At 36.0% G+C, this 113,689-nt stretch overlaps 1 protein-coding gene and 2 pseudogenes across 4 annotated transcripts; 1 reads left to right on the forward strand and 2 right to left on the reverse strand.

Moving 5' to 3' along the window:
- Nucleotides 1–359: 359 nt before the first annotated feature.
- On the reverse strand, nucleotides 360–94,584 carry ATR (ATR serine/threonine kinase). 4 transcript variants are annotated; one of them, XM_041734393.1, is made up of 47 exons: nucleotides 94,448–94,584; nucleotides 86,711–86,802; nucleotides 86,100–86,249; nucleotides 83,335–84,212; nucleotides 82,135–82,313; nucleotides 81,503–81,694; nucleotides 79,912–80,090; nucleotides 79,251–79,403; nucleotides 78,457–78,649; nucleotides 77,962–78,224; nucleotides 76,280–76,470; nucleotides 76,092–76,192; nucleotides 75,749–75,920; nucleotides 74,697–74,867; nucleotides 72,226–72,420; nucleotides 70,029–70,214; nucleotides 62,634–62,726; nucleotides 60,374–60,504; nucleotides 57,486–57,629; nucleotides 54,029–54,122; nucleotides 52,716–52,841; nucleotides 48,376–48,582; nucleotides 47,326–47,439; nucleotides 42,629–42,744; nucleotides 40,391–40,511; nucleotides 38,694–38,831; nucleotides 37,322–37,532; nucleotides 34,527–34,705; nucleotides 31,729–31,893; nucleotides 30,806–30,897; nucleotides 28,640–28,731; nucleotides 28,209–28,386; nucleotides 26,769–26,948; nucleotides 26,183–26,342; nucleotides 23,252–23,431; nucleotides 18,926–19,068; nucleotides 18,028–18,125; nucleotides 17,259–17,491; nucleotides 16,014–16,148; nucleotides 14,281–14,481; nucleotides 12,460–12,603; nucleotides 11,025–11,175; nucleotides 7,997–8,153; nucleotides 7,730–7,883; nucleotides 6,802–6,953; nucleotides 1,787–1,892; nucleotides 360–707 (listed from the first exon to the last, which is right to left on the reverse strand). In XM_041734393.1, the coding sequence occupies exons 1-47, from the start codon at nucleotides 94,504–94,506 to the stop codon at nucleotides 534–536; spliced, it is 7,923 nt and encodes a 2,640-aa protein (XP_041590327.1). In that variant the 5' UTR covers nucleotides 94,507–94,584; the 3' UTR covers nucleotides 360–533. The 4 variants fall into 4 exon arrangements, 2 of the variants coding, with proteins under 2 accessions (XP_041590327.1, XP_041590328.1); XM_041734394.1 differs by lacking the exons at nucleotides 83,335–84,212; nucleotides 86,100–86,249; nucleotides 86,711–86,802; nucleotides 94,448–94,584 and having other exon boundaries at nucleotides 82,119–82,254; XR_005984614.1 differs by lacking the exons at nucleotides 360–707; nucleotides 1,787–1,892; nucleotides 6,802–6,953; nucleotides 7,730–7,883 and having other exon boundaries at nucleotides 8,018–8,153; nucleotides 12,525–12,603.
- LOC121478919 lies at nucleotides 63,759–64,074 on the forward strand (annotated as a pseudogene).
- A 5,924-nt stretch (nucleotides 94,585–100,508) lies between the features above and the next one.
- LOC121479000 lies at nucleotides 100,509–101,262 on the reverse strand (annotated as a pseudogene).
- Between the last annotated feature and the right edge of the window lie 12,427 nt (nucleotides 101,263–113,689).

Here is a 113,689-nt window from a genome sequence, read left to right on the forward strand (position 1 = left end):
GAAAATTAATAAAAGTTATAAAATGAAATTAGGCTTGTTTCTTGCAAATACATCTTTTTAGAGCATAAAAACATAAGATGTTCCATTTCCCCAGTTATAATAAACAATATATATATTTAAGAAAGTAGTTTAGAAAAAAGAAAAAAAAAGAAAGAAAGCAGTTTAGGGGGCCTGAGGGACTCAGTTAAATGTCTGCCTTGGCCTTAAATCATGATCCGGAGATCCTGGGATGGAGCCCCAAGTAGAGCTACCTCCCCGCTCAGTGGCGAGTCTGCTTCTCCGTCTCCCTTTGCCCCTTTCCCCGACTTGTGCGCTCTCACTCTCTCTCCTCAAATAAATAAATAATTTTTTTTAAAAAAGAAAGTTTATTTCTTAACAACATATATTATTTTAAATATTATTAACAATAAGGGAGTTAATACCAGTTGCTCTGAGAACATAAATTTATACTGTACTTTGGAATTGAATATACACAGTTAATACCAAATGCACTAATTTTAGATTATTAGCATATCCTTTGATGTAATTTCATTTCACATATATGGAGTCCAACCAAGGTACATTTGACACAGTAAGTTTTCATCAGTAGCTTCTTGTATAAGGTAATGTACATGTCCTTCAATAGATAATGGCAGCCCTGTCACTCTATTTCGGGTCTTGATTACACCTTGCAGTCGCTGCTCGATGTCAAGAACATGGGTCTTGGCCTAGTAAGAAGAAATTGAAAATCATAAGTGCTAAGAACCCAATAACCCCTGCATGTTGATAATTTGAAATTACTACTTTTTCTGGTATTTGACCAATGTTTATGTCATTTTATAAATCATTACCCCCTTTTAGGAGCAAATACAGACAAAACAGGAGAAATGAAACAAAACTGAGATACTGATTTTGAAGCTTGCAATGTTGATTTAACATCAACTGCAAGGACATTTTTTCTGGACTATGTGAAATACCAGGGAATCTCTTCCACATTACAATTCTAGAAAAAATTTACCCAGAAAATGTTAGGACTTCAACATTTGAATGAATATTCTAATAATAGCAACAATACTCTGAATGCCTAATATCAAGCTTATGTTACTATGTGCAAACGGAGTTCTAAGCTACTTGGAATGGTACACATTTCTCTCAATAGAAAGCTTATCAAAATGCAAAGTGAGATTGATGTTATTAGAATAACAATCTTCAATATATTCTCAATAAAAACGATTATCTGCAAACTTTGAGACTTCAACTAATATTAGTAAGGAGTGAATTGCTACATATTAAAGTTGAGACTGCTACTTTGTAAGTTCAGGCAATCTGTGTTCAACTTTTTCCCACTATTATCTCAAAATTGTAAACTGGCTACAGTTAAACAAGTATGTCTTGAACTTCATTACACAAATTATAATAATGTTAACATTAGTAATGACAATAAAGAAAACTCACTGGCATTTTTATACTAAACAACTAGATTTTAGGGACAACTGGGTAGCTCCACCAGTTAAGTGTCCTGATTATTGATTTTGGCTCAAGTCATGATCTCAGGGTTGTGAAATCAAGCTCCACATGAGGCTCAGTGCTGGGTGTGGAGCTTGCTTAAGATTCTCTGTCTCCCTCTCCCTCTGCCGCTTCCCCCCCTCTCTAAAAAAATAAAGAACTAGATTTCAGAGGATTCAATAGCCAGTCACTGGCAGTATTTAGAATCAATTCTCACTGATAGAGACACGCGACGTCGGCTCATATCAAGCTACATTTCTACTAACCTTTTTTTTTTTTTTTTTTTTAAAGAATTACTAACCTTTTCATTGACAACCTCCCCAGTTTCATTCAGTGGTGCTTTGGAGTGTCCTTTCACTGGTTTACTCCATTCCACAAGAGGATCATGTAGAAAAGTTTTTAAGACACTAAAATGTAAACAAATATAATAATATGACATCTCTAAAAAGAAGTGTCACTATAGTCAACACTTAGGTGAAAAATAAGTGAAGGATGAGAAACTAATGGCAATATTCTTATAACATGCATTAGTACTCTGTCAGTAAGATATGTGAACTTACTGTTTTGGAGGGGGTTGAAAGAAAAGAGAGTAGAGGGAAGATGGGGGGGCGGTCTGAGGTGTTCTTGGAGAGTAGAGTAAGGTGACTTCTGCGTGCCATTTCTAAATGCATACTGTGAACTTCAAATACAGCTACCTATGGAAAAACCCATTCAGATTTCTTGCAGGCACCTCAAATTCAGTATTTCCAAAATTCATGACCTGAACTATAAGAACATCATTCACTCCTTTGCCCTAAACAAAAGTCTAGGTGTCATCGTTGCCTCTCCTTCCTTTTAACACTCAATTCTACCTCCTAAAGCCCTTTAAAAATCTACTTACTTTCATCTCTACTGTCACTACCTCATCCAATGCAACATCATGTTTTCTTGAGTTACTCCAACAGTATTCTAACTAGTTTTCTGGCCTCTAGTCTAGTATGCAACTGTAATTTTTCTACAGTGCAAAATCTAATGATTTCATTTCTTCTTTTTAAATTTTCTTCTTGGGATGCCTGGGTGGCTCAGCGGTTTAGCACCCGCCTTTGGCCCAGGGCGTGATCCTGGAGACCCGGGATCGAGTCCACGTCGGGCTACCTGTGTGGAGCCTGCTTCTCCTTCTGCCTGTATCTCTGCCTCTGTCTCTCTCATGAATAAATAAATAAAATCTTTAAAAAATTAAATTAAAAAATAAATTTCTTCTTACTCCAACCCGCAATGAGTTCTGGTTGTCTTCAGGGCAAGGTTTAAATATGTAAACCAGCCTTATGTGGACTTTTCATAATCTAGCCCTGCTCATCTGTGCACTATCATCACAGCACCATCTATTTGAAGTGTACTCTCCAGAAAACAGAATTACATTTTTTAGGCAGTCAATGCCTTCACTTGCCTTAATATATCTATTATTCAGAACACTCTCTTCCCCTTTGCATGGCCAATTCCATTTATCGTTAAGATTTCTGCTACTTCCTCCAGAAATTATTTCCTGACTTCCCCAGATTGGGATAGGGGCTCTTAGTATTTCACAAGATGCTATACTTCCCCTTTTAGAGAATTTGCCTTTGCCTATGTCTAACCAGTATGTTCTACCAAAATATCAGGTAGAGAGCTTTAAAGAAAGAAGGTGAATAAATAAGCTTTAAAAGTCCTTTAAAAAAACTACATCCTGCTGATAACATATTTAATAGTGAAAGACTGACTTCTATACCCCTAAGATCAGGCATAAGAGAAAGATGTAGACTTCTCACTTTGCCTATCTGACACTCATTTAGCTACGGTAATTGGCCAAGCAGGGGTGGTGGGTGGGGGGAAGCATGAGACTGGAAAGGAAAAAAAGCAAAACTATTTGCAGATAATGTACTGTTGGAGAGAGAAAAATCTTAAGGTAAAAATATGTATTAGAACTAATAAGTTCAGCAAAGTTTTGCAAGATGCAAGATAAATATACAAATATCAGTTGTATTTCTAACATTAATAATGAACAGTGCAAAAAATGAATTAAAAAATTCCATTTGGAATAACATTTTAAAAATTACATTTTAAAAAATACAAGACTTGAAAACTAAAAATTACAAAACATTATAGAAGGAAGTTAAAGAAGAATTAAATAAATGAGAAGACATCTCATGTTTATAGTTCAGAAACATAATATTTTTAAAATAACAGTACTCCACAAACTGATTAACAGATTCAATGCCATTCCTACCAAAATCTAGACTGGCTTTTTGCAGAAGTTAATAATATAATCTTAAAATTCCTATGGAAATGAAAAGAACCCATAATAGTCAAACAATCTTGAAAAAGAAAAAAAAGATGGAGCACACATACTTCCTGATTTCAAAATTTACTATAAAGCTACAGTAATCAAGACAATGTGTTGAAGGAATACGGTTAGACATAGAGATCAATGGAATAAAACTGAGAGTCCAGAAATAAACTCTTGCATATATAGGTCAAGACAATTAAGTGGAGGAGGATAGTATTTTCAAAAAACAGTGCTAGGAAAACTGGATATGCACATTCAAAAGAATTAATATGATCCCCCACCTCACACTAGATACACAAAATAACTGAAAATGATCAAAGATCTAACAAATGTAAAAGCTAAAACTATAAACACTTAGAAGAAAACAGAAGTGTAATGTAACTGTTCATGATTTGGGTTATGCAATACTTTCTTAAATGACACCAAAACCATAAATAACAACAACTAAAACAGATAAATTGGACTTCATCAGAAGTAAAAACTTGTAAGTGAAGAAGGACATCATCAAAAAAGTCGAAAGACGGTACGCTTGGGTGGCTCAGTGGTTGAGCATCTGTCTTTGGCTCAGGGCATGACCCTGGGGTCCTGAGATCAATTCCTGCATCGAGCTCCCCACCGGGAGCCTGCTTCTCCTTCTGCCTATGTCTCTGCCTCTCCCTGTGTCTCTCATGAATAAATAAATAAAATCTTAAAAAAAAAAAAAAAAGAAGAAGAAAGTAAAGACAACCCATATATGGAAGAAAAATATTTGCAAATTGTGTATCTATTAAAGATCTAGTATCCAGAATATGTAAAGAACTCTCAGAACTCAAAAATGAAAAATAATCCAATTTAAAAATGGGAAAAGAATTGGAATAGATATTTGTCCAAAGAAGATATACAACTGACCAATAAGCACATGAAAAGATGCTCAACATAACTGGTCTGGTCTTTGGGAAAATTTAAGTTAAAACCACAATGAGATACCATGTGATACTAGGATGGATAAAGTAGGACAGACAGATAAGTAACAAGTGTTGGTATGAATGTGGAGAAATTGGAAACTTCAACCACTGCCATTGGAATTGTAAAGTATTATGACTGCTTTGGAAAACAATATGAAAGTTCCTCAAAATGTTAAGCTTAGAGTTCACATATGATCCAGCAATTCAACACCCAGGTTTACCCAAGAAAAGTGAAAATCTATATTTACATAAAACTTGTACACAAATGTTCACAGCCAGACTTTTCACAATAGCAAAAAGGTATAAACAATCCAAATGTCCATTCATTGACAAACAAAATGTGGTGTATGGTGGAATATTTTATAATAAAAAATGAATGAATTACTGATACATACTCCAAAAGGGATAAACCCTGAAAATATCAAGGGAAAGAAGACAGACATAAAATGCCATATTGTACAATTTCATTTATATATGCATGCCCAGAAACACAAATCCAGTGAGACAGAAAATACATTTAGCAGTTCCTAGAAGATGGCAGAGGAGTAGGGATGGAGAGTGACTATTAATTTATTTTAGGGGTGATGAAAATGTTTTATAATTAGATAGTAGTGATGGATGCACAATCGAGAATATGCTAAAAACCACTGTAATGCATACTCTTACAGAGTGAATTTTATCGTATATAAATTATATCTTTTAAAAAATTGAGATATAATGGACATATAACATTATATTACTTCTAGGTGTACATGGCTTGATATTTGTATGTATTGCAGAATAATCACAATAAATCTAGTTAATATCCATCACCATACAGTTATAAATTTTTTCTTATGATGAAAACTTTTAATATCTACTCTCAGCAACTTTTAAATATATAATATAGTATTATTAACTATAGTCACCATGATGTACATAATATTCCAATGACTTTATTTCATAGCTAAAAGTTTGTGCCTTCATTCATTTTGTCCACCCTCACCTCCAACCTCTAGCCACCATTAATCTGTTTTCTGTATCTATGAGCTCAGTTTTTCTTTTCCTTTTTTTAAAATTTATTTTCATTCTAGTTACTTAACATACAGTGTTTTATTAGTTTCAGGTGTACAATATAGTGATTCAGTAGTTCCACACATCACCCTGTGCACATCATGACAAGTGCACTCTTTAATCCCCATCACCTTTTAACCTATCTCCCCACCCATCTTTGGTAACCATCAGCTTGCTCTCTATAATAAGAGTCTCTTTCTTGCTGTGCCCCTTTTTTTACCCTTTGCTTATTTGTTTCTTAAATTCCACATATGAGTGAAATCATATAGTATTTGTCTTTCTCTGACTTATTTCACTTAGCATTATACTCTCTAGCTCCATCCATGTCATTGCAAATGGCAACATTTCATTTTCATAGCTAAGTGATATTTCATTGTGTATATATATCACATCTTTTTTATCTATTCATCTATTGGTGAACACTTGGGCTGCTTCCATATCTTGGCTATTGCAAATAATGCTGCTATAAACATCAGGGTCCATGTATTCCTTTGGATTAGTGTTCTTGTATTCTCTCAGTAAATACCCAGTAGTGTGATTATCCGATCATAAGGTAGTTCTACTTTTTTTAAGACTCCACATATAAATGATCTTACATGGTCTTTGTCTTTATCTGCCTGACTTATTTCACTTAAACATAAATGTCCTCAAGGTCTATCTATGTTGTTGCAAATGGCAAGATTTCCTTCTTTTTTATGGCTGAATAGTATTTCTGTGTGTGTGTGTGTGTGTGTGTGTGTGTGTGTGTGTGTGTAATACGTATGTACATACACACACCATTATTTTTTTACCCAATTATCCATCAGTGGACACTCAGGTTATTTCCATATCTTGGCCATTATAAATAATGCTGCAATGAACTATAATGAACTATAATTTATACCTTAATAGCTATTATTTAAAAAAAAAACTACTTCAACCAATGCAAATCAGCTTCTATTATTAAAAAATATATTTAGAAATCAATAATTACATTCAAAATTACTGTTAATTGTTTACAAAACATAAGTTAATTACCTCATTAAAGGCTCTCTTTGATCTCGCATCAGCCTCATTGTAACTTCACAAGCTCTTCGAAAAAGACCTTCTGTTCCCATAGGACCCATTCCATTAACCATATTATGAGTCAGTCGAAATGGAACAATTTCTGGAACTTCAAAGGTTTCTCCCTTAAAACAATGGATTTTATTAAAAGATAACTATGTTAAAATTTTAAATCTTATTTTCTGCCATTCTCAACCTGCATTCCATAGGGCCTTTTCATCCCTAAACTTACTGAGTTCCCTAAATTCCTTTCTGGTATGTACCAGTGGTTTATCTTTGATTTCATCTCATTTGTATCTGTGACCTTTCTTGGTTTCCTGTGACAGCAGAAGGCAATCCATAGAGAATGGGAATGAAGAAAATAGGGGGTTAATTTACCAGCCTGCCTTCCAGGATCATAACATTGGAAAATTAGAGGGGTATCAGGGAGAGTCCAACTACCTTAATTTATTCCTAGACCCCACTCTGGACCTATAGAATCTCTTGGGATGTCTGCTTAGATATTTGTGTATTTTGTTTAAATTTTTGGATGATTCTGATATGCTGCAGGTTTGGAAACTCACACATTAAAGTCTTCTGTCTCTCTAAAAAAACTGAGTCTCAGTAAAATGAACTGATCTGTCCATCTTTACATTAACTAAGAACTAACTGAGTCAGAACTTGAACCTTTGGATTTCAAGTTCAGTGCTGGTTTTACTCTATCACTCTTCTGAGTTCTCTTCATCCTACGTTGTTTTACTGACCACTCAGGGATTCACTGATCAAAACCAGTCAATAAACTCTCAATGTGACTCAACTGTGACTGTAACATTACCAATGGGTAGGTCTAGGAAAAACAGTTCTTGAGGAAAGGAAATTGGGAGAAAACATACAATTAACTAGAGTAAGTTATATCACTTACCTTATTGAAAAGACAGTTGAAATCCACATGTACACATTCACCAGTTAAAGAATCAAAGAGAATGTTTTCACCATGACGGTCTCCAAGCCCCAGGATATAACCAACCATTGACATCACTGCAGTAGAACGGCAGTATGCTGATCTGCTACTGTACCTTAAGAAAACACAATGCCTATCAAATATCCTTATGCCACATGAGGCAATGCAAACCTAAAATATTTTTTAAAACATTAACTATTACAATGTATTATCTTCTTGGTAACTTACCATGATGTAGGATCAGGGAATGTCCTCAGAAACCATTCATGAAAAACGGGAGGATGTCTGGGTAGGAGAAATTCTCGGAATACTTTGAGTTTTTCAGACAAAGCTGCAGCTTTTGGTAGCATACACTGCCGAAGTTCTTTTCCTGTCATATAAACTCCTGCAAAGTAAAGTGGTTTCCACTAATCACATAAACCAAATAAGAAAAGGGGCGATTTTCTTAAAAACAAAACAAAACAAAACTTTTTTTTTTCAAATTATTCTTCAAAATCAAGAACAAGTAGAAAAATTGCCACTATGCGTAGGTAAATTTATCTTATTATGATAAAATAACAGAACACATTATGTTTCACTATACTTATCCAAAGTGAAGCCTCTTGATGAAAATTAATGTCAACTAAAACTGATGTTGTGGGATAAACTAATTCCAGAAAATGTCACTCAGAATAAATCTAATGTGAAGAGTACACTTAGAATTGTAAAAATGCTGCAGCCTTCACTAAAATTATAGTGATTTCTCTGTTCCTCAGCATGTAGTATAAACCCACACAGAATCATTATTAAAAAACCTAAAATGGTACTTTGAGATAATTTACTGTGTGAAGATTAGCCTATCAGATTCATTGTATACCTGGTTCTTGAGCTAATCTTGTACAATGCAAATCATCTAGAGAAACAGAAGAACTCTTCCTTCTAACACATTGATGAGCCTGTATTAGATGGGTGATATGATTCCAGTCTATTAAGTGCCTTTTAGGTCACCATGGTTTGGTGCTTTTTACAGCAAGGCACAGCCAAAAGTTTTATGGAAAAGTTTGAGATTTAAGGTGTTTAGACTCAAATGTTACATAGTTCCTATGTGTTCATGATACTAAAAATTTTTTTAAAATATTTTTAAAAAACCAAAGCAGTAACTAAAACACATACAATATTTTATCTTTCCAATAAGATAGTCAATAGCAAGTTCCTTGGAATGAGACTCCAGTCTTTGAGTTTCCACTCTACAACTTATCAGCTTTGTGAACTTGGATAAATCACTTATCCAAGTGTATAGTGCCAGTTAACTTCTGGCACTATACATAAAATAGGGATAATCAGACTTGTTAACAATAAAAAATAAGGTATATAATTAGCACAATAATAATTTATTAATATCACTTATTGTTACGGGTTAAATTATAGCCTTAAAAAATGTGCTTAGCTCCTAACCCCTGGTACCTGTGAATGTGACCTTAAAAAAGATAGGGTTGTTGCCCATGTAATCAGGTAAAGATAAGGTCATTAGGCTGGGCCCTTAATATAATATAACTGGTATATAAAGTATCATATAAGAAGAAAACAGAGACATATAGACTTAGGGAGAACACTATGTGGTGACAGAGAGGAAAGAGAGTGAAGTGAACCATCTATAAACTAAGGCATGTCAGAGATTGCTGGAGCCAGCAGTAGCTGACAGAAAAGGATGGAAGCGGTTCTCCCCTAGAACTATCAGTGATCTGGCCCTACTGACACAGGATTTCAGATTCATAAGCTCCCAAACTATGAAAAAACACATTTCTGTTGTTAGTAGTACTTTGTTATAGCAGCCCTAGAGAAACAAATATACTTAGTTTCTACCTTATTCTAATAATTTGATCTATTTATTTTTAATATACTGTATCATATGCATTTAATAAATTATTTTGAAATAGTTCTGGACTTATAAAAAAAACTGTATAAATGATACAAAGCATTCTCCTACATTCTTCACTCAGCTATTAATGTTCATGTCTTTCATAACAATAGTACAATTACCTAAATCAGGAAATTGATATTGTTATAATATTATTAACTAAACTTTAGACCTTACTAAAATTTCATCAACTGTCCCACTATATCACTGTCTTTTTTTCTGGGGTAGGATTCAATCCAGGATCCCATATTACCTTCAGTTGTCATGTATCCTTAATGTCCTCAAATCTGGGAAATTTCTATCTTTGACTTTTATTACCTTGACCATTTTTTAAGAGTTCAAACCAGTAATATTTTTGTTTCTGCACTGTAAAGTTCCTATTTTTTCCCCTTTATAATTCATAAGTATGTTGTGGGGAGATACTTTGAGACCGAACAAATAACCTGTTTCTCATCATACTTTTGCCCATGCATTCCACCACCCACTGATATTCTTTACCTGTAACAATTATTACTGTGGTACTTGCTAATTGATGATTTTCTTTTTTTTTTTTTTTAATTTTTTTTTTTTAATTTATTTATGATAGTCACAGAGAGATAGAGAGAAAGGCAGAGACACAGGCAGAGGGAGAAGCAGGCTCCATGCACCGGGAGCCCGATGTGGGATTCGATCCCGGGTCTCCAGGATTGCGCCCTGGGCCAAAGGCAGGCGCCAAACTGCTGCGCCACCCAGGGATCCCTGATTTTCTATTTCCATCAATTTCTCTACATTTATTCACTGCAATTCTATTATAAGGAAGAACTGTTCCTGCTTTCCTACTTATTATTTATTTATATCAGTGCAGATTCATGTCTATTTATTTTATTTCATGAGTTATAATCTAATACTATATCATTACTTATTTTGCTCCCCAAATTATCTCAGGTTTGGCCAGGTGGAGACTCTAATTCCAATCTAATACTTTCAGTTCTATGTTAGCCTTCCCTTTCCTTTTCTTTCTCTCACAGTGAAAAAACTAGCTCTCATTATCCACAATATATTTATATTTTGCTGAAGTTGAGTATACACATAAAGTAGTTTCAGAATTGCTAACCAATACTTCTGTGAAAAACAAATTTGAATATACATCCTTGTAAGCTACATCACATTCTCTTGGAATATCTCTTGGGATAAAGATGAAATTAGAACCCTAGGAAGAAAAACACATAAGTACTTCTGTATATAGAATCTCATTTAGCCTAGAAATTCTACTATTGCTTATACAAATAAAAGGTATAATGGCATATGTTAATAATAATTACACACATATTAGCAGGTTTTATACTCATATGTTTATATTTTAAGAATTAATTTTAGTACCCTTTTCCTTATAAAGTTTGGTCAAAATAGGTCTCAAGCCAGCAGTGTTGTTAACCCATTCAATAATTCCACATTCATCATTCAGGGGAATAACTGCATATGTTCGGATATGAAGTTCTCTTCTACGAGATTCTGCATCTTTTCTTAAACACTATTAAAAAAACACACACACATAAACTTAAAAATTCAAAATTTCTAAATATGTCAAATATACATCTAAAGATTGTTCATTTCATAGCAAAAGAAAGTCAGTGAAAGTTTACTATGTGGTACAGCTGAATAATCCCTCAGAATGGTAGGAAAGGAAGCTACTGGGATAGTATCCATAGTCTTTTTCCAAATCATTAAAAATGCCTTGGGCAAGTCCCCCTTTTTAATTATTTACTATTAATGTGACAACAATACTGTGTTCAAAATATTATAGTTCTATATTTAACAATGATAAAATGTTTATTGCTTTATAGATATTATTGAAATAATAAGTCCTTAGGCACAAAGACTGCTGCTTAATTTTGATTATCTAAACAAGAAACTATGAGTTTTATAATATCCTCAAAATGCAATTTTATTCTTACAGTTTAATATTATGGGCTTCATTTGAAAAACTGCCTCCTAGCAGAAGAAAGCTTTTTACATTTCATCTGATTAATCCTGAATTATTCTAGGTAAAGATAAATGATGTTTTGTTTAATTCTGAAACTGTATGAAATAAACTAAGCACACAACTATAATTGCAAACTGTCCAATTCAAAAGCACAATCACTAACCAAAAACATGTTTTAAACTTTAGGAATAAATAGGCAACATAAATGTCAAACAGTACAGCATTAGAATGACATGTAAAGATCAGTTTGTGGTCTCCTAGACCAACACAGACTGTAGTTTTTCACAATCAGGCCATTGTATTTTATATGTGGGGGAAGAGTAATGAAATAAATCAGTTACAAAGCTGAATAAGATAAATTTATAAACTAAACCCAGGCCACTTGATACTCCTAACCAGAAAAATACTCAAGGGAGCTTGGGATAAACATACTAATGGTGTTAAAGTCAGTGAATTAGGTTACCAATTTACTGAACATTTTAAATAAAAAACAATCCTTTACTTCACAGTGCCTTTGAAATGGGTTTTTAACGTGATATTAATTTTTAAATTATTTTGGTTACACAAAGTAAAGACCATAGTTGTTCTTTTTTAAAAATGAAATTATCTGTTACTGTATCTTTTCTACGTTAAAAGTCTGTAACTTTTCCTGCTAATAAAAGAGGTACTAGTGATACACGGGGAGAAGATAGAGAGGGACAAAAAGCGTATAAAAAATAATTAAATTTCATCTTTCAATTGTATGGTTTAGAAATGATCTATGTGCATAATGAAAAGATTGTATCACATTGACAGTAGTTATGGAAACTCTAAAGTAAACTATCTCCAAACCTTATTAATCAAGGAATTGAATTCCATTAGCCTACAATCCTTTCTCAGGTCATCTTTTGGCTTACACATCATGATGTAGAACTTTCCATCTGATCCTTTCAAAGAGATCTTCTTTGGTTTCTGAAGAGAAGCAAGAATTTCCACCTAAAATATAGTAAGTTACATATAAGTTGAGGTCAAGATTCTTTGTTTAAATTTTTATATATATATATATATATATATATATATATATACACACATATATATATATATATATGATGCTACCTAACAAAAAAGAATATAATTACCTATGTCATGTAATAAGTTTATTATCTTAACATTTCTTTTATCATAATCACTGATGACCCATGACCCATGAAAAAATAGTTGCCATGCATAGAGAGTCATTGTCACCCATTAGGAATGACTATAAAGTAAAAGGATTACTTCATCAGCAATATAAGTACTTACACATTCAAACTGAGGGACCCTCTTCAGGACAGCCATGTTTAAAAGATTTTGTTTTTAAATATTTTACTTATTTGAGAGAGTGAGTGAGAGAGAAAAAGAGATAATGTGCAAGTGAGCACACAGGAGCGAGGGGCAGGAGGTGGGGGTAGGGTGGGAGGAAGAGGCAAACTCTCCACTGAGCAGGGAGCTCAATGTGGGGCTCAATCCCCAGGACTTCGGGATTGTGACCTGAGCAGAAGGTAGACACTCAACTACCTTCTAGAAGCCTTGCTGGCCCTTCTAAAAGACTTTTGAAATATTTTTTAGAACCTGTCTTTACAGCCAGAGACACTGTTTTAAAATGTCTTTAATGGTAAGAAGTGATTATCAATTTAATGTTACTTGACTTTTGAAACAAGAAACTCTTCCAAAACCAAGTCTACCTAATGAGGTGAGCAAATAACCTGAATACTATTAAGTTAAAAACAAAGCATGACTATAAGTAAGAAAGAATGATTTCATTATGTGGTTTAATATCTGTCTCTGGAACAGTTAAACAAATGTTTTGATACACAGATTTACTGGAACAAATAGTTTTCAGAAATATTTACTTAGAAATGCTCTTGTACCATTTCTTTAAAATAGTCACATATTTATAGTCACATACTTAAAAATCAAGCTCTTCTTAGCTAAATTTTGCTTCCTCCTAAACTATAAGCAAAAACTGTATTTTGTTCTCTGTTTTTAGGATGAAAGAAAGTATGGAAAAATCAAATTGTGAAAAATAAAAATGATACTCATACTAAAATAATACAAGCATCTAAAAAAATCAAAATGAACATGGGTTTTTGCTTTAAGGACACTGTCTTAGGGATTGTAGAAGATTAAAAGGAGAATAAGCATGAACACTATGTGTGTATATCTTATAATAGGGGAAGATAAATGCATATGGTTGAAAAGTTGACAATACAATACAAAGGTAGTAATTGATTGGAAATAGACCTGTAACATTAGCAATATGTACTAAGAAGTTTAGGAGAGTAAACATGTTCACTGGAATACATAAAAAGCTAAAAATTGAGAAGGAACCATCTCCCTATCATGCTATTTAAGATGCATGACTCGTTCATCATAATATACATTAGAAAAGTATCAGTCTTCTCCATATGGGTATTTTTATAGGTCACAGATATTAGGAACATAGGATTTTTAACATTTAATTTTATCCCATCAGTATTAAAAGTTTTATTTTTCTGTATTTCTAATCATTATTTCTTTGCAAATAAAATTCACTTAGTTTGAGAAAAACATTTTTTAAAAAACTTAATTTGAAATTTTTAATTTAACTAAATTTTAAAATCACAGTTACAGTTATATAATATTGAAGTTTACCATATCATCAAAGCTTGCAATATAGGCCCAATGCCCAGGAAATGGCTCATGGTTGGCATGAGCACCCGGAATTGATGGAAGAGTAGGTATCATGACTGATTGTAAAGGAATGAGAATTTCACTAAATGTTGGTTCTTCCACCAGCTTTTTAAGCATTTTAAAATGAGTGCTCATGCTTAATGTGGAACTACTTCCATCCACCTGGGGAAAAAAAAAAATAGCACACTTTAATTTTTCTAGGTTTACACTGTATTATAGAACACTTAATTTCAACCAAAAGTTTCACTTCCACAATATTTTAATTACAATGGTTAAGCAGTCAGCAGTTTTCCAAGAATTCTTTATACTTATCATTTTACTTGCTCCATACTCTTTTACTTTACCAATAATAATACCACAGGGCTGTTTCAAGACTCATGGGGATAATAAAGGCCTACGATCTATTAACAAGACACTACAAAATCCAAAGAGCTATGCAAATCAAACTGGTTTTTTTTGTACCAAATCTTATTGAAGAGCAAAATGATACCTGAATTTCTCACCCAGTGCAGATTAGTATGTCTCACTATAGAAACAGTTATGAAACTGATTATGGGATAGTCTATCAGAATACTCTCAGCAGGGATATTCAATATTGAGTATGTACACTATATTACCTTTAAAAAATCTGAAAAATTCTAAATTCCTAAATGCAGCCTAGCTGGCCACAAAAATTTCAGATAAATAACTGAAAACTTGTATATGTAAAGCATTTAGAAAAGTGCCAGTGCTTAGTAAATGTTGGCCATTATCATTGTCTTTGATAATGCCAAGTACATTAGAAGTCAATAGGGCTCAAGTAAATAGCTAAAACAGATTACTCTTTCAAGGTGTTTAGTAATACAGAGAAGGTAAGAAATAGCCTATATTTTCTCACCTATAAATAGCTAACAGATTGAATATTTGTAAAGTGAAATCTAGCTATTTACCTGTCAACAGTCTCTCTCTTCTTCCTCATAACTATCCTCACTCACTTTTACCTTTCCTATATATATATATTTCAGGGATTTCCCCCCCTCCATTTTCTTAGGCAAAAGAATGTGCTACCTCTATAAGCATATTTATACTCTAGATACAAGTATACTGAAAAAAGTAGTTATAGCCATTGGCTTATTTTCCTACAACACTATCAGCACCTCAATGCAGGAGAATATATCTTCTTGATTTGGGTTTCACTTAGCATAGTGCCTGTCAACAGGCAAGGAAATAAACACATCCTGAAAGAATGAAATAAAATGAAAACCAAACTCAAATCTTCTTTTCCTCTCATATGTGTAGGTTAATGTATATAAGTTTTGAAAGTTTAAAGATACAACACAAAATAATACTAGAGATGATTTTGAGTATTTTGTATACTTAGAGTCTTACAGCTTATTTCATATTCCTCTACTTAAATTATTTCTAATTAATATGGACAATTTACTCTCAGAATAATCTACACTAACAAGAGCTTTTAGAAATTTCAGAGTATAAATTTGAGAGAGGGACATGTTAGAAATTTAAAAAACTGCTTTATTAAGGTAAACTGCATATATTTAAAGTATATAATTTGATGAATTTTTACATATGTGTATACCTACTTACGTTAGAATTTTAACTTAATTAATCAAATGAAAGAAAACCAGCTAAAATCATATAGAAGTTTTATATAAGTGATCCAATACTGGTCTCTATGTAGGAAGATTTGGTCATACCGGTTTATTGCACAATTCCAAAAGCTTATCTGTTAGGCGAGTTGCATCTCCAATAAATTTTTCTAAGGATTTTTTCATATGAATAGCTTTATTTAGGATTTCCTTGCATCTGTTCACACGCATGGGATAAGAAGACTGTCATAAAAGAAATTAAATGCAGTTTTATACAAGGTGTTAAAAACAGAATTTTGATCGACATAAATCAATTCTAGATGAGAATTCATACTGATTCAAATTTCCTGGAAATCAATGTGGCAATATTCTCAACAGCCATGAAAATGCTTTTATCCTATGACCTTATGAATTCCCTTCTTAGAATCTATCCTGGTGGAATAATCAGAATTAAGAATAAATATAGATGTGTCTAGATGTATTCATTATAAGAACAAAACAATGGAAACACAACAGTTAAATAAATAATAGAAAATAATTATAAGCTAACTACTATAGAGTTTTACATAATTATTAAAATTGTGTCTTCAAAGAATATTTAATTCATAGGAAAATGCTATGGTAATAATCTTAGATGAAAAATATCAAATTATGTATCTATATAATCCAAATTTGGCATTAAAATATACACAGAAACTACATATACAAAAATACAGAAAAATATCAATGGTAGAATTAGTGAATTTTAGTTTTTTTAATATTTGTCTATTTTTCAAATTCTCTAAAATATTTATGATTAAATATATTTACCACCTTATAAATGCCCATTAATAATGCAATAGTTTTTCTACTATTAATAGTTTAGATACTTTGGATTAAACACTTTGAAAAAACAGGCTACCATTTCATAACAAGCACTAACAGTTTACTAGACTTCAGAGAGAAAACACATGCTGAATTTTTTATCTTAACATATTAGTCCTTTCATTTGATACGGTAAATATTTCTGAATTTAAAAATGATACATAATGCTTTAATATCTTTTTTTTAAAAAAGATTTTATTTACTTATTCATGAGAGACACAGAGAGAAGCAGAGACATAGGGAGGGGGAGAAGCAGGCTCCCCCTGCAGGACATGATCCCAGGACTCCGGGATCACAACCTGATCAAAGGTAGTTGCTCCAGCATTGAGCCACCCAGTTGCCCCAATTTCTTTTTTTCAAGTATTTAAAATTTATGTTTTGCTACTAATTTACTAAGAAAGAAATACTGGAACTTGCATCTTCATATTAGCATTAAATAATCAATGCCATATAAAATGGAAAAAGACACTGCTGTGATTACTATATTACCTTTGACACAGCTGTCATCATCCACATTGCTTGTTGAGGATAGGCCAGAAACACTTTGGCTATAATTTCCATCAAGACAACAAAAACTTCATCATGAGAATGACAAATTCGAGAGATCAACTGTGAAAAAGCAGTCAAAAACTGATATGGTGCTAAGTGATTTGTGTGCTCTGTGATAACCTTGTTTATTTTGGCTAAATCGTTTCTCATTTGTACACGATCAGAACGGCCAGCTGAGAAAAAGATCAAAGTTTAAAAAAACAGAGAAGAAAAAAAACAGTCTATCAGTCATTTCATAAAAGAAAAATTGTGTGTTAAAAACAACTTTACAATACATGTTATTCTCACATCCAAAGCTAGATCACTTGCCAATAGATGAAGATAGCTATCTTTGACCAAACAGAAAAACATATTTAAAAGGGTCACTGAAGGTCACTGAAAAACTCAAGGGCTATTAATTTTCACTATAAACACAGAACAAGCCACACTCCACTATAATTTTTAGGGTAAATTATTTGGCTTAAACTAGTATCTCTCAATATGTGTTAGGTTCAGGAAGGAATGAACAGATATTCATTTGCAGCCCTGAACTGCAACTTCTATGTGTTTAGTGTTTCTCCTCATTGTTAACATTCATGCTCACACTTATATTCAATCTTAAGTATTAAAATCATTCCTCACTTTTTATAAGTTGACTCTTGAGCCAAATGTGACTTTATATCAAAATCACAATTTCTCTTATCTGTTAAAATTTTTACATAAATTATACCTTTTTCCCATTCGTATGCCTTAGCACCAAAATCAAGCCATAGTGATAACATTCGTGGCATTGACTGATATATGAATTGATTTCCATATTGTAGAGATCTGCAATTATATAGAAAAGATATTATTAACATAGTGCTCTTTTTTACAATTATATGGATTAAAATGTAAAGACAAACTATTACTTGAGTTTTACACAGCCTTCTGACAAAAATTATGGTATCCATATTTCTTCTTAGTAGAGGTTACTTTGATTCCCTTCTCCTTTTTTTAAAAGTTATTTATTTATTTATTTATTTGAGAGGAGGAGCGTATATATGAGAAGGAGCAAGAGGGAGCAGGGAAGGGTAGAGGAAGAGGAGGCTTCGTGCTAAGAAAAGAGCCCAAAGGGGCTTGATCCCAGGGCTGCAGAACCAGGACTTGAGCTGATGGGAGATGCTCAACTTAATTTTCATGGTATAATACTGGTACTACTGAATTAAAAATATATGTGCACATTAATTTTTCCATTAATAAATTTTTTTAAAAGATTTTATTTATTTATTGATGAGAGACACAGAGAGAGAGAGAGAGAGAGAGAGAGAGAGGCAGAGACACAGGCAGAGGGAGAAGCAGGCTCCGTGCAGGGAGCCTGACATGGAACTGGATCCCAGGTCTCCAGGATCACACTCTGGGCTGAAGGTGGCACTAAACTGCTGAGCCACCCTGGCTGCCCAATAAAGTAATTTTTTAAAAGGAAGAAAAAAATGATAGAAAAATTTTTTATCTCATCTAAGGTTAAGGACTGAGTCATTGGTAAAGCAGAAAGTATCCTGAATATGCTAAGATCCGTGATAACAGTTCAAGATCAACAGAGTCACTCTGACATATTTAATAAGTACACATGCAGTTCTCATACTTACCTGCCAAAATGAAGAACTATATACCGAATGAGATCACCTTGCTTTTCCATTTTGTTGTCTGTGACCATGGGCATCAATTTGTCATAGTACTTGGCAAGGTAAAAATGTCCATCCTCCCATTCTGGCAAGAACAAGGTCACATCCTGTAAAACACAACACCAGAAACTTACCTAAGCAAACCCCATACTATACTGGGAAATAAACTATGAAAGGATGATCAGGGATCAAAAGGTGTAATACCCACATATAGGCAGAGCAAAGTCAAAGGCAGAGTGACTCTTTAATTAGAATAAAGAATAGATATTTTCTTGGAAAGGTTTTCTCACGATGGCTGGTTGGTTCTGGTGAGTTGTCCACTGGCCAACAAGAAATAGTGTTCAGATAATTAGCTATTTAGGGAAAGGAAACTCCATTTACATTGCCACTTTATATGTCATCAAAATAATTTCCAGATGGACTAATGTATTTTATGAAAAGTGTTTATATGTCTATTTTTACTATAAAAAAATCTCAGGAAAGGAAAATATCAAACCTCTAAGGAGGATAGGACTTTAAAAGCATAAAAATGTGGTTAAAAAAAAACAAAACAAAAAAACCACATCTTATTTTTCTCCAAGATCTTTCACAGGTTACTGCATTCCCTCTCAACTCCTTTATAATTGGGTTTCTAAGAATTTACCTCTCATTCACTCCTCGAACTATTTCTTCATGGTTTGTCTTCAGTATTCCACAAAAGCAACTCCTTAAATCTAAAAGATCCTTTCCAATTCTGATCTCATTTGAACTCTCTTCAGCACCTGTTTCTGTTGTCCACAGCAGTTCCTCTTTGAAACACTTTCTTTCCTTGGCTTCCGTGAGGCCACAATCTTCCAAGTTTTCTCTTATCCTGTCCCCTGTATCATTTCCTTTCTATTCCCCTGCCTTTTAAGTATTTGTGTATTTATTTTAAAACAATACTATTTGAAATGTGATGGAAAACATATAGAATGGCTGACAACAAAATAAATTTTTTTAATGAAGTTCCACTCTTTATTCAAGCAAGTACGAGAACACAGTTTGAACTAGGAACTGTAAATGAGATCTTCAGTTTCCCCTGAACCTAATCCTGCCAATTTACAGACACCTATCTGCCTGTGGATAGAGGAGAGAATGGCATGACTAGACATATAAAACAGATGCTGGATTCATGTACTCAACCAGCCAGAGATAAGGCTGCCAGTGTCCCTCCCTTATCTAGTCATAAAAGCAAAGGGAATAAGGAAACAGTATAATTTCTTTTAAAAAAGATATATTTCAGTCTGGTTTTACCATCATTTTACTCTCTGCTTACTCTTATCTGTCTCCCTCCTTCCTTCTTTTCTGGTTTAAGTTTTTAAAATTTATTTTGTAAAGTAAAATTTAGAAACAGGAAAATACAGAAATTTTATGTGTATAGCTTGGTCAATTATCACAAAGTGATCACATATAAGAAGACCTCTGGAAACACAAGCTCCCCCATTCACCCTCCCAATCACTACCTCCTTTCTTTTCCCTGAAAATAACCACTGCTATAAAGTGAATGTTTGTTATCTCCCCACCCCTGAAATTCATGTTGAAGCCTAATCCCCAAAGTGATAATATCTGGAGGTGGGGCCTTTGGGATGTGATTAGATCATGATAATGGAACCCTCATGGGTAAGATTAGTGCCCTTATAACCCAGACCCCTAAGAGCTCTCTCACTCCTTCTGCCTTGTAATAAGATGGCAGTCTATGAAGCAGGCCCTCATCAGATACCAAATCTATTAGTACTGTGATCTTGCTTCCCAGCCTCCAGAACTGTGAGAAATGTCTCCAGAACTGTGAGAAAAGTCACCCAGTTTATATGTTTATTATAGTATATTGTTCTTAGAGCAGCCCAAACAGACTGACAACCACTTTTGGAATTTCTAATACAGTAATTTTGTTTTGCCCATTTTTGAACTTTATATAAATGGAAACATACTACATGTATTATTTTCTATCCAGTTTTTTTTCATTCAACATCATGCTTGTGAAATCTGCCAAACTGTTTTCCAAAATGATCATACCACTTTATACTTTCAGCAACAATGTGAGTCTAAATGCTCTACAGTCTGACTTTGAGTTGTCAATCTTTAAATTTTAGTCTTTTATTTTTATTTTTTTTAAAGATTTTTACTTATTCATGAGAGACAGAGAGAGAGGGAGAGAGAAAGAGAGAGAGAGACGCAGAGACACAGGCAGAGGGAGAAGCAGGCTCCATGCAGGGAGCCCGAAGTGGGACTCGATCCCAGGTCTCCAGGATCAGGCCCTGGGCTGAAGGCAGTGCTAAACGGCTTCTATCTAGCCAGGCTGCCCAAATTTTAGTCTTTTAATAGATATATAGTGTTGCCTTGTAATGTTTTTAATTTGCATCTATGCTTGGCTACTACAATTGCATACATATCCTTTATTTGTTTTTGGTCATTTATATATTTACTTTTGAAAGTCTTCTACACAGTTCTTGCCTCAGGTTTGCTAATTAACTTTTAAGAGTTCTTACTGTATTCTGGATAAGAGCCTCTTATCATTTATGTGTTGCAAGTATCTTCTAATCTATGGCTTGCCTCCACATTCATAATGATATCTTTTCATGAGGAAATTCATAATTTTAACGTAGTCAAATTTATCAATCATTTCTTTTACAGTTGGTCTTTTTAATCTGTTTAAGAAGTCCTGACCTACTTCCAGGTTTGAAGATACTCTCCTATATAAGCTTTGGAAGCTTTATTATTTTGACTTTCATGTTTATATCTACCACCTGCCTCAAATTTACCTTTGTTAATGGTGTGAAGAAAAGATCAAGTTTGACTTTTTTTCCTGTAAGATAACCAAATGATACAACATTTATTAAAAAGACTATCTTTCTGGGGGCGCCTGTGTGGCTCAGTGGGTTAAGTAAGTGTCTAACTCTTGATTTCGGCTCAGGTGATAATCTCAGGGTTGTGGGATTAAGCCCTGTGCTGTGCTCTGCACTGGACATGGAGCCTGCTTGGGATTCTCTCTCTCTGCCCCTTTCACGCCCCCAACCACAAGTGTACTCTCTCTCTCTCAAAAAAAAAAAAAAAAAAGACTATTCCTCATGGTACTTAGGCCATCATGACAGAGACTTAGTGATGCAGCTAGTTTAGTCAGATTCTAACTTTGGTATAATGAGGGCCTCTCTCCCTTCTCCTCCACCCCAGGCTTCAGTGCAAGAGATGAAAGACCTGGAATATCTGCTATAAATTTTGTTGTGAAGAATTAGTGAGTTTTGTGTGCCTCACAAATTAGAAGAAATTCAGATCTCTCCAATAGGGAGAGTGAAACATAATAATGACTTTAGGATTTACCTTGTGACTATTGCTCTTTAGTATAGTGTGTGTGTGTGTGTCTGTATATATATATTTTTTTCTTTTTAAGATTTATTTATTTGAGAGAGAGTGCATGTGAGGGGAATCAAGCAGACTCCCCACTGAGTGTGGTGCCCAATGTGGGGCTCCATTCCACCACCCAGGAAATCATGACCTGAGGCAGAATTATGAGTCAGACACTTAACCGCCCAAGCCACCCAGGCATCCCTGCATGGCACCTTCTTGTAAACAGGGGAACAGGGGCTAGGCTCCCACTATGTATCTTGCTCAGAATTCAACACTGCCAGGATCTAAACATTAACATTTGTTTCATCTGCTTTATTAGCTCTTGGTCCCATTTAGGTCTTTTCTTTTTATATCTTCCATTTCTCTCCTTATCATCATCATGTTTTCCTCTAGGCTTAAGTATATTTATAGTAGCAATTTTAAAGTTCTTATCTGAAGCATGTTTATGATAGCTGTTTTAAAGTCCTTATCTCCTCATTTTATCATCTTTACCATATTTGTGTCTCTTTCTATTGACTGATATTTCTTCTGTTTCTACATATCTAGAGTAATTTTTTACTGGATGCCAGACATAGGTCATTTTATGTTGCTGAGTTTTAGATTTTGTTATATTCCTTTAGAGAGTGGTAGACTTTGATCAGGCAGGCAGTAATTTTACTCGTAAATCAGCTTAATCCTTTTAATGTTTCGATGCTTTTGTAGGGTGGATGTAGAGTAGCCTTTAGTCTAGGGCGAATTAAACCCATTTTTAAGGTGTGGCCCTTTGAGAGTCTCTATATATCATGTATGCAATGAGGCCTCTTGCCTGGTGATAGAATTCTGGATGATTTCCAATTCTATGTAAGCTCTGGAAATTGTTCTTTTTATAGCACTCCCCCAAATCCCTGCCCCCCCAACTGATATGTATAACAGCATTATACATATACTTGCCTTGTATTTTTTCATAACTGCATTGCTTTCAAAGTTAGCTGTTTCTTCCATAAATCGGCCCACTAGTAGCATAGCTCGACCATGGATTAACATGTTCTTACTCTCGGTTGGGGTTTTATTTTCAGGAAAACATAATTCAACACCCTTCTGAAGAACAATTAGTGCCTGGTGAACATCACCCTAAAAGGAAAATGGCAACAACAAGCTTTTTAATTTAAGATATTTCTGTTTTCTGAAAAACATTATTATTAGTACTTAAAGTCCATTAAATATGTTTTATGTATAACTCTTTGTAACTTCATGTTCATCTCTCATTTCCCTCCTACAAAAGTAAAATCCAAAAAGGAAGCATTGCTTCATTTCATGTAGAACTCATATTAATTCATTCATTTGCTCATTTTTACAGTCAATCAAAGTATAAGGAACTGAGAGATATATGTAGATGACTGGGGATAAACAAACATGAATAAATCAAAATTTCTAGCTTAAAAAAGTTCACAGTCAAGTGAAGAAATAGAGTATGTAAAATAGCAACAAAATGGTAAATGCTATTAACAGAGAAATTTATATGGATATTAAGGACAGAGAAGGGAATCTCCCACATCTACATGAAGATATAAGAAAATGGGGGATCCCTGGGTGGCACAGCGGTTTGGCGCCTGCCTTTGGCCCAGGGCGCGATCCTGGAGACCTGGGATTGAATCCCACGTTGGGCTCCCGGTGCATGGAGCCTGCTTCTCTCTCTGCCTGTGTCTCTGCCTCTCTCTCTCTCTCTCTCTCTCTCTCTCTCTCTCTGTGACTATCATAAATAAATAATAATTTTTTAAAAATTATAAAAAAAAATAAGAAAATGGAGAAGAGCAGTGTTCAGCAAAGATTACTGGATGAGGAAAATTTGAATTAAGTTTTGAAGAATGAGTAGCAATATTCCTGGAAGTGAATTCAGTGAAGGACATTCTTGGTAAAAGGAGTAATAATTTGGGGCTCCTGGGTGGCTCAGTTGGTTAAGTGTCTGACTCCTGATCTCAGCTCAGGTTTTGATCTCAAGGTTGTAAAAATTAAAAAAAGGAATAACATGTGGAAAAGGCAAGTAGTATGGTTTTAGCTATAGTCTAAACGGCTTATGAAATAGTGAGTGATAAGTGAAGTTGAAGAGGTAGACTGGAACTCAATCAGAAAAAGCCTTGTATACTTTCTAGAGGTCAGACTTAATCATAAAGGCATGAAGAATACTTCAAAAGATTTTAATCAAAGCAGCTACATGATTTAATGTGCATTTTAGAAAGATTACAAACTGCAATCATGTGTACACAGAAACAGAAAGACTAAAAAAAAAAGGCTATTAATATTATTAGAGACTACAAATGCTAAGGGCATGAATGAAAGCAGCAGAGTTAAATAAGAGAGGATTAAAAGGTGTTTCTTTTTCAACTTCCAAATATGCAATAAGGTATTATTAAGTATAGTCACTATGCTATACATTATACCACGACTTATTTATTTATAACTAGAAGTTTGTATCAAAATGTTAAGAGAGGGCGCCTAGGTGGTTCAGCTGGTAGAGCATGTAACTCTTTTTAGGTTTTTTGGTTTTTTTTTTTTTTTTTAGAGGGAGAGAATGTGTGAGAGGCTTTATCTCACAATCCTGAGATCATGACTGAGATCATGACCTGAGCTGAAATCAAGAGTCAGACACTTAACCAACTGAGCCACCAGGTGCCCCAAGCATGCAACTCTTGATCTCAAGGTCACGAGTTTGAACCTCAGGTTGCAGGTAGTTTACTTAACAAAAACAACAAAAATCAAAAGATTTTTCTAAGGAAAATTTGGTCTCCACTTGGACATGGAAAATGAGGGAAACGAAGAAGTTCAAAATGATGCCAAGATGTCTATCTTAGATGAGAGGATACGAAGGAGTCCGATTTAAAAAACAGAATATATAGGGGAAGCAGTTATTGAATAGTAAATGATGAACTTGATTTTGAACATGTTGAATTTAAGGTATTATAATACACAGACCAGCACTAGCTCAGAAAATGACCAGGTACTGGCAAATATAGGCTGAATCATTACTTTTGCCTCTACAATCACAGATGGCTCCAGCTATAGTTGCTAAATGTCAATTTCAGAATATGCTATGCTCACTACTAATTCTAGACTGGTGGCAAGCATAATGAGATATGTAAGTAATAACCATTTAAATCTGGGGAATAAACTTTGCAAGTAATTCAGATAATCAAAAAGCCTCTTGCTCATTACTATTGCTTCAATCTGGGGATAGCTGGGGACTTTTGTTCTTATGCAAAGCCTTTTGTGATAGGTTAGATTAGAAACTAATCCTGACAATAAAACTGGCAAATCCTCCCAAAACTAATTGTCTGCTAAGAATATAAGTAGGGAACAGTGTTATTTTCATTTCACAAGAATCTTTTTTTTTTTAAACATTTTATTTATTTATTCATGAGAGACAGAGAGAGAGAGAGGCAGAGACATAGGCAGAGGGAGAAGTAGGCTCCACACAGGGAGCCCGATGTGGGACTCGATCCTGGATCCTGGGATCATGCCCTGAGTCAAAGGCAGACGCTCAACCGCTGAGCCACTCAGGTGTCCCTCATAAGTGTCTTGAGAGCCTACTACGTGCACCCTGTATATATACAGGAGGTAAAGACAAAGTAAAAATTGGCTGTTTCTCTAAAGAACAACAAAGGAAGACAGATGAAAACTGAAAGAATTGCACTTTCATCTTGAAATGGAAAGACAAATGTTTAGGGACATCAGGAAAGAAGGAATGGTTTCCTCTAAATTATGGCAGAATGATAAAGATGACAGAGAGAGACTCTGAATTTGGATTAGGGATCATCTCTTAGTCAGGCCTTGGTAGGAAGTATATAATATACAACAATATATCTATGATGTTCTCTTGGCCGTTACCTTAGACCATAGCCACTTTGCCCTCTCCACATATAGTTCAGCAAGTCTTGATTCTCCAGCATTAAGGAGAGCATTGTAGGCTGTCTGGTGGTGACCAGCCTTTCTAGCTACTCTGGCACTCTGTAGCCAACATTCTCCAACCATTTCATTGTAATCTGGTCTAAATGAAGACGAGAAAAAGCATTTTAAATTATATTCAACAATTTTACTAGAAAGCTCTCTTCCTAACATGGAACCTTCTCAATATACAAGTCAAAGAAATCAAAGAAGATTAATTTATTAAAAAACTCATTTTAATTTTCTTACAGTGGTCAATTTTTGTCAATTACAAGTCTATGAAAACTCTAATACTGACTTCTATCTGCACCTCTCCCAGATATATTAACAATAAAAAAAGATACATTGCATTTAAAAGTAATTCTCAAGTTCTAAGTTCATTTCAACTTATATAGTATTGCTCTGACAACTGATAACAGAAAAATATAGATTCAAAGAGAAAATTAAGGAAGATAAATACTTCCAAATAATACACAAATGTAATAGTAAATTCATGATCACTGACATTAAAAAAAAAAGTGTGAAAAACCTTTTGTTGAGGCTTAATAAAGCTCTCCGGAGAGCCAGGATGGGCTCCTTAGCTCTGTAGGAATTTTGTGTCATTTCTAGTCGAGCTGCCCAGTTGAGAGAATCTTCTTGAGAACTGTCACCTGGCGACTGGTGAAAGAGTGGTTTGATGCTATGCTCCAACTCACACAACATGTGCAATCTGAAGATAGATAGATAAAATGTTATCTCATATACAAAGCACATACTCAAATTAGCTATTAAGAATGTGAATTGTGAAGTTTTCTTTAGAAGAACTTTAACCAATATATATCCTTAGTATATAAACTATAACATTTTTATCTTTTTAAATTGGATATAAAACACCACTTATGTTGATTTAAAGGTTTAGTCCAAATTCCTATTGATTAAATTGGAGAAGGATATATAAAACTAAATTCAAGTGTATACAAATCAAGTTTCACCTATATAAAGATAAGAGAAAATATGGATCCATTATAAATCAACAGAAATATCTGCATATTTTGCTGGTGCTTCTATAATAGGCCTGACATAGGTATATGCCAGCAAAAAAGTGAAATGATGCAATTTTATTTTTTCTAAGAATGATGGAAACACTCATGACACATTCACACTAGCTTTTTTTCCATTTTTAATACTTAGTGTCTATGACTCAGTGTTCAAGGAAGGATACAGTTGAGTATCTACAGAACAGAATTAATCTCAGTAGTCCAATCTATGGTTTCATTCAACTGTTACTAAAGGGGCTGATACAAATTATAGTAAATTCTTCTAAATTAAACAAAAATGTTCTTACTTATTTTTTAAATTATAACATCTATTGTTTTCCTCAGGTGAACTCACAGATCTGAAATGTTTTCATTTCATTTTCCTCCTTATTTCTGAAAGCTAATTTTCCATTCTACTGGTGTAATGTCTACATTTTTTGGGGAGGGAAATGTCAAATGCATTTCCAAATGAGAGGGAAAAGAAACTAACAAGTACTGAGCATGAAAAATGCCAGGCACAGTAAATGTCTACACTATTTAGGTTAGTTATATAGCAAGTACAATATGACATTACAACAGGATGAATATGATATTTTCTTAGTTTTTAGAAGTTTCACAATTGCCTTTTCAATGAAAAGGATATACATTAGAACATTCTTTAAAAACTAAAAGGTGAGGAGCACCTGGCTGGCTCAGTTGGTAAAGCATGTGACTCTTAATCTCAGGGTTGTGAGTTTGAGCCCCACATTGGGCATAGAGACTATTTAAAAAACAAAAACAAAACAAACAAACAAACCCTCTAAGGTGATTTTGAGATAAAGGAATAAAATAGCCCACTGTGAGTAGATACACATGAAACCAAATATACTATCACTTTACTAACCAAAGCATTCCAAGTCTGTCAGAAGACAGTTATAGACCAGGAACACAAAAATGGAAACCACCCCCCATACCTTACAATATATTCATATCCTCGTTGATAAGAGCCTCTTTCAAAGCTTGCAGCTGAAAGAGGTACAATTTGTTCTGCTCTCACTAGTTTCAGAGTGTCATAAAAAGCTGTGGTATCTCTTTTCTTGGCTGATAATAGTAACTGTCCCAGTCTGACACTCCATGTTGTAGATTTCCCATCTGAAAAATAAATGTAGAGTCAAGGAGTGCCATAGGGCCCCAAAATTAGCTTTATTATCATTTGGTAAAATGGTCAGCAGAAATACTGGAGCAAATGGTTTCATTCTACTTTGGACAACTAAACTAGGAGATTATAAAACAAGCTAAAAGATTAATTATAGATGTTACTTAGCTACTTAAGTCTGAATATTTATAGCATATTAAAACTGCATACATTTAAAAAAATTGCATATATTTTAGGAAGTAATTTTACCTGCTGCCAAATAGTTTTCCACCAAATCCCACTGTGACAATTTCCAGGCTGCTTCCACTCTATATGTGTTTAATTCATCTGTCCATTCAGATCTATTAAGAGACGCCAGTTATCAACGAAACCTTATTTTTTTAAGTGGCATTTAGAGTTTTTTTTTTATTGTTTTAGATGTTCTATTTATTTATTGCTCTATTTGTATTATATTGTATTTTGTACTTAGATATGAAATAATTATCTTTATCCAAAATAACCCAATTTTTAATCTTTCCACTCCCCTAAAACATTTTTTCAATAATGACTTCTAAAAGGTTCATTTATAAATGCCATTCAAAAAATGCCATTCCTTAACAAATTGTGCCATATAACAGAATCAATACCTGCATAATTACAAAGTGCAGTTGTAAGATTAGCTGCATGTTTAACTTAAACAAAGGTGGGAGAAAAAAGAGCCAACTGAACAAATACACATTCAGAGGTAAGCAATTCTAAGAACTTGGAATTTTTGAAATTAAATTTAAGGCAAAAATATAGGAACTGATGAGTAGATCAGGGGCAGTTGGGGGTGCACATGGGGTACATATTTATAAATAAAATCTTTAAAAAAGTAATAAATGAGTAAATTTTTTACTTAAAAAATCTAATAATAGCAGCATAAATACTGAATACCTTACAATATCTAAATACAATTTCACCAAAAATAATCTAAAATAGGTTAAAAGAAATACATTGGAAATGCAGTTTCCTGAAGTCCAGTACTGAATAACTTTACAAGCTTATCACCAGATGCCAAAATATCAAAATTAAGATAAAAATCTGAGGAGAATTATCACGATTTGCTATCTAGAGGGGATGTGCCATACAGCCAAGAAGTACAAAATGCCATACTATGCCAAGAAGTACAAAAGGCAATAAGGATAAGGCTGTGAGAACTTATCCATAAAAATAGGTGCATTAAACATAGTAATACAGTCAATGATTTTAGAGTAGTATTTGTTTAAATGCAAATATTCTCCCCAAAGAAAACACATCCCCTTAATGACCATTTTATCCAATATGATAGAGCAATCTTGGCTGAATATGAAAACTTGACTTTTCACAGTTCAAAGATCAGGAGGCTCTGTGTATCCCAAATCCAAAGAAGCCAAGAAGAGTCTAACTGTCCAGTGTGCATAATAAGGAAACTTGACACCTAGGCTTGAGCCATGACAAATCTTCCCAAATTACTTTATTTATAAGGTCTCGTTGAGAGGTTAGTTGATAACCTAGAGAACCATCTAAAACATATGACCATTCTATCTCTGGTTCTGCAAAGCTACCTCCCTCATTTAATAAATTCCATTAATGTGAAGCCATCTGATCAACAGTGAGCTTCTCTGCTCTCAAACATTATAGAATTGTGCTCTTTACAAATCATAGTTTGGAATTTACAGAAACTCTATTAGAAGAACTCTTTTTGAGAGTCCTAACTAAAAACGGTGGCCAGTGTACTCTTTGGTTAGCTGAGATACAATGCCTTTTGATCAGATCTCACTGCCCAGAATAGTCAATTGGCATCTGGTAAATTTCTCAAGAAATATGTCTTTTAGCTCTCAGAATACAGCAGCTTTAAAAGCAAAACCAACCTCCAAGGTTACTCCTCAGACCAGAAGAACTGCAGCCTTAATTTTCGTACTACTTTTTTGCATCATTTGATTTGCTGTAACAAACCCATTTTTTTTTTTTTTTTTTAGGAAAAAGGCAGCTTTCATTTTTATCAATCCTTTAGGGAAAAATCAACTCACACAGTCTTGAGTGATGGTGTATAAATCAGTCACAAAGTTTCCCTCTCCCCAACACAGAAAATAACTGGTGTTGATAATATAGACAGAACTTAGATAATTTTTGGATGTGTTCACATGAGCCTTACCAATAGTAGATGAGCTCTGGAAGTTTCTGTCTTAAGCAACTATAATTCAAGGATGACTCTTGGGACAGAAGATAAGCTATTAAGTGCTAATTCAACTTATAGCAAAGTAGAAAAAAATATTCTTTTTTGCATATCTCTAATATCATGAAAACAAAAAAGATTTCATTTCTTTAGTAAATGGTTATGTCAACCCAATTCACCAATTAAAATTTTCCCAGATACAGTAACAAAAGAAAATTATTCTTTAAAGAATATATTACCTGTTAGCATGCACTCCATTCACCTGAGTGATTACAGTAGACAACTGACCAAGACCTAACATGGACTTCACTACACCATGATAATGAATGATCTAGAAATTTAAAAATATTTAAAATAGCAATTATCATTTCAAATATACCTTGGGAAACAAGACAGTTTTTTATTCATAAAAAAGTACTATTTGGGGGTGCCTGGGTGGCTCAGTCAGTTCAGTAGCTACCTTTGGCTCAGGTCATGATCTCAGGGTCCTAGGATTGAGCCCTGCATCGAGCTCCCTGGTCAGAAGGGAGTTTATCCCTCTCCCTCTGTCTCATGACTTTATTTAGTCTCATGACTAAATAAATAAAATCTTTTTTAAAAAAATTGATGTATTATACTTTGGGGGGTATGCATTATACTTTTAATTGCAAATTAAAATTATATAAATTTGAAAAAAATAAAAATAAAAATAAAATTATATAATTTGAGTAACTGAATACACAGCTTAATATAAATATACTCAACAAACCTCATTCATTTGTGGATTCCTTTTTTTAAAGATTTTATTTACTTATTCTTGAAAGACATAGAGAGGCAAGAGACACAGGCAGAGGGAGAAGCAGGCTCCCCTTGGGGAGCCTGATGCAGGACTCCATCCCAGGACCCCGGAATCTCCACTTGAGCCAAAGGCAGCCGCCTAACCACCGAGACACCCAGGCACCCCCATTTGGGGGGTTTCTAAGATCACAGAAATTTGGTATTGGAAGGGATTTTTGAGATCATCTAGACACCTCTAATTTTATCAATCAAGAAACTCAAACTCAGAGATGATTAAATATTTTCTAGACACACTGTGACACTACTAGGGACACTATTGAAACTAAGATTTCCAGAGTTCCTACTTGAGTCTTTTCATTTTGTTGTCTCTCATTTAATGTCTTACCTGGTCTGGTTCTAGCTGAATAGCCCTGTCATAACAAGCAGTAGCATCCCTCAGTAAGCCAATACTTTCATGTTCAAGGATCTGTTCTTTCAAAGATGGTTCTGCCTTTCGAATTGCACTTACTCCAGCCACTCCATCCGGTTCATGCATAGCAGCATACAATTTCTTTGTTCAAACATAACAAAACAATCAAATAAAAGAAAAAAACACAATAGAAATAAAACTACACAACCACCAGTTTATGTGGAAAGACCATATGAGAATTCTTCTCAAAGCAATAGTATTTGCTTCAAGGCAGATTTCATAGTAAAATTATAAACTTATTTCCAGGCCTTCTATTATCTTAATACCCTTGTTCCACTTAAATACAAATCTACATTAGTAGCTGTTACTTAAGATAAATTCTGCTGAATACAGTTTATAAGTGTCACAAAATTTTTAAGTAAATATTTTAATATGTTGATATTGAGATGTCTCAAATCTGAGTTTGAAGGATATATTTAGGTTGAAGACAAAAATTTGGTAGCAATTAGCACAAAGATGTTCTTTAAAGGTAGGGAAAAGGGCATGATTTAGGAAAATAGAGAAAAGGAAGAAAACAGGGCCTGGGAAGAAGACTGGAGTATTTCTATATCAAAAGAGAAAGAACTAAAAAATGAAACTGAGAAGAGAAACCAAAATAGTTTATTTATTTATATATTTTAAGATTTATTTATTCATGAGAGACACAGAGAGAGAGAGAGAGAGAGAGAGAGAGGCAGAGATAGAGGCAGAGGGAGAAGCAGGCTCCCCACAGAGAGCCCGATGTGGGACTCAATTCCAGAACTCCAGGATCATGCCCTGAGCTGAAGGCAGACACTCAGTGGCTGAGCCACCCAGGTGTCCCGATAAACAGTTCTTTTAAAACTGACTATAATGGGGATCCCTGGGTGGCGCAGCAGTTTGGCGCCTGCCTTTGGCCCGGGGCGTGATCCTGGAGACCCGGGATCGAATCCCACATCGGGCTCCCAGTGCACGGAGCCTGCTTCTCCCTCCGCCTGTGTCTCTGCCTCTCTCTCTCTCTCTCTGTGACTATCATAAATAAAAATTTAAAAAAAAATTAAAAAAAAAACTGACTATAATGGGAAACAGAGAGATGGGTAGTATCTGAAGGAGACTATAAGACCAAGGGAATTATGAAAAATTAAGATGGAAGATACCTGAGCATGTCGGTATACTCTGGATGAAGAAGACAAAGTATTGATACTAAAAAAAGCAGGAATATTGAAGGATTAAAATCAAGAACACAGGAGGATTGAATTTTGACAGAAAGCGATCCTTAGGAATAAAGGAAGAAAAGAAAAAAGGATATGGTGCAGAAGTCAGTGTATTTTTAAATTTGGTGGACATCTGGATTCCATTTTCTCAATGATGATGAAGGAAGATTACTAGTTGAGAGTAAGTGAAGAAGAAGCTGAGAAATGAGAAGAAACAGTCATATTGAAGAGCAGAAGATAGGCTTATTAGAGAAACACAGATGGCCTGAAGGCAGTGTTAAAGAGTACTGCTGAGGTCTTAGATGATAAATTTAAAGTAAAAGCAGTTAAAAACCCACCAATGTGATTTTTCTCTAGCAATGTTCAACTGCTTAAATGCAGACACTGGCAAGGCAGATGGGTGAGTTTATCCACGGATGGTGTTTTACGAAGTGAGTATCGCATAAGGGAGAAAGTCAAGGAAACTGAACATCTTTGTAAAGGAATGATTTTAATAATGAACAACAGACTCACAGCTAGCCAGGGAGAAAACTAAAGACAGGGGAAGGCTAATATTCATCCAAAGACTACAAACTTTCGGGGTAACCGGCTGGCTCAGTAGAAAGATCATGAGACTCTTGATCTCAAGATTGTGAGTTTGAGCCCCATGCTGGGTGAAGAAATTACTTATATGAGTAATAAAAACTTAAAAGAAAAAAAAAAAGGACTATAAGCTATGAATTTCTCAGTTTCTCACTACCTTTTGCTTTTGACTTGAAAAAAGTTACCAATTTTGACCTCTTATTTAATCCCTCTGTATTAGCCCTACCTTTCCTTTTTTAACCTTCCCTATACAATTAAAATATTATCACCTAAACCATTATTTCATTAGCACTGTCATACCTGATTCCTGTTACAACCAGCACATCCTCCTTCCCACTCACCTCAAATCCAGGCCCATATTTCTCATGAGAGTAACAATGGCCTGCTTCCCTTGCATCATAGCTTTCAAACCCTCCCTCCATGACTGCTATAGTCATTTAGTTAAAATACCATTCTGACCATGCACTTCCGTGGTTCAAATCCTCTAAGAATTTTGGACAAGTTGTGTCTTTCCTCTGCCCAAATCTTTCTCTTTCCTCTGCCATTCCCAAACTGACACTTTACTCTTGAGCACATACCATATTCTTTCCCAACTCCATATAGATGCCTCTGTTTGAAATATCTTACCTCCTTTTATTACCTATCTACTGTCCATTCTTTAAGAACCAACTTACTCATTGTCTCCATGAAGCCAGTACTGACCCTTTGCTTACTCTCATCTCCCACATTACCCCACACAGAGGATAATTTAAGGGTCTTTACTCATGGCACATATATATCACTTTACACCAAATCGGTGTTTATCTCTCCCCACTAATCTGTAAGCTTCTAAAGTGCTAATAACCACCTAGTAGCTAGCAGAACACCTAAAAAACTCAATAAAATGGTCAACAAAATGAATATAAACATAAAAGACTGGCAATATTAAACATCATTAAATTTACTGTATTAATTTCAAACCTGTAAAAATCCAAGATGCTCTTGAATATTTTGTTTCTTTTCTGTAATAAATGATTCAAAGTGCATTACAGCTCGTGTGTATGCTTTGGAGCGAAAGGAAGCTACTGCGAGGGTATCCTGAGGTATAAGGTCTAGAAAACGAGTTACACTCTGATAGTCTTCATAATCCGCCGTAGATGCTAGAATACAAAAAGATAATTCAGTGATTAAAGATGTATAATGTGAAATTTTAAAAGTATCAATTTAAATTCCAATTTATTTATTTTAAATTCAATTTAGTGAACTAAATAAATTAATCTAAATGTATTAGAGAATCACACTAAGAATGTAACTACCAGAGGATTGCTCAGAGGATTCTTGCTCCAATTCCACCATTATTACTTACCTTACTTGGAGATATTTAACTTATTTGAGCTTCTGTTTCCTCATATATAATAGGGAAATGTTAATATTGTCCTTCCTTACAATGTTGTTGTGAGGATTAAATGTAAATCTGTATTATATTGTATCATTTCACTCAAATGTGGAATTTAAGAAACAAAAATGAGCAAACAGGGAATAAAAGAGGGAGGGGCAAACCAAGAAGCGGGCTCATAACTAGAGAGAACAAACTGATGGTTACCAGAGGGGAAGTAGGTGAGAGGATGACTGAAATAGGTGATGGGGATAAACAAGTACACTTGTAATGAGCTCTGAGTGTTGTATGAAGTACTGAATCAGTATATAGTACACTTGAAACTAATATTACACTGTGCATTAAGTAACTGAAATTTAAATAAAAACTAAAACAAAAGAATAAATCTGTATTAAATGTTGGAAAGATATAAAGGTGATACAAAAGATACAAAGATGAGTTATTTATTAACAGTAACTATAAAAACAAAAACAAAAACAAAAACAAAACAGTAACTATAAAAACACTGCTAGAGTACAACAGCAGGGAAAAAGCAGAATTTATAGAAACGTTTTTAAAGTTTAGATTTTAACATTCTATTTTTTTTCCTCTGTTGCCATACAAACAATATCAACCGTTTTAATGAAAATTCAAAGTAAAAGTGCTTTTGAAGTGAAATCACAAATACTTCAGAGTAATTTTTTTCAAGAATCTAAGAAAAAACATAAATTGGGAACTTCAAAATAAAGATAGTCTAGTTTAACAATTCTTATTTAAAACTTATAAATTTTAGTAGCAATTCATAACAGTATATAGAAAATAAGAAATAGAAATGTTTCTTCAAAATTTAAATAATCAAGATGATAAATCCAAGATATATTTAAAATAAGTCCCTGATTCCATTAAAATTTGTAGATCATTCAAATTATGAGAAATGTTAAAAATATTGTATCTTTGAGGATGCCTGAGTGGTTTAGTTGGTTAAGCAGCTGCCTTTGGATCAGGTCATGATCCCAGGGTCCTAGGATTGAGCCCCACATCAAGCTTCCTGCTCAGTGAGGAGTCTACTTCTCCCTCTCTTTCTGTGCTCTCTCTCCCTCTCTCATTCTTTCCCAAATAAATAAATAAAATCTTTAAAAAAAAAAATTGTACCTTTGAACCAATGCAAATATTATTCTTAAAAGCTAGTATTTCCTTTGCAATGTTAATGTTAGTAGGAATGGTGATAGAGGTTGAAGAGAGACTGTATTTTTTACGTATTTTGTTTTATACAACCATTTACACATGCAGAAACAGGAACAAACATTAAATTGTTAAATCAATGGAAAATATATTAACAATTAGCCATAATGTTCAGAAAAACAATCCCCCAGATATTTGCTTTCAAGTCCAAAAACTTTTAGAAAAGTAAATTATTGCGCTTAATAACAGGAATGTATGTGCTTTACTCATGTATATGAACAAGAGAGAGAGGCTCACAAACTGAGAACTGCAAAAGTGAAGGTCTCTTTAAGGATTGTTAAACAGTGAATTTTTTCAATTAGCCTCAAAGTCTAGGGGGAAAAATTTCCATTAAAATAGCTGCGATATACAGAAGCAGAATAAATATAAATCTTCTCACCAAATGCTTCTATCCTGAAGGACATTTTTAACTAACAAGATTCCCTTTTCCATCACTTTAATGGTAATTGTACTATCACAGGAAAAAAAAAAACTACACATATTTGGTATAGCAGGGTGTAATGTAGTAACGTATATTAAGCATATTTAGAAAGACTGCTGGATGCCAAACACTACCAGAGACAGGAAAAACAAAAAAATAAAATTTATGAATGAAATGAATAGAAAGTAGAAAAAAAAATAGGACATGAAAGGAAATTTAACATCTCTTTTGAAATTTAAAACTTACATGGGATAAAGATTACAAAGAGTATTCATAAGTGAAAAAGGATAAAAAACACTTAACTAGATACATGTATACATACATGTATGTGTATATACACATATTGCACTGAGAGGGCACACAATAAATACACACAATACACTGAAAAGACATGGAGTAAATGGTTTAGCAGCGAGGGATCAGCCACTTATTTCATACTTTATAATGTATATATTCATCATTTCATTTAATCCTCAGTCCTCTAAGGGAGATAATAATAATCCCATATTATACAAAGAAAAATTAGGCATTATCTTGCCTAAGGTAGTAGGAGTAGAATTTAAAGAGAGGTTTTCGGACTATAAATTCTCTGCTTTTTCTCAGTGAAAAGGGGGAAAAAAAGATATGCAAGAAAACACAGGTCTTTAAAAAGCTAATGCTTAAATTACAGAATTGGTACAGGAAGTAGCTAACTGGTTAATAATTAAGAGAAGAAAATAAACACAAGTTATGACTCACCTACTGAGTCTATCTTATCTCTGTTTGATTTGCTTTGTGGAAATTTCTCTGCATTCAGTGCCTGAAATTTGTGCCTTGCCCATTGTGTTAGATGGTCAAGCATGGAGAACACAGTCTGTGTACTGAGTTGACACAGATCAGATGCACTGTCTTGGGTACTTATGGTATGCTGATCATCATGCTTTAGAACTGCCATAATTTCTGCATAAACCTAAGAAGAACTCATTTTATGGTTAATAATGTGTCATGTAATATCATTTTGCTATTATCTGACATATAATATTAAGCATTCTAAGGCAACTCTAAGTCAGAATAGATGATTTCATAGTGTCTAATAAAATTTTAAATGTACATATCATATAACCCAATAGCTCTATTTTTTGGAGTACATCCTAGACACACATACACAAATGCTTTCACAAATAAGAATCTCCATAATGCTTACCATAGCATTGTAAAAACAAAAACCATGGAAACAATAATTATTATGACAAGAGTTAAATAATGGTACAACTATAAAAAGGATATTATACAGCAATAATAAAAAAAGGGTGGCTCAAAAAATATATATTGGTAAATAAAATAACAGGGAAGCTGCAGAACAATACCTACATTGTACCATTAAAAACAAAAACAAAAACAAAAAAACCCTAAACAGAACCAATGGCATTAAAAAAGGTCTGAAAAAAAATTAAAAAAATAAAAAAATAAAAAAAAAGGTCTGAAAACATACACATCAAATTAATATCAGTGATGACCTCTGGGAATGTGGGATCAGGAACAGTAGTCATAGGATACACTTTTACTTGTACAATTTGAATATTTACATTAAGAACATAGTGATATGTTATTTATGCTATTAAAAAAATAAACATTTTGGGGGGTGCCTGAGTGGTGGTGAAGAATCAATATCTTGATTTTTGCTCAGGTCATGATCTCAGGATTGTGTGATCAAGCCCTGAGTTGGCTCTGCATTCAGCCCTGTGTCAGGCAGGCATCCTCTCCCTCTGCGCTTCCTCCTAACACATTTCCTCTCTTTTAAAACAAAAAGTAAAATATTCTCCTTCCCCTATCCTAATCCATAGTACTACTCAGCAGGAAAAACCACTATCAGTAATTTTTTATACACTCTATTTCAAAAAGTTCTATGTATATTGGGGCATATATAATATATACTTTCTAATTTTCTACACTAAGCATTGGATAATTCTTTGATGAATAAAGGGTTAAAAAGATTTTTAAGAGTTAGACATGTATATACATAGCCAGCCATACACTGATCTACATTCCCTAACATGTAGCTTTTCTAATACTAATTACTAGTGGACAAATGTTTGGACAAACAGAAACTTAATAATATGGTATCTCTCACCTCTTGCTGATCTTCTTGATTACAACCCAACAAGACATATACTAGAATATGTGGAAGAAGATAGATGGTCACCTTGAAATCATGTTTCATCATAATGCTACAGCAAGTGAAGATTTTACTGGCAAGATCATGCCGAACCTGTAAACCCAAATGGTTTAGGGACAGTAAGTAATTTTATACATTATACTCTACTGATTAATGTCAAAAAACCACACAGGAGATAATTTATCATTGCAGAATGGGTATTCTTGTATGGAGAGGGGCACATACACTCAGGAAAAAGGATTTCAGATAACCACCTCTCTGGTCACTCTGAATATCTTAAAATGCCTGAACTGCTGTGACCCCTAAAGGCAATATCAACCACCTCAACATAAAAGGCCTTCCCCCTTTACTTTTTGGATGCATCATGTTTTGTTACAGATCAGCATCCCTAAGTACAGTATATTTTACTTAGCTAACATTAAATTCAGTGTATTAACCTCCAGAGCACAAGGATAAGTAAAGTAAACAAAATGTATGCTCTGGGCCAGTACACTAAGTAAAAGACTCACATATTTAATAAGTAATAAATAGTAATTAACTATAGAAAAATGAAAAAAGTAGGAAACTAAATTACTTGGGATTAGAGTCAAATTTTATGTTATGAAAAAAAATTTATATTATGATCTAACCTTAGATTTTCCAACATTACTGTTCTCTTAATAAAATTAAAAAAAATTTTTTCCTTCTCAAATATAAACACTTCACTTTAAAAAACAACAATAAAACTAAACTAAAGATTCCAGATTTGGAAGTAATTAACTTAATGATATTCTTCTACATTTCACATAATATATTTTCAGTATAATCATAAAAACACAAGAAACTTGGAAGGCCTGTGTGACTCAGTTGGTTAAACATCTGATTTTTGATTTTGGCTCAGGTCATGGTCTCATGGTTGATGAGATCTAGCCCCACAGGGCACCTCGGCACAGAGCCTGCTTAAGATTCTTTCTCTCCCTCTCTTTCTGCCTGCCCCCTCTAAAAATCCAGCAAAAAAACAAACAAACAAACAAACAAACCATGAGAAACTTTCTCGAAATTATCAGATAAAAATTATTGTAATAATATTTTTAAACACTAACAGAAATATGAATTAAAAACAAAAGCTATAAATTTCAAATATGCCTTAAAGATTTCTTGGAACACAGAATATTTTTGACTGTCAGGCACGTAAAAATCTCCTATTGGAAAAACATCAGAAATATACCTCTATTTCTTCATGAAGTTTCATTTCATAAAAATCTTTATTTTTATTTTGGGGGAAGTTCAGATACTGTATTCTCTTTTAGAAGAAGCCACAAAGCAATAGTATTATCTTTTTATTTCATAAAAAATCTTTAAAAAAAATCTTTTTATTATGTAAAAAAAACTTGAAACAGCATTGTTATTTTTTAAAACAGTATCATTTCACAATGAAAATGTAACAGACATTTTGCAAAGACCATAGTAACTTGCTTGATAAAACAATTACCCTCTCACCCAGAAACTAGAAACAGTAGGAAAGTTATTAGCAAATACTTTCTACAAAATTTTCTATCACTATCAGCACAAATATTTCAATACCTGCTATTTATGTTATACATTCAGATAGATGTTCTGGTTTCCTTTAGAATTTCTGTTCATTTAACTAATTCTGAACAGAGTTCTCTTACCTTTGTTATAAGATAACCTGCCCAAGATGCTGACCATTCTGCAAAGTTATTACCTAATTTACTTAAGTAAATTGGCTTCTTTACTCCAGACCAATCTGTTGACTTCTGAGAGCTCTTATATCTGTAATTTTGAAAATTCATTTATTAAGAAATATATTTAAAAAACATTAAAAAAAGAAATACATAAATATATATCCATCTTTTAAGACCTTTAGAATAAAACATATAAAAAATTTATCAACTCCTTCAGTGACTACCCTACTACTGCCTTGCCTTTACTGAAATATGGTTAAAGGCACTACCTTTCCTATATCCTTGTGGGGTGGAAAGTCATTCTTGCATACCCCAAGTATTTTAAAGGATTTGAGTCTGCCTCCTCCTCTTCCTTAGTGCTCTTTTCTAATCCTTCCAACTCCATCTGTGTAAGAAAGACTTGTTCCTTTGAGGTTCAAGCCACTCAGGCATACCATTCTCTAGTTCTCATTATGGGCACCTATTAAACTCACTGGTAACTTTAATACATCTCTGTGTTTTCTTTATTCCCTATTTCTTACCATCATGAGTAACTTCAATGGACTCAAATCTTCTCAACAACTTTCTCTTTTACTTCTATCAGGACTCCCTTGCCACTACAAAAAAACTTCACTTCCAAAATGAACTACTTAAATATCTTACTCTATAGTCATAGCTTCCTAAATTTCTAGTTCTTTCATCCAGTTATGCTAACACATTAGCTCTCTACCACTGAGATCTGTCCCTTAACCCTGTTAAACTCTCCTGATCTGTAATACCTTCCTTTCATTACCTCTTTCCTTAACCAGCGTGATCTTCATGTCCTTCATTTCAAGAACTCTTGTTAATTATTCTCTACCCACTCCATTGACCAATTCAGCTCTATCCATCTGTATTTACACATAAAAGATTTTAAATTTAAAAGGTTTTTTTTCTTTTTTAAAAAAGATTTTATTTATTTATTCATGAGAGATACAGAGAGAGAGAGAGAGAGGCAGAGACACAGGCAGGAGAAGTAGGCTCCATGCAGGGAGCCCGACGTGGGATTCGATCCTGGGACTCCAGGATTACAGCCTGGGCTGAAGGCGGTCCTAAACGGCTGCACCACCTAAAACTTGCCCGATTTAAAAGGTTTTTAAATATAAAGAGGTATCTAGCAAATATGTATGCATACTTAAGGGCTTATATAAAGAATCTGCTACAAGGCTAGACACTGTACCAAGGCTCAAAGAAGTAATGTATCCATCATCACATATCTAATAAGCATGAAATCTAGGGTACTTTATTTATTATTTTTTTTTTATAGGTATTTTTTATTTTATGATACAGAGAGAGAGAGAGGCAGAGACATAGGCAGAGGGAGAAGCAGGCTCCATGCACCGGGAGCCCGATGTGGGATTCGATCCCGGGTCTCCAAGATCGCGCCCTGGGCCAAAGGCAGGCGCCAAACCGCTGCGCCACCCAGGGATCCCGGGTACTTTAAGTTCTAGTTTCTAACTAAAAATAATTTATAGTTTTTTAGATTTCAATAAGCCTTAACAAAATTATTAAAATTGAACAAAAGGTTAGAATACACTTTAAAAAAAAAAGAGGAAGAAAATATCTTCATGAGAAGTCAGAGGGTTGAAAATCTCTAATCTCTAAATGAGGTCGCTAATGGCTTTGAAACTAGCTTTAAACTCTTAAATTTCTATATTAATTATACCTATCAAAAGCTTAAACTCATATTCAATTTAAAGTGGATTCTTTCAAAGTATTACTGACAACTGAATTAAAAAAATCAATCCTTTTAGCTTCAATAAATTCATATAAATACTTAAAATTATGCAATGTAATCAATGAGCAGACTGTACTTTTCTCATTTTGACAAGATTATAGGCAAAATCACAGTGGAAAATACATATTAGGCATACTGAAAATATGTGTAATACTAAAAAATTATATAAAAAATAACATTAATTTTATGGGGTGCCTGGGTGGCTCAGTTGGTTAAGTGTCTGACTCTCGGTTTTGGCTCTGGTCATGGTCTCATGGGTTGTAGGACTGGGACCCAGGTCGGGCTCCATGCTGAGTGGGGAACTAGCTTGAAGATTCTCTCTTCCTCTGCCCCTTTACCCCACTCCTGTGCGCATGCTCTCTAATATAAATAGATCTTTAAAAAAATAACATTAATTTTATAAAGTTAAAAACAATTTTATAAAAATGGTTTTTAATAAGTTTACAGACCTAGTATTTAGATGAGGTTCCAGGATTTCCCGAACATGCTCAGGAAATCTCCTCCACAATTGGTGACCTGGACCATCGGTCTGCATCTCTCTGCAGTCATAAATAGAAAGTAACTCCTACAAATACATATTTCACATTTGTAAATCTATAGTGAAGCAGATAAATCTTTATGCTTAACAGCATAATAGTATAACTATACATAATAGTTACAAAAATAATATTAAAACAGAATTATAAAATTTTGGAGCTGCAAACCTGCTTTAGACATCTATTTCAATGCTTAAAATCATTTAGGTTACTTAATTAAGGTCACAAAGCTGTGGCAGTACTTGAAGCAGTTTGTGTTCTACACATATAATATGTACTGGAATATAAGTTTAAGAGCTATTTAGAGGAAAAAGTGGAATTCCCTGTATTGGTACAGTATAATTCTTTAAATTTGATCTTTTCTAGATTTTAATGAATGCAACTACAAATCCAACAGTTTTAAAAATTCAAGATATCTCAAATTCTAGGTATAAAATACTGAGCTTAAATTTGTGAAAAGAATGGGCACCTGGCTAGCTCAGTGGGTAGAACATAGCAACTCTTGATCTCAGAGTTGTGAGTTTGAGCCCCACATTAGGAGTAGAGTTTACTCTAAAAAAAAATTGTCAAAAGAAAATGCAAATGTTAAAGACCATTTTACTACGCAAGCCTCGAAATAAAATGGATATATTTTACTTTACTGAAATAAAACAACTGAGATTTTATAAATGAAGAAAAAAATCTTTGTTATTAATATCAATATCTAAAACAAGACAAATATGTTAGGATATTCTATTTTCTACCACCTATTACTTTCCAATTCCATGAAAAATGACCATATGCAATAGATGTACTCCTAGTATTTATAAATATAAGCACTGTCTAGGAAAATATGTATTTTATACTTATTTTTAGTATTTTTTAGTAAAAGTAAGGAAGTATATGAAAAGTTCAGAAACAAAACAAAAAAGTTCAAATACAAATATTCAGAACTCATTTTCATTTAAACTTAAAATATTAATAAAATTTTGAAGTCAGCTTTTTTTTTGCTGTTTGGCAAAATCACTCTAGCTAACAAAAATCCTCTTAATCAAGTAAATCAACAATTCTCTATTTTTTGGGGGGACTATTTATACTCTTAAAAAGACTAATACACTTACAAGTGTAGGCCTTCCTTCATATTTCATTTAAAAAAACAGAAGCAATCCAAAGAGACTTCCATAATTCCCATGCACATATCTACTTACTCTGGCATTATCAGTTATAAGTGCCCCATAGCTTTCTCTTGTCTTACTACAGATGAATTGCTTCTATTTTTAATTAGGGCTACCTCTTTACTTGCACACTATATTCCACATCTTTTTGCTTATTGAAAGTATTACAACAATTCTTTCCTACATTATCACATTCTCCCCTCTGCTGAATTGTTCTCAAGCAAAATATAAGCATACTGTCATTTCTCCAACCTCACTCCTCATTTCTTCCCAGCTACTATTTTATTCTTCCACTCTTTTTTTTTTTTTCCTCATTAAACTTTTGTTTTAATGGGTCTCAAAATTGTGTGACAGATTTTTGGTCAAGGTGTTTCCAATAAAAAGTGCTGATTTTAAAAATTAATAACTTAAAACTGCCACGCTCGCACACACAAGAAAAAAAAAAACAAATGGTCTACAAAACATTCTCCTTTCCTTCTGAAGGTTTTACTTATTAACCAGTCTTTTACTATTAAACTTAAATGGCCAATTGACACAAACTGTTCTGAGACCGTTCTTCCACCACTGATTAAGACTGGGGTGGCAGATATTGAGGATAATATTCATTTAGCCTTCTGAGCTTTCTGGGTAGACTTGTGACTTTGCCAGCTCCAGCTGCCTTCTTGTCCACTGCGTGATGACACCCACATCAACCATCTGTCTCATGTCATGAACAGCAAACGGCCCAGAGGAGAATAGTCAGAGAAGCTCTCAACACACATAGGTTTGCCAGGAACCATATCAACAATGGCAGCATCCCTAGATTTCGAGAACTTGGGACCATCTTCCAGCTTTTTCCCGAACGACGATCTATCTTCTCCTTCAGCTCAGCAAACTTGCAAGCAATGTGAGCTGTGTGACAATTAAGCACAGGTGCATATCCAGCACTGATTTGGTCTGGATGGTTCAGAATAATCACATGAACCATGAAGCCAACTGCTTTCATTGGTGGGTCTTTTTTTATTTATATTTTATTTATTTATTCATGCCAGACACAGAGAGAGGCAGAGACAGAGACAGAGGGAGAAGCAGGCTCCACGCAGGGAGCCCAACACGGGACTCGATCCTGCGTCCCCAGGATCACATCCTGGGCTGCAGGTGGCACTAAACTGCTGGGCCATCGGGGCTGCCCGATTGGTGGGTCATTTTTGCTGTCACCAGCGACAATGCCACGGCAAACATCTTTGACAGATACATTCCTGACATTGAAGCCCACATTGTCCCCAGGAAGAGCCTCACTCAAAGCTTCATAGTGCATTTCAACAGACTTTACTTCAGTTGTAACATTGACTGGAGCAAAGGTGACCACCATGCCAGGCTTAAGAATATCAGTCTCCACTCCACTCACTAGGACAGTACCAATACCACCAATTTTGTAGACGTCCTGGAGAGGCAGACGCAAGGGCTTATCAGTTGGATGAGTTGGTGGCAGAATGCGATCCAGAGCTTCAAGCAGTGTGGTTCCACTGGCATTCCCATCTTTACGGGTGACTTTCCATCCCTTGAACCAAGGCTATTAGCACTTGGCTCCAGCATGTTGTCACCAATCCAACCAGAAATTGGCACAAATGCTACTGTGTCGGGGTTGTAGCCAATTTTCTTAATGTAGGTGCTGACTCCCTTAATGATTTCCTCCTATCTCTTCTGGCTGTAGGGTGGTTCAGTGGAATCCATTTTGTTAACACCAACAATTAGTTGTTTTACACCCACTGTGTAAGCCAGTGGGGCATGCTCACAGGTCTGCCCATTCCTGGAGATACCTGCTTCAAATTCACCAACACCAGCAGCAACAATCAGGACAGCACAGTCAGCCTGAGATGTGCCTGTAATCATGTTTTGATAAAATCTCTGTGTCTTGGGGCATCAATGATGGTCACATAATACTTACTGGTCTCGAATTCCCACAGGGAGATATCAATGGTGATACCACATTCACATTCAGCTTTCAGTTTATCCAAGACCCAGGCATACTTGAAGGAGCCTTTTCCCATCTCAGCAGCCTCCTTCTCAAATTTTTCAATAGTTCTTTTGTCGATCCCACCACATTTGTAGGCCAGATGGCCAATACTGGTAGACTTGCCCGAATCTACATGTCCAATGATGACAATGTTGATGTGAGTCTTGTCCTTTCCCATATTGGTTTAGGTTTAACGGTGGTTTTCACGACACCTGTGTTCTGGTGGCAAACCCACTGCAAAAAAGATCTTCCACTCTCTTAAAGACTCTTCCTTGTCTTCCAGGACACCACATTCTCCTACCTTACTGGCAGCTCCTTTTTAGTTTTCTTACTTGTTCCCTTCTTTTCTCACTCAATGTCCAGGGTTCAATTACTAGAATCTTTTTACCTGTACTTCCTCTCTTGACCATCTTATCCAAGATCACCATTTTAAATACCATCTCTATAATGAATACCTCCAAATTTACACATGAAACTCAGGCCACTCACTATGAATTCCAGACCTGAACATCTAACAAAACAAAGAAAAAAAATTTTTCAACAAATTTTGATTGAAAAAAATACCATGAAAAGGGCAAAGAGAGCCAAACTGGAAAAATATTTATTAAATGTATGATTGACAAAGGGTTAATTTCTACTATACACAAATAAATCTTAACTAGTAATAAAAAAAATAATCTTATACCAAGAGAAAAATGAGCAAAGATAATCTAGAGAAATTTCACCCAAAAAACCCAATAAATATATAAAGGATGATATACTTTTCTCATAATTAAATGCTATTAAAGAAAAAAATGCTATTAAAGTAAAATCGTACTATTTTCCATCTGTCACACTGACAAAAATTTAAAATTTTGATAAAGGCAGGTTTGTTAAGGAAGTATAAACTGATGAAACTTTTTGATAAAATTTATCAAATGTAAATTCTGTACTTGTTCTGAGACACATTTTAATTCCTAGATGTTTATATCATTGCTATTTTTACTCAAATGCTCAGAAATATACGTATCTTCCCTGAAACATTCTTATAAAAGCAAATTATAGAAACATCCTAAATGTGTTAAATAAATTTCTTATATAAATTATGGTACATCCATATCGAATATTAAGGTATTGAAAAGAATGAATTAGAGACCAATGTACTGACAGAAAATTATTCAAGATAAACTAAACACAAAAGAAAATCAAATTACAGAACATTGTTAAGCATTAATATCTCCTTATTTGGTGGAAAAGACATATATATTTGTTAAATACACAGAAAATTTTCCTAAGTACCCATAATAATCTGTTAAGATGTTACATTTCTATACTCCGAAATCTTATCATAAACTCATATTATGATCATTATGAATTTTGATAATGATAGTTAACAAAAATAAGTTTTCAACATATAGATATACAACTTTCTTACTAGAATTCGGTAACATAAAGCCAGTACTGACTATATACACTCTTACCTGAATGGCGTAAGCAGCTGAATCTTGAGCCCGGCTGTTATCTGCATATGCAAGGTAAGCTCTAGTTAGTTCCATCAATAATCCAAAGGCAAAGCTTGAATCTTCTACTCCCGTCTTAGAAAAAAAAGAAAAAAAAAATCAAGGATAAGGTGTATAAATTTTCTAAAAATGTACTGTGCCTTACATGGTTAATTTAACTTAGTTACGTAGGTGAATTTTACTTAGAAAAGGAAAGGACATTAAGGTTTAAACTAAGTTTGGTACCAAGGCTAAAACATAATCTGTAGCCAAGAAGCCAAACCTAAGGCTTTTTAGGCTACTTATAAACAGCATTAGAATCATCCAACTCCTACATAGCTCCAACAATTTTCATTTTTTGTTTTTGTTGCTAAAGATTTTGTTTTTAGTGCAGAGTTTAATCTCTACACTCAACATGGTGGGATTCGAACTCAAGACTCAGATAATAAGTTGCATGATCTTCCAACTAAGCCAACTAGGTGCCCCTAATTTTGTTGATTTTTTAACCCTTAAAAAGAAAATAGTGTATATAGCATTTCCTAAATTACACGTTGTAGAAGCCTGGTCATTTGAGACACTCCCAAGAAATAATTTTAACATACCCCACCTCTTGGAGATGCACAGTGTGTACACTAAACGATACAGATGTTCTGTTTGATTTTTTTTTTTTACAGGATTTCCCAAACTCATTTGACCATGGAAATTTTTCTATACATTCACTATTAACCCGAGAAATTAGTTTCCCATGAAAACACTTAGCAATAGCACTCAAATAGTAATATTTATATAATTAATTAGGTTTTAACTGATGATTTGTCATCATTTTAAAAGAACACAGCATACTAGTCTGGGCTCCAACTTTATTGTTTTTGGTTCTACATCTTTCAAATAGTATTAAAGTATAAATTTTAAAGTTATCTAATTTAGGTCATGTTGCCACTAAGAATAACCTGACTAGTTCTTTGTAAATGAAATACAGAAACTCAAATAGGACAGAGAACTCTTTTGTCATTCCAAATTACCATTACTTACCACAAATGTAAAATCTTTCCCTTGGCTTTCAGTTGTTGAGAAATCTAGTCGACCTGGATCTATTGCCCCCAGTTCCCCTAAACACTCCCCACAGAGCAACCGAGCTTGGGAGTTTGCATCTTGGCAACCTTTCAAAAGCACTGTCACCAACTGTGAGATAACAGGTTCCACTGTTTCACTATCTGTTGCATATTTTATCAGCTTTTCCTAAAAGTAGATAAAAAATTTTTACATGACTTCTACAAACTAGTATATTTTCCTAACTAGAAAGCTTAGAAATATTAAGGAATATATGACATAGACATCGATAAAATTAAATTCCTATATCTGCAGTCTTCTTAGCTATTGTTGGAGGAGTGCACATAATATAGTTCATAATATGTTCTGTAGGATTAGAATCATTAAGTATTTTAGAAAATTTTAATCCTTAATCCATTAAACAAGTAATTACTATTATTACATTAGTATACAAAAATAAGTAAGACAGACTTATTCCAACAAGTTCCCAGTCTAAGGGGAAAACAGACATGTAAGTAAATAATTAAAATATCTTATGATATGTACAATAACAAATATATTTATAAGGTAAGGAAGCAATCAAGAAAATGAAAAAGAACTCAGAGTAATGTTTCAAGGACAGAGGACAGATACTTAAGTAAATAAGTCAACAAAGAATAGCTGTTACTTAAAACAAGACTGAAAAGTATATATGAAACCAGCAGAGAAGGAGAAAAAAATAATGGGAAAGGGTTCCATGGTGATGAGAAAACAATACATTGGTTCAAGTAATCTCTTTTCCATCAATTTCCTGAGGATGCTGTAATGAAAATCTGTTAAGAAGAGACTATTTTCAAGCCAGTTGAAATTAGATATTTGTGTGATATTTTAGAACTCCTTTGTTTATTTATACTATTTTCTTTCTAGCAAAAGTAAAGCATACATGAGCATCTTGAACTCCATGTTAAAACTACGATTCAAGTTACAATAACATTTCAAAAGAAAAATAAACAGACGTTTTATCTCATTCAGAATCTTTAAAAGTCAATCACTTAACATTACAGATTAATTCAGGTATACTTAAAAAATGAGCTAATAATCAATAAATAGCAAAACTAATATAAGAAATAACAAACATTTACTCACATGCTAAAACTAAAATAAAAGATCACTTTAGGTTGGCAGCAATAAATGCAGTTTAAGGTAATATATGTTGAAGATATGAGGGATTATGGATTTATTTGTTCTCCTTGTTAGCTCTTTATGTTTTGGATGGTGTGTACAGATTCAGATTCAGGCATCCAATATTATCCTAGTATAACTTGGAGGTCTCTAGCAGCCTATTTTCAATGGGCTTATTTTTGGATTTTTAATCATTAGTAAATATGTCTTAATATTTATTAGGATTCTGCATTAGCATCAAAGTTTATTTTGGCTTCAATACACACAACTTGCCCATCTGGGATTTTACCATAGAGATTCACTTCAACGTGAGTAGCATCAATTGCAGAAAGAGATTATATGGTTGCTCAGTTTGAGCTATAGTCTGATTTTTCTGACATAGAAATAAAGATTTCCTGCTATCCACTGACCTTAGGTGTTGTTTATATCCTTTGAAAATGTAGATTCCTCCTTAAAAGTAAGGAGTATAAACTGTCATTTCTTTCATTGTCAATGACCCTTTGGGGACTACCCATTAGAAAAGGGCTTTTACAGGGTCAGTCCATCAAAACAATCAAGTATCCAAGGCTACAGCAGCCATCATCTTAACTGTCACAGTATCTTTTAGAGTTTACTTTGCCACTACAGTATAACCAATTATTTCTTTAGTCAGTTATACTAATAATACAATTTTAGGTCTAATTATTTAAAATGCCTCCTTTCAATTTACTCCTGAATTATCTTTTACTCTCCCTCTGGTTAAGTTCTGAACTTATAAAAGAATATCTTTTGCATTTGTTCTTTCATGGACTCTCACAGCATTCACTACAAAGACCCTTTGACTTCTAACCTCAGTTTCTTGCTCTCCTGTTGCTATAGGGTCAGCCATCTTCTACAGCTGCAATGTCTAAATTGATAGCCACTATCCACATGAAACTATTTAAATTTAAAAAAGCAAAATTAAGTTAAATATCCAGTTCTTTAATCACACATTTTAAGTGCTCAAGAGAGCACATGTGTCTAGCAGCTATGACTGGACAGTACAGATACAGACCATTTCTATTGGCACAGAAAATTCTTTTGGACAGAACTATTATAGAACTTTTTTAAAAAATTTTTATTTATTTATGATAGTCACACAGAGAGAGAGAGAGAGGCAGAGACACAGGCAGAGGGAGAAGCAGGCTCCATGCACCGGGAGCCTGACGTGGGACTCGATCCGGGGTCTCCAGGATCGCGCCCTGGGCCAAAAGCAGGCGCTAAACCGCTGCGCCACCCAGGGATCCCCCACTATTATAGAACTTAAATTGCTTTCAACACTGACATTACCTTCTTCTCAAACTTAGGAGATAAAAGATTTCCTTCTTTTTTTGTAGGTGTTTTAGGCCAGTGTGTGTGTGGGAATATGGCTGAGAAGACATGTGTCTCTGAATGTCTTCCCTTCTTTTCTTATTTTCTCTGGCTCCTCCAAACCATTGCCTTTCTTTAGTTTTCTCCTTAGTAACCTAAAGTAAATTTATCCAGCTATATATTGATCTAAACTAAATTAAAGCTTACTTTAAAATAGCCTGTAACAATCTATGGCCCTTACACACCTTATTCAGACTCTATCTGACCTTCAAGACTCCTGGGGGTACACTTACCTCCTTACTCTGCCTAATTTATTAGCACTGGGGCTTTACATTGAGGGAAGACTGGTCAGGGTACTACCAGATATGATTTTTCTTTTGTGACACAGGTAGCAAAGTTGGGCAGCTGTGGCTTTTCCCTAAGAATATAAGCAATCTCCTTGAGTTCTCAGATTTAGCCATTTATATCTAAGAAGTGACAATCAATATAAAGTTTCCTTATGTTAGCCCAGGATCATGTCATCTGCTTTGAAATACCTAACCCAGGAAACCTCTAGGCCAAGGGGAGAGATCCTTTGCTATTCATAAATCCCTATATTAAAATAAAAAGCTAGAAGTCCTTTAAGTTACCTGAAATCCAAGTAGGTCTGTGTGGGGCAAGGGGTAAGCATACAGTAGTTTCAATGCAGTAAGTGTAGGGCAGAGAATGAGGATGTAACATTGATAATGTAGATTCACAGGACAACATAAAACTTACACTTGAGGAGATTTAGGACTCTTCACCTGTGGTAGGACCATATCCACATTAGCTGCTACCCACATTGGTTATACAGTTCACTGACCCAGAAGCATATATTTATTACCATCACATATATCCTTTGTCCTAAATAAATGCTTCCTTCTATCATGTAAACTAACAACCTGGTTTTGAAATTCCCTTTAGGGTTCCACATGCTATCATGTAAGGTCTTGATATGCAAAAACAAATACCACAGGTATTTTTTTTCTCTTTTATAGCTTTACAGTGATCTAGTATTTTGAATACCAGTTCTCACTGTCATCACTTATCTATTTTTTTTCTATTTTATAGCTTTACAGTGATCTAGTATTTTGAATACCAGTTCTCACTGTCATCACTTATCTATAGTACACTGCCAAAGAAAAGAATAAAGTTCACTGGCATCATTAAAAAGTAAACTTAAAAATTTAGTTTCATTAAAACTAAAAGTTAATTTAGTCAAAATATAAAATGGCAAAATTACTGAGATTTTATATGATAGATATCTAAGGAAATTATGTGAGAAGACACATGAACTGCTGCTGCTGCACACATATATCCCTACTCGGGAAGATGCAATAGCCTAAAACATAACTGTCAAATTATGATCCTTCAAAACAACAACAAAATCTCTGCACATCGCTGGTTTTCAGCCTAAAAAAGTATCTCATGGATTAGTGATTCTAAATCAGGTCTGACAATCTCAGTAAAATAAAAAGCACTTCTTTCACTGAACCTAATGAATCTCAAGCAAATATACCAATCTGTCATCTTTAAACTCTTTTTTTTAAAAAAGATTTTATTTATTTATTCATGAGAGACACACACAAACAAACACACACACACACACACACACACACACAGAGAGAGAGAGAGAGAGAGAGGCAGAGACACAGGCAGAGGGAGAGCAGGATCCATACAGGGAGCCTGATGTGGGACTCAATCCTGGGTCTCCAGGATCACGCTCTGGGCTGAAGGCAGCACTAAACTGCTGAGCCACCCAGGCTGCCTAAACATGCTTCTTTGCTATACCTTTCAATTATATCTTAATATACCTGATTTTTATACAAAGTTTCCTTCAAGCTCGTAAGAGCATGAATACGAACGTCTACATTTTCATGCTGAATTGCTTTCATGGATAGTTGAAGAGTTGTCTGAAGATCTGTACTCTCAGAGGTCTCCTATATAAAGAACACAGAGAGATACACCTTATCAGTTAAGGATTTCAGAAACCATTTCAGAAGGTCTGGATTCCCTAAAGAGTTACTATTAAAGTGGTAAACTATACCCCAATTAAAAGTGGCTTTAAAAAATAATTTCTGGAATAGGGTTAGGGGGAATAGGGTAACTGGGTAATTGACATTAAGAAGGGCACATGATGTGATAAGCACTGGGTATTATATAAAACTGATAAGTCACTTTACCTCTGAAACTAATAATATGTTATATGTTAATTGAATTAAAAATTTTTTAAAGACGAAAAATAAAGAAATAATCATTTTCCATCTCTTCCTTCATATAGCGTATGTCATTTTTAGTAATTCTTGGGGAAAGGGATTTCATTCTGAAGTCTTTAGACTTGGAGAAAAATTTTATTCTGATCAAATAAGAATCCACTTATCTAAAAGAAATGCTTCTTGGTAAGAAATACAAATTTCCCTTAACTTTTACAAAGGACTTGAACCAAATCTATAGATTACACAAATCAATAAATTCATCCTTTATTTGGATTACTTTCTTATGACTATGATGAGTCACCCAGTAAAAAAGGAAATAAAGACCTCAGAACCAATCTCAGGGACTGCAGTAAATACTTCTGCTATTCTCACCAAAGATCAGGTCCCACTTTCTGCCCTAAAGTTCTTTGGAATCATCATCTTTTTTTTTTTTTTTTTTTTTGGAATCATCATTAATACTTTCATAAATTCAGAGAATTCACTGGACTTCAAGATAATAGAACTTTAAGTTACTCCCCTTCTAAAGCTCAGGAGTCAGTAAGATTTGATCATTTCATCCCATGATTTATAGCACAAAATAACTAGAATCCTCCCACAGCTTTTTAGGGCATAAAGCTATGGTAGCTTCTTCGGGGGACCATAAGTAGGGGCATATTGACATGGGAAGTAAAGGCCCAAGTACTGTATTCTTTGCTCTCTGTTCTATGTAATGCAGTAACATCTTGATCTAAATGCTAAAATTTCCTTGTAAAAATCATAATTTGTGATAGGATTATCTAATTGCCAAAAATTAGCCATCAGAATAGGACTCTTATCCACAGATATGATTCTGAAGAATCTCTGTTCAATGGATTGGAATCTGGGGACAGTTTTGTATCAGTGATCTCAGACATAAATAAAAAATTAAATACCTTTCTGTACTCCTGTAGAACTGCTTTTATCTTTTTTAATTCTGGATGATCAGGTAAAAAATATATTTCATGAAGGAAATCTTGTACAGCATCCCTAATAGTTAATTGGAAAAAAAAAATTATTTGCAAAGAGTATGAGTACCCAAAAAACATAAAGCAGAAGTTCAAACTAAGGCCAATTTAGTTCACACTTCAAAGTGTTAGCGGGGGTGGGGGGGGGTCCCTGGGTGGCTCAGTGGTTTGGCGCCTGCCTTTGGCCCAGGGCATGATCCTGGAGTCCCGGCATCAGGTTCCGCATCGGGCTCCCGGCATGGAGCCTGCTTCTCACTCCTCCTGTGTCTCTGCCTCTCTCTCTCTCTCTCTCTCATCATAAATAAATAAATAAAAAATAAATCTTTAAAAAAATAAAAACAACAAAGTGCTAGTGGGGGTACCTGGTGGGCTCAGTCAGTAGAATATGTGACTCTTTTTTTTTTTTTTAAGGTTTTATTTATTCATGAGAGACCCTGAGACCTTGGCAGAGACACAAGCAAAGGGAAAAGCAGGCTCCGCACTGGGAGCCTGATGTGGAACTTTATCCCAGGACCCTGGGATCATGCCCTGAGTTGAAGACAGACGTTCAACTGCTGAGCCACCCAGGCGTCCCAGAACATGTGACTCTTGATCTCCAGGTTGTAAGTCTGAGCCCCACATTCAGTATAGAAATCACTTAAAACTAAAAACTTTTAAAAAGCAGGGCGGGGGGGGAGGCGTGGGCTCAGGATACCTGAGTGGCTCAGTTGGTTAAGTGTCTGACTCCTGATTTCAGCTCAGATCATGATCTCAGGATTGTGAGAAGGAGCCTGATAGGTAGGGCTGTGTGCTCAGTACAGCCTGCTTCATATTTTCTCTCCCCCTCTTCCTTCTGCCCCTTTGCCTCAAATAATTAAAAAAGTTTTAAAAAGTGCTAGTGGATTAATGAGATGAAAAATATTCTTCCTAACCATGTATAGTCGTTAATAATAGCAAATAATCAAATCTAAGGAAATCACCTGTTGCAGTATGTTATGTTCGTGGCCCTGAATAAAACTATACTTCTTTGTACACACATCCATGTATAGTTACTTTCCATTCTATTTGGTCTAGGTATGTGACTTGCTTTATATCACAAAGAATGTGCGAGAGGAAATGCTGTGCCAAGTCAGGGTCTAAAGTGTTAAAAATGTCTGGCTTCTCGTTTTGTGCTCGTCAGAGTCCTAAATCACCATATAAGAAGTCTGGTTACCAACATGGACAGGCTACGTGAAAAGAGAGAGGTTCTAAGACTACAAGGAAAGAGAAAGAAACCCAGCCAAGTCTACCTACTGGCTGACTACAGCCATACCAGTGATCAAAGAATCTACCAACTGAATCCATTCCAGATTATAAAATTATGAGTAAATAAAAATGCTTGTCATTTTCAGACACTGGATTTTGGAGTGGTCACAGTGCAGCAATAGATAGCCAAACCCAACCTTAAAACAAATTCTCTTTAAAAAATTTTAGAGAAAAATATATAAATAATTCTTATTGAGGACACAATTTTTAATTTGCTTCAAATATTCTAATCTTTCTGAGTCCCAGTAATGCATTTCTAAATTCTAGTCTTCGCTCATGCTAGAAATACATACTAAGCAACTATCATGTCCCATTATGTGCTAGACACTAGAGATTTAACAATAGGGAAGCTGAAAGATTTTCTTCATTCAGGGGGCTTAAGGTCTTCTAACTAGCACTAAATGAAAGAGAATTTTTTTTTAATATGAAAAGGTAGAGGATTAATTGTTGTATAATAAAAAGCACAGATACACTATTTACATAATAATCCAAAAGTATTTGAAAAGTTATCTAGATCAGTGATTATGTTGTTCTATCTTATTTAAAATATCAAAAATAAAAGTATTTTAACTGGAAAGGTTAAATAAATTTAACCTTTCTTCTGTACTTTCTCCCTGCTTAGATAGTTACTGAAAATGATTAACGGAATTAGCAGTAGTATGTGTATGGGTGGGTAAGCAGGTAAATAGGTAGTACTTAAACCCTAACTTTTCAGAAGCAAAGGAAATAAAACATGTAACAGTTAAGTGTAAACATGGAAACAATTTAAAAATGTATAGAAACACATTCCAGGCTAAAAAGCAGTGTGAAATAAAAAAATGCAAGAGAGTAACATATGTTCTTCCAATAGCAGTCCAAGTAAGCTACAGCACAGCCTATTTTTGGAAAATCTTAAGAAAAGATTTTAAGGGGATCCCTGGGTGGCGCAGCGGTTTGGCGCCTGCCTTTGGCCCAGGGCGCGATCCTGGAGACCCGGGATCGAATCCCACGTCAGGCTCCCGGTGCATGGAGCCTGCTTCTCCCTCTGCCTGTATCTCTGCCTCTCTCTCTCTCTCTCTGTGACTATCATAAATAAATAAAAATTAAAAAAAAAAAAAAAAAAAAGAAAAGAAAAGATTTTAAGAAATAAGATGTGACCAGATTTTGGAAAGACTTAAATGTCAAGATAAGCAAGTTGAATTCATCAGTTTATAACTGGAGAATCACAGAATGTCTCCATATACTGGAGTAATAACTGATCAAAGGGATGCTTTTAAATATGAATAATATGAAGAAATGTGATAAAAACCTAAAGGAAGGGAGGCTGGTTAAAAGGCCAATGCAGGGATCCCTGGGTGGCGCAGTGGTTTGGCGCCTACCTTTGGCCCAGGGCGCGATCCTGGAGACCCGGGATCGAATCCCACGTCGGGCTCCCGGTGCATGGAGCCTGCTTCTCCCTCTGCCTGTGTCTCTGCCTCTCTATCTCTCTGTGACTATCATAAATAAATAAAAAATTTAAAAAAAAAAAAGGCCAATGCAATGAAGTAATGAGGGTTTCAACTAAGTTATAGAAAGTACGTGAACGTCCCTGCTAACCTTTATTATGCTATTCAACTGTTTGCCTTTAAGTATGAAAAGAAAGGTAAAGTTTGTCTCACTTTTTTTTTTTTTTAATTTTTTTATTTATTTATGATAGGCACACAGTGAGAGAGAGAGAGGCAGAGACATAGGCAGAGGGAGAAGCAGGCTCCATGCACCAGGAGCCTGACGTGGGATTCGATCCGGGTCCCCAGGATCGCGCCCTGGGCCAAAGGCAGGCGCCAAACTGCTGCGCCACCCAGGGATCCCCTGTCTCACTTTTTTCAAAACTGATTAAAAAATAATTTTCAGATGCTGATCTAATAATGTTTTAAATATATTTATGGTGGATCAATGTCACAACTGAAATAGTATCAGTTCAGTCTGTATTGACTTATGCCAATTATTTTTGTTTGATGCACTCTAAATTAAAAGGAATGTGAACAATTCTACCTTACCAGCAGTAATCCTAATACCTTGAGACATAAATATACAGTGATAAAAAGTTGCTATCTATACTATTAATTTCAGTTATAATAAATACCTGTTTTCAATTATGAGGTAGTGAAATATAGCAGCAGTTTCTTCAGGCTGGATGTGTATGAGAGGTAACAAAGCTACTATCACATGACTGAGAAGGGAACCAAGATAAGCATGATCCAGGCAACGAACAAAGCAATCCCAAGCCCTATGTGAAAAAACAAATAAAAGTTAAAAGTCACATTTGTTTTTATTATTTGTAAAGCCCCACCAATGAGTTATTAGCTGGACAAACAATGATACAAATAATAAGATATAAAAGGCAGTTGTAAAAATGGCTAACGATCAATACTCTATATGCAAATAGAGTGATCTTTCTAATGTGTTAAGTCAAAAAAGCAAGGTAAAAAACAGAGCTTACAATATGTTACCTTTTGGGGCAAGGTTAATACAAAAATAAGTTTGTGACTTATTAAAATAAGTTTGTGACTCTTCCTTATACTTACCCCCTTTTTATGTATATCAATAGTATTTATAAAACGTGTTCTATAATTATGTAATTGTAGATACTATTATGTACTGTCCAGTGACATTCTTTTTATTTTTTAAAAATTTTATTTATTTATTCATGAGAGACACAGAGAAAGAGGCAGAGGGAGAAGCAGGTTCCCTGCAGGGAGCCCAATGCAGGACTCGATCCCAGGATCATGACCTGTGCAGAAGGCACTCAACCACTGAGCCACACAGGTGTCCCTGTCCAGTGACATTCTAAGGAAGGCCCTATTCCTGTATCTTTTCTACCTTATTTATAAGAGGAATTATAGAATGTATGACTAAGAAGTCACTTTGATACTGACTTTTTAAAAAAGGTACTACCTTCTGCTGTTGCAAAGTGCAAAATTTTGAGTGGAAACTGTGTGTGTTTTATTCTGACTTAATATGTTAGAAATTAGAATAGAGTGTGACAAGTTTTACATATTGCCCCTGCTGTTACCTAAGGTATTGTAGAAATTTTTAATAAGCAAAAATCCCTTTGGTATGTATGTATTTATTCATTCTTAAGATTTTTTTTTTAAATTTATTCATGAGAGACACAGAGTGAGACAGAGAGAGAGAGGTAGGGAGGCAGAGACACAGGCAAAGGGAGAAGCAGGCTCCATGCAGGGAGCCTAACATGGGACTTAATCCCGGGACTCCAGGATCACGCCCTGGGCTGAAGGCAGCGCTAAACCGCTGAGCCACCCGGGGTGCCCACCTTTGGTATTTAAAGTGAAACATTTATTTAGCCCATTTGTTTTAATGGAAAGCAAAAAGTAATTAGGTCAACATTTTAGCATATTTGTAAAGCGCCTTAATATATCCCATTGTGGAAGGCACTATCCCACAGTTTACTTTTATACTGTATTACATATGTAAGTATTTTGCATTAAAACAGAATCAATACAACACTACAGTTTTATAAAATAATGCTTTGAAAAAAAAAACAAAATAAAATAATGCTTTATTAGGAAAAGGAATTACAGTTTTGCAATATAACTAAATTGTTTTACATACTTCTGAATGTAGTAGATATGTAGCCAGTGTTTTTAATGACTCTATTTGTATTCTCCCAATCATTTTCTCAGTGTAACATTTCCTGGAATAATAATAGTAAAAAATTCAGATCTTTCAAAAAAAAAAAAAAGTGTGCATTTGTTTTACTTTTAAAAAGGGGAGAATTATGCAAAAATTAAGAAAAGGATAGTTATCATAGTCAAAAATGAAAGCTAGATTCACAAATCAGAATCTCAGATAATGTTTATGTTTTACATAAATTTAAAATTAAAAAGGGGAAAAAGCTACTTCTAAAAATCTTTAAAAAGTAGGGGCACCTGAGGAGTGGTTCAGTTGGTTAAACATCTGACGTAAGCTCAGGTCATGATTTCAAGGTCCTGGGATTGAGCCTTGCATTGAGCCCTGCATCAGGCTCTGTGCTCAGTGGGGAGTCTGCTTGTCTCTCTCTGCTCTTCCCCCTGCTCTTGTTCTGTCTCTTGCTCAAATAAATATTTTATTAAAAAAATTTTAAACAAACTGAAACAACCTAACTAAATATCAAGTTGGTGGCACATATACACGGGAAAGAATTACTCCACATAACTTTAATACATGTTATTCTGACTCTCCATCTCCAATAAGCACAGTCTAAGGACAAAAAAGACCTCTAAAAAAAATAAAAATATGTAAGTAAATAAACAAATAAAGGACCTTCAAGAAGCTTAAACTGCATTCAGGAGTGTATTAGAAGTAATATTAAAATCATATTAACTTAAATTAGGAATCCCACATGCCAAAATCTCAATGGCCTAAAAGAAGTGTAGGGAAGGATCTTAAAGATGGAAATCTGTTTGTAAGAGTTTATATGTAAGGGCCAAACAACCAAATATGTGACATATGCACGTTATTTGTTTTCCGATTCAAATTAACCAACACCTTTGGGAAAAATATCTTTGAGGTGATTGAGGAAATCTGAATATAGACTTAGTTTAAGATGATATTAAGGAATTCCTATTAATTCTGCTAATCATAGTAATTTATTATGGTTGCATTTTTTAAAATGCCTTATCCATTAGATACATCTGAAGTGTTTACAAGTACAATGATTCGATACTGGAGTTTTCTCTAAAACATTCCAACTAACAATAAAACAGGTGGAGGAGGGTAGATTAATATAAGATTAGCAATGCTGAGAACTACTGAAGTTGGGAATAGATATAGAGGGATTCATTATACTACTCTACTTCCCAATATGTTAAAAGATTTTGTTCTAGTTTGTTTTTAAACAAGTAAACACATTCCCTTTCGATACAAATATCCTTTTTATCATAATTATTTATAGTCTGAATCCTTCAAAGAGGTAAGAATTCAAGTTAGTGCTACTGGGAAATGCAAAATTCTAATGAACTTAGAATCTACCTGCAACACAATTCAGGAAAATCATCCTTGAATCTCAGGCCAGTTCTTAGTGTGGTCATCATCTTCACCCTCACGGAGCTGACGTGTTTTGGTCCCATCAACTTCATCAAAGACATCAAACTGTTCAAAGCCTATAAAGTAAGTAGGGCTTTAAAATAAAGCCTATAAACAAGTCAGCAGGAGTAGAAGGACCCTAAGGACAAGATCCTACCCACATCTCAGAGTAGTACCTATTCTCTGGCAACACAATGTTTAAATGTTGACCAGTTCATTTTGTTCAGATTTTTATGTAAGAATTATGAATTTGAGAAATATAAGCTGAGTTCTGGTGTGTTTTTTCTTGTGAAGGTAACTTGTTATTTTTGTCCTCATGGCCCTCTAGAAGAATAATCTTCAAATTTATTAAGAATATAATACCTATTGTTTTCTTTATATTCATCCCCAAACTATTGCACAACACATGCACTTCTGTCCTAATGGTACAAATTTCAAGATGCTCTGAATTTGCAAAACAACCAAGTTTAGTAAAATAAGACTGATGACATACCCACAAAATAATATATATTTTATTGTGTGTAGAACATAGAATCAGACTTGTATCAACAGCTCTAGGTTCTAATGAAAGTGTAAATAAACTCTCTACTCAACCTTAACTATGTGCCAAAACATACAAGCTTTTTATGGTTTAAAACACAAACTATAGGGGATCCCTGGGTGGCGCAGCGGTTTGGCGCCTGCCTTTGGCCCAGGGTGTGATCCTGGAGACCCAGGATCGAGTCCCACGCCAGGCTCCCGGTGCATGGGGCCTGCTTCTCCCTCTGCCTGTGTCTCTGCCTCTCTCTCTCTCTCTGTGACTATCATAACTAATAAAAATTTTTAAAAAATAAAAATAAAAAAATAAAACACAAACTATAGTTTTCTTAGATTGGAGATCGTTCTCTCACTCGGGATAATAATAAGAAAGATTCCATGGAGATGGAATAGAAATTATCTGGAAGATTAAAATTACCAGTTGACACCAACAGAATAAGTATCAGCTCTGAAAATAGCTTAATATTTTATGTCTTTCTTGGCTCCTTTATTAAGAGAAGAATATATACTGAAATAAAAGCTTCCTCTCATAGATTTTTTTCTATAATTTTACTGACTGCAGAGATGGGAAGCAATGGAAACTTAATGAGTGTCTAAAATTCTATCCTAATCTATGGACAAAAATTTCCAATGGTGATCAACTGTTACAGCAGTCATAATTAAACTTCATTGTGTCAAATGCACTTAAACATAAACTGACAGGGGTGCCTGTATGACTCAGTCTGTTAAGCGTTTGTTTTTGGCTCAGGTCATGATCCCAGGGTCCTGGGATAGAACCACTCATGGGGCTCCCTGCTCCGGGAGAGAGCTTGCTTCTTTCTCTCCCTGCTCCCCCTGCTTTTGCTCTTTCACTCTCTCAAATAAGTAAATATAATCCTTAAAAAAAAGGATAGAGAAAAAAGATAAACAAAAAGTGACAAATACTGAAGTTACTCAGCTTTATGTAAGCTAACATTTTTGGTTTTTAAAAACGCCATGGGGGGACGCCTGGGTGGCTCAGCGGTTGAGCATCCGCCTTCAGCTCAGGACGTGATCCCAGAATGCCAGGATCGCATCCCATATCGGGCTTGTTGCATGGAGCCTGCTTCTACCTCTGCCTGTGTCTCTCATGAATAAATAAATAAAATCTTAAAAAAAAACAAAAAACAAAAAAACCCCACCATGGGCCATGACTTACAACACATCAATTTGGACTAATGAACTCAATTACACAACTTTTGTTTGAGCCATCAGAGATGCTGGTCTTTTTTTTCCCCACTGAGCTAAGTGATGTGCTGACATGAGCCTGAAGCCAATTGGGGTCATCACCTGGCTAATACGTATAGAGCCAATCCAGGGGAATTTGAGCTAAGAGATGAATTCTGAGAACACTGTGTTCAAAATCAAGTTATACTCAAAGCTATATTATTCTTAAGGACACTTAGTCACAAAGCCAATAAATTCTTTTAAGCCAGTTTGGGTTAAAACTGGCTTTATAAACAAAAACACTGTAAGTGACATAATTCCTCTTTTTAGACTTCCCAAAAGCTTATAAAGGAATAGAAGGATTCAGAATATCACATATTTGATTATTTCTTATCTTTGAATGTTTGTAGCTATAAGCAGAAGTCATATCCCCTATGTATTCTATATGAATTCTAAAACTTTGCCGTTTATCAACACTACCTACCATTTTCTTATCTTCAATGCCAACACTGGAGCTTAGTAACTGCATGTTAAAAAAAGCCAAAATGCCCAACAACTTAGGTTGCAAATAATCAGCCTAGTGAAAAAAAAAATACATAAAACAGATATTATATTTACAAAGATCAAATTTCATAAATTAAACAATTTATTTAACATCATTTCTATTTCTATATTATTTATGATAGAACATTGGAAGTAATAAGCATTTGGTAGATTTTTCTCTAAAAGTATATTTTTACATCTAGTATTTTAAAAATTAGTGAAATTGGTTTATAAACACCCTGACAAAATATGATTAAACAGTATTTTACAATGAGAAAATCATGAGCTTTTGAATTATGAAATGTGCTGGCATGGGATCCTCAGGATTTGACTCACATAAGGACCCAGAGTGAAGAAAATACTTAAGAAGAAGAACAGAGGGGGGATCCCTGGGTGGCGCAGCGGTTTGGCGCCTGCCTTTGGCCCAGGGCTCAAGCCTGGAGACCCGGGATCGAATCCCACATCGGGCTCCCGGTGCATGGAGCCTGCTTCTCCCTCTGCCTATGTCTCTGCCTCTCTCTCTCTCTCTCTCTCTGTGTGACTATCATAAATAAATAAAAATTTAAAAAAAAAAAAAGAAGAAGAACAGATAAAGACAAAGTAACTGTCCTTATCTAGAACATTCAGAGCCAAGATGAGGGGGGAAAAGAGTACTTAAATAAGGAAAAACTAACCTGCCAGAACAATGATCTGACTCAAGGGTCAAAATCCTTTGAGGCAACAGTGGTAGAAGGGTAACAAGGCCATGGAAATCAACACATTTCACTGACCATAGCACTTTGGGTCTCCTGAAGTGAAGAGGATTAAGTCTTTCTCATAAGATGGTCCTAGAGGAAAGGGTACTGGCTTTAAGCCAAACCAGGGTTTGAATCCCAATTCTGACTTATCCAGTGTGTAATGCTGGGTTAAGTTACTTCCCTAAGTTATTTAACTCCTCTGAGTCTATAAAATGAGAAAACCTATTGCACAGAGTTGTTGTAGAGATTAAATAAAATAACATGCATTAAGCACTAATAATATAGTAATGTGCTGCTTTTGCTGAAGAAGGCATTGAGAAGCAGCAGCCATGGCTCTGCACTACTCTGTGGCCATGGGCCTCATCAAGGGCCACAGGTGACTAGGAACAACAGCAGGCCAAGGCACAGCATCAGTCATGGGTACCTCATCAAGCACATCAAGTTCACACGGGACATGATATGAGAGGTGTGCAGCTTTACTCCCTACGGTGGTATGCAATGGAGCCTCTCAAGGTCTCCAAGGATAAGTGTACCCTTAAGATCATCAAGAAAAGGGTGGGGACACACATTCATGCCAAGAGGAAGAGAAAAGAGCTGAGCTATGTCCTAGCAGCCAGGAGGAAAGCAGCAGCCAAGAAGGATTAAACCCCTTTCCTCTGTATGTAATAAATCCTTTTTGGAATTTGGGGGAAAAAAAAGAATAAAGTGTTATGTTTAAGTTGTTAATATTATTATAGACTGGGAATGTGAGTACTCTGCAAAGAAAAATATTCAAAATATTTACATATGGGCAAGGAAGGGAGCAAGAAAAAGAGCTGGGGAGCAGTAGCAAAGTATCTTTGAACTCTAGAAGAAAGTTACATTGCTTGATATTGAGGCACCTGATTTAGGGATCTCCAGATTACCTATACTGCCAAAGGGAGAAGGGTAGGAAGGTGTGTATTAGCACATAGTAGAGAGTAAGTGAGGTGTTCAACCTGTCTCTCCAGATTAGATACTGGGATAAACTTTTCTCTTGCCAAGCACAGAGAATCATCTGTCAAGCCTAAAATTACATTTAATTTGCAAACTTCTGATTTGAATTAAGACTCAATTTAGGCTTAACAAGCCACAATTCATTAATTGTATGGTTCTAGCCCATGTTTCTTAAAAGAAATGAAGATATAGATGACACTCACAGTCTCTCTACATTCTAATTTTAAAGCTCTTGCATTTAAACAATAGTTCATTAATCTACCACTCACCAAATATTTATTAAGTATGCCTAGAACCCTGTGCCAGGTACAGCTGTACGAAGTAAACAAAGACACTTTCCTCCTATTAGCTTACATGGGAGACTCATAGAAGATATGAAATAAATATGTAAATAACGTTATGATAAAAGCTATAAGGAAAATACCATTATCACATGATAGGGAAGAACTGGGATGTGAGAGTTTATATAGGGTGATCAGAAAATTCTGAGATCTAAAGAATGAGAAAGATCTAAGAGATTATTCCAAGTAAAAAGACTAAGGCTTCCTCTGAAGCAGGAAAAAGCTTGAGAAAGTTTGTTGTTTAAAAAACACAACAAAAGTTATAGACCAATATCCCTGATGAACATGGATGCAAAAATTCTCAATAAGATACTAGCCAATAGGATCCAACAATACATTAAGAAAATTATTCACCATGACCAAGTAGGATTTATTCCCGGGACACAAGGCTGGTTCAACATTCGTAAAACAAGCAATGTGATTCATCGTATCAGCAAGAGAAAAACCAAGAACCATATGATCCTCTCATTAGATGCAGAGAAAGCATTTGACAAAATACAGCATCCATTCCTGATCAAAACTCTTGAGTATAGGGATAGAGGGAACATTCTTCAACATCTTAAAAGCCATCTAGGAAAAGCCCACAGCAAATATAATTCTCAATGGGGAAGCACTGGGAGCCCTTCCCCTAAGATCAGGAACAGACAGGGATGTCCACTCTCACCACTGCTATTCAACATAGTACTGGAAGTCCTCGCCTCAGCAATCAGACAACAAAAAGACATTAAAGGCGGGATCCCTGGGTGGTGCAGCGGTTTGGCGCCTGACTTTGGCCCAGGGCGCGATCCTGGAGACCCGGGATCGAATCCCACGTCGGGCTCCCAGTACATGGAGCCTGCTTCTCCCTCTGCCTGTGTCTCTGCCTCTCTCTCTCTCTCTCTCTGTATGACTATCAAAAATAAATAATTAAAAAAAAAAAAGACATTAAAAGCATTCAAATTGGCAAAGAAGAAGTCAAACTCTCCCTCTTCGCCAATGACATGATACTCTACTTAGAAAACCCAAAAGACTCCACCCCAAGATTGCTAGAACTCATACAGCAATTTGGCAGTATGGCAGGATACAAAATCAACGCCCAGAAATCAGTGGCATTTCTATACACTAACAATGAGACTGAAGAAAGAGAAATTAAGGAGTCAATCCCATTTACAATTGCACCCAAAAGCATAAGATACCTAGGAACAAACCTAACCAAAGAGGTAAAAGGATCTATACCCCAAAAACTATAGAACACTTCTGAAAGAAATTGAGGAAGACACAAAGAGATGGAAAAATATTCCATGCTCATGGATTGGCAGAATTAATATTGTGAAAATGTCAATGTTACCCAGGGCAATTTACACGTTTAATGCAATCCCTATCAAAATGCCATGGACTTTCTTCAGAGAGTTAGAACAAATTATTTTAAGATTTGTGTGGAATCAGAAAAGACCCCGAACAGCCAGGGGAATTTTATTTTATTTTATTTTATTATTATTATTTTTTTTTTATTAATTATTTATGATAGTCATATATAGAGAGAGAGGCAGAGACAAGGCAGAGATAAAGGCAGAGGGAGAAGCAGGCTCCATGCACCTGGAGCCCGACATGGGATTCGATCCCGGGTCTCCAGGATCGCGCCCTGGGCCAAAGGCAGGCGCCAAACCGCTGCGCCACCCAGGGATCCCGCCAGGGGAATTTTAAAAAAGAAAACCATAGCTGGGGGCATCACAATGTTAGATTTCAGGTTGTACTACAAAGCTGTGGTCATCAAGACAGTGTGGTACTGGCACAAAAACAGACACATAGATCAATGGAACAGATGAGAGAATCCAGAAGTGGACCCTTAACTTTATGGTCAACTAATATTCGATAAAGGAGGAAAGACTATCCACTGGAAGAAAGACAGCCTCTTCAATAAATGGTACTGGGAAAATTGAACATCCACATGCAGAAGAATGAAACTAGACCACTCACTTTCACCATACACAAAGATAAACTCAAAATGGATGAAAGATCTAAATGTGAGACAAGATTCCATCAAAATCCTACAGGAGAACACAGGCAACACCCTTTCTGAACTCGGCCACAGTAACTTCTTGCAAGATACATCCACGAAGGCAAAAGAAACAAAAGCAAAAATGAACTATTGGGACTTCATCAAGATAAGAAGCTTTTGCACAGCAAAGGATACAGTCAACAAAACTCAAAGACAACCTACAGAATGGGAGAAGATATTTGCAAATGACATATCAGATAAAGGGCTAGTTTCCAAGATCTATAAAGAACTTATTAAACTCAACAGCAAAGAAACAAACAATCCAATCATGAAATGGGCAAAAGACATGAACAGAAATCTGACAGAGGAAGACATAGACATGGCCAGCACGCACATGAGAAAATGTTCTGCATCACTTACCATCAGGGAAAAACAAATCAAAATCACAATGAGATACCACCTCATACCAGTGAGAATGGGGAAAATTAACAAGGCAGGAAACCACAAATGTTGGAGAGGATGCAGAGAGGGGGGAACCCTCTTACACTGCTGGTGGGAATGTGAACTGGTGCAGCCACTCTGGAAAACTGTGTGGTGGTTCCTCAAAGAGTTAAAAATAGACCTGCCCTAGGACCCAGCAATTGCACTGCTGGGGATTTACCCCAAAGACACAGATACAATGAAATGCCGAGACACCTGCACCCGATGTTTATAGCAGCAATGTCCACAATAGCCAAACTGTTGAAGGAGCCTCGGTGTCCATCGAAAGATGAATGGATAAAGAAGATGTGGTTTATGTATACAATGGAATATTACTCAGCTATTAGAAATGACAAATACCCACCATTTGCTTCAATGTGGATGGAACTGGAGGGTATTATGCTGAGTGAAATGAGTCAATCAGAGAAGGACAAACATTATATGTTCTCATTCATTTGGGGAATATAAATAATAGTGAAAGGGAATAGAAGGGAAGGGAGAAGAAATGGGTAGGAAATATCAGAAAGGGAGACAGAACATAAAGACTCGTAACTCTGGGAAACAAACTAGGGGTGGTGGAAGGGAAGGAGGCGGTGGGTGGGGGTGAATGGGTGACAGGCACTAAGAGGGGCACTTGACGGGATGAGCACTGGGTGCTATTCTGTATGTTGGCAAATTGAACACCAATAACAAATAAATTTATTATTAAAAAATAAAATAAAATAAAATTTTGAGAAACTTCAAAAAAAATAAATGGTCTTTAAAAAAAACACACAACAAAAGAAACAATAAAGGAAGAAAAGAGTTGCACAATGAAGGTGGAAAGGTACTCCACATACAGCTTTATAGATTTTAAGAGCAATGAAAATCATAAAGGGAATTTATGCAGGGGAATGATATGAGTTTAAGCTATATATATAAAAAAACACACTTCAAATGTTGTGTAAATAAATAACTGAGTAAAGACATGGGAAAGGAAGAGGGAAAGGAGAGAAAAGTTAGGTTTTTACAGCTGTCCCCGAGAAAGAAGTTGGTCACTTATAAGAGGGGAGTGGCAGCAGAGACTGAAAAATATACTTTGGAGATAGACTTGCTAGGATTTGCACTTAAAAATAAAGGATGAAGAAACTGGAGGGTTCATGAATGCCTCCCAAGTTTTAATTTAGCAACTAGGTAGACATGTTCCATTTCCTGAGATAGGAAAGACTAGGAGAAAAACAGGTTGAGGAGGGAAAATAAGGATTTCTAATAGACATGCTATGTTGGACTGATTTGAGATGCATAAAAGATAGGTAAGTAGAGATGACAAAGAGAAAGTTGGACAGTTTGTCAACCCCTCTCACCTTTAGATCCATTGTCTGCCCTGCTCTGTGCCTGGGAGGCTAACCAGATTTCATTATTCAAGATCCCTTTCAACTGATTTCCCAATGAATTCAGTCAACAGGAAGCACCAGAGAGAACAGAGATCAAGAGGAGAGAGTATGGGATTTATAATTCCTGCTCCCTCTGGGTTTTGAGGTGGTTCTGGCACTGTCCACATCGCTCTACAATGACAACTCTCTCCCTGAACCATGGCTCTAAGCTTTCAACTAGGTTTGGTAACACCATTTCTCCTTGGCCAGGACTAAGGGGAGCCTAAATTTTCTACTATTCCTAGTCCCTATGTTCCTTAACATTCCCTACTGGTTCTCTTATCTTTGCCCATGACAATGAAAATAGACTTTTCTTCAAATTATTTTCAGTAAAACATTTATGTGAGCCATCTGTTTCCTGCCAGGACCTAACTTGTATAAACCCACAGGTCCAAAGCTCAGGAGAAGTCTGGATGGAAATCACAACTATGAAGTCATCAAAATATAAACCATATTAAGCAAAGGACCAGATGAGACTAGATACTCTCTCCCTTAAGGAGAGAATGTCACTAGAGAAAAAGATTCAATTACATAGTCCTGAATCAATCTAACATTTAAAGGATAAAGAGGGTTGGAGCCTATAAAGACTGAGCAGACAGTTTTAAAAAAAAAAGAAAAGAAAAGAAAAAAAGTGTAGTATGACATAAGCCACAAGGGAAAGAATGGTCAGTTGTATTGAACATTACTGAAAGGTTAAAGAAGATAGGAAAAGAGAAGTAACCATTGGATTTGACATCAGAAAGACTGTTTTTGACCTGGATAAGAATTTCAGTGAAATAGAACAGAATTAGATTGAAACAAAGAATGCGTGGGAAATGGGAAAGAAGAGATAGAAACCTCTCAAGATATTTTGCTAATAGCCCTCTGAGTCTCTTGAAGGAATTAGAGCAATCAAAAGAAAAAAAATAGTAAGCCTGAAGATTTATATATATTTTTTCACATGAAGAAGTGATTGCACATACAAACTTAAGATAGGAAAAGATAAAAGGGATAACAGATCTTCTAACTCTCCCTCAAATACAATGGATTTTAAATATAGTTAGAACTTATAAAGTTAGTATGTTGGGCCAAACAGGTAGATGTGAGTAGGGGGTGGGGGGAGTCACAAATGTATATTCTAATCTATAGTTAAAAAGTAGTGAAAAAAAGTTAATTTGAACTGTTCTACCCAGTGACAAAATAAAATCTACAATCACTTCAAAACACATATTTTTCAACACTAATATATGTTAATAGCTTGCTGTAACCATGTGATTTAAATTAACCTTTTCAAAATAAAAATCCCAATTTGAAATTTAAATAAATCTCTAGCATTTGGAAAATGCATATAATACCTGTTTCTCCAATTTCATAATTAAGCTACAAAAGGGCAAAAAAAAAAACGAACCAAAAACCCGTTTAAACACTCCTTACCATTAGTTCAGGTGATGTGATCTCTCTGGGGCCCTGATATGGATCATCACTAGATGCAAATGAGGCAAGTATTGACAAACCATTGAAAACCTGTTGATAGTGTTCTCCAATACGTAGCAATAATTCATTATGCAATCCTTGGAAATCTTGTCTCAATAGACTCCCCAGTTCAATTTCTGTTTCATTCTAATCCAAAGACACATTAAAAAAAAAAAAATAGGCTTTTCGAAATAAGTATATTGTTCTTAACACACTATCAGTAAATCAGAAGATCTAGATCATCTGACAAGATTTACTAATGGTATTTTTTAAAAGGCATTGGAAAAGGATTCTAATCTCATTTTCTCCTGGTAGGTCTCCAATGAGCTACCAGTAATGAAGAAAAGTGATCAGACTTTATTTTCGAGTAAAATTTTAAAAAGGAAGTCCCAGTTTTCTTAAAATATCACCGATTCATTAGTCATACATACATAACTCTTGGGTGAAAATATTACTAATAGCAGCTTAGAGCAGTCTTCCTGGTCAGACTGTTTGAATTTATTTATTTTTTTAAAAATTTTTATTTATTTATAATAGTCACACAGAGAGAGAGAGAGAGAGAGAGAGAGAGAGAGAGGCAGAGACATAGGCAGAGGGAGAAGCAGGCTCCATGCACCAGGAGCCTGACGTGGGATTCGATCCCGGGTCTCCAGGATCGTGCTCTGCCAAAGACAGATGCCAAACCGCTGCGCTACCCAGGGATCCCCAGACTGTTTGAATTTAAATTCCAGCTTTGCCACTTGTTAGTTGTGCTGTGACCTGGACAAGTTACCTAATCTGACCTCTTTCTGCCTTAGTTTTGTCATCTATAACATGGAAAAATAATGGCATCTATCTCACCAGATAACTATGAAGACTAAATGAAATTCTTTAGTAAAGTTCTGACAAGTAGGAAAATATTATCATTCATCCTCTACAATACAGATTTTCTTTCTCAAAATAAATACACACACTCAATATTCAATAATTCTCATGTGGAAAGAAATCTGTTGCTACCATATCATGGAACACATGAAATAAATTAACATCACAGAAAATAGTAGTCACATATACATATCTGACAGTTTCTCCTGTTTCTGTTTAGACTCATATTTTTTCAGAGATATTGTTACTACTGTGCCTGGCTGGCTCAGTCAGTTAAGCATCTGACTCTTGATTTCAGCTCAGGTCATGATCTCGGGGTTCTGGGATAGAGCCTGGTGCCCCATGTGTTGGGCTCCATGCTTAGTGGGGAGTCTGCTTGTCCTTCTGCCCTTCTCCACTGCTCATGCTCACGTGCACACTCTCAAATAAATAATAAAATCTTAAAAAAAATTCTCTCCCCCAAGCCCCCCTACATGCTCTCTATAAATAAATAGATAGATAGATAGATAGATATCATTGCTAGTATGACACCAAAAAAGAAGTATAAGCTATAAATGTTAAAAAAGAGTAAAAGACTGGGCCCAACTGTAATCTGAGCACTACATAACTAACACAAACATTATGCCATAGTTGAGGCTGCCTCTTTCTGTAAATATAATTATTTGAATATCATTAGCCAACTTAGAGGTCCAATCAAAAAATTCTAAAATGAGGGGTGCCTGGCTGGCTCACTCAGAAGAACATGTAACTCTTGATCTTGGGGGAGTGAGTTGAATTCCATACTGGGTATAGAGATTACTAAAAAATAAACTAAAAAAAAATCTGAAATGAAATGATTTGAGAACTTGATCCATGAATGGATGATTATCATATGCCATAATGGTGAAATGATCAAAGAAAATAACAAAAGAATAATTCTATTTAATATGCTCCTCTAGGGATCCCTGGGTGGCGCAGCAGTTTGGGGCCTGCCTTTGGCCCAGGGCGCGATCCTGGAGACCCAGGATCGAATCCCACATCTGGCTCCCAGTGCATGGAGCCTGCTTCTCCCTCTGCCTATGTCTCTGCCTCTCTCTCTCTCTCACTGTGTGCCTATCATAAATAAATAAAAATTAAAAAAAAAAAAAAATGCTCCTCTAGGACCAAAACAAAGCTTGCTTACATAATACTATTTGCACTTCTATTAATATAGAATATGCTATAAATTACCCACTCTCGTTTCTACAAGAATGTTACAATAGCTTTCCTATAAAGCTAATTTAAACAAAAGAGTAAAATATATACATTTAATTACCTTTAGATAATGAAGGGCACGTTCTAATTCATCCTTGGAACAGGAACAGACCAAATGAGAAAAAATATATTTGAAGTTATTTATTAAAATCTCTCTACGATTGACATTTAATTGTTTTCCTAAAGTTCGAATGAGAGCAGAAGCTGCAGGGCTTGCTTTGGCAGCAAGGTCAGGGAGCAGAACTTGTAATGTCCTCTGAAAAAGAAACGTTACAATTACTAAAAAGTACATTTGCCCAGGTAATAACATATTCACATAAGTTAGGTGCAAAAATATTTTAAAATGCCAAATAAAATTGTAGTCCAAATGTCATGCTTGACTTCAGATTTACCATTTATTCATTCAACAGATATTACTGAACATCTACTATGATTCAGAAACTACAGATACTGATACAAAAAAATTGCCAAGATTCCTGATAGCACAGAGTTCACACTGTAGCTAATGTATAAGTATAAGCTAATATATGTAAAGAAAATAATTTTTCATAGGTATGTGTTAAAATATACTCATGCTCTAAGGCAGAAGTTTCAAGTTTGATTTATTATTTGGGCTAACTAGGATTTAGACAACAAGCAAGAGTAACCATATACACAAAATTTTAAGTTTCTTTTTTTTAAATATTTTTTAGGGATCCCTGGGTGGCGCAGCGGTTTAGCGCCTGCCTTTGGCTCAGGGCGCAATCCTGGAGACCCGGGATCGAATCCCACATCGGGCTCCCGGTGCATGGAGCCTGCTTCTCTCTCTGCCTGTGTCTCTGCCTCTGTCTCTCTCTCTCTTTCTCTGTGTGACTATCATAAATAAATAAAAAATTTTTTTAAAAAATATTTTTTATTTATTTATTCATGAGAGACAGAGAGAGAGAGAGAGAGGCGCAGAGACACAGCCAGAGGGAGAAGCAGGCTCCATGCAGGGAGCCCGATGTGGGACTTGATCCCGGGTCTCCAGGATCACGCCCTGGGCTGAAGGTGGTGCTAAACCTCTGAGCCACCCAGGCTGCCCTTGTGTTTTTTTTTTTTTTTTTCCCCTTGTGTTTTTTTAATTAAAAAGTTGATGCTGAAAACAAAACAAAACAAAACAAAACAAAACAAAACAAAACAAAACAAAACAAAAAAGTTGATGCTGGGGCAGCCTGGGTGGCCCAGCGGTTTAGTGCCGCCTTCAGCCTGGGGTGTGATCCTGGAGACCCGGGATCGAGTCCCACGTCAGGCTCGCTGCATGGAGCCTGCTTCTCCCTCTGCCTGTGTCTCTGCGCCTCTCTCTCTGTGTCTCTCATGAATAAATAAATAAAGTCTTTAAAAAAAAAAAAGTTGATGCTGCAATATTAATAAAACCATTTTAACACATCATCTCAACATGGCAAAAATATCTATTTTGATTTTGATCTATTTCCTTTAAGATCTTATTCATTAAATATACAAAAAATTCCAAACAAAAAATGGTTGGCCTTTCATTTATTCAGTAAACTTGTATCTAAAGAACACCTACTACATGTCAGTCACTATCCTAGATACTGGAGATATAACAGTAAACAAGACAGGTCCTGTCCTCAGAGATGCTTACATCTTACTTGTATTATATCTTTCAACTTAATATTAATCATGCAAGACTGATACAACATTTTAAGGTAGTATACAAAGTATTAATAATTATTATATTAATGGTTCCATAATAGTTTATAACCTTAATATCAGACAGTTTCTTTTCAGGGTTTTGTTTAGTTTTGCTGTTAGGAAAATGTTGCAATAAACACCTGTACTTTTTGGTTCCCAGAGTGAAATTACTGAATGAAAAGATAAGAACATCTTTATAATCCTTATTGTATACTATCATATTTCCTTCTAGGATTTGAGCAATTTATAGGCAGTTTAAGTTTGTTTAAAATATAGTAATATAATAGGGAGACATACTCACTTTTGACAGTATGAATCCCTATTCTAACTTATTAAGGGTAACCATAACTTTGCCCTGGGGAAAAGGTAAGAAGAAGAGAATCTACCTTATCCATCTTTCAAACCTCAACCCTAATGACATTTTGAAGACTTCTAAGCCACTCCATACTACAAACTGTCATCTGAAATCACAGAAGGTCAAAAATACCAATAGTTTTGTACTATATTACTCTAATGTCTTAGGGGTAAAAATGATATTAGACTGTGCATTACCAATGGAACCAATCATAGCACTGAAGACATAAGGATTCAGTCAACTGAATTAGTTATCATTAATCAATTAGTATTAACCTTTCAGAATAACTAACCATATAGAATAACTCAAATTAATATGAACTTAAATTTTATAAGTAACAGTATCATATCAAAGTCAAAAGAAAACATGTAAATCTGAACATCTAGGATCTATAAGCTCCTCAATGTACTTGTCAGTTTTTCTTTAAAATAAGACAAGAATGGAATAAACACAAAATATTGAATTGAAAACCTCAAGTAAGTCAACTACACTTTACAACTTACAGTAAGGAAACGATTAAGATCAGGAAAGTCAAAAACATTGGCAATTTCAGACAAGGTATTTAAAGCCATTTCTCTCTGGTGAGCCACATCTTGTTTCCGCATCTCAGCATTCTGGCATGGAGTACTAGGAAGCGCTGTCATCTGACTGGAATGGAGGGACTCTACTAAAAACTAGAGCAAAACAATCTGTTAATTTTCATACAAGGAAGGAACTTTAACAGATACTCTCTAAGCTAACATAAAGGACATTATCAGCACTCTAAACATATTACCTGAATTAGCTCATTCAATTTTTATTTAACAAACTTTAATGAGGTAGATTATGTCATAATCTCCCTTTTACAGATGGAGTAACCAGGTTTAGTTAAGAAATTTAAATTTCTTAACTACTAACAGGGCAAAGCCAGTATATTAACATATCCTAACTTTTCAGCCATGAATTTAAACAACCTTTTCTAAAACAAACGTTATCTATAATATCAAGTCATAAAAAAGTTTATCATCACTAAAAGAGAGGCTAAAACAGAGAAGCATTTAACAGATTAACAACAGGGCATAATAATTCAATATAAGATGATTTTTCTCCTCTCCCATTTATAATACACATCTTCAGACCAAGATCATAAAATCTAAAACTCTAAGATTTAGGTTCTCTTAAATATACTGAATATATCATTAAAAAAATATATATCCTTTAGGGGCACCTGGCTGGCTCAGTGGGTTAATAAACAGTTGCTTTTGGATCAGATCACTCTCCTGTCGTCCTGGGAATCAAACCCACATGGGGCTCCCTGCTCAGCAAGTGAATCTGCTTCTCCCTATCCCTCTGCCCATCGCCCTGCTTATGCTCTCACTCTCTTTCTCTAATACATAAATAAAATCTTAAAAAATTAAAAAATAAAAAAAAATATATCCTTTAAAGCAAGACAAATAATATGTATATACAGTTTTTTGGTGGTGGTTTTTTTTTTTTTGTTTTGTTTTGTTTTGTTTTTTTTAAGTTCTTGCAAAGTACTGCTATTTCCTATAGACAAGGCCAATGCTACTCTCACCTGACAGATGGGTTTCTTATACTGGCTGAAAAAGTTTTGTAGTTTAACACTCTTAGCTGCAACTAGAGCTCTGATTTCTGTATATGCTGCTCCAGAGACAGATGCTGACTTGGATAATAAACAATGCAATAAGTGCAAAAGTGCAAAAGGTACCAAATCTCCTTTTGCTGCTCTAAAAAAAAAGAAAAAGAAAAAACAAGTTATTGTCAATGTCTCAAATATAAATGGAAACCCATAAAAAATACATTTGATATCACATTTCTTTCTATAATATCACATCTATCACACCACCATTTCTAACATGAGGCAAACAAAAAAAGTATAAAACTGCTGCCAAGTATACCTTCCAATATCCCCTGTTGTAAGAATCAAGGTATCCTTCAACTCATTATTTCTTGAGATTTGAGCATGTGTATATGCTTCCTTCATTCTTAAGACAAAAAGCTAGAATAATAAAATTAATTAGTTAAAGAATTTTTTTAGAGCCAGGTTAATGAAAATACAAATGTTTAAAAATAAGAAACTATCAACCTCTTTTATAAATCCATCCTCAGAGTCTAAGGATTCCAATATATGCTTGATATTTCCACTAAAAGCCACTCTAACATCCTTGTCTGGATCTTCCATTAAATTTAATAAGGTTCCAAGAACTGTTTTCACATCTGTTTCATCTTCTCTAAAATCAAGATGCTTACAAAGATGATATAGATTATCTATGAAAGCTAAAGGGTGAGAGCATACAATGCACAATTTAACACATGAAATATCAAAGTTTTACAGTAAAATTATCCATAAACAATATACAAAGAATTCTAACTTGCCTTATAATGTCAATATTTAAATTAGTAGAGCACACAGAATTGTGGAAGATTAAAATACTTACAAATTTAAATTTACGTAATATCTAATAAAAGTTATAAGTAATTTGAATCTAAAATAAATTCTAGATTTTTTTATTTTTATTTTTTAAGGTTTTATTTATTTATTCATGAGAGACACACAAGAGAGAGGCAGAGACATAGGTAGAGGGAGAAGCAGGCTCCCTGTGTGAGGAGCCTGATGTGGAACTTGATACCAGGATCCAAGGATCACACCCTGAGCCAAATGCAAAAGCTCAACCACTGAGCCACCCAGATGCCCCTAGATTTTTTTAAGTTCTAAATGACTAGTCACTTAGATTTTGTAGATCATTATATTTTACCAAGATGGACTTCAAAGCACATTGCACTAATCTGCAGTGCCTGGGTAGCTTAGTTGGCTAAGTGTCCGACTCTTGATTTCAGCTCAGGTCATGATCTCAGGGTTATGAGACTGAGCCCGGCCCTGCGCTGGGTGTGGTGCCTACTTGAGATTCTCTCTCTCCCTCTCTCTGCTCCTCTCCACCCTCTAGAAAAATTTTTCACTAATCCAAAGAAATGTGAACTAAGGGCAATCTTTGCCTTACTGTTAATCTTATAAGATTTGGGGAATTCTAAAAACTACCTATTATATATTATTTTGAAAACTTGAGAACAGTTGCCACTTACACCCAAACAAATGGATCTCACAAGTATTCATGTAAATCTTGTGCTTTCAACAAACTCGTAGATCATTACCATTGGAAAATGGCTAAGAAGATATAACCTGTATACAGTCCTCGGTTGGGCAAAGTATCTAATAATTTGAAGTTCTAAGGTCCAAGGTAGTGTAGCAGTGGACACATTAGGAAGGTCCTTGGTATCACTAAAGAGGATACAGAATATTGAACCTCACGATACTGAAGCAAATGCCAGGTATCCCCAAGTAGACTACCAAATTAAACGATCATTTAAAAATCCAAAAATTGGGCAGCCCCAGTGGCTCAGCAGTTTAGCATCGCCTTTAGCCCAGGGCATGATCCTGGAGACCCGGGATTGAGTCCCACGTCAGGCTCCCTGCATGGAGCCTGCTTCTCCCTCTGCCTGTGTCTCTGCCTCTCTGTCTGTGTCTCTCATGAATAAATAATAAAATAAAATATTAAAAAAAATAAAAAAATAAATAAAAACCCAAAAATTACTTCCCTTTTTAGTTCTGTGATGGTCTAATACCAGACATCCTTTTATAAGTAATCATTACATGACTACTGAACCTATCAAGCATATTTAATTTTGTAAGGCTTCAAGCTAATTCTATCACTGACTTTAAAGAGTTTTAAAAGATTTTAAATATTTAATAAATCATAATAAATCACTCACCAAGTTTCACTGGACTAGGTGTTTTTTTTCTCAATAGGAAAAGGAATGGCTTGCAAATGGAAGCTTTTAATTGAGAAGATGAACATTCATGTTGAGATGCAACTTTTAGATTTTTACAGAAAAGGTCAGTATATCCATGTTCAGAGAAAGGTTCTGTTAAGGAACTTGTCAAATGAAACATGCCATGAAGTGTACAGACAAGTTGACCAAGAATAGAGGCAAATTCTCTCTTGACAAAGTCAGAATCATCTTTGACTTTATCTCTGGGGAGAAAAAAGAGAAGGTACTAATTAAACTTTACTTTATTTTGTGGTCTAACTAGTCTTGCTTAATTTGGGCAAAAGTAATGGTAAGACAAAGCCTAGAAGGAAGAAAATTTGAATTCCAAAACTAAAAGCAACATTTGCTCTATATACCTAGCAATATACATATATTTACATATAGTATAATCTATCCAATCAAGTTATATATTCAAATTAAAATATTAATACATACATAAGAATCTTGGGAACTCTGTTACATGAATTTTGCTGCTGCAATAAGATAAAAAATCCATTAACACAACTAGCCCGGATTACTTCATGGGAGCTCTGTAGGGCCCAGCTATAAATTGCTGTTCTCCATTCAAGGAATATTCTTCTTGGAAACAAAGTTAGAAGAAACACACACCGTGACTGTGCCTGTGGTGCTGAAAAAATTAAGTCTATTAAACAAGATTTCTAAATGTTAATTATATTATATATATATTAAAACACATATTCAGTTTATATACATATTTATTTTTTGTTGTAAAGTCAAGTAACATTTATTTATTTTTTTGTCAAGTAACATTTAAAATACAAATAATACTTAATCAAAAGCTTCTTTTTCAAAAATAAGGCATGGACACTGAAAAAGATGTATGTACAATCTTACTAGATAACCAGAGAAATGCAACTAAAAATCATACCCATCAGAAGCAAAAATAATTTTAGTTACCTCGACATTTTTTTTTTTGACAGCAAACATTTAAAAGTCTGACAAAGTGAGGATGTGAAACAAGGAACTGTCATATTCTGCTAAGAGGAATGTAAACTGGAATGGCATCTTTGCAGAGCAATGTTGCAGAACAGATATAGGGATATGCAAATCCAATAATTTGTTCAATTTGTTACTTTTTACAAATATAACTCCTCTCTGAATTGTTAAAAATGTACTTCCTCTTTTAATTATTGAAAAGATAGCAATGTGTTAGACATCCCATATAGAGAGGAGTTAAACCACACACATAGAATTTTGTGACCACTTACAGTAGCTATCTGAAATCCTCTGGCTTAATGCTAAAAGATTAGTGGCAGATGTGGTCAACTTTAAAGACCCATCATCAGAATGAGAATGAATCCACGGAAGTGAGAGCATTCCACATAAATCTTCTAGAATATGATCTTCAAATGAAGTTTTCACTGTAGAAACACAGAACAGGTGATTAATTGTATCTTTTTCCTTAATCATACTTACCTGTCTTTTTTTTTTTTCAATAAAAATAAATGTTCTAAACATCAAGTGGAATTATAGCATTCAATAAACAAAGATTCTTAATTAGAGATGATGTTCTGGGGTCTGTGAACCCAAAGAAATTAAATGTGACTTTATAAAAAATATGCATCCATGCATTTTTTAGAAGGATCATAAAACATTCTTCAGAAAATCTCAAATAAAAAAATTAAATAGTTATAAGTAACTTCTATTACCTGAAAAAGAGTAATAAATCCAAGTATTACACAAACTTGGAAGTTAGAAATTACTGAATTAATTACTGAATTACTGAAATAGAACTAGAACTAAAATCAAGAAAAAACTGTTGGGTATTCCAAACATTTGTGCATTTAGGCCTTAGGCAAAGAGAAAGCCTATTTCAATATTGATCATCTTTAAAGGTTATTTTATTCTACTGTTTATATTTATACTTACTGTGAATATAAATCAGAGCATCATATATTTTCACCACTTTATCAATAACTGCCTCCAGATCAGGTTTCTGAACAGATTCTAACAAACTTCTACAGCTCTTAAGCACTTTTGTGTAAAAATCCAAAGACATCCAAGTTATCTCTACTGAAGGTTTCTTCTTACATTTCTGACGACAGTCCCTAAAATTATGGTTGCAGTTAATACATTTTAAGACACAGAATTACAATCAATTTTGTTATAGTCCAACCTAATATTGAAGTAAGCCAAAAGAAATTTTGAGTATAAAACTAATAGTTTAAAACAATTCAAAGTAAATATATGCAAATTAATTAATATGTATTATTATTTTAAGTTTAATCTCTTTATGTCAGTCTAAATCACTCTTATGATCTGGTAACTAAAATTATCCTAGGATATTTAAATGTGGTATCACCAGGCTTAAAATGACAGAAGATAGCTCTGCATCATTATTAACTGGCTTAGTAAACATTTTCTTAATAACAGAAGAGTAGATTGCAGCCTAATCAGCTATTCCTTCAAGTTGCCTCAAATTCCAAATTTACTGCAGTCTGAATTAATATAGTTTCTTTAAAATGTCCTTCATAATTTTTTATTGGCTAGTTAAAAGAATTAAAAAATACAGAATGATCATGTAAAATCTAACAAGATTTTGGTCTGTAACTTAGCAGTAAAATTAAGACTAAATCTTCAGAGAAAATTCACACTTGTTTCTTCTAATAGACTAATCAACCCATATTAAGAATACTAAACTGAAAAGATACTTCTAATGAGTTCTAAATCCCTACTCCTATCAAAGGAAAATGTTTTGACGGTTTGACTAAAACAACACTGGCTTTTGAGTTAAATAAAAATGTGCTCTGCTACTTTCTAGAAAAGTAAAAAGTACTTTGCCCAGAAGTTAGCTTAGGCAAAAAGAGTCTTGTTACAGGAAGTAATCAAAAGGATGAAACCACTAGTTGACCCTCAAACTGGACCCGGCCATCAGTCTCCTTACCCCCCCTTCCTGTCCTTGGAATGTATACTCTGCCTACTAGTCCCACAGTGGGAGCTGTTCCAAGGACTTAGCCTTGAGAGTAAGGTGGTGTTGAGGCCATCTGGACTGAATACATGACTTAACCCCATTAATCCTCCATATAAACTTCTAGGATTCTAGAAGGTGAGTTGAGAGTTTGTCTTTCACAATTGCTGAAGACAAACTCTGTAGGTAAGCTCCCTTACAAAACCTGCCACCTACCAATCTGGGGTGGTCTGCCTCTTTCTTCAATCTCTCCTTGCCCTGTGCATATAGACCAATATACAAACCAACAGGCCTCCAAGCCTCAATCTCTAATTTGTAAAGTAGGTATAATAGCACTTGACTTACAGAACTGTTATAAAGATTAAATAATATATATATAGCACTTAATACAGTACCCATCATTTAGCAGGTAATCAATAAAAAACAAATTTTTTTCATTTCACTGAAAATCTGTTCTAAGGTCACACAAATAGAACAAATAATGAGGTTTCCTAAAGCAATAAATCCAAATTTATTACACACAATCCACTCAGAAAATACAAGTTGTTTTACCAGTCCATGTTATGATGCGAACAATGAACAGTACATAGAGCAGTCAGTTGGAGGACAATAGTGATTCCTTCTAAAGTTGCAATAACAGGATTCTTTAGACCATTGTATTCAAGGAAAATCTGAAGGGATTCAGCTTTCTGTTTCAGTGCACTCCATAAAATGCTCTTTTTGTTCATATCCACATGTTTAATTCTGTAATTAATTATAACCATAACATAAAGATATTCGTATTTAATATAAATTTGGTTCCAATGTGAAAAATATTTAAAACAAAAGATAACATGCAATGCCAACTACTGAGATTTATAGTACAGTATATTTAAAACAACTTTCAGTGCAAACTGAAATATGCAAATTCTTTGATCACATCATACAAAAGTTTATTTGTCAACATTTTAAATTGCTGCTGAATGTATAATCTCAGGGACTTTTTTTAGATATTAAGAAGCTAAATTAGATAAGCAAGTAAAAACTTAAAAAATCTTTTAAGTAACCATATGTAGCCATGGTATCTTTCACACTAGAATGGACTGTAATTATTAAAGTATTTTAAGCATTCCTTTGACTACCTTTAGAAAGAACTTAATGAAGTTTTATTAAATGACTAAATACAAACTGAATGAAGGTCATACTCCTCAGTCTGTTTCGGTGGTCTTTTGGAAGAGTTCAGAGATGAGCTGAGTCGACGCCTTTTGGCTGATATTCCATCACTATTACTGCTGAGGTTTTCCTGTTGAATTTGACACTGAACCTCCTCAATGATTTCCATACTTTCCATTTTTAAGGCTGCATAAAGTGGGCCCAACAAATACTGAGAAAGTAAAAATTATTTTAAAAACTATGTCTTAGGAAATATGTTATTCAAAGACTGTAAAAATTCATTAGGTTTTAAGTTTTCTAATAAGGTAAACTATTGTCAGAGTCTCATCAGGTAAAACAAAGACCTAAGTTAATCTATATAATTTCATAATTTATAAATAGACATATATATGATTTTATATCTAGAACTATGGTTCTATAGTCTTGAAAGTCTTAAAAAGACAAATTCTTTGTTTTTCTGTCAAAATGATACAAAGTGGGGCACTGGGGTGGCTCAGTGGGTTAAGTGTCTGCTTTCAGCTCAGGTCATGATCCCAAAGTCCTGGGATGGAGCCCTACTTCAGGCTCCTTCTGCTGCTCCTCCCTCTGCTCATGCTCTCTCTCTCTCTCTCTGTCTCTCTCTCTCAGATAAATAAAATCTTTATTAAAAAGTGCTACAAAGAAAAACTCTATAAGGGAATTACTAATCCCTTTCATACTACAAATCCAGCAAGACTTACAGATAAAATATTTACTCAAGTTACTGCACATTTTATTATGCTGTCTCTCACAGTCTGAGCAAGAAAAAAGGCATAATTTGACACGACTATTAGTGTGTACCCATAGATTTTCTTTTTTCCCCCATAGGTTTTCTAAATGTGATGAACTATACCCTGTCAAAAATAAAATCTAGGTTAGTGCTCGAGGTCTTTGCAATTAAGTTAATAACGGCTCCCTTCTAGTTAATAATGAATGCACTAAACATGCTTACGCTTCACAAATTCTACTTTAAAACATTCTACTACATTGGCAGTTCATTGCCAACTTAGTGAACAAATCCTTCTCATACCAAAGTTAAAGTCCATAATAAGGAACCAAAGTGGATTGTGAAAAAAAAAAAAAAAAACAACATTCCATCCTGAATGTTATTATTAAAGATATTCTATTTTCTCATTATTACATCTTACATATATGCATACATTTATATTACAAACAAAATACATACTAATCAAGTAACCTTAAAAATGACTTACCTCTGCATCCACCTGAAATCCAAGCACATCCACAAGAACTTTACAAATGTTTCTCACATAAACCTTCCTGACTTGTAAAGCAGATTCATACCCAGCTGGCACATATTTAAGGAAATACTGCAGTAAGTGGCACAAAGCTGCTTTTAGCAAATCAGACTTAAGCCGCATAAGCACACCATCTTCAAACATGACACAGAGGTTTTCCAGCAGCATATTTAAATAGACAGGCTCAATATCTCTATAAGCTTCTGCTTCAAAGGGGAATAGTGTTTTTATCAGCTTTGATAATGGTTCTTCATAGAGTTTCAACTGGTCTGCATCCATTTCTACAAGATGTTTTAATAATCCCAAAAATGAGCTGAAGAAAGTGCTGGCTGGTTGTGCTGGTAACCCTCCAAGCTCAAAGAGTTCAGTTAAAAGGCTAATTGCTAGGGATTTAGTTTTTGGACTACCATATTCTAGCAGAACACAACCAATCCGCCAAAGTAAGAGTTCTTGCCTTCTAAAAAACACAATTGCAATAATACGAATAAGAACTGTTAATAAAGTGACTTCAATAAATTCTAAATTTTGCATGTTCACGAACTGCAAAGGAGCTGGCTGTAAGTATTCCATGTGTTCATCTAATTGACTTAAAAATCGGCTAACTACCACTGGCCATTCCACAAAGTGTCCCACTGCATTTTTTCTGTGGAGGCAAATCACATCTTCACAAAGATAGAGTAATTCCTTTGTCAGTACTCCAAAAATTGCAGGGCTCTTGCTTTTAAAAAGAAATAATAATGAGCAGATAACTTCACAGATTTTCTTGTGTAACAAGTGACAGGATGGAGTTGCTGCAATCCGCAGAAGTCTCGTTATGATCCAATTACTGAATTCTTTGAAATAAACAAAAAAAGATATAAATAAGTACATCAGAAATGCTAATTAATTTGCTAAATCCTTGATGAATCATTTTTAAAGTATAACATTAACAAAATCTAAAACATTCTCTACACAATGGAAACATGGTAATTCAGAATACCAATTTTGGAGTCAGACAAAGTCCTAGCTTTTACACGTTGTATGAACTTTTCATTTCTCTGAACCTTGGTAAGTTCATCTATGAGAAGGGAATAATGAGGGTTACCATGAGGATCAAGTAAGCTGAAATTCTCAGCATTGTGCTTGAAGTTCAACAAATGGTTAGTTACTATTATCACTTCTTCAACATTTATTGTCAACTCTGTCCCAGGTGTACAAAAACAAAATAGTCACAGTACTCAAGAATCCTGTAATACAGTTTCTCAAACTTAAGAGATACATTTTATGCCATGACTCAGTCTACATATGCATATTTATTTTATTTAAATACATGAAACAAAAGTTTCATGAGAAAGTATTTATCACATGCAATGTAATATAATATTTCCTAGTCTATTATATTTTATCTTTATAACCTACTAATGGGTCATGATCTGTTGTTCAAAAAAAAGAAAAAGTGGCAAAGGTGTGCCTGGGTGGCTCAGTCAGTTAAGTGCCTGCTTTGGCTCAGGTCATGACCCAGGGTCCTGGGATCAGCTGGCATTAGGCTCCCTCCTCAGAGAGGGGTCTGCTTCTCCCTCTCCCTCTGATCCTTCACCCTGCCCATGCTCTCACTCTCTCTCTCTCAAATGAATATAAAAAATCTTAAAAATAAAATAAAATAAAATAAAATAAAATAAAATAAAATAAAATAGGGACACCTGGGTGGCTCAGCAAATGGGCAACTGGCTTTGGCTCAGGGGTGTGATCGTGGGGTTCCAGCATCGAGTCCCCTATCTAGCTCCCGACAGGGAGCCTGCTTCTCCCTCTGTCCATGTCTCTGCCTCTCTCTGTGTCTCTCATGAATAAATAAATAAATAAAATATTTTTAAAAATAAAATAAAATAATGTGGCAAAGAATATAGACAAAGAGTTATTTATAATCCAGCTTAGTAATCACTGTGATAGAAGAAATGCAGAATATCTGTACTAACAGAGCATAAAGAGGGAGCAATTAAGCCAGAGCTAGGGCAAGCAGTCAGGAGTACTGGTCAGAAAAAACTTTTGGAGGACATGCTATCAAAGTTGGGTACTGAAATTCAAGTAAAAAAATTTTAAATGCCCTATGCATTATACCGGAAAAAAAAAGATATTTGCTTTACATCTCTTTACAAGAAGACCAATAAAGGGACAAAAGTAGTAGGGAAAATAAGGTTAAACCTAGAAAAAAGCTTCAACATCTAGGACTCAGCAAAATTGTTCTTTTTTTTTTTTTTTTTTATTTTTTTTTTAGCAAAATTGTTCTTAAAGGGCTAGACAGGAAATATTTTAGGCGTGAGGGCCATATGGCCCTGTGTCAACTATTCAATGTTGCCTTTCTACCAGTTATAGACAAAAATACAATGAGTAAAAGCATGGATTTTCCAATAAAACTTTGTTTACAAAAACAGGCAGCCAGCTTATAGGCCACAGATTGCTAATGCCTGATCTAGAAGAAAGAAATTATCAAAAACAGAAAAAAGAAAACTACTTAAGTGTCCAATGGCAAATAAACAAGTATGATTATTTCTGTCCCATTCTTCATAACAAAAGAAAACAATAAGGATGCATAAAATAAAACTAACCATTACCATTTTGCTCCCTTAAATTTATAGCAAATTTGAACAAATTATGTATAAAATGTATGTTATATTTCAGAAGAGCAGAAGAGGGCAGATTTCATACAACCAATTGCAAATGAATGCACAAATAACAGGACTTACCAATACAACTGCCTTTGGCCTCATTTTGCCCTTGGCTTCCATTCACATTTACAAACATAAGTGGGGAGGACTTCATTATATGCTGGATGAAATCAAGCAACATCACAGAGGTTGGCTGAGAGTCAGTTTTCTTTACAAGTTCTAGAGCAACTAAAACAAAAAAAAAGATTCATTTTAGAGTCATGACAAATTAAACGGCAGTCTTTTTGTTAAAAAACTAGATTTTGGTGACCAAACTGTGTCCAAGACAGTGCTCATGATAATGGGACTAAACTCTACAATCCTATCTTTCTAATTTTAAATGTTTAATAATCATGTACATTCATCTATTATATACTCATTTATCAAATATAGATTAAAGATCTATGATATGCCTGGCACTGTATTAGAATCTGAGGGGAAAAAAACCTTTACCTTACCTGAATAGTAACTATCATAAATACTAACTCTAAATTTAAAACTACATGGAGAGAAAAAATAAATAAATAAATAAATAAAAATAAAAATAAAAAATAAAACTACATGGAGAGAAATGCTAGCGTAATGTTTTACATATGGAAAAGACAGCGATTTAACTCATAAAATTTATATAAGAAATAACTGTTTCTTACCAACATTTACATCTGTAAGTATTCGGTCAATGAACTGACATAAAATTTGTCTTGGCTTCTGTACAACTGTATTATATTCTTCTGGACTGGCACTAAAATACAAATAAAAAGATTTTAAACCTTAAGGAGATTGACAATATCATTTGTAAAAAATTCCCTAAATTTGAATTTATCAAATGTGTTTAGTTTTAATGTTGACACTTGTTGTATCCTTCTGTTTAAAAATGAAAGAAAAAATCTAAATACATGTTACTGATTTAGAAGGAAAAAAATATGCTCAATGAAACCACAGCATTCAATATGCAAAATCTAGACCTGCCCTGACTAATATAGTAGTCATTATTTATGTAGCTATTAAGCATTTAAAATATGGCTAGTCCAGTTGAGATGTGCTTTAGGTAGAACATACACATTGGGTTTTGAATATTTCATACCAGAAAATGTATATTTCTTTAATAATCTTCTATTAATTACATGTAGAAATGACAATATCTGAGTTACGTAAAATATATTATGAAAAATTACCTTCACTTATTTCCTTTTTACTTTTTGTCTTGTGGCTACTAGAGAATTTTTAATTATACATGTGGCTTGCATTTTATTTCTATTAAGCAGTATTGATCCAGACTTCTGGAAAATCTACTGAACACAATTCCTTCAACAAATGAATTCCAAGGGGAAAAAAAAGAGGAGAAACTTATAATAAAGACTTAAAAGCGGGGGATCCCTGGGTGGCGCAGGGGTTTAGCGCCTGCCTTTGGCCCAGGGCGCGATCCTGGAGACCCGGGATCGAATCCCACGTCAGGCTCCCGGTGCATGGAGCCTGCTTCTCCCTCTGCCTATGTCTCTGCCTCTCTCTCTCTCTCTCTCTCTCTCTCTCTCTCTCTGTGACTATCATAAATAAACAGTTAAAAAAAAAATTAAAAAAAAAAAGACTTAAAAGCCATATTAGTCAATTATAATTTATGAGTCTATGTTTGATTCTGGTTAAAAAAAAAAACCCTAAAACAAGAATACAAAAATAAAACTTTTAGCAAACTGTATATGACAACTGGGACCATTTAAACACAGGCTAGATATCTGATGTTATTAAGAAATCATTTTTAGGTGTGATAATGGTATCATGATATGTTTAAATAGCCTTTATCCTTACAGATAAATACTAATATTTATTTATTTATTTTTAAATACCAATATTTATAGATAAAATGATTTCTGGAATTTACTTCAAAATAATCTGAGTTGAGAGAAAGAGAGCAATGAATTTATAATCATTGGGCTAAATGAGCAACTGATACACCATTTTCCCTTCTTTTGGATGTTTGAATTTTTCCACAGTGAGAATTTAGTAAAATATTAGAGAAAATTGGTTCAGCGATTGGGCGTCTGCCTTTGGCTCAGGGCGTGACCCTGGAGTCCCAGGATCGAGTCCCACATCAGGCTCCCTGCATGGAATCTGCTTCTCCCTCTGCGTGTGTCTCTGCTTCTCTCTCTCATGTGTGTGTCTCTCATGAATAAATAAATAAAATCTTTAAAAAATATATTAGAGAAAATTACATATATTGACTATTAGGACCAATCAAGAAAAATAAATATTAAGAGGAGATATAGGGACGCCTGGGTGGCTCAGCGGTTGAGCATCTGACTTCGGCTAAGGATGTGATCCCAGGATCCGGGATCGAGTCCCACATCGGGCTCCCTGCATGGAGCCGGCTTCTCCCTCTGCCTCTGTGTCTCTGCCCCTCTCTTTGTGTGTCTCTCATGAATAAATAAATAAAAATCTTAAAAAAAAAAAAAAAAAAAGAGGAGATATAATAATTAAGCAGAGCAATTGTATCTGAGAACCCTGAATGAATTGAACTTAATTAAGCTCCATGATTTGGTATAAACCAGCACAAAGCAGAATGTAAGAATACAGTAGAAAGTCTGTACTCTACCACACCGGATGGGAACTATACAGTCATATAATCAACAATCATTTATCGAGCACCTACAATGTGTCACACTAAATACCAGAAGCTACCGCTGGGAGAGGGAAGACACAAGTTAGTGGAGGAGACTGGTAAATCAACCTAGGCCTATCCAGGGTGGATTGTGAGGCCATTCACCAAAAGAATTAACACAGGAGGAAGCACGGGGGCGGGGGGACACGACACAGACAAAACCAGTTTTAGAAATACTGAATTTAAGATCTCAAGGAAACAACTAAGTGAGATGCACAAAAGATCTACAATCTTGGAATTAAAGTTCTAGTCCCAAGGGGTGCCTGGTTGGCTCAGTCAGTAGAGTATGGGAGGCCTAATCTCCCGATGGTAAATTCAAGCCCCACAGTAGGAGTAGAGTTTGCAGGGGGGGAAAATGTAATGCTCTAGTTCTCAAGAATTATCTAGCCTAGAGATACACATCAAGTTACCATTATATAATAATACCTATCAAACAAGACTAAACACATTGTCTGCACTATTGCATATTTCACAAGCAATAAGAGAGGGGTATTAAACCCCTATTTGTGTATGAGGAGGCTGATGTTCATGGAAATTATATAATCCACCCTACTATAGTTAGTAGCAGTGGAAGCCTTGAAAATTAGTGCAATATAAGAGTAATAAGGAAGCCAAAGACAGAACCCTAAGTTAGAGAGACCATGAAGGAGAAAGGGAAAGAGCCAGTGAAATAAAAAGAAAAACCTTAAGAGGCGTATTTTAGAAACTAAGGCTAGAATATCAAGGAGGAAGCTGTCAACAGTATCTAGTTAAAAGTTTGTTAAAATGTCCTTTGAATATATTTTTTATTATGGTCAAATATATTTAACATAAAATTTATTTTAACCATTTTAAGTGTACAGTTCCATGGCATTAATATATTCACATTATTCTACACCATCACCACCATCTCCATAACTTTATCTTCTCAAACTGAAACTACTAAGTTACTAAAATTAACAATTCTTACAAGTAAGGTTTTTTTTAAAGGTGAATTGATTATCATTCATTAGAGGTACTATTAGAATAATCACTTATAGGAGCGAGCGTTTCTTCTTATACAACCTCTACCTTGGAAATGAGCTAAGAGGGTATACTCAGGAGGAAATTTAAGTATCACATGAAGGTTGGAGACAATAGCAAATACTTGATTATCTCCACTGGGCCAAGCATCAAATACCAGGTTAACCAAGATACCATGCATCAACCCTAAAAAAAATTGTAGACTAAAAGTTTAAAAAGTAAACAGGTAATTTTAACACAGCACGGTTAAGTATTATAATAGAGCCAAGGTAGAACACAAAATGGACATTCAGTCCTGAGCAGAGTCTATCAGTCAAAGCTCCCTGAAGGAAGTGATACAAAAAGCTAAATCCCTAAGGGGCTAGGCAGGAAAAATAAGAGAAAGGACTAAGTATTCCAAGCAGAGGAATCAGCATGTGCAAAGCGTCTAGAACAAAAACACAGGCTGTTCTAGAAACTGTAAGGAGTTCTATATGGCTAAAGAAGAGGGAGGGAGTAATTGCAGATGAAGCTGAAGAAAAACTGTATCAAAGCTCAAAGAACCAACTAAAGAGTTTCGATTTTGTACTGACAGCAATGAGACACTGAAATGTTGCAATTAGGAGAGTGAAAGGTAAACTTTTTAAAACCTGAATTAAATTGTTATTTTACTGAAACCATTCCAATGGTTTCCCGTTGCACTTAAATTTTCCTTATTTTGGCCTATAAGATACTAAAGGATCTGGCCCATGGTTACTCTTCCACCCTTAACTCACACCAGTCCCTTTTTCACTTCCTTTGTTTCGTCCTTCCTATTCTTTAAAAAGTAAGCTCATTTCCACCTGGAGACTTTTAAACCTCCCATTCAATCTCAGATACTTCTCCCAGTTCACATGACTGGCTTCTTCTCACCATTCAAATCCCCTCTAGTGGCTAATGTTAATGCTCCCTAGACTTTCATCTCCTACCCATTGCCCCATTTAATATTTTAATAGCAACTATCATTATCCGAATATGTCTTGTGGTCACAAAGTAATTTTAAACAGAAAGCCCAGAGAAGGCCTCTCCAAAATGAGATCTGAATGAAACTGGTCTGTTCAGAGAAGAAACAGCAAAAAGCAAAGCACTGAAAGAAGGAATGACCTTGGGGCATACAAAAAATAAGGTCAATGCCAGTGGAACAGAGTAAGGGAAGGATATATGGCCATGAGGTCAGAGGCAGGCAGAGGCAAGATTATGTAGGACCGTAGGGGTCTTGGGAAGAAGTCTGCATTTTAACTTAAGTGTGCTGGAAAACTAAGAAGGTTTTAAACAGAGGAGTAATGCTATATAATCTATAATTTATAGTTGTTAAAATCATTTTGGTTGCTGAGTGAGAAATCCACTGTGAGTGGGTAACATGGAATTGGAGAGATAAGCTGAGAGGTTACAGTAATAGTCTAGATAAGAAATGACAAGAATAGCGGCAGTGACAAGTGTATTTTAAAGGTAGGATTGTCAGGACTTGCTGATAAGATTTTTTGGGTATAAGAGAGAGAATCAAGAATTCCGACTAGCCCTGGTGGCCCAGCGGTTTATCGCCACCTTCAGCCCGGGGTGTGATCCTGAAGACAGGGGATCAGAGTCCCCCGTCAGGCTCCCTGCACAGAGCCTGCTTCTGCCTCTGCCTGTCTGTTTGTCCGTCTCTGTGTCGTGAATAAATAAATAAAATAAAATAAAAATTCCTGAGTTTTTGGTTGGCACATTTACAATAACCTGGGACAGGAACCAAGTTTAAGAACATAAATCAAGATGTAATGATGTAAATTTTCATTTCAGGTACAGATGTTCAACAGTAAGCAACCTAATATCTCTGGGTAGATAAATATTTGGGAGTTATCAGAATATAAGTGATATTTAAAGCCATGGGACTACATGAAGTTACTTAGGAAGAGAGTAAAGATGAAAAGAGGACAAAGGATGTAGCAAAGTCACATGGGGAATCAAGAATGATTCCTACATTTCTGGTTTGGAAAAAAGAGTGACCACCTTTTCACCTACTGAGATGAAAACCTTTTCATCACCTTTTCACCTACTTTATCACCTACTGAGATGTCCCTACCTCAGTGAATGAGAGGGAAAAAAAAAGGGAGGTTAGGATACCTGAAGAAGTTGTATTGATTATGTTGAGTCTTACACTTAACCAACTAAGCCACCCAGGTGCCCAGCTATGTTGTCTTAATGGCATATAGGACACCCAGCTAAAACTGCCAGTATACAGTTGTATAAATATCCTATAGGAGGACACCTGGATGTGTCCTCCTATACACCCTGTGTTCAGCGGTTTAGCACCTGCCTTCGGCCCAGGGCATGATCCTGGAGTCCCGGAAACAAGTCCCTCATCTGGCTCCCTGCATGGAGCCTGCTTCTCCCTCGGCCTGTGTCTCTGCCTCTTTCTCTCTTTGTGTCTCTCATGAACAAATAAAATCTTCAAACAAAAATATTCTATAGGAAATGGATATGGTTTGGAGAAACATATTTGCAGTCATTAAATGGCAGATGGTAGTTGAAGACAGTGGATGGGATCACCCTGAAAGACTAGGCAGAGAAAAGAGTGCTCATAGCAAAAAACAGAAGCAAAATTCATCTCTGAGACAGAGCTACCCACACATTAGAACAGTTAACATCTCACTTTTTTTCAGAAATTGAATTGCCAGTCAATTAATAAGAAAAAAAGATGGGGGTGGAGAAAAGGCTTTGATGGCATGAATCTGGAACCCAACTCTGATAATGGCTATCTCTTTGACTTTGGTTCTTCAATTCCTGTGACTCCGTTTCTTACTGAATAGTGATAATATGTACTCTATTCTACATCATGGAGATACTGTGAGACTGAATATGCATGAATGAAGCAATTAAAATGAGAAACTCACGACTGTTAAAAAACTATTATTATACAATGCTCTACGGGTCATTTTTTTTCTATTCTCTTAGAATAGCAGTTGAATGAAATGAAAAGTAACATAAGCTCCGGTGATGTAAGAGACTATAAATAAATCCAAGATACTATTATTTTTATTATTTTTATTATTTTTTCTATTCTCTTAGAATAGCAGTTAAATGAAATGAAAAGTAACATAAGCTCCGGTGATGTAAGAGACTATAAATAAATCCAAGATACTATTATTTTTATTAACAACTCTCATAATGGGAAAAAAAGAGGGAAGAAAGGTGTTAATTCTACATGAAAACAAGATAGGAAAAAAAAATTGAGCTTCACATTGAGCCTCAAAAATGAAATCTGTACATCAATGTCCTAAAACGAGCGCCTGTATTCATGTTACTTTATAAAATGTTAACACAAAGTAGGCTTGCAACATTCATGCAAAGCGGGGGGGGGGGGGGGGACACAAAAACAGGATGATCTGGTAAAGACAAGAGTGGTTTCTTCATTTACCCTCTTATTTATGTGATTGAAGACGACTAAATATTCTTGTATGGCCAACAAGTGGAGATGAATACATCTGCACCCAAAAAGAAAGGAATTAGATACCCCACAGACTTTGTTAGCTCTGACTTTGTGTGCTAAGTTTTCAAACAGCTTTAAAACCCGGGAAGCGGGATCCCTGGGTGGCACAGCGGTTTGGCGCCTGCCTTTGGCCCAGGGCGCGATCCTGGAGACCCAGGATCGAATCCCACGTCGGGCTCCCGGTGCATGGAGCCTGCTTCTCCCTCTGCCTGTGTCTCTGCCTCTCTCTCTCTCTCTCTGTGACTATCATAAATAAATAAAAATTAAAAAAAATTTAAAATAAAATAAAATAAAATAAAACCCGGGAAGCAATTACTCCAACTGATAGGTCAACTGCACTAGTGGTACAAACCCACTTATTTCTTCTTCGCAATGGGTTAAAACTCAAAAAAAAAAAAAAAAAAAAGGCAAGCAAAATAAAAACCCTCCCCCCTTTAGGCCTGGTTGAGGGAAAGTTGCCAGTGTGCTGAAGGGGGGATGGCAGCCCGCCAGCAACAGCCTTCCCCTCTCTTCAGGTGGGACGGTGGTTTACGTGATTTTACTGTTCCGTTTACAGAAGGCGGGCTTTTGCAAATGAAACAGTATTGAATTATTTTTAAACTCCGGCAACTCCTGTGCACGTTTACATTTTGGGGACGTCGTGGCAGATCCCTGGGATTTCTGACTAAAATAAACGGACTGGGCGCTGGATGGCCAACAGGAAACGGGTCCCATCTTCAGGATGGCCTATGCTTGCATTTTGAAGAAGACCAAACTGCCTTTTCTGGCAATTGGCCTTCCTTCCACATAACACGAACCAGTGATTCTTTTCTTGTCAAAGAGGGGCAGTTTGGCTCAACACGTAAAGCTAAGAACCCAAGTCCTCCACGAGCGATCACAAGGAGTAGAGAATGGAGCAAGTTCCTGGGTCGAGTCCCTCACCTAAGGAAAGAGGGCTGCAGGAAGCGAGCGGTCAGAAGGGGCAAGGCTCCCGGGCGCCGCTGAGGTACAGTGGGCTCGGCGAACACCCCCTCTCGGGCCCTAGACCTGCTTCCCCAACGTCTGCGGCGACGCCCGCGTATTTTTAACCCCGTCTCGGTGGGGGAGACGTGCTCAAGCCATTGGCGAGACACACCGCCCGGGGCGGGGGTTGAAGGTTTCGGAGCCGGCACGCGCGCGGCTGGGGAGGGAGCGCACGTGAGAGGCCGGCCGGGCCGGGCCGGGCGGAGGAGACGCGGCACCCGGAGCGGCCGGGCCTGGCCCTACCTGCCCAACTCCCGCAGAGCGGGGATCATAGACGCCAGCTCCAGGCCGTGGTCGCCCATGCTGAGGATGCGCGGCCCTCGTCAACCGCGCGGCCGCTGCCTCCCGGCGTCTCCACAGCTACCTCAGGGCGGGAGGGGGGGGGGGGCAGGCTCGGCGCCCGACGGTGTCTCGTCAGGCCCAAAACTCCTCCCGGAAGCCGCGGTCGGTCGCGCTCTGCGGGCCGTAATTCTTCTTCCGCATAGGACCCGGGGGAGGCCGGGGGGCCGGCAAGGGGGCGGGGCCAAGGAGGCGGAGCGCGCAGGGGGCACGTTCCCGACACGGCTCCCGCTGGGGGCGTGGTTCGCGGCGAGTTTGAGGTGTTCGCGGGCACCCCTGGCTGCCCCCGTCCCAAGAGGCTCGGCGACGCGAGACCTCCCCCGGGTTCTGGAAAAGAAACAGGCTTGACGGGCAGCAGCCCGGCCTCCCTCGCATCACGAAAGGGAGAATTGAGACCCTCCGGCGAGTAGAAAGCGTGACTCGATCCGGGCCCCCGGTGGCGGGTCGCGCTCAGGTTCCCACCCCTCGCCGCGCGTCCTTTTCGCGGGGTACGAGGCTCCTCCTGTCCTTCCTGTTTCGGCAGGGTGTTTTTCCCACGTGAAGTCAGACTTTCTTGAGGCTATTCCCGACTTTTAATATTTAAGAAGGGGTTTCGGGGATCCCCTGGGTGGCTCAGCGGGTTAGCGACGCCTTCAGCCCAGGGCGTGATCCTGGAGACCGGGGATCGAGTCCTGCATCAGGATCCCTGCATGGAGCCTGCTTCTCCCTCTGCCTGTGTCTCTGCATCTCTCTCTCTCTCACTGTGTCTCTCATGACTAAGTAAATAAAATCTTAAAAAAAATTTTTTTTAAGAAGGGATTTCGGGGATGCCCGGGTGTCTCAGGAGTTTAGCGCCGCCTTCAGCCCAGGGCCTGATTCTGGAGACACGACCTGAGCCAAATCCAAGAGTCCCATGCCCAAACAGCTGTGCCACCCAGGTGCCAGCTTTTTTAAAGCTTAGATGCTAGGTATTTTTAGATGATATGAAGAAATATTATAAAAACTACAATGTTATGTGGAAGGCAAAAACTAAACACTGGAATTCTGAAAGGCAGTATACATTAGAAACATTGGAAACAATAGAGCTTTGGCAATCCAATTTTATTCAAAAAGTTATTTTTATGCAAGTTTTTTTTTTTTTTTAGGTACTTCTGTGACACAAAGATGAGGATGGTGAAGTCTCAAGTAGTGTGCAAACTGTGGATATAGAAGGACATCATAGGAATTCAGAAATTGAAAAGCAGAGCAGAATCTGATGAATGCCATGAGAGAGATAAACATGCACTGGGAAAATATAAGAGGAAGATATTAAATATACTGTGTGGAGAGGAGGTGGATGAGGAAGGGGCTCCAGGAGAATGAGGCACCACACCTGAGATGGGATGGTGAAGGATGAGGATATGAAAAGACAAAGATTGGAGAAGAGGAATATAATTCTAATTAGAGGCAGCAGTATGAACAAAAAGCATACGGAGGGAGAGACTAGTGGTCCAGTTCAGGTGATATTAGAGTAGTCTGGCGGAGACCCTTGCACAAACCTCAGTAAGCACTGAAGAAGCACTGGAAGATTTGATATAAAGTGACAGTCAAAGCTACACTCAGATCTGGCGGGAGGGTGCAGGTCAGAACAAAAGGAGGGTAGCAGATTATTTTAAGAAATCAAACTTCTTTAGCAGTATATCAATAAATGAGCAATTATTCCAACCAGACATCCTCCCTCAAGGTACCCATTATTTCTCTCCCCCATTAAACTTTCTGAGTTTTTCATATAGGCTGATTCTATTTCCTCACCTCCCACTCAAGTCCTAAATCTACAAAAACTATTCTCTCTGCCCTACCCACCACCCCCTCTCAAGTGCTTCTCATCAAAGTCACCAACGACTTTCATATGCACATATGGCTAAAGTCAAAAGATACTGATCAGTCCCTTTGTGACCACTCAGCAGCATTTAGCAGTGAGGATATTTTCTTCCTTTGGCCTATGTTACTCTCTTGTTAAGAACACTTTATTTGCCATTCTCTTAACTGCTGTTACTCCTTAGGATTCTAACTTGGCTTCCTTTCTCTTTTTATTCCTAGGTGATTTCAGGCTTCAGTAAACTTTCCAACAGCTTATTACTCCCAAATTCTTTGCTTCTGCTCAGATCTCTCTCTGGGCTTTATATTTATTTCACATGTCTAATTTTTACTGAAATTTTTATCTGGAATTTTTCCCAGGTACTTTATTTTTATTAAACTTTGTATTATGGGGCAGCCCCGGTGGCTCCAGCGGGTTAGCTCCAGCGGGTTAGCGCCGCCTTTCAGCCCAGGGCGTGATCCTGGAGACCCAGGATCAAGTCCCACGTCAGGCTCCCTGCATGGAGCCTGCTTCTGCCTCAGCCTGTGCCTGTGTCTCTCTCTGTGTGTGTCTCTCATGATTAAATAAAATAAAAAGTCTTTAAAAAAAACACAACTTTGTATTATGTAAAGTTTCAAATATACACAAATGTAGAGGGACTGGAATAAGGAACCACCTTGTGGCTATCACCCAACTTCAACAATTGTTGCATATGGCCAGTTTTTGTTGCATCTATAACCACCCTTCCCATTTGCCTTCTCCCTAATAGGATTATTTTAAAGAAAATCTCCAGCATCAAATCAATTTATCTATAAATACTTTAGTTTATATCTCTTCAAGATAAAGATTCAATTCTGCCTCTGAAATAAGCAAACCAATCTACTTCCCTCCAAATCCCATCACCACCATTCTAGTTTCAGACCATCAGAATTATTCCCACAACATTCTAGTTTACCTCACTTACTTTAGCTTTTCCTTCCAGTCAATTCTCTGTACTGGAGCCTCCCAACCTTTTTATTCGTTCAACAGTATCATTGAAATTTTGCATCCTAATGTGTACATATTTATTAACCACCATTTATTAACCTAGCACTATTTTGTAGTATAAATAAAACTCATAATGCAAATTTGGACAAAATACAACTGTTGACTGGTATCTGTATTCCTCTCACTCCCCTTTTATCATTAGGGAGAGTGGGATGTGGGGAAGGAGGGAGTGAGGCAGGAAGCAGAGAGCTTCAAGTACATGGGTCCTGGGTCCTTTTGAGACCTTGGTATTTTCTAAGCCCAGGGTCTCATTCAAGTTGATAGGTGAGCTCCAGCCAATGTCTTGGAAGTTTCAGCCGGCATGAGCATAGAATTGTCCTCACTGATGTTTAAACTAGGAGGGGAAATGACCACCAGGTGGCACCACAACCCAAATAAGAGCAAAATGGACTTCTCAGTTCTCAGATGCCCAAATTCCTGGCTGTCCAGCTCTGCAAGTTCCATCATAATGCATTGGATTTTTTTTTTTACTCCATTTATGGTATTATGCTAGGATTTTACTATATAATTCACATCATAAATATACACTAAAATAGAATTCTAAGAAAATGAAATATAAACAATTTTACAAGCTCCTTTCTATACTGGAACGGACTTCAATATACAATTCCCTGGTATGTTATGCTCAAAAATTTGCATTTTTAAATACTTTTTAATTTTCATCTTTCCTAGTTTTACTGAGGAAAAACTGACATGTTACTCTGTGAGGTTAAGGCATACAGCATGATGGTTTTATTTGCATAAATATATTCTTAAGGTTTTATTTATTTATTCATGAGAGACACAGAGAGAGAGGCAGAGACACAGGCAGAGGGAGAAGCAGCCTCCACTAAGGGAGCCCAATGTGGGACTCGATCCCAGGTCTCCAGGATCACAACCTGGGCTGAAGGCAGCGCTAAACCGCTGAGCCCCCCGCCCCCGGGCTGCCCTATTTACATATATTATAAAATGATTACCACAATAAGTTCAGCTAACATCCGTATTCTTATATAGAGACAATAAAAAAGAAAAGAAAGAAGAATAAAAAAGATTTTCTCTTTGTAATGAGAACTCTTAGGATTTACTCTCTTTAACTTTCCTATACATCATACAGTACTATTAGCTAGTCAGCATATTGTACATTATATCCCAGGTACTTACGTATCTTGCAACTGGAAGTTTGTACCTTTGGCCACATTGCTCCAATTCCCCACCTACTATCTCCTACCTCTGATAACCACAAACCTGATCCTATGTTCTATGAATTTGGTGGGATTTTGTTTGTTTTAAATTCCATGTGAGATCATACAGCATTTATCTTTCTTTGTCCTTATTTCATTTAGTATAATGCTTTCAGTTCTATCCATGTTGTCAGAAATGGTAGGATTTCCTCTTTTTGTGGTTAAATAATATTCCATTATTTCTATCATATATACATATCTAGATCACAATTTCTTTATTCATTCATCCATTGATGGATACTTAGGTTGTTTTCATATCTTATCTATCATAAAAAAGGCCGCTATGAACATAGGAGTGTAGTTATCTTTCCACGTTGGTGTTTTCATTAACTTAGGATGTATTTCCAGAAGGGGAATTGCTGAATCATAAGGTAGCTCTATTTTTAATTTTTTGAGGCTCCTTCTTTGTCTTTTCCATAGTATCTATACCAATTTGCAATCCCACCAACAGTGCACAAAGCTTCTCTTTTCTCCATTTCCGTGCCAGTGTTTGTTATCTTTCGTCTGTTTGATAATGGCCATTCTAATAGTAGTGAAGTGATATCTCACTGTGGTTTTAATTTGCATTTCCCTAATGACTAGTGATGTTGAGCATCTTGTCAGATACCAGTTGGCCTTTCATATATCTTCTTTGGAGAAATGTTTATTCAGATTCTTTACCCAATTTTTAATTGGGTAATTTTCTTGTTAGTGAGTTGGATGAGCTCTTTCTGTGTCAACTTCTTATCAGGTATATGGTTTGCAAGTATGTTTTCCCAATTTGCAGATTGTCTTTTCACTTTGTTGATGTTTTTCTGTGCAAAAGCTTTTTAGTTGATTTAGTCCTACTTGTTGATTTTCTGTTTTGCTGCTTGAGCTCTAGATGTCATATCCAAACATCATCACCATGACTCATATTAAGGGACTTTGTTTCTATGTTTCTAGAAGTTTTATAGTTTCAGGTTTTACATTTAAATCTTTAATCCATTTCAAGTTAATTTTTATAAGTGGTATAAGATATGGGTCCAGTTTCATTCTTTTACATGTGAATAGCCAATTGTCCCAGCATCATTTATTGAAGAGACTATCTTGTCTCCATTGAGTACTCTTGTTGAATATTAGTTGACCATATATGCTCAGATTTGTTTCTGGGCTCTTGATTCTGTTCCATTGGTCTATTTGTCTGTTTTCATGCCAGAACCATTCTGTTTGGATGCCTATAGCTTTAGTTATAGCTTGAAATCAGAAAGTGATACCTCCTGATTTGTTCTTTTTTTTTTTTTCCAGCATGTATATGTATAGCTTTTATTCACCTACTCAAATTCCTTTACACGTGAGTTCTGTGCATTCCACCTTGCCCCCTCGCCCATTCACGAGGCCAGGATGAATCCTCTTGGCACAGAGGAAGGGGTACCCTTCAACTAAGGCCACAGACCAGATGCTGTGGGAGAGCCCCTACTGGGGACAAAGTGGGAAGAGAACATAGCAAGTTTATCACACCGTAGCCACCGCCCAACACAGAGGGAGAGAGTCAGGAGGGCTGGGGAGTACCCCCATGCTACTGCCCTAGTCCTTAATACAGAATGTGGGGACGGGGTTGAAGAGGACCATCCCTTGGAAATACAGCACCAACCTCAGCATGGAGGCAAAAGGATAGTGGGCAAGACCGCTTCCCTCTGAGGGGAGGCAGGCTGAATGAGAGCACAGCCAGTTAGCGGCTGCAGTATCCCTCCCTCCTACAGTTGGGGTACAGCCTCAGCACCAGGAGCAGGAGGAAGGGAGGAGATGACAGCAGTTGCACCATCCACCCTCCCCGAGCTCCGGGGTCCCAGCACAGGCTCTCCTCTCCCCACTAGCCCGGGTCAGGGATGTGGAAAAAATCGTGGAAATCCAAGGCCCCTCTCTATTTTTTCTTGCGTTCCTGGGAGTAGCGTGGGCAGAACCACTTCCCCCAAGGCTTGGTTGTCAGCCTCACACAGGCAAAGTGGAACCACTCAATGCAACAATCAGGGTTGTCACAGCCAATCATCTTTCCATAGGAGACCTGGTGACAAAGGCAATAGGTGGGTTCGTTGGGATCCACAGGCATATCCGACACATCCGAGGGGTGGACACTGCCAAAGGTGACTGAGGGCATCCCACACTCAGGTCTTGTGCGCACAAGCTTTAACTTCTTTTGGGTGGCTTTGGGAGCTTCTTCATCTGAGTTTTTCCCTTTGGAACGAGCACGGGCAGCTTTCTTCTCCTTTTGAGTCCGGCCTTTCTTTTTGCCTTTGCTAGACGAGCTGTCATAGTCACTTGATTCAATCAATCTGCTTCTCCTTTAAATCAGCCTCAAAATGGGCCAGGTCTGTGCCCAGTCACCGAGTGTGTTTATCCACCATCTCATAGTTCTGCATGGCAAGCTGCACCTTGTCGTCACCAAATTCCTCGCATTTGCCATAGGCTTCCTGGATCTGTTTGAGAAGAGCCAATCTTTCCTCAGAGCTCTGGCTGCGGTTGCTACTCATATACTCTGTGGCCAACTTGTCAATTTCAGCCTTCCGGCCCTCTGTTCTTTGGTCCAGGTGCCTCACGAGCTGAAAGTTTCTATGCAGTTCGAAGGGAAGGTTTTCGATACTGTCCAGATAATGTTCCAAATACATCCCCACAGCCATCTGGAAGCAAGAAAACCTCCTGATCTGTTCTTGATTCTCATGATTTTTTTGATTATTCAGAGTCTTTGGTGGTTCCACATGAATTTTAGGAGTTGTTTTTTTTTTAAGATTTTATTTATTTATTTGAGAGAGAGAGAGAGCATGAATGGTGGGGAAGGGCAGAGGGAGAGGGACAAGCAGACTCCTCAGTGAGCAGGGAACCTGATGTGGGGCTCAATCCCAGGACCCCAGGATCCCGTCCCAGATCAAAGGCACACGCCCAACCGACTGAGCCACCCAGGCACTCCAGGAGTGTTTTTTTTATTTGTTTGTATACTTCAATAAAAAATACGACTGGAATCTTCATAGAGGTTGCATTGAATCTATAAATGGCTTTTGGTAGTATTGACGTTTAACAATATTAATTCTTCCAATCCATGAGCACAGGATACTTTTCCATTTCTTTGTGTCTACTTCAGTTTCTTTCAACAATGTCATTATTTTCAGTATAGAGATCATTTGCCCCCATGGTTAAATTTATTCCTATATCCCTGATAAATATAGATGCAAAAATTCTCCTTGTAGTTTTCTTTTCTAGTAGTGTTTTTCCTGGTTTTGATATCAGGATGATTTCAGCTTCATAAAATGAGTTTGGGAGTGTTCTCTCCTCTTCAATATTTTGGAAGAATTTGAGAAGTATTGGTGTTAATTTTTCTTTAAATGTTTGCTAAAACTCACCATTGAAGCCATCTGGTCTTGGGCTTCTCTTTGTTGGGAGATTTTTTTTTTTAATACTGATTTAATCTACTAGCTAGTAATGGACTAATTCAGATTTTCTTTCTTTCTGATTCAGTCTTGGTAAGTTGACTATTTCTAAGAATACTTCCATTTCTTCGAGGTTGTCCAATCTGTTCATGTTTAGTTGTTTACAGTAACCTCATATAATTCTTTGAATTTGTGTGGTATCAAGTGTTATGTTATTTTTCATTTATAATTTTGTTGATTTGGGTCATTTCTCTTTTTTCCTCCGTTAATCTAGCTAAGGGTTTGTCAATTTTATCTTTTCAAAGAACCAACACTACCTTTGTTAATCTTTTTTGCTGTCTTTTTGTTCCTAATTCCATTTATTTCTGCTTTTATCTTTATTATTTCCTTTCTTCTGCTGACTTTGGGTTCAGTTTGTTCTTTTTCTAGTTCCTTAAGGCACAGAGTTAGATTGTTTATTTGGGATGTTTCTTGCTTTTTTTTTTTTTTTTTAAGATTTTTAATTTATTTATTCATGAGAGACAGAGAGAGAGAGAGGCAGAGACATAGACAGAGGGAGAAGCAGGCTCCTTGCAGGGAGTCTGATGTGGGACTCTAGCCCCGGACTGGTATCATGCATGCCCTGAGCTGAACGCAGATGCTCTTACTGCTGAGCCACCCAGGAGTCCATCTACTTGCTTCTTAATGTAGGTATATATTGTTAACTGTTCTTGCATAGTATCCCAATAGTTCTTGTATATTGGTTTCCATTTTTGTTAGTCTCAAGAGACTTTTATTTTCTCTTTAATTTCCTCTTTCTTCCATTGGTTCTTCGGGAGAGTGTTGTTTAATTTCCATGTGTTTGTGGATTTTCCAATTTTCTTCTTACTGATTTCTGTTTTCGTGTCATTCTGGTCAGAGAAGATGATTTCAGTCTTCTTGAATTTTCTAAGATTTATTTTATGGTCTAACATATGGTCATTCCTAGAAAATGTTATATGTGTGCTTGGGAAGAATATGTATTCTGCTGTTATTGGATAGAATGTTCTGTATATGTGTTTGTTAGGTCCGTTTGGTCAATAATATTGTTCAAATACACAGTTTCCTTATTCCTTATTGATTCTCTGTCTGGATGGTCTATCCATTCCAGAATGGGATATTAAAGTCCTCAACTATTATTGTATTCCTATTTATTTCTCCTTTCAGCTCTGTTAATTTTTTTAATATTATTTAAGTGCCCAGATGTTGGGCATATAAATATTTATAATTGTTATATCTTCTTGATATATTAACCTCTATTATTATATAATGACCCACTTTGTCTCTTTTTACCATTTGTAGTATAAAGTGGATTATTTCTGATACAAGTATAGCTACCCCTGCCCTGCCCTGCTTTTTTGCTGTTGTTGTTGTTATCATTTGCTTGAAACCGCTTTTTTTCCATATCTTCACTCCTAGTCTATGTGTGTCTTTAAGGCTAAGTTTCTTGTAGGCAACATATTGTCAGATCATTTTTTAAATCTGTTCAGCAAATGTATGTCTTTTGAGGGGAAATTTATTTATTTATTTATTTATTTATTTATTTATTTATTTATTTGAGTGGGGGAATTTAATCTATTTTGTTTAAAGTAATTATTGATAGGTAAGGACTTACTATTGCCATTTTGTTGTTTTCTGGTTGTTTAGTATATCCATTGTTCCTTGTTTCTTTCTTTCTTTCTTTCCTTCTTTCTTTCTTTCTTTCTTTCTTTCTTTCTTTCTTTCTTTCTTTCTGTTTATTTGAGAATGAGTGAGCGAGAGAGAGAGCATGAGTGGGAGAAGAGGCAGAGGGAGAGGGAGAAGCAGACTTCCTGTTGAGCAGAGAGCCCAACGTGGGGATCAATTCCAGGACCCCAGAATCATGACCTGAGCCAAAGGCAGATGTTTAACCAATTGAGCCATGCGTGTACCCCATTGTTCCTTATTTCTTATGCTTTCTTTTTTTTTGTATTTTGAAGTCTTTTGGTGTCAGTATGCTCTGACTTTTTTATTGTATTCTTTTGTGTAATTACTATAAGATTTTCCCTTGTGGATGTCATGAGGTTTACATAAAATATCTTAAACTTATAATGCCTAATTTAAAGCTGACAACAACTTACTTTAATAGAATTTATATACTTGGGATGCCTGGGTGGCTCAGCGATTGAGCACCTGTCTTTGGGCCAGGTCTTGATCCTGGAGTCGGGGGATCGAGTCCCACAAGCGTCTCCCTGCAAGGAGCCTGTTTCTCCCTCTGCTTGTGTCTCTGCCTCTCTCTCCCTGTGTCTCTCATGAATAAATAAATCTTAAAAAAAAAAAAAAAAGAATTTATATACTTTACACTTGAACTTCTTATCCCATCACATTTTAAATTTTGCTATTACAATTTACATTTTTAAAATATTGTATAGGGATCCCTGGGTGGCGCAGCGGTTTGGCGCCTGCCTTTGGCCCAGGGCGCGATCCTGGAGACCCGGGATGGAATCCCACATCGGGCTTCCGGTGCATGGAGCCTGCTTCTCCCTCTGCCTGTCTCTGCCTCTCTCTCTTTCTCTCTCTGTGTGTGACTATCATGAATAAATAAATAAAATCTTAAAAAAAAAATAAAAAAAAATATTGTATAATTAAGAATAGACTATTGTATTTATGGTTATTTTTTCTTTCTAAGTTCTTTTTTTTCCACTTTTATTTTTTAATTTTTTTTAAAGATTTATTTATTTATTTATGATAGACATACAGAGAGAGAGAGGCAGAGACACAGGAGGAGGGAGAAGCAGGATCCATGCAGGGAGCCCGATGTGGGACTCGATGTGGGACTCGATGTGGGACTCGATGTGGGACTCGATGTGGGACTCGATGTGGGACTCGATCCCGGGTCTCCAGGATCATGCCCTGGGCCGAAGGCAGGTGCTAAACCTGCTGAGCCACCCAGGGATCCCCTGTTTTTCATTTTTAAACTAAATTGTGAGTTGTGTACCATCATTACCATATTGCAGGATCTAACTATGCTTATATATATACAAATTACCTGTGAGATTTATGCTACCTTTTTGTGTTTTTATGATGTTAATTAGTATCCTTTTACTTCCACTCAAAGAACTCCCTTTAGTATTCTAGTATTCCTTGGAAGGCAGGTCTGGTGGTAATGAATTTTTTTCAGCTTTTATTTGTTTGGGAAAGTCTTTTTTTTTTTTTTTAAGATTTTATTTATTTATTCATGAGAGACACAGAGAGAGAGAGAGAGGCAGAGACACTGGCAGAGGGAGAAGCAGGCTCTGTGCAGGGAGCCCGATGTGGGACTCAATCCCAGGACTCTAGGATTAGGCCCTGGGCTGAAGGCAGCATTAAACCGCTGAGCCACCCGGGCTGCCCTGTTTGGAAAAGTCTTTATCCCTACTTCATTTTCAGGATAGCTTTGCTAGTTAGAGAATTCTTGGTTAACAGTTATTTTCTTTCATATTTTGAATATGTCATCCCATTTTCTTCCTGGCTTGAAAAGTTTCTGTTGAGAAACCTACCTATAGTCTTATGGGAGTTTCCTTATATGTAATTTCCCTTTTCTCTTGTTGCTCTTAAAATTCTTTCTTTGACTTAAAAAACAAAAAAGATTTTATTTATTTATTCATGAGAGACACAGAAGAGAGGCAGAGATACAGGCAGAGGGAGAAGCAGGCTCCCTGCAGGGAGCCTGATGCAGGACTTGATCCTGGATTCCCAGGATCACACCCTGAGCCAAAGGTAGACAGACACTCAACTGCTGAGCCGCCCAGGCATCCCTGTCTTTGACTTTTGACAGTTTAATTATAATGTGTCTCGTTGCTACCCTATTTAGGTTCAACTCCTATTTGGAATCATTTGGGCCTCATGGTCTAAATGGTCATTTCTCTCAGGTTCAGGAGGTTTTCTGCCATTATTGCTTTGAATATACTTTTTGTCCCTTTCTCTTTCCCTTCTTTTTCTAGAATTCCCATAATGTGAATGTTGTTTTTTTCACTGTGTCTTATAATTGCCATAGGCTTTATTTATTGCCTTTCATTCTTTTGTTTCATTTCGATCCCCTAACAGTAATTTCCAGTGTCCTATCCTTCAGGTCACCGATTCTTTCTTCTGTATGGTCAGGTCTATTTTTGAAACTATTAAATTTTTCAATTCATTACTTATATTTTTCAACTCTAGAATTTCTGTGTTTTTTGCTTGTTTGTTTGTTTAATGGTTGATTTTTGGTCAAATTTCCCGTTTTGTTCATACATTATTTTTCTAATTTTGTTTAGTTGTCTTTGTTTTCTTGCAGATCATGAAACATCCTTAAAGAGGATTATTCTGAATTCTTTGAGAGTTTATAAATCTCCATTTCTTTAGGGTCATTGATTTCCTTTGGTGGAAATTCACTGATTTCCCTGGTCAGGTGAGGAGGCCAGTGGTTTTGCTCTGCAGATGGGGAAGTCACAGGCTATGGTCTCTATTCAACTGCCACTGTATGTGTACGGCTATTAAATGGGTTATGCAGCTTCCTGTGTGCTCTGGTTAAGCTTCCTGATCAGACAGGCTGAAAGCTCTAATTAGCAATGAGCAGGGCTATAAATTAGATTTCCTGCCCAGGTGCAGCTGAAAGAAGTTCTAAAACAAGTAAAGCTCTTTATTGTCCAAGTTCAAGCCAACCTCCACCCCAAGTTCTCAGGCTAAATAGGGCCACTGGCTTTTCTCTGCAAACTGTCAGCTTTGTCTGCCTTTCTCTCTGTTTGAATGCCACTGGGCCACACAGCTTTCAATTGTTTTCACCAGCCTTTCTGGCCAGATGGGGCTGGAAGTGACTCTCCAAAGTGGGTGGAGCTGTGGCTCATCTCCTTTCTTGAGTATGGACATACTGGGCTCTAGAGCCAGCAAAACTCCTTACCTGAGGATCCAATACAGGCAGATCTGTACTCCACCAATTCCCCTGTGTGTCCCTAACTTGGTTCTGCAGATGAGCAAAACCATTGGTTGGAATTGCTACTTGGGCGAAGCAGGTATGAACTCCATCTGCCAAGATTCATATGCTGGTTGTTGCAAGCCCTTCCTCCTTCTCCATCACAGTCAGATTCTCAGTGGCTGGGCTCTAGAGATTCCCCTGTAACTCCTGTGATGTAAGATTGGAGTAGGGGCTCCCGCAAAGTGACCCACACGCTGGAGAAAGCAGGTTATCCCCCTGGGTTCTCTCTACTAGAGGCACCGAAAGTTCAGAAGAGACCTTACTATGTGGTATTGGGCTTTCCTGAGGGAAGGGCAGTACATGTAGCTGCTTCTCTTTTCTAATGCAGTCTGTCTTGCTCTCTGAGGTACATGGGGGTGCTTCAACCTAACCCTTGTGTTCTAGGATTCTCTCAGTGGTGTCTTGTTCTTGAATAAATATTGGTTGCTCTTCTTGTGCGGGGGAGCAATGTCAGGAACAATTTGTGACATCACTCCCATAATTTTCATTTTAAGTAATTTTTAAATTACTGATTTAATAATTCAAAATTTATTTTTATTTTTCACAATTAAAGGAAATGCTCCCAAGTGATACTGATGTTGTTTGGAGTTGTTCTACACAGCAGACTGGGCACCATTTTAAAACCAAAGTATGATTATGCCATTCCTGTTTCAAAAGCAACTTTAACAATATGTGTTAAATATTGTCAGACAGATTGATGGGTAAAAAGGAGCACATGTCTACTGGTTTTAACTGGATAAAGCCTCAAATAACAGGTCAACATTCTGAAACTAAATAACTCAGAATAAATGATCCCATACAGCCAGATTGCATTAATACCTTTGTCCTGTTTAGTAGAAACACTGAAAAAAAAATTACAAAAAACTAGTTCTCACAGAGGAACTTATGTTTGAGAAACTAAAATGTAAAGCTATTTATCTTTCTCTCATGGTGGCAGCTTCACATCTACTAAAGCTGTATAATAGAACTAGGGCTCCACTGTTTTTGGAGATGATTTCGAAGTAAGGATGTGGAATACTTTCTCATGTGTCCAGGATATTTATACCTCAGTAATGAATTATTATCATTTTGATTGCTAAAGTCCCAAGACCCTAAACCTTAAAATTATATCAAATTTATTTGAATGGTAGTGACTATTTGTATTTGCAATCATTACTTTTACTTTTCTCAATATACTTTCATCTGTTGCATATGTCATTATCCTCCCACTAGCTCTGTAATGTAAATAAAGCCAGAGAAAGAGGATTCTGAGTTCTCTAACTTGAGCATGCTTTAGAATCACCAGGAGGGCTTATTAAAACAGATTCATGAGCCTTAGCTCTAGAGATTCTAATTCAATGGGTCTGAAAGAGTACACAATAATTTGCATTTTTAACAAGCTTCTAGGTGATGCTGATGTTGCTTGTCCATAGGCCACACTTTGTATTAGCTCTGTTTTAGAGCAATGGTTCTTACCCTTGACTATATATATTGAAATTATGTGAGTGGGAAGCTTTTAAAAAGTATGTCGGGTGCTTCTAGAGATTCTGATTTGATTGGTTTAGGGTAAAGTAGTTGATGTATATATTTATATGCATTTTTCTACTTTAAAAAAAATATTTTATTTATTTATTCATGAAAGACACACAGAGAGAGGCAGAGACACGGGCAAAGGGAGAAGCAAGCTCCCCATGGGGATCCTGATGTGGAATTCAATCCCAGGACCCTGGGATCATGACCTGAGCCACCAGATGCCCTGCAGTTTTCTACTTATCAGCAAGTTCAAGCATCTGCTCGTATGTCTATTAGTCATTTGGATTTCTTTTTTCAGTAAATTACCTATTTGGAACTTTAAGAGTTTTAATTTAGTTGTGTCTTTTATTGATTTATAGAAGCATTTAATGTATTATGCATATTAGCCATTTTCTAATTTATATTCTGAGAATATTTTCTCTTAGTCTGTCAGTTGGCTCTTGTAATACAAAAACTTTAAGTTTTTTTGTATCAAATATATGTTCCTTTATATCTTGTGGGTTTTGAGTCTTGCTTAGGAAGGTTAACCTCATGTTTGAAAGTGTTTTTCTGTACTTCTGAGATTCTTTTTTACTTTAATTCCCTAGTATTCATTTTCTCATTTATTTACCAATCATTTTTTAATAAGACAACTTGTTTCCTGGATGGATGGTACATTTTTCAAGACTGAAATCTCTTGCTAGTTTAAGAGTAAAGAGGCTTGTTAAGAGATATAGATAATATACAGAATCTTTGGGAGAAACTTCATCATGAGGATACAAGTAATCCCTAAATTACCTGTCAAGGCAGTGCTAACTCTGAGAGTTTCAGGAAGCTGCCCAAAGAAGATTGTGTTTGTTTCTCTTCTCATACAATTCATTTTCAATTGATGTCTTATATGATTTGGTAGAGCCTAATAATATCTGGAACCCAATCTATACATGGATCTGGTAAATGTAGAGTTTGGTTTTCTAGGAAGGTGTCCAAGAAGAAAGTTGGGCAATCTATAGAATCTGTTAATATGTTACTAACTACCCCATCATTTTCTCATTATTTTGATATGCCATCACTATCATAGATGAAAATATATTTGGAGACAGTAGTCTCTGCCACATTCCAAAGCTCTTTTCCCATTTTCCATCTGCTTTGTTAATGTACATGATTTTATTTATTTCAGGTAAGGATGGGTAAGGTGTAGGGTAGGATAGAGAAGATAGTGAGCTACTTCTGATCATCCTTCTATGCACTAAAGCTATTTTTTCCAATGCCTGTTAGGCTCACTTCATTCTAGGATAATTACTCAGCTTGAACTTTTAGTTCCTAATTTCTCATCATGTCTATTCTGATATCTTGACTATCCATTTAATTTTTTATCTCAGTCATCAAAAGTTTAAATCCCCAAATATCTAGTTGCAGTTTTTGTACTTGCAACATCTCATATTTCTCCAAAGGTACTGATATTTTTCAAATGTCTTCTGATCTCTAGCTCTGTTTATTATTAGCAGTAGAAATATAAAAATGCTACCTCTCTTATGGTGATCCCTCCCCCCACCAAATGTATGATAATGTTTAGTTATCTGTTCAGTTTTGTATTTTAGACTCTCTGTTCACTTTGCCTTTTCTGTTAACTGTAGCCATCCTCTAACAATTTGGGGTCTGGAACAGCACTGGCAAGGCAAGGATATGTTCAGGGTGTGAGACACTTGTGTTCTTCTTGGAAGTGTGTAGCTACCTTGGTTACCATTTAAAACCAGTAGGGAAGGAGAAAGTTGTTGACTAGCTTACCTACTCTGAGCCCCTTTCCCTGATTTCTCTCTGATGAGAGCCTCTATGCCCACTTCTCAGTTCTTGATCTGTTAACTTTGAGGGGGCAGTCCCTTCCCTCCCTGGCTTCTTCCTTTTTTTCCCTTTAATTTAAAGATTTATTTATTTATTTGAGAGAAAGAAAGCGAGGCAGTGAGGAATGGAAGAAGAGGGAGAGAGAAACTTCAGCAGACTGCGCTCAGCACAGAGCCAGACATGGGAGTTGATCTCATGAGATCAGGACCTGAGCCAAAACCGAGAGTCAGATGCTTAACCAACTGTGCCACACAGGCTCCCTCTACTGCTTCTTCCTTTGTGTTAGACTCCTCCTCTCTAAGATTTGAGATGAAGTTTCCTTCCATTTTGTTTTTCTGAGTAGTGATCCTATCTGTAGTCTGTCTTCTCAGCATCGCTGGTTTACTGATGGCAGTTTTTATTCTTATCCTAGGATGTTTTTTTCCTTTTAAAATGGGTCTTCTCGGGGATCCCTGGGTGGCTCCGTGGTTCAGCGCCTGCCTTAGGCCCAGGGTGTGATCCTGGGGTCCCTAGATAGAGTCCCGCGTAGGGCTCCCTGCATGGAGCCTGCTTCTCCCTCTGCCTGAGTCTCTGCCTCTCTCTCTATCATGAATAAATAAACAAATAAAATCTTAAGATAAATAAAATGGCTCTATTATTCATAGGGATTTTATTTATTTATTTTATTTATGAGAGAGAGAGAGTGCACGAGCAGGGTAGGGGGACTGAAGGAGAGGGAGAAGCCCACTCCCCATTGAGCAGGGAGCCCAATGTGGGGCTCAATCAAAGACCCTAGGATCATGACCTGAGTGGAAAGCAGATGCTTAAACAACTGAGCCACCCAGGTACCCACATAGGGATTTTATTACAGTAAGTGGGATACAGTAAGCGGGATATAGATGTGTATGTTTGGTTAGCTATTTTGATACAATCTATATTCAATAATGTGTGTTTGTGAGAGTGAGAGAGAGATGGAGGGTTTTTGCATTATTTTCGGTCTCCTCATTTCTCAGATTATTCTTTTTTGCTCCAAATGATGTAAGCAAAATAAAGCCAGAGTTGAACTGAACCTAGTGCTTGTCACCTATAATTTTTTTCTCTATTCCCCTTTTCTGGAAAAAAAAAAAAGCCTAATAAAATAAATATGTTCCCACATACATCCTGGTGTTATCATTCAAAACACACCTAGTCATTCAAAACACACCTATTTTTCCTGAAATGGGATGTAAAATTGATGCACATAAGTAGCAGTTGATTTCAAGGTTAGGATCAGGGCTGGGTAGGAGTTGGGTATTATGGTTATAAGCATTTTAGAATTTGGTTCTGGAGAACTAAGACTAACACTAACCACATTCACAGAGACTCACTTTGTGAATGCCTGGTATTTGTTTGTTTTCACTCAGAGTATGGGATATATTATAACTTTGGAGGGATTACTTGTGATAATAACAAATTTGGAGTTGGATTCAAGCCAGAATCCTATCTTCACCATTTGTTCACACTGTTACTTAATATTCTGAATCTCCACTTTTGTCCTTGTGAGCATTAAATATGATAAAGAATAAAAAATCTTGCAGCAGGTAGCATGTAGAAAACATGGAATAGACATGAGAGATGATGATACAGGTGATGGTGGTAGTGAAATTCTGCTCTTTATGATCTCCTCAGTATCAATAAGCCTGGAAAATAAATTAATAATCCAGAGGCTCCTTGGGAAATATGAAATCAGCAAAGATATTTATAAATAAAATACATTTTTCAATTTAGGTTTTCTTTGATTTTCATTTAGTTGTGTTGAGAAAAATAATTCTATTCTGTGCCTCACTGTTCTCACCTATAAAATGAGGATAGCTTATTAGGGTTGTCATGGATAGTCAATGAGAAAACAACAAGAAATGCTTAAAAGAGTGGCTATTACATACTAGGATCAGAATAACTCTTAGCTATGTTGGTATTAATATTAATATATTACTCATATTTTATATAAACTGTAGGAGATGCAGAAAATTATCCCTATTTCAACTGATGTTGGTGATTTTATTTTTTCACCCAACAGTTTGAACACATGATTGGGCATAAATTCACGTGATAAATATTTAAAATTGGGACTATTACAAAAAAACTGGAACATATGGTATTATAACTAGAGTGTATATCTTTGATGACCAGAATACTTGTGCCCATTAAATATAGCATCTTCTCTTTGTGAATTCTTCCTACTTGATGCCATTACTTCTGTTGCTTTCAAACTATTGCCCTTTAAATTATCAGTGGAACTCTTTTATAATAAAATCTCAGGGAATACTCCAGTGTGGAAGTAACAGTGTGGGAAGTAACAGTGGGGTCCTTGACCCAGAGCCCTGATTATTTGTCGCCTCCATGACACCTCAGGGTCCTGGAACCACAGTTTGAAAACTTTATTGCTTATAGTTAGAGATATAATCAGTTTACCAGATAATGGTCTGCTTTATAATTATTATGCCCTGGTTGTATATTTCTGTTTTTTTAAAAAAGATTTATTTTATTTTTATTTCAGAGAAGGAGAGAGAGAGAGAGAGAGAGAGAGAGAGAGAGAGAGAAGGAGGAGGGTCAGAGAGGCTGAAGCAGGGCTTGATTTCATGACTCTGAGATCACAAATGATTTCAACATCCTTCTTTCTTCTTCATCTCTCTGGGCCTACTGATACCATTTCAGGATTTCTTGGGTACCTACTCTGTACCCAGTACTGCACTAGACACTAGGGGAGCACACGGGGACTTGAGTTAAAGAGGCAGCAAAATAGGGACCCCACCCCCTCCTGTTGCAGGGACAGAGCTGGAGGAACCACAACTATAGATTATGCTACGGGCAAAGTGTTCGGGAACTCCCTCCCGAGGCTGCATTCCATTTACCTGACTCAAATGTCCCACCTTTGTTTGAGCGTGAGCTGTATTTATTTATTTATTTATTTTTAAAGTAGGTGTGGTTGTTAAATGTAGGGGAAGTGTTATGTGAAATCCTATAGGAGGGCGGTGGGGGGGGGGGGGAAGGTGGGTAAAACTTTCCTCTTTCAATACTAAGTATCTTTTCTCTGGACCAAGGGTTCGCAAAGTGTGGTACGAGGACTAGTAGCATCAGTTTCCCCTGAGAAAGGGTCAGAAAGGGCTGTGGGGCCCCACTGAATCTGAAACTCTGGATGTGGGGTCTGTGGGTTGTTTTTTTTTTTTTTTTTTTAAGATTTTACTTATTCATGAGAGACACACAGAGAGAGAGGCAGAGACACAGGCAGAGGGAGAAGCAGGCTCCATGCAGGGAGGCCGATGTGGGACTCGATCCCGCGTCTCCAGGATCACGCCCTGGACCGAAGGCGGCGCTAAACCGCTGAGCCACCCGGGCTGCCCAAGGGATCTGTTGTAACAAGCCCTCCAG

This window comes from Vulpes lagopus, chromosome 19 (genome assembly GCF_018345385.1).
Source record: "Vulpes lagopus strain Blue_001 chromosome 19, ASM1834538v1, whole genome shotgun sequence".
Lineage (NCBI taxonomy): Eukaryota > Metazoa > Chordata > Mammalia > Carnivora > Canidae > Vulpes > Vulpes lagopus.

Coding starts and splice junctions, on each gene's coding strand:
- ATR (XM_041734393.1), bottom strand. CDS start 94,506: ATGGGCGACCACGGCCTGGAGCTGGCGTCTATGATCCCCGCTCTGCGG. Junction 60,505..62,633: donor GCATTGAAGATAAGAAAATG/GTAGGTAGTGTT, acceptor CTTACTTTATAG/GCTTTGAACAGTTTGATGTC. Junction 34,706..37,321: donor AGATAAGATAGACTCAGTAG/GTGAGTCATAAC, acceptor TTTGTATTCTAG/CATCTACGGCGGATTATGAA.